This window comes from Calonectris borealis, chromosome 7 (assembly GCF_964195595.1).
Source record: "Calonectris borealis chromosome 7, bCalBor7.hap1.2, whole genome shotgun sequence".
Classification (NCBI taxonomy): Eukaryota; Metazoa; Chordata; class Aves; order Procellariiformes; family Procellariidae; genus Calonectris; species Calonectris borealis.
In genome coordinates this window covers 11,693,757-11,837,935 of record NC_134318.1, presented here as the reverse complement: position 1 = coordinate 11,837,935, position 144,179 = coordinate 11,693,757, and the positions used below count along the sequence as shown (strand labels likewise).

The following is a 144,179-nucleotide window of genomic DNA, read 5'->3' as shown; positions in this document are numbered from 1 at the left end:
ACCACTATCTTTCTTTATATATACACACATATATATATATGCACGCACAGATATCATTCCCTCGGTCTATGGACTATCCCTCTAAAATGTCCACTGAGTTCATTTAGTCCATGACTTTGGGCTCCATCTGTTATAACAGTCTTTCAGGGCCAAAGAGATGGTGTGCGGTGTTGGGCTGTTGCATCCTGAAGCCAGTTCTCATTTCGGTACTGCTGCGCTCGTCCAGTTCTATCATCGTTGCACTTCGCTCGGTTTCATTGGAGTTAGTTCATTCTTCATTAATCTGGATGATTTTTCACTGCTATACCACTGCTATATCATAGAAATAATGACATACAATATCATGTAACAGTTGACATCAAAATTCAGTTCATTGGCTATTTTCACCCAAAATCAAATCCCCTTGAGGTACACACCGGACCTCCCCATCCTTTCGCATCACCCACCAAGTGTACCCAGGTCCTTGAGCAAAAGCAATCCCACGGATGGGTTTTCCCTTGCCAGAGGCAGGAGTAACCCAGACTGTCTTCCCCAGCATATTTCTCATATGCACGACAGGGACTTTATCTCCATCTACAGTACGTAAGAGTCTTGATTGGGCAGGGCCAGCTCGATTGGCAGATCCCCTGGTATTGACTAACCAGGTGGCCTTCGCTAAATGTGTGTCCCAATGTTTGAATGTCCCACCACCCATTGCTCTCAGCGTAGTTTTTAGCAGTCCATTGTATCGTTCGATTTTCCCGGAAGCTGGTGCATGGTAGGGGATGCGATAGATCCACTCAATGCCATGCTCTTTGGCCCAGGTGTCTATGAGGGCGTTTCGGAAGTGAGTCCCGTTGTCTGACTCAATTCTTTCTGGGGTGCCATGTCGCCACAGGACTTGTTTTTCAAGGCCCAGGATGGTGTTCCGGGCAGTGGCATGGGGCACAGGGTATGTTTCTAGCCAGCCGGTGGTTGCTTCCACCATGGTGAGCACATAGCGCTTACCGTGTCGGGTTTGTGGGAGTGTGATATAATCAATCTGCCAGGCCTCCCCATATTTATATTTTAACCATCGTCCCCCATACCAAAGAGGCTTTACTCGCTTGGCTTGTTTGATTGCAGCGCACGTTTCACACTCATGGATAACCTGTGCAATAGCGTCCATGGTTAAGTCCACCCCTCGATCACGAGCCCATCTATATGTTGCATCTCTTCCTTGATGGCCTGAGGCGTCATGGGCCCACCGAGCTATAAATAGTTCACCCTTATGTTGCCAGTCCAAATCCACCTGGGCCACTTCAATCTTAGCAGCCTGGTCCACCTGCTCGTTATTTTGATGTTCCTCAGTAGCCCGACTCTTGGGTACGTGAGCATCTACATGACGTACTTTTACAGTCAGGTTCTCTACCCGGGCAGCAATATCTTGCCACAACGCGGCAGCCCAGATGGGTTTACCTCTGCGCTGCCAGTTGTTCTGCTTCCACTGCTGCAACCACCCCCACAGGGCATTTGCCACCATCCATGAGTCAGTATAGAGATAAAGTACTGGCCATTTTTCTCGTTCGGCAATGTCCAAGGCCAGCTGGATGGCTTTCACCTCTGCAAACTGGCTCGATTCACCTTCTCCTTCAGCAGTTTCTGCAACTTGGCATATAGGACTCCATACAGCAGCTTTCCATCTCCGATGTTTTCCCACAAGGCGACAGGACCCATCAGTGAACAGGGCATATTGCTTCTCGTTTTCTGGTAGTTTATTATACAGTGGGGCTTCTTCAGCACGTATCACCTCCTCCTCTGTGGATATGTCAAAATCTTTGCCTTCTGGCCAGTTCGTGATCACCTCCAAGATTCCTGGGCGACTGGGGTTTCCTATTCGGGCCCGTTGTGTGATCAGTGCGACCCACTTACTCCACGTAGCATCGGTTGCATGATGTGTAGAGGGGACCCTCCCTTTGAACATCCAGCCCAGCACCGGCAGTCGGGGTGCCAGGAGGAGCTGTGCTTAGTACCAACCACTTCCGAAGCAGCTTGAACCCCTTCATATGCTGCCAATATCTCCTTCTCAGTTGGAGTGTAGCGGGCCTCGGATCCTCTGTATCCCCGACTCCAGAACCCTAAGGGTCGACCTCGAGTCTCCCCTGGTGCTTTCTGCCAGAGGCTCCAGGTAGGACCATTCTCCCCGGCTGCGGTGTAGAGCACATTCTTTACATCTTGTCCTGCCCGGACTGGCCCAAGGGCTACTGCATGAACTATCTCCTGTTTAATTTGTTCAAAGGCTTGTCGTTGCTCAGGGCCCCATTTGAAGTCGTTCTTCTTCCTGGTCACGTGATAGAGAGGGCTTACGATCTGACTGTAATTTGGAATATGCATTCTCCAAAAACCCACAACGCCTAAGAAAGCTTGCGTTTCCTTTTTGTTAGTTGGTGGAGACATGGCTGTTATTTTATTGATCACATCTGTTGGGATCTGACGACGTCCATCTTGCCATTTTATTCCTAAAAACTGGATCTCCTGTGCAGGTCCCTTGACCTTACTTTGTTTTATGGCAAAACCGGCCTTCAGAAGGATTTGAATTATTCTCTCCCCTTTCTCAAAAACTTCTTCTGCTGTGTTGCCCCATACGATGATGTCGTCAATGTACTGCAGGTGTTCTGGAGCCTCACCCTGTTCCAGTGCGGTGTGGATCAGTCCATGGCAAATGGTAGGGCTGTGTTTCCACCCCTGGGGCAGTCGGTTCCAGGTGTACTGGACGCCCCTCCAAGTGAAAGCAAACTGTGGCCTGCACTCTGCCGCCAAAGGGATGGAGAAGAAGGCATTAGCAATGTCAATTGTGGCGTACCACTTGGCTGCCTTTGACTCCAGTTCATATTGAAGTTCTAGCATGTCCGGCACGGCAGCACTCAGCGTGACTTCGTTCAGGCCACGGTAGTCTACTGTTAGCCTCCACTCTCCATTAGACTTTCGCACTGGCCATATGGGACTGTTGAAGGGTGAGCGAGTCTTGCTGATCACTCCTTGGCTCTCCAGTCGACGAATCAGCTCATGGATGGGGATCAGAGAGTCTCGGTTGGTGCGGTATTGTCGCCGGTGCACTGTTGTGGTAGCAATTGGTACCTGTTGTTCTTCAACCCTCAGCAACCCCACAACAGAAGGATCCTGTGAGAGGCCGGGCAAGGTGGACAGCTGTTTAATTTCCTCCGTCTCCAGGGCAGCTATACCAAAAGCCCACCGGTACCCTTTTGGGTCCTTAAAATACCCTCTCCTGAGGTAGTCTATGCCAAGGATGCACGGAGCCTCTGGGCCAGTCACAATGGGGTGCTTCTGCCACTCGTTCCCGGTCAGGCTCACTTCGGCCTCCAATACAGTTAACTCTTGGGATCCCCCTGTCACTCCAGAAATACAAATGGGTTCTGCCCCTTTATGGTTTGATGGCATTAGGGTGCACTGTGCACCAGTGTCTACTAGAGCCTTATACTCCTGTGGGTCTGATGTGCCAGGCCATCGAATCCACACAGTCCAGTAAACCCGGTTATCCCTTTCCTCCACCTGGCTGGAGGCAGGGCCCCTCTAGTTCTGGTCATAGTATCCATCTCTCACTTCTTGCAAACGTGAGTCAAGAATTTCTTCATTGCAATTACAATCCAAAGTGAGATCAGCCCTTCTACTCTGCCTGGGGAACTGTTCACTGGAAACTGGACCGTCGTGAGACAGGTTTTTCCTGACAACTGGAGCAGCATTTTTCCTGGGAGAACCCCCTTGTGTGATTGTTTTTCCTTGCAACTCACGTACACGTGCCTCTAGGATGAAGGTAGGTTTTCCATCCCACTGCCTCATGTCCTCTCCGTGGTCATGCAGGTAAAACCACAGGGTGCCCCGTGGTGTGTACTTTCTATATCCTCTCTCTTGAGGAGAAAAACGCTGACTCCTAATGGCTGAGATACTGGTCCGTACAGGTGGAGAATAAGACATATCCTCTTTGAGTTGCTGGACCTCTCGGGATAGTTTCTCTACAGCCGAGACAAGGGAGGAGGAGATAGTTTCTTCAAAATCCCGAAGTCTGCTAACCACCTCATCCACCGTTGGTGCTTCTTCCTCTTTCCAGCACAGTACTGCCAACGAACTGGCATACGATGCTGGTGCGCTCCGTACCAACTTCCGCCACATGGGTCGCGTGCACTGGACGTCATCTGGATCTTTGGGTGTTCGGGGGTCATCCAGGTCACTATAAACCACCTCCAGCACGCCTAGTTCTCTCAGGTACTGGATACCTCTCTCCATAGTGGTCCATTTGCCTAGGCGATATATAACATCTTCCTTGAAGGGATACCTTTCCTTCACGCCTGACAGCAGTCGCCTCCAGAGGCTGAGGACCTGTGTCCCTTTTCCAATTGCTTTGTCAATACCTGCTTCCCTAGCAAGGGATCCCAGCTGTTTGGCCTCCTTCCCCTCTAATTCCAGGCTACTGGCCCCATTATCCCAGCATCGGAGCAGCCAGGTAACAATATGCTCGCCTGGACGACGGCCGAAATCTTTCCGCATATCTCGCAACTCATTCAGGGATAAGGATCGGGTGGTTTCCGTCTCGTTTATGAGTTCTTCCTCTTCCTCCTCCCCTCCTCGTGATGGCCCTGGTTTTCCATCATCCTTTTCTACACGACCTGACTTCCGCTTCAAAGATTTCTTCTTCTGTACAGGGGCGACGGATACCAGCGATGGTTGGTCCTCTGGTTCAGCTGTAGTACCCGTCGCGAGGGTTTGGGTAGCTGCAGTGCCTGTCGCGGGGGTTGGAGTATTTGTAGTGACTGTTGCCGGGGTTTGAGTGGCTGCAGTGCCTGTTGCAGGGGTTGGAGTAACTGTAGTGACTGTTGCCGGAGTCTGAGTAGCCATAGTGGTTGTTGTGGGGGTTGAAGTAGCCACGGTGCCTGTCGCAGGGGTTTGAGTAGCCACAGTGGTTGTCGTGCGGGTTGAAGGAGCTACAGTGCCTGTCGTGGGGGTTTGAGTAGTCACTGTATCTGTTGCTGGGGTTGATCTCTGGACAGTATTCCTGAAGAGTTGTTTAACTCTAAACAAGGCCTGAACCACATTCAGAAGACATAGCAATATGAACATGCTTGTTTGAACATCCCAAGGATATTCAAAATTCTCAGGGAATATTGTAGACGTCTTCATGAAGAGGATAGAAGAAAAAGGAGTTTCTGAAGATATGGAGGGGAAGGTGAACAAGTGGGAGAAAGTGTCCCATCTTGTCTCCCCCCTAAATTCATCCTCTGAGGTGAAGACGTAAGAAGTGTAATTATTAATAGTTTCCAAAAGATAGCTCCCAAAGAACAGGAATGATGGCAGTGCTGAGTACAGGCTCGTGACCAATAATTTTATCATAACATAAAGCCAGGTCACACAGTATAGCAAAGCAATGACCTTAATCCATTTCCCAGAGATGACCAACCCCACATACAAACTGATAATCAGCAGTATAGACAGCCAGTAAGGTGCTACATACCACAACTGCAAGAACAGATCCAAAAACTCTGAGAGCAAATAAATCAACATTGTGAACATCGAGTACTAAACTGATATAATGAATGCTTATAACAAATTTGTTTTAACCCGTTCGGGTCGTTATCTCAACCCTTCGAGCCCCACGTTGGGCGCCAAAAAGGACTGTCGTGGTTTAACCTGGCAGGCAGCCAAATACCACGCAGCCGCTCACTCACTCCCCCCACCCCCAGCGGGATGGGGAGAGAATCGGAAGGGTAAGAGTGAGAAAAACTCGTGGGTTGAGATAAAGACAGTTTAATAGAACAGGGAAAAAGAAGGGAAAATAATAATGATAATGATAATGATAAAATATACAAAATGAGTGATGCACAATGCAATTGCTCACCACCCGCGCTGACCGATAACCAAGTAGCGATCGGTACTTCCTGGATCACGCCTACCCTTCATATACTGAGCATGACGTCACATGGTATGGAGTACCCCATTAGCCAGCTGGGCTGGCTGTCCTGATTATGTTCCCTCCCATCTTGTGTACCTAGCCTAGCTCAGTCAGTAGGCACGGGAGCTGTCCTTGGACTAGGAGGGCACTTAGCAACAACTGAAAACATCAGTGTGTTATCAACATTCTTCTCATACTAAATCCAAAACACAGCACTAGGAAGAAATTTAACCCTATCCCAGCCAAAACCAGGACAGTTAAGTAGGCAAAACAAAGAGAAAAAAAAATAGTTGGTAAGCACACAAACAGCCACTGATACTTTTGTTTCACAGCAAGATTTTTTTTTTCCAGCATTTTCTTGAGCACACAAAGAATCAGTCATGAAAAATATATCCATATTGCAAACATCATATCCAGAATTTTACATTTTAAAGGTAAAATTCCTTGGTATGTCAGAATAAAACTTAAATTCTAGTAACAAAAGCAAATTAAGCACTCAATATCCTGCCACTCATATCATCAGCAAAAAAATTCACACAGAACAATGTTTTATGGAATAAATGTCCATATCAATAAAGTACTTATGTATTTAAATATCATTCAGCAGAGATTACCACCCAAAGTTATTTCTCCTCACATTTCAGTGAGATTGTAAAATTTTACAAGGCACAAAAATGTTCAAGACAAAAAAAAAATTCCGTTCCCTTCTGCAGATAGCTCTGGAGGTACAAAAATGCCACTTAGGCTAGTAGTGATGACACTTTCTAAACACCAGTCCCATCAGGCTGAAGGGCCTGTAGTCACAGAGAGATTGAGGGTTTCTCTGCAGCACCACTCTGTTAGAAATGGTTAGATTTCTCCATTACTTAAAAGGAACTATTTTTCCAGTAATTGTTCATCTAGTGTGTTAAATTATCTGGAAGATGAGCTCTGGCAAATGTTGTTGCAGTGGTTTAAGCCAGTTCCTCTTCTCGCTAACTGTACCTGTCCTCACACCCTGTGCTGGGATTGTAGTGTGACCCCAGAGATGCTCCTGTGTGGAGCATCACCACCAGCCCTGGTTGCTCCACTTGAAATCCAAACCGTTACCTGAAATCACCAAGTAAGGCAGCTTTCCATTCAATGCCCAGACTGTGAAGTGGACTGGAGAAGATACAAGTGCAAGTCCCATCCTAGCCAACCTGGCTATAGGAACTGGGACCTCTGGAAGGAAGTCAGTAGCAAAGTTTCGCGGAGGCTCACAAAAATCAAATTAGGCAAGTAATAGATTCAAAAAAATAAACTTTATTTAAACCAAAATTGTTTAGCAGAAAACTAACTAGAAATGAGGCTCATCAAAATCGTCCCACACTCCAACAACATCAAAACCACAAGTTCAGGATACACAGCTGGCTTTAGAAATGAGGATCCAAAACATGCACAATCACTCACTTGTGAGATGGGGGCTCTCAACCTCGAGGAGTTTCCTTGGGCAGCATCCCGACCCAAAGGGAGAGTCCTCAACTGCAGACCCGCTGCTCCGAGAAGGACCGACACAACTTGCCCTCCGGCGGGGCTCCATTTATATCCTAGTCAAGTCTGACCTGTGGTCAACCCTGATTGGCTGAGGACCTTAATTTTCTTACTCCTCGCCCGAGGTGTATACGTGACCCAAAGAGCGTACATGACAGTCAGCACTCGCCACCGTAAAGGCGCGAAAGGGCGCCAAAAGTAAGGATGCTGCGGTCCTGATGCCCCTGGTCTTTTACCAGGGCGGGTCCACCTGCCACACAAAGTGACAGGAGCGTAGTGACATCTGAAACCCCCACTGTTTGGTGACATCAAGGTAGATCAGCTAGCTAAGATTGAGGCTGAGTGCAACAAGCCCATTAGTTTGAGATACCAAAGAAAGCACACACCATCATATCTCAAGAGAAAAGGCCTCTTGATACAATCCTGACTTCCTCTGGAATAGGACATAGACTCCACCTTACATTAGTACTTTATGTCGTATTTTCTTGGTGTTTCATAATGATCAGGACTTAAACATATGAACTCTTTCTTGTTATAAAACCTCTGCACAGAGATGGTGCCAAAAAAGCCCCCAAGTCCCTGCAAAAAGAATAGGAAACTACATGTATCAAAATACATTTTGTAAGTGCAAAGTTCCAGCTTACACGTCAATATAAATATAGAAAGCAAGAACACCTAGCAAGTAAGGAAAGAACAGTATTATATTCACTGACATTCAGGCTGCTGCAGTAGGTTGTGTCCTGATCTTCCTCTTCCCCACAGTTCCACCATCTTTCAATTAGGAAGTACCAAAGTATAAAAAACCTTCTAGAATCAAGGGAAATAGGACAAATTATGTCTCCTTTGCTACCTACATCTTCCTTTGCTACATCTTCCATTTCCAGAGTCTTTTTCAATTAAGAGGCAATATAGCATGACCATAAAAATTATCACAGGCTCCTAAAAGATCCACTTGGCTTAGGAAAGAGCCTTTAAAATGTTCAATAATTTCTGTCAGTGTTCATAAGTCATTTAAAACCTTTGGAAAAGATTCAAACCCTATGCCTGAGAAAGAGAACTATTTCTGTAATGGAAAGAAGAACAGCAAAACACAAGTTCTGTAATAGCACATGGACTCTTGGGAGATTAAACAATCAGCTACCTTGTCAACTCAGAACATAAATTTGGGCTGCTTTTTGCTGCATTTGTTGGTTCAAGGTAATAACTTATTATTTAACAAAATAGAATTAGAGCACTTTGCATGGGAAGTTCCAGATCCCTAAAAAACTGTGTGTAGAAGCTGGTGAATCTTTACACAGAGATTAATTCATAGAGAGGAGAAATGAAAGTTAGCCTTCCTGCCAGCCTGTACGTAGTTTCATATTATCTACAAACTGAATGCATTTACTTGTGCTACGCTGTGAGTTACTTGCATACCTCAGGCACAGAGCAGTTCATTTAGAGAGACTTACTTCTAGTTACCTATCCTTTCTCCCTCAGATGGTTAAGTGGCTGCTTTGTAGAGTAAAAAGCCATGCATAGAAAGAAAGATATCTAAATGCAATGACCCTCCTAGCAAAAGATGTCGATCACAGTAACAAAATGGGTCTCTGATGAGCAGCAGCATTAAGATGACATTATTGGGGCATCTATCTGGTCTTTCAATACCTTCAGATACTTTACTGAATTTCATTTGTCAGAAAAGCCCTTTGCTTTCCAGCTCTCACACACAAGTACAACAATCTCCCTCTCTCACGTGAGTTAGTCTGTTTCATCGCTTCCATGCCATTCTGGGCAGACAGCTAAAGAAACGATGAGTGAGAAGCTGAACTTCTGCCAAGTTCGGAAGTAATTCAGGGTCAATTTCTATCCATTTTAGGCAGAGGATGTTTGTTTGTTTTCTTGGGGGGGGTTTGTGGTGTTTGTTGTTGGGCTTTTATTTGGGGCTTTTTTTGTGGCTGTTGTTTTGTTTGAGAGGTTGTTGAGGTTTTTTGTTTGTTTGTTTTAAAATCTTGTTTAAGTTGGTTTATTCAACCCTAAACAAATCACAAAGTTTAGTCTGTCTTTCCTGGGTGTCTTCCTAGTGAATGTTCTCACCGAATGCAGCCTTCAGTCTCCAATTAGGCATGCAGTCTGTTTTTTGCATATATAAACAGTTTCCATTGACATTAACTGGAGCCATATTTGCAGAATCAAAGATGATATGCAACCATTAGTGGCTTGTCTGTTTTTGCTGGTTATGCTCATTCACTGTTCCTTGTCTGCAAGGCTGCTCTTGCATGATAGTGCTGATTCAGGGGATCAGCATTGCTTTTTTTTTTTTTTTTTTTTCCTAAATTCAAAGCTTCTCTAGTGCTATTGCTCTACACAGCTTTTTAACCTGCAATATATCCCTGCAAGACAGAGACTCAAATATTAGGAAGGTTTACAGGGCTGTATATGATTGTTCTTGTATAAACAAATTCATTGGGCTGTGAAGTTTGGTGCCTGTTCTTCATTAACCAGCAAAAAATGGGGAGAGATTAGTTAGTACAGAGACAAGCACAGCAGAAGTAATTAAAACAAAAGTGCCTCATGCTGAATCAAAGCTTATAGATGGAAAGAGGGCAACAGTATTATAGCACAGTAAGGATAAACTACCACAAAGCTGTGAAAACCAGATACAGGAAAAAAATCATGGTCCAGAAGACTTGCTTTCACCACAGGGATATGTATTTGAGGTAGCTCCTTAAAAGAGTGCTGCTGTCAACTACAGAGACTATGACTTGGCTACATGTCTTTTGTCATCTCTTTTTGCATAGTGTTCTGATTTTTCTCTCTTTATAACTGGCAAGAAAAACTATTCAAAGCTAACCACTATTTTTTGGGCAGGTGGAGGGGAGTTCCTCCATGGTTATGCTTCTGAGCATGTACAAATAGCATCTTCTCAACAGTTCTGAAGACTGCAGTGACAGGGTATTCTCAGCCCTCACTTACCTCACTTTAAATCACAGAGTCAGAGAGTATTAAAAGGACTACTCCATGGCCACAATGTCACTATGAAAATGCAATTGTATTTCTGTTATAACCAGAAGGCCCTGAAAGTCATTGTTTCTTCTGAACTCTGCACTAATTTGCTACCATTAAAATTCAAACACAGGTAGTTTCAGATGCTTTATTTTTGTAGCCACCAAAGTACTCTCGTCCTGGTTTACTGTCCTCCCACAGGCTTCCCAACATAACTTCACTTGCATGAAAGCTCTGTATCATCAGTATCTGTAACAGCAAGACCTAGCACCTCTCTTCATACTGTGGAAACAAACTGTACTTGTCAGGCTATCTGGATAGATGAGTTTCATATACCCAAATGCCTTGTGGGGGGTAAAAGAAGATTCGCTCTACCTCCGTCGTCTCTACATTGCAATGAACAATGGACTTTGCTAACAAATGCAAAGGTGATGAATAAGAAAGAGAGATAAAAACATGCCAGTGGCATACAGTCTCAAAAAGCAGTCATGGAGATAACTACAGATTTCAAACTACTACTTTTTCAACATTTCTGTAAGTCACCTAATTTTTCCAAATATCAGAAGACATTCCAGTAAATATTTATACACCCATTGCCAGACAGTCTTAAAATATATACATGTATACACTCATATATAGATAGATATATGTGCATATAACTTTCCCCACAAATTTGCCATCGCTTTATCCTTTGCCCACCATAGCTACTTTTACTGAAAATATCATCTAAATTTGTTGTTTAGAGATTACGTAATGTAAAAATAAGAAAAAAAGGCCAAACTGAAACCTAACATCTACTCCATATGCAGGAAACATCACAGTCCTTAGACTACTTAGCATCTCTAACCCTTTGACTACCTCACAAAACTTCGAGGACACTACGCAATGTTGTAGGAGAATTTCAGAAAAGCTGAGAATCCTTATCCTTAATCTACTTACAGAACTCAAGTAAAATACCATCGCAAGGTCTAAACCCATATCCAAGCACTATGCAACATACTCTAAACTCCTACTGAAATAACCAGCTAACACAACCACTACCGCTGTGCCAATTTGGTTAATAAAGGACACTGTCCCCATGCTGTTTCTCCTTTATATCTTTAGATTATCAAAGCTACAACAACTATCAGCTAGTTTCTTCTAAGCCTGATGGCAGAGATTGTTCAGATTCTCACACTGGCAAGTGTCAGTCCCAGACAGAGTGAATGAGTAGATTAATCCTTTACCTTGTCCTGGGGCTTTACAACATATATGACCAACAACATAGTGCTCGCAGAGTTTGTTCAGAACATTCAGGATTCATGAGCTTGTTTTAGTTGTTATGTTACTGCTGTATGACAGTAATTCTCAGGATATTAACTTTTCTGGAAGTGGCAATGTTCACCTGCACTGCTATAGTTGTCTTTCTCCCATCTAACATTGATGGTCAGTAAGATCCAAACCTCTGATAAGAGTTGCGAAGAGGAGAAGAAAAAAAAAAAAAGAAAAAAAAAGGGTGGTGGAAATACCCACCAACATTTACAAGTGCTGCCTAGAGTAGCCTTTTGCCTTCGAGAAGAGCAAGCACACCTTTGAGAGCACTGAGTGAATAGTGCTGTATTTTGAGATGCTGCCTATTACATAGACTTGGTTTTAAGTCTGCTTTCAAAAGAAAGGAAGGGGTCTAAAGTGAAAAGGTAGTATGAGAAGAGTAAAAGTCATAACAGAGAAGAATAAAGAGAACCTAGTAGGAGAACTAGAAATAGAAATTAGAAATCTAACAGCTAAACTAGAAAAAAATCTAAAGAGGAAGGAAAAGAGCAATATAGCAAAGGAAAGTAGGCAAAGAGATGGGCAATAAAATAAAATATTCAGAAAGGGTTCATTTTTATCATCAGTAAATTATGAGAAAATGCAAACAAGCCAAAATGTAGAAATGAAGGTAAATACATACGCAAAGTACTGACTGTCTAGTAAAACACATACTGTGTTATATAGCAAAAGCTAAGAGTGATACAGCTCTTGCTCATCAAGCACATGAACTACTCTACCTGTACATAACACCAATACATTATATTTTGATCTGCTGCACCCCAGGTAGAAACCTGTTACAAACAAAGAAATGATCCTGTTTGAATATTGAGGGGGGCTTTTCATAACATTCATATTCAAATCTTAATTTCAAATTTATTCTGGCTTTGATTCAAGTGCAGTGCCAGAGCACTTGCAAAGCTATCACACATTAGCAACAATAAGGCTTCTGCCTACCTAAATCTCTGAGGGGGAAAGAATGTTTATTTAACGTAATAAACTACAGCCTCCCCACCACCCTCTCTCATACTTCCTTCTTTATGTGCAAGTGAAAAAGGGTGAGGCAGAGGATTATAAGGCCTGTTTTAGCAGGAACATTTCTTCTGATCCCCTTTCTCAAAATTCTTACTGTAATAAGTTATCTCAGTGAGATCCTGGGGTTTTTTTTCTTCTTTGCAGAGGTATATGTGGTACACAGCTACAGAACCTGCATGCGTACTTCAGCATTTGCCAGCTCTCTTTCTGTCTCCATGATGTATGTGCCTCCACTGCTGAGGACACTGATGGTCCCCACAGCGATTGCCAAGTATGCATCTCCAGAGCAAGAACACTTACAGCGATAAGCAGGTCCTGGAGCTTCTTGAGCACTTTTCTCTTTTACATGGATCTGGTCTTCACCTTTCCAGGCACAAACGGCCCAGCTCCATCTTCTTTACAGCCTGCCTTCAGGTATTTGCACACGTTTATGAGATCTCCCGAGCCTTCTCTTCTCCCGGCTGAACAGACCCAGCTCTTTCAGCCTTTCCTCATCTTCGTTGCCCTTTGCTGGCACTCCCTCCAGTAGCTCCATGTCTCTCTTGCATCGGGGAGCTCAGAGCTGGACACAGCACTCCAGGTGCAGCCTCACCAGTGCTGAGCAGAGGGGATCACCTCCCTCCACCTGCTGACAACACTCCTCCTAACGCAGCCCAGGATACCATTAGCCACCTTTGCCACGAGGGCACATTCCTGGTTCACGTTCAACTTGGTCCGCCAGGACCCCCAGGGCCTTTTCTGCCAAGCTGCTTTCCAGCTGCTCAGCCCCCAGCACATTCTGAAACTGAAAGTAACGCTTCCCTGGGATTTGCCTGGAGGTTATTATTACTGTTTAAAATTCAAGTCAATTTTCAGAGTGCTGAGTGTTAGATCTGACAGGAAAGGTTTAATATTTTCAAAGCTTTTCTGTGCAAACTGAATTTTCCATGTGAAACCAAGACCTTTTGTCGAGTTTCATAATTAGAGAAGCACATGCACTCTATAAGAGTTAATAATAGGCAGTATTATTTAGGATCCATGTTCAAGTCTCTCCAGTCCTTACCACAGACTTCCAATCTTCTTGATTTCCTACTGTCCAGGTGAAAGCCCTGACCACAGGAGTCGTGATTTTTCCACCTGATCTTTTCCCCCCAACACAAGCACACACTTTCTCACGAACTACACCAAACACAGGAACCCACTCAAAGGTCCCTAAAACCCGACACGTTCTTACGGAAGCGCTCCAAACCCACGCTAATCAGCATCACCTAAGATCCTGTCTGATAGACAATTAACATTTTATTATTTACTGTAACTACACCGTATAAATGACCCAATGAAGGGAAAAGAATCCCCAATTGCAAATTACATTAAAACACAATAAAAACCCCTATCAAAGTCATTATCTGAACCACTGATGCAGTCAAGTGCAAGATGCATCTGATCTGTAAAAGGAATTTGTTTATCCAGCAGGATTTCAAGTCTTTAAGAAAACAGCATCAATAGGAAAAAATCTCACAATTTAAATCCCAACACAGAAGAATCTCAGATCCCAAGTAAACATTTTGTCAACAATTAGTTAAATTCAAAGAGGTGGGAATACTTAATGCACAGAACTCTAACTGTTTTTCTGCCTCTTAATAGCACAGAAGACTTTTCAAAGAGTTTTTTCATTGCACTAAATTAAATCAAGTAATTTAATAGTTTAATTTTGACAGGCCGCATAAATGTAACCCTCATGAATGTACAGTTCCCATTCTCTCCTTTGCCATTCAAAGCACCACCAGATTTCACTGGAGAGCTTTATGAAGCACTGAGATGCACAGAGGAAAACAAAAAAAAGATGAATGCTTGTCAAAAGCAACTGTATTTCCTGTCCATCGTTTCCCCCTATTTATTAAGCTTATTGCTCTCATTTTATGAAAATAGAAATTCTGTCACTGCAAACATAGTCCTAAAGTCTATAGTTGCCAGACATGAAAATGTGTCTTGTCAATATATTAAACACTTGTGTACACAATGCATTAAGAAACTTCAGCCAAGCCACCAGGTTTTATATTTCTTTACTCATTCTTTCTCTGTAAAAAAAGTGCTATAGAAAATTGAAGTGTAAATAAGGACGTGCAACTACCAACACTAGTAGTGATTTACAATAAACAGCAAAAATGAGAGGTTCTCTCCACATTTGCATCCAGCAGACTTAACTACGTAAGGAGAAATCCATTGTGCTCTTAACAGATCATGTTATAGGTTCTTGCATCATAAAATGATTTAAAAAAACCCACAGAAAAGTACCTGAGTTTGGGAGTTTGATTAAAATGTAATGGAAAGCATCTTTTTAAATACCTTTTTATTTTTAAATTAGGATCCCATACCACTGCACTAAAGATGAGTGAATTTTCCAGAAGTCTGTGTTGCCTTTCAGGTAATTCTTATTTACCAGTACCAGAAGCAGAGAAAATATTGCATATGTCTCCATGAAACCAACCATGGAAGTCTCTCCATTGACTTCAGTTAACTTGGGCTTAAAACTTAAACAATGTTTAAGTTTTTAAGATGCATTTCTCTGTAAAGCCCAGGATTCTCTGCCTGTCTTGAAGCCCTGAAGATGAGCATTTCAGCGTCAGTTTTGCATGTTTTCCAATTCAGGACTGCTGAAGCAAGCGAATACACTCACTTGGAAATTTTCAAAACCATTTTCAGCTTTGGACCGAAATATTTTGGTCTCTTTTTTTTCAGCTAAAAAATAATAATTGAAAGGTATTTGCAAAAGCTGCTACCTTTGCTCAAGGGAACAGAAATGGGAAATTATCTGTGCAGCAAATTAAAAGGGGGCAATGTTAGCACAGTTATGTGGAGACCTGTGATTTGGCCCCTTATAACAGAGTTGCCTCCAACAGCAGATGTGGTATCTCACTCTTCCAAGTTATAACTTCACCCACACATTTTTCAAAGTGAGTAAAACCGAGTATTTTAGTTGACGTAATAAGACATGAGATAATGGTCTGAGAAATCCAATACGCTATTGAAAGATGACTATTATTGAAGATCCCAGCAGTTCAACTAGACACTTTTCAGAAACGAATCTTGAAACTGCTCATCCCCTGCCCCTTTATTCTTTAAGTGCCCATTGATTGAGACTATGATGTGCATCCTCAAGCACAAAGGGTTAATTACTGTGTACCACTATTACTTAAAATAATTCCAGCAGAAAAGGCAGCTGTAATAGCCTATTGTGTACTTACTTTCAAGAAGTCTGAGCACATTTTCTTTAGAAACCATAGCAATTTTAATGTTCCTGGCAAGTAAAGAAATAATTACCCCTGCAGTCACTGGAATCAACGATGTGCACACGATGAAAAAAAACAACTAGAAAGAAAAGTATCCATTTCAGCCTACTTAGACTGCAACAAATTCCCCAAACCTAAGGTATAGTCAACTTTAGCAAGAAAACTTGACAATCCTTTCTCTTGCTCCCTCTCTCTCACTTTATTCATTCTTTGGTAAAATACAGCTAAAATTTCTGTGAAAAAGCAAGGTCTTATACATACAGGCATTTTAAAAGCTACCTCTCCGTATATTCTATGAGTCAGAGACAGGCAAAGGAAAACACAAAAGGAAGCTAGAAAAACAGAGAAAATAGAGGAAAACTTAAAGGGTGAAATCTTCTGAAATAAGCCTTTCCCCAGCACTTTCTATAAACCTGTTCGTTGCGGGGTAGCTTGGAAAGCATTCCTGCTTGTTCACAGAAAAAAGAAACCCCCTTAAACATGGGATTAATTCTAAGGAAATTCACAAATCCCACTGAGCAGTTCAGAGAAGACAGGGACAGGCGGTCTCTGTGGTAGGACAAACGTTTGCACAGTCTGGAAAGCAATGGTAATAACAATAGTAATAAATAATAATCATTCCCAGGTTTTCTTGGTTTTATTCTCTTGCTCTGCAAACTTAGAAATGCTACAGAAAACAAATGTTTAGCTCTTCATTAATTCATTTGCTGTGATTCCTCCAGCCAAATCACAAAATATAAACTAAGGAGAGAGAGAATATAGTTGCCTCCCATAGAAATGCCAACAGCATAGAGCTATGCGCTCAGCAGAGAGAACTTGATATGTGCCACTGAAATTTAATGGAAAATGAGGCTTCTCCTACCACTCAAATCTTCTGTTCAGCCAATGCTTCTCTCTGATGAGTATTTTCCCCAGTTTTACCTCAGATTACCTTCTTTGCTGAGGATGAAGAGCAACCATTCTGCCATGTTAGCAAAAAGTGCCCTGCTTAATAACGATATGCAATAAGAAATTGCCCCTTGGTCCCAAAAGGATCAGATGGAAGTGAGTGTCAAATATGCTTTGCTCATATAAAAGGTCAATGGTCAAGCGGACTATTTCCTCTGAAGTCACTGGTAAGTTCAAATCCAACACATACACAAGGTTTTTTATACAAAAGAGAAACAGGCTTGAAAAAGCGAACATCAGTAAAAATATTTTTTTTTTTTTTTCCTGGGGGAAGCAACTGTGTGCAAATGATCTCCCTTGTACAATTAAACTTTTTTTTTTTCTTAGCATGCTAGTGTAAAGGATGGACAACCTGACAGAATGGTTAGCAGAGGGAATGGAAAATGATAGAGCTTATTGTATTTCAGATTAGCTATGCTTTCACAAAAAGACTGCTCCAGCGTGCTGAACAAAACACCATTCCTTTGTGGGTTAGATAGGAGAAATTACCTTTTCAGGTTTTAATTTTAAACTTAAATTTATGAAACACTAATCCATGCTCCATTAAAGATAGCATTTGCCAGTATAGCCAGCAAAGCAGGAATGCTTACAAGCTTTCAGAAGTGTATTTTCTAAAGGAGAAAAATCATTGGAGTCAGCCTTTTGCATTGTTTACATAGTTCTCCATTTGGCAACACTCCAAAAAGGAATTGGCATAAGAAATTGTACAATCTGTTCTCCTTAAATCAGCCAGAGATTTTGCTTTTTTCTTATTCTTTGGTATATAGGGATTTTTTGCAAGGGGAGAGCACTTTGCTTCTTTTCCTTTTTTTTTTTTTTTTTAATATACATCCAGATATAACCATAGATCACATCAAAGACCTACCATGTCCAGTAGCCCAACCCAGCCTGTCTGATAGTGGAGTACGTCACAGAAGAACAACTACATGAGCAGGACAAATGTTGTGTTATTTCCCCAAAATACCCTTTCAGTCTCCAGCAAATTGCAGTTCAGCGATTTCTGGAGCCAGAAGAGTTGTCTTGATATTTACAAGTCCTCAGTGGATTTGTCCCATTGCTTTTCCGAACTCATGTAAACTTGCAGCATTCAGAATATTCTGCATGTTGTGTGGTCAACTACTGCTTTTTATCAGTGCTGAACTGATCACCTGATGATTTCATTTGATTCCCCTTAATTCTTTTATTGGAGGAGAAAAAAAGTGAACAGTTACCTGTTTCTGCCTCTCCGTTATATTCTCTCTCAGCCACCTCTTTTCTAACCTGAGAATCTTTCTCTGTATTGTGCAGGAGTTTCAGGACCTCCTTACCATCCTCCTCTTTTCCAGTTATACCCAGAAGCCTATTTCAATGTTGAGGAGAGAGAAGCAGGAATAGGCACAGTATTTTGGATGGTTTTGATTTGCTCTATTTCTTCCATAATATACCTAGCATATTATTTGCTTTTTAGGATAGTACTGAGAATTGAGCTAATATTTTCACCACACCATCCATCAGGATGCTAAAATCTGATTCCTAATTGGCAACAGCTCAGAAGCCATCATTTTATATGTACAGATAGGATTATTTTTTCTCTTACGTGCATCACTTTATCTACACAGAGTTTCATCTGCCATTTCTTTCACTCAATGACTTCAGCTTATAAGATTTCTCTGCAATTATTTGCAGTTGGCCTTTGTCATTAATATCTTTACACTCTTAGAACTGTCAATAAACTGTGTCACCTGTCCATTCACTCAATTTTCAAGATTATTTTGGCCATGATCATTTTCAAGATTATATGTTGATCAGCACTGACTTAAATACAAACTTCTCTCTAACACCACCAATACTTCTCCATTTTGAAAACTGATGATCCATTTCTATGTTCTTCCCACTTTTTAACCAATTATTTATCCATGCAAGGACAAGGATATGCAGCTTATGGCAACTCAGTGGGCATCTTCATTCCTTGAAGCCCCTTTAGTGAAGGTTAACTGTCAAGCACCTTTTCAGTATTAAGGTAATCTGCATTGGGATTGCCCTTATCCACTTGCTTTTTGGCTACTCAAAAAAAAAATTGACAAATTTGTGAGGCATAACTCCCCTTCACAAAAATTATGCTAATTCTTCCTCCTTTTGAACCTATCTCTGCAGAGTGATCTCCTTTAGAGCCTTGTCAGTGCTTCTCCTGGTCAATGATTGATGTGCACTGATACAGGTTCAGTTGGCTCATGACCCCCCAACTAAAGAGCCACAAAACTAGGAAAGAGAAAACACTGCAAGCACTTAAAGGGAAAAACAAACAGCAATTACAGTGTCTTCCAAATGAGATACAAGGAAGAAACAAAAAAAAAAGGTAAACAATTATGTTTTCTCTTTCTACTATAGCCTAAACCTAGCTCCACTTTTGTGTAGTACACATTCATTAGTCACAGCAAGTTTTTGATCTAAACTAACAGACAAAGGCATAGAATAGCAGAGGCTTAAAGGATACAGTTGGCTTCCCTGTAGTAGTGGTGATGATATTTGTCCCTCTATTACCATAGAAACTGAGTCAACAGTAATAGTACTTGCAAATAATATCTTACCCAAATACCCTGTATGCTATCAACAATCAATATTTGCAAGATATCTGACAATGACCGTCATGCTGGACAATTTCACAGGAACAAGAGGTTGGAGAAATTTACTCTCCTGAGATTGATACTTTAATGAGCACAGTCAAAATTACGTATTTATCTGCAAATGCATGTTTCTCAAACACATCTAGAAATTATCTCTATATTTTTATGACATGATTAAGTAGCCTCAGTTACCTAGTACTTACTCACAAGTCTTTGATGAACAGCAGTTCAAAGAATGTTTAGAGGTTATTCTTCTCTTAACTATTGTAGTGGCATGGAAGTGGAACTGCGTAAGCAGTTAATTTTATTTATTTTGCCATTCATTTTAAATTATTTAACTGGTTAAGGATAATGCACCTTATTATCTCCCCCAAGCAATACAACCCCAGTTAAAGATTACATAAAAGGGGAAGCATCTACTTCAAGATGCAACAGAGAATGCACAGAACAGATTGTTTGTGTCTCCATTTAATTACTGCTTAGATTTTTAACTCAATATATAACTCAAAATATTCATGCCTGCATATCAAAATTCAGAGAATTAGACAGTCCCAGACAAGATATATGGTTTTTGTTTTTTTTCTGGGTTACAATAGCAGCCAGATAAGGAACACTCTGGAAAATTGATTGTTCTTCTTTCCCCCAAATACCATAGAGAACATCTGAAGTCCCAGTAAAGTTTTCCAATTTCCTTCAAATGTTGTCTCTCACTTTTTTCCCACTTCTGAATAATTCCCTCAATGTTTAAAATGCATCACTCATCTTTTTAATAGCACCAACTGAAAGACTCATATAAACTGTTGCAGAAGAGTCTTTGTAAAATAGATGCTGGAGAGCAAGTGAGCCACTGATAATGGCCTTATCTCAATGGCTTGGAGTTTAGGCTGAGGTTTCAGCATACCTTACCAGGGTAGTCAGATCACCCCATCTTACAGTTTGGGCTGCTGGATGGATACGGCTGCAAGGCACTTATTTCCTCTGTACCAGGATAGGAATGGTAACGTTTGGCAAAGGCACAACACAGGCATTTGCTAAACAAAACATATGTCTGACCTACAGTCATTAGTAAAAGTATGTCCTAGCTTGGCTTAACTGGCTTTGGAAGTGAATCAAGACAAACTGAATTAAAGTTCAGTTAATTATGTGTGAGAGCCTCCACAAAAGGATTAATATGAAGTAACTATTCCACTCGAGAAGGTAATTCAGATTATTCCCTTTTGCTTGTGTACTCCCAACATGAAGAAGCTGTTTATAAATCAACCACCCTATCTCCCACGCAGCTGGACTTTTAAGAATACGTGGTTTAGAAACACAAGTAATTCCATCAACTCCAATAACACCACCTATGTGCTTAAAGGTGTTCACCTCTAAATGAACTAAATTATGCTTATTTTGCATATCTTTCTCCTCCCCTTGGAGGAGAAACATAACAGAAATGGTTTCATGCAGAGATTACTAAGAGACATCCTTTGGTCCATGTTGTGAGGCAGTCTGATCAGACCCTTGCAGCCTTCCCTTCCAGCCTCAAATCTCCAGGAAATTGCTGGAAAGCAGTTATTGTTTTAATCACAAATTTCAATTTAAATAACCAGCCAAACTTATGGCAGTTGCTGTCCAGTAAGGATATAGCCTTCCTTAAACTCTTCCATTAATAAAATCTGTTAGAAACCAGAGAAAGCAAGCATGTGTATTTTGTGCAACATTAAGTTAGAAGTACCAAAATATCTTCAGCTTCTTTTGGTTTTGCTTTTGCTAAGCTGGAGAGCAAAGTTTGTCAAATATTCATACCTTTAAAATGTATCTACTCAACAAGGAGCGTGAACCCAGAAAAAATTCTAAATGCCAAAGATCAGTTATTTAATGAAAGAGAAATCAATCTGTCCAAACCCTACTGAAAGACCCTGTTTTTAACAGTCCTGTGGCACATGGTAGTACTCTAATGGATCTTCCAGTTGCCTATGTGTCCAATCAGCCCGACTTCCTAAGCTTTTAATCATCAGTCCCTCTGGCTGGATTGGTGCTCATCCTACATTGACAGCCCCCGGACTCCCCTGGAGCCTGAGTGTCTGAAGGCACAGGCTGAAGTTGCAGCTGTAACACTAGAATACTGTGAAACCATCTGTGCAGTCTCACAGCAACTGTTCATCTAAATGTCTTCAAAATGCAACACTGATGAGTCTTTTCACTTCTGCTCAGTAGGCGATAAGAGAGCATTTTACCCCAAGCTGTGGCCCAGATGTATTGGACACTAAATGCATTACTTTTATTTTTATTTCATTTTAGAGTGAGAACTAATAAAAACTTTGCAATCCTTTGCAATGCATCAGCTCACTCATCTGTTAGCTGCCATGGCATTTGCTGTGTGGCTCTTTCTAGTCACTTCCTGACACTAAGCTACTACAGGGTCATTCATAAACCTCCAAGGAATCTTCAGGCCACAGGTCACTTTGCTTATTTTAAGAGTGAATTTTCGGTCTGCATTGGAAAATGTGTGTACTGTTCCCTGCTACCTCCTCTTCCCTCTTTCCTTCTGTCCCTCCCAGCTTCCAAAGTTGACGTGGTTAATGCGCTATCTGGAAAAAAGAAAGCTTTCACAGGAAGTCACTGTTTCACTAACTGACATCTCTGTTCTCTCCTGATATTGCCTGAACAATTTTATTCTCATGTACATACTTATCTTCCTATTGCATGTAATTTTGTGTTTATCTAAGTGGTTAATGCAAGTGTAATGATGACAATTTCCAGCCTGTCAAAGTTATTCCAATGATACAGGTCAGTAGCTCTCCTATTCCTCCTCTTCACTGAGCTGATTGTGATAAACTCACCCTAGAGACTGTTAAGCTGGAGGAGAGCAAAGGTAAACCAGGCAGCAACCAAACGAGAAACTACAGAGAGCAAAAAGAGCTGGGAAGGCTGGCAAAGCAGTTCACATCATCACAAGCAGGTGACTGGTCGCACAGTGAGACTCCATTTTATTCATTTATTTTCACTCTACTTACTGTTCCTACTTACCCTAAACCTCTGAGTTTGCTCTGCTTCTTTGGTTTTCCTTTTAATTGTGGAGTAGAAGGTGAGAAAGCAGTACATTGTTTGTGCAACTAGAGATAAATGAGTTATCTACTTGAACACTAGAAATTTGCAGTTTACGCACCAGCAAAAGGATGCTATGTCTAGTTTCAGACTTCCTTCTTTATCTAGAAAGACAGTAGAGGAGCGTTTTGCAGGAGTTGGGCAGTAAAACCAAGAAAATTGGGCTACATGGGCATGAGGAATAGCAAGTTTGTAGAGTTCAGCGGCATGTGGAAAACCTCCAGGGAGCATTTACCTCATTTACATTATGTTTACCAACATCTCATAGAGCTTAGAAACAGTCAGTGTCATGGCTCCAACAACAGAGGTAATTTTCAGTGCGGAGAGGAACGACCATATGCCAGTGCACAGACTGAAAGGTAGATACATAAGGTAAGAGCTCAGACTGAGCACTGGCAGCCATGGAGAATTCCAACTACTGCCTAGTACTTATCTGTCAACAGCTTAATGACATCTACCTGTTCCAGATAAGAACAACCCATCCAGCTAGCTGAAGAAACATCTCTTTTTGCAACCAACCTGATTAGACAGGTCTTCCTGCACTCCCCTGCCAGAGGACAGAGCATTAGAGCTTCCCCCCCCCCCCCCCCCCCTTGACCATCTCAGGAGTCTTTCTTTCAAAGGATTCCCAGGAATTCTTTCTGTAGATGAAAACCAGTGCTTTCTGACAAAAATCAAGCAATTCCTTGACTTGCACTGAAGATAGACTCAGGACTGTCCTACACTCAAAAGCTCAACAAAGAGGACAGGAGGTAAAATAGAACAGCATTATAAAAACAAATTTGTAATTAAAATCTCCAAACACTAGTCTTAAACCTCTCTGCTTTCCAGTGGATACAAGAAGTCACACCATGAGGAGAATTAAATAGCATTCTTCCTCAGCAAGGTAGTTCCAAACACTTTCCCAGACCCTCGCTATTCACTTTTCCATCTGGAGAGTAATAACCTGTAAGAGTGAAAGGCTAAAAATCCATACATGGATACATGTAACCACATCATCAGAGTTGCAAAAGGAGCACCAGAACTTAGAGTATGCCCCACTGATCCTCACTTTCTATTCAGATGACCTGTTTAATTAATACTCAGAGCTTGTTTCTTATCAGGTCTAAAGGTCCCAGCTAAAAGCAGAGTCTATTTGTGTTCAACAATGTGAAAATATCTAGAAAAATGTCAGTCAAGCATGATACCCCTCAGCAGGAATGGTTCACTCAATCAGAGAGGTTAAAGTATGCCAGCTGCTCAAACCAGCTCAAACCAGGTGGTATGCAAGGGAGCAAAATGGCTGTCATTCATATCTGGTCACCTTTAACTGCTCAGGCCATATAGAATCATAGAATAGTTTGGGTTGGAAAGGACATTTAAAAGGTCATCTAGTCCAACCCCCCCTGCCATGGGCAGGGACATCTTCAACTAGATGAGGTTGCTCAGAGCCCCATCCAACCTGGCCTTGAATGTTTCCAGGGATGGGGGCATCTACCACCTCTCTGGGCAACTTGCTCCAGTGTTTCACCACCCTCATTTCTTCCTTATATTTAGTCTAAATCTACCCTCTTTTAGTTTAAAACCATTACCCCTTGTCCTATCGCAACAGGCCTTGCTAAAAAGTCTATCCCCATCTTTCTTATAAGCCCTCTTTAAGTACTAAAAGGCTGCAGTAAGGTCTCCCCGAAGCCTTCTCTTCTCCAAGCTGAACAGCCCCAACTCTCTCAGCCTTTCCTCATAGGAGAGGCGTTCCATCCCTCTGATCATTTTTGTAGCCCTCTTCTGGACCCCCTCCAAGAGGTCCATGTCTTTCTGTGCTGAGGGCTCCAGAGCTGGATGCAGTACTGCAGGTGGGGTCTCACCAGAGTAGAGTAGAGGGACAGAATCACCCCCCTCGACCTGCTGGTCACACTTCTTTTGATGCAGCCCAGGATACGGTTGGCTTTCTGAGCTGTGAGCATACATTGTCGCTCTATATAACTAGTAGCCGTTCACAGGCATGAAATTGCTTAATGTTGGGGCAACTTACTCCAATGCTTCTTTCATGCTCCAATTTTTTTGATAAATTAAGTAGTCAAGACAAAAAAGTTATCCTCACTATAGCAGTGAGGACCAGGTAAAGTGATGTCATATGTCGCCATCACAGCACACAGAGTCCACCAGAGATGTGGAAACTGATTCCAGATTTCTGGGGGCCCCAATCCAGTGCCCCACAACATGGGACCCCTTTTCCCTCACAACAAGCTTTGGCCTGTGAATTACAGCAAGTCACTGCAATTCCACACAAGCGGCAGAGTATGTGTAACTGATGTATCGGGAAGAGTCATTAGGTTTTTGGAAGTCACTTAAAACAGAACTCAAGACTATATAAACAATGCAGACTCAGATAATTTCCCTTAACCTAATAAATCTTTTCCACAAGAGAGAGCACAAATGTGTACAGTGAATTAGAATGTGCTAAGTAAATTGCATTTGTTTTCCTCAGACTAAGATAGCAGAGGAGTATTTAGAGCTGATTGTAGACCCTGGGTTAATCCGATGCCTGGGTGCAGGTTTATTGGCCAACCACTTTGGTTCTCCTGGATACCAGAAGATCTTTGAGTCTACTCCCTTTCCAGTCAAGAATATCTAGAAAGGCATCATGATGTCATTTCACAGTTCATGGAAAGAAATGTATTTTCCTCCTCTTGTAATATTGTAAGGTCCAAACAACCACTTATACCTGATGTCAGAATTTAACCACAGGTGTGACAAAACCAGCTAATCTCAAAGGCAAGAACACCTTAAGATGACAATCTGTTTCCAATTCCTGTTCAGATTTAACACACACATTTTTCATTTCCCCATCTGGAGTAAGATGCCACAGGGAAAAAAAATGTCTCTCTGACACCCTATTTGAATTTAGGAATTGGAAGCTTGCCACATTTTCATTTGCACTAAAAGAAGTAACAGCAAGATAACATCCAGCATGTTTGAGCAATTTTGGAAGATGCAGAAGGTAAGGATATCTTTGGACTTTGGTCAGACGTGAGAGTCTGAAAGCATAAGCAATGATCATGTTTTTGAAGCTGAAGGTTTTGACTTTTATTCCCTACTGTTGGTAAGATACTGCTGTATGACAGACGATGTGTTAGAAAAGGCAACTCTTAGATACCTGTAGGGACTACAGGGACACAGAGAGTAGCATAATCAGGTCAAGTGTGAGAAGTTCTCTCCCTTTCCGGAGTGATGAATGGGATCGCAGCCCATGTTTTGGGATAGGCTCAAGGTTCTAAAGTCCATGTCCCAAAAGTTACCACAATTCAGCCTGAGAAAAAGTTCAGAGACATCACTCAGGTGCTCCTACCCTGGCCCAAAAGACAAAGCAGACCAATGCAGTTCCTTTGTCTGCTGCTACCATTTCTAGCACTTTGCTAGAAAAGAATATGCCCCATCTGAGTTCACTTACAGAAACAACAGAAATCACTACAGATGACAGTGAGAAGATGCCCCAAACTACCAAGGAACATAGATACATAGATAAGGTAAACCTAATGCCCTCTACCTAACACCCACCTTTTGTCAAAACGCACATTGTCGTATTTTTTCTGAGCTTGCAGCCTCAAAGACACCGACTGGGAGAATACAGAAAAACACCTAAACTAATAGTTTCCTTCCAAACCAAAAACCCTATTAACACTCATGTAACATGGCCAATAGACAACCAAAATCAGAGCACAGTAGCTATATCATGTGCTTTCTTGGGTAAGCCTATAAGAATGAGGGCAACATTACAGACAAGATCATTAAAAGCAGAGTGCTAAGCACTCTGGCCCCTGGCCAACAGCACAACTAAGTGATAGGCTACGGTCTACTGTGAAACAATTAGGTTAAGTTTTATGGAGGACTGCCCCAGAGCAAAGCCTTTGCCACCCCAAGAAGAGAGATGGAGAATATACAACAGTTACACTAACTCTGGGGAAAATGACACTGTGCTAATGGGTTTTGCTGAATTCAAATGAAATGGCAGGATAAATCTGCTGAAAGTAAGTTATTCTACTCTGTGCTGATAAGGGCTTAGTGATTTAAATGCTCATCAGAAGGACAACCACTGAGGTCTTGAATTGCCTCTTTGAAAATAAGTTGAAGAAGCTGTGATTTACAGAGATCCCAAAACTTGCCTGTTTGGGGTTTGTTTTTTTGTTTTGGTGGTTTGCTATTTTGGGTTGGGGTTTTTTTTGTTTGGTGATTGGTTTTGGGGGTTTTTTTGGTTGTTTTTTTTGGTTGTTTGGTTTGTTTCTTTAAAGCTAGTAGGAATTTAGTTTTCTTAGTTATGATAAAATAATGTTTTGGGCTTTTTTTTAATCTGATATTATGTGACTGGGTTTTTTTGTTTGTTTATTTCTTTGATTGTGTTTATTTCTTGCCTCCAAAACAATGACAGCCATACCTTATACTTTACACAGCCTAGTCTTTCAACCTAATATTTATAGCATTTATATCCTAACCTTTTCTACCAGCTATCTCTCTACCCTTTACTTGACTGTATTACCGCAATGAGAACAGGGTGGATCCCAGAGGTATTATATGCTCAGTAAAAAGCAAAAATCACAGCCTTTTTATTTGTTATGGGTCTCATTTCATATCTCATGTCACATGCAATGATTTGTGCATTTCTTATTTTTTGATTCAAAACTGCCTAAAGTCAATCCACTGATGTTCTTCCCCACCACCAGATAATTAGTCTAATGGGTCTGATACACAGAGCATATCCGCTGAGCACACTGATGTTTTTCACAAGAAAAAATGATTTCTATGAGGTTAGTTTTCTGCCAGTTTAGCTCTTGGAACCAAGCACCACTGCACGTGTAGGATAGGATATCACCTGGAGGAAGGGGGAAAGAAGCAGGTAGCTATTCATTAGGCCACTGTGTCATCAATCTGCATCTCTCACAACAGCTTTACTAGAGACACAAGGGTCACTGAAACTTTAGTTTTGCATTGTTGCGGCTCAGAATGCCACCTTCCTTCTGTTTGATGTGTCACAATCATCACATAGAAGATAGCAAAGTGGCCAAAGAGACGCTCTAAAAAGTATGAATACTTTGGTGGTATGACCTTGCTTATCAGTAGAACTTAATAGACTGTAACTGCCTGACGCCAAATGCCACTTGTACTAGCAGGAATGGGAAATAAATGGGATCTAACGGTTTTGTAAGACTACATTTGCACATAAGGCTTGGCATGAGAGATAACTCAGTGGGGTTTTCTTTCTAAACTACATGTGAACTTTGATTAAGCAAATGAAAATCTTAAATCTAAGCTTCTCTAAGAGCAAACTGGGAAATGGTTGACATAAGGAGCCACCAATAGGGTCACTATTGCTAATGCATTAGCAGACAAAGCACCAGTGACTGAGGGTGTCATCATAAAACATTTCTTAAAGCTATTTGCACAATGAAAGCACTAGATAGTGTTTTATAGAGTTTGGTTTTCTCCCTGCTCTCATGAATCGCTGAATGGCTGCCACTTCAGGAAACCATTCCAAAATGGTTTACTCTTCCGGTTAAAGCCAGGCTACCACCAGGACAATTTTCTTCCTTCTGTATTTCTCTTTTCTCCTCTTCTTCCTTCTCACTCATTGCTTTACCTCTTGTTATATGAAAATCACATTTTATGTTTTATTATTATAGATGTTACCTTGGAAAACTGCTGGATGGTGCTAGAATATATACATATGCAATACTGTGCTAATACAGTGGTTTAGGCTACAATCCTCGTCCCTAGTTTTAGTCTTCTGATGAAATCGCCTGGGGGTTGCTTGTTGTATACAAGGCAGAAAACTGTGTCCAGGATAGCAGAGTCTTATTTCCTCATTCTCTGGGGTGGGGGTGGGGGGGCAAAGTGCACACAAAGACTCAGCTGTAATCACATCAGGGCCCAGGTCAAGGAGATGACTGACCCATACGCTACTCAGTGAGAGCATGCAGGTCACACATAAAACAAGCATGCAACTGTTTGAATTCTATATTCCCAAGCGCAAGCCATCCTGCCTAAAAAGAGCATCTTCCAGACACTGTTGTGTTCTCTCTCAATGCAAATATTCTTGGAAGAAGGAAAAAAGAGGAGGAAGCAGAGAAGGGAAAAAACCCAAACCACCACCAACAAAAAAAAAAACCAGAAAAAAACCTGCTCCAAAACAGGTCTACAGCAAAAGAGAATTTTGTCAACAGATACCCAACTTGTCTGCGACTCATGTTACCACTCTAATTGATGTTAGTTACTTTGGAGTGGTTTGTGTGGGGAAGTTTAAACACGATATATCATAAATATATGTGATTATAAATGAGAGATGCAGTTAAAAAGAAGTACCATAACATACAGAGGAACACACAAAGTCACTCTGGAGCAATTGGGATTACACAGTACAGACTTTGTCCATAATCTACTGGAGCTTTTATATGATTAAAAAAAAAAAAGGCATTTAAAAATGGTATTAATATACTAGATTCTTAACACTAATGTGTAAGCATGTGGACCCTAAGGGAAAAGAAAGCCCCAAGCAGACTAAGCCCAGCTTTAATTACTGTTAATCTGCAGAGATATTCACATCAGAAATATCACCCTGGCATTTTCCTGTTTACCAGCTGCAGATCAAGCTCTGTAACATTTAATCTTTGTAAGTACTTGCCCTTTGAAAACCTTGCTTTCCCTCATCTTTCTCTCAACAAATTACCTCCTCTGCTCATATTGCACAGCAGTTTCTGCCAGCCTCTCCCTGATTAGTCCCCCACAAAGAGAGCAGGGGAGCTCTCCCTCCTAACCTTTCTCCCCTCTTTGCAGTTTTTCCTTCCTGGGGTCCCACACCAGTGTCGGGAATATCGGCTTTACCCTGACAAACGAGTACCCTGGGAGGCCAGGGCAGTCATGGACATACACCTAGTGGTGGGCACTGCGTCTGGAAAAAAAGAGAAGTTGCTCAGCAGAATTGTATAACTGTCATTAAAGACAAAGCGAAGTGCCCAAAGAGCTGCTGTGATCAAAGCAACATGTGGACCAGTCTAGAAGCACACAAGCCACTTCAGGAGATCTAGAGCTACTTTGTTCCTAGATAAACTCACTTTAACAAACCTACACTTAATCAGATAGCAAGCACTAATCCCCACACTGGAACAATGTTTATCCTTTAGGCTAGCAACATCTGAGAAGGCTAATACCTTTTCGCATTCAATTCTGCCAAGCTACTGTATCCATAAGTGTTAGTATAAATTGATTTGTTTTCACCTTCTTATGTATGGGAGAATCACACAAATATAAAAGAGTTGTTTAACAGAAAATTTCAGAGCATCAGGTTCCCCTGAAATCTTTCAGAATAAAAAGTAAAACAAGAACAGAAATGGTGAAGCTAATTCACTTCTCAGAAATAACAGTCTTGGTTAATTGTGCAAGATTAATCCTTTTTCTCGAGGAAAGTAAGCCTGTCATCACATACATCTTTTCTCTTATGCTTTTTCATAACTGGTAACTGGACCTACCTCCAGAAGAGTGCTAGAAGTTTCAGTTATGCTTCATGCTTTCCAACACCAAAATTACATGGAACCATTTTCCCTTGACCTCTCCTTTTCCAACATGCTTTTTCTACATTTTTGAAGAAACCATGTATAATTATGATAAAAACATCTATTAATGCCTATTTCTATAGGTATTTCAACTCGAGATTTTTAGTAAGACTGTGTGACATTTCCAAGGAAGAAAATCACTGGCATTGGATTTATCAACTTCTTTTTGTACTTTCAACATAAAGTGTAAGAGAAGATTTTAATTTCCTGAGAAAAAGAAATAAAAATCATCGTTGCCCTGTTGCTACTTAGACTGAGGTGAGCATTTGTTCTTTACACTAAACACAAAAAGCCTGAATGCGGAGAAAAAGCCCATAAGATTAGCACATTTTATCAAAAAACACAATTGCCAACAGAACTTCTGATCAAAAAGCATCTCTGGAGTATAACACCCTTATTAGCTTTATTGATACTGTGACATTATTATTATCTGCAAAACACCAATTAAAAAAGATTTTAATTATTTTTCCTCTGTAAAAAAAAAAATATCCATTTTTTCAAAACAAGTCAAACTCAGGATTCAGGTCTTTATTTAGCAAAGCATTCAAGCACATTTCCAGCTACTGCTCTTTACCTATAATTGTTCTTGCAGTAATGCTGTATCAGCCCATATCAGGCAATGTCTATTTCCCATAGCTCCCTTTTAGACAAATAGCTGTACCCTGAGAGAGAAGCTCCTTTTAAATACAGCAGAGAGCACTTAAACAGCCTCTGGATGGTCAACAGAACTTTCCAGAGACTATGAATCCCCAGGTCACACAGCTAATGAAATCAGCTACCCATTATCTGCTTTTCCAAATCAACAACCAAATCAGCAGAGGAAATTCAGGTGGCAGCTAGTAGAAGAAAGCTCATCTGGCACTCATCAAATGAAGACTCCATTATTCCCACAACAGTCTTCATACAAGGTTAATTCAGCATTAATGTCAACACATTCATATTTCCCTCATTTCGGTCAATTCTGCCTGATATATATCATTATCTCAACATCATCTAAGCACAACTTCTCTTGCTCCCACATATCTGCACGCCCTGTGGCTATGTTTTTTTCCAAGTGATTAAAAATAAAGTAAAAAATTCATTTTGCCACAGCTGAGTCTTTTTGTCCTGCTCCACTTTATTCCTTCTTGCAGTTTCTCTTAGTAAAAGTGTAACATGGATTAAACAGCAGACTGGGCTGTAAACATTATGCTCTGCTAGGCCCTACCTTTATGCTTCGGCTCTGCTGGCTCAGAAGCTTACTGCCTCATAGAAGACAGGGTACTTGCTTCATTGTACGAAGCAGCTCTCTCCACAAAGCTCTCTAGAAGCCCATTGTGAGCTGAGAGATGCTGACTTGCAGAGAGCAGAGAACTGGCTATATCATGTGGTGCCAGAGGTCGGTGCTTAAATGGAGCTGCTCTATCAAGAATGCTTCTCCCAAGAGCTCTGGAGCTCATCGGAGGCTGGCATGGTCCTGTGCAAAGCAGTAGTTTCCTAGTCTGAACAAACACATCAGGAGTCCTGCTGAGTTTGGAACCCTCCTCTTCCCCATCCCATTTTTAACACCAACTTCCCACTCTCTTTTCCAGATGATGCAAAGAAACTTGTTTTCTCAGTTCATCACCCTCTAAATCCTACCTCTCCACCCCCCGGCAGACCCACTGGTAAGAATTACTTATCACGGCAATATGTAACCACGGGTCCTTCAAGTATCTGACAAAAGCTGAAACATCCAAACATGAAGTTCGGCTTTCTTTTGTTTTCCTATGTGGAAACAGCAAGTACTTTTCCCCACTGACAGTAGAAAAAGACTAGGCAAGAAAGAACGTCACATATTTTAACTAAAATTGTCTTACTCCAGCGCTCTAGCCACAAACGTGCTTACTGCCTTATTGCTAAACCTTATCTTGCTGACAGAAATTTCCATAACAGCCATAGGATACACAATGGGAAGTATATGGTCTGAATGGCAGCAGTTCCTAAAGGGTTACTGAAAGGCCAAATCACCTCCTTCAAGTACCGACTTGGAAATAAAAGCCTGAACTGCAGGAGGAACGCTGAAAAGGTGGAGAAGTTCTGGGAGTATCCAAGGCTGGGAGGACATGCGGAGAGGTAACAGGGATATAGATACAGAGAGGAAGGGAAGGCTGAAAGCTGCCCACAGGGACAAAGAATAGTCTCCCTTGCACAGGAGAGAGATCCCACAGGGGCTCTGGGCTACCCCAAGGGAACAGGCTGGAATGACTCTGGATCTCCTTACCCTCAAAAGGGGGAAAAGTGTCTGGAGGCACATGGGCAGGAACCAGGATAGCTGCAGGGTGGAGAGGGGCCCCAATCCAGACATATGCAGCCTCTGGGCCTGTGCAGCTTGAGCCCTTTAGTTCTCTGGCAGGGAGGTATCACACAGGACTGGCATTGGCTTAGTTCCGATGTGTCACATCAGGGTTACCAAAGAAAAGCACTAACTTACCATGATGACCCCCTGCCACACACACACCTATTCCCTCTCACTTGGAAAAGGTAAGAGAACTCATCAACACAGAAATTAATTTGACAGTAGCCTTGAGAGAGTTAGGGAAATTCTTTTCTTGGCTAATGACTACAGAGGGACCTCTTGCACTGGGATTACACGTAATCTAACTGTTTGCTATTTAAACAAAAAAATAATCTTATAGAGCCTGCAACTACCTCAGACTGGGTCCCCTTGCAATTACAAAAGTGATTGTGTTTGAATAGCCGGCTTTCTCCTTCACTGCTCTGCTTCTCTCCACTCTGGTGACTTCTACAGGGAAATCATCTTTTGGACATCACATTTAGCTGCTCCAGGAGTTATTGGATTGTCAAAAACTCTGTATGTCAGCCTTACTGCTAGTACTAGTAAAGGCAGAAGATAAATGGACTGTTGCAAAGAAGAGCAGTTGTTTAGATACCTTTGAGAGCCCTTATGCATGCTGGAAAAGTCTCCTTCTATCAGCACTCATAACTAGGAGTCACTTAACCTTTGACTGTTTCACACAATCAAATTCTGTAATTTATTGGGTTGCCACTGTAGAAATAATTAAGGAAGACAGTGTAGGAAATAATAGTTTACACTGGCATGTCTGCAATCCCAAGTTCTCAACGTGTTCTACAACTGTTAATGAAAAATACGCATAAAACAATGGGTTATGTGTTTAAATATGATTAATGTTACAGTCCTTCCCAGTACAGAAATATCATGGAGGGAGCATGACACCATCAAAACCGAACAGAGAAGGGAGAATGCCTGGGGTAACAGAATACATTTCCCTTGTTTTACAGATGTTACTTGCTTAGTTTCACTTTAAACAAGAGCAAAAGGTATGAGGCTGTTATAATTTCATGCAAGCTTGCAAAGATGAGTGTCCTTATAAAAAGAACAATTATACATACACTTTAAGCACGAAGCAGCACAATAATTAAATGAGTAATTACTTTCCCATTTTAAAGCTGTCATGCAATTAAACTTAATTAAACATTCTCTATACTTCACTAATCTTATACAAACAGGAGAAGGTAAGAAGGGCGTGGTAAAGAAAGGGCATTTGGCAGAAGGTTGAGCCTATTATTCTGCCTATAATAAAAAATAACACTGTATAGTCAGCACTAGATTCTCATGTAATTGCCTTATTCCCACCAGAACATAACCTGGTCTGAGCTGCAAGACAAACAATAGACTGAGACAATACAATACCATTTAATTTTATGTAGCATTCTTACATGTAACATTGCAAAATGCTCTTCAGAAGACACAATTTCAAAGAAAGGAAAATTATGGCATTTTAGAGAGGAGGGAGTAAGGAATTCCATACAGAAAGGTAAAAGGTAAAACAAAACCTTTAATGTAAACACAAGTCCAAGATTTCTCTTTTCTCCAGCAGAGGAACATTTGCAGAGACACAATAGAGGAAGGGCCAAAATAAGACACAGGAGTTTTGTTGACAGGGAGACAAGACAGGCATGGTGCAAGAACAATTGTGATCTTGTTCCTATCGTGGTCTGAAATTCAAATGAGCTATGTAAGGGCACAGCCCATGTACTTCTGCTAATTATTTAGTCATTCACAGATAGGCTGTATCACATATACTGTCTCTAGCTGGATGTTATTCTTATGTTAAGTGACAGAATTATGACAAAAATAAATCCTCTCAAGTAACAAGAATTCTGTCTTCCATCACTCCCTGAAACGAAGGCCAAAAAAGGTATAAAAATAGGTACATCTAGAAATAAAGCCTGACCACACTTACTCTGCAAATATAACGTTTGTTAACTCCAGGTGTCCTCACATTCTGGCCCACCCTTATTCCTACATGTGTACATACATACGCCTTTCCTCTTTTTCTTTTTTACTGAGTCCTGGTTCTGAGTGCTACAGAAGCAATTTGAGCACATCATAGCAAAACATACCTGGGAACATCAATTTTACCATTTTCCACCCTCATTTCTTCCAGCATCCAGAGCAGTCCCACAGAACTGAAACCTGTCATTAATATTAGCAGAGGGGACTTAAACATGGGTTGAGCCTATCAGCACAATGATGGGACAAAAGCAGGATGTTTGAAAATAAATGCTGTTGTCAAACAATGTTAGGTGTCATTATGAAAACAATGGGGGGGAAAAAAAAAAACCAAACAAAACTGAGAAGCATTCCAAAACACTGGGTGTGACTGAGTGCCGAGAAGCCTGAAAAACAGATGGAAAAATACTGCGCTACACACCCACCCTGCTGCCCCACACAAAGACAACTTTTTATTTATTTGCCATTGCCTGATGATAAACTGCAAGTGTAGTTAAAATGTGTCAAGAAAAGTTTAAAATTATGTTTGATTCCCATTCTAGCTCTTGCAGTAAACAAAAAATTTTAGTTTGATAAAGTCTAAAATACAAATTGCCATCCTCATATTTGGACAAGAAAAGCTTAGGGAGAACATGAAGCAAATGTTATTACGGTGTGTTCCCCCGCCATGAAAATCTAAATAAATATGCAAAAGCGAAAGATTTTCATTCATTCCTCTTAGTATTAACTTTAGTTCAAATCACAAGTGAGGGTATTTTCAAGATATCTAACAGCCAGAGTCTGTTCACAGCAACCCAACACAACACCAATACACAATACCACTACTATTGCCTATGCGTTTCAAAGATATGTCACATGGAAAAAAAGTACTACTAAACAAGGAAAGTTACATTAGAGGAGCAGAGCCCAGAAAGTCTTTAAAACAACTCCTAACCACACAGGAGTTACCTTATTCCACCTTCAAAGCCCCAAATTATTTCCAAATTACACTTCCTAACACTGCCAGTAAAAAAAATCACAAATTTAAAGCAACTGGTAGAGAAAGGTTTCTGATCTACCAACAAATAGAGCCTCCTGTGATGCATTTCTCTCTGGAAGACAATACTGTTTCTTATGCATTGTAGGCTGAAATAAGTAAATAAACATCCTGAAAAACATTGGAGGGGCAGCATTTAGGAAAAGACTGTTATGGCTAGTCTGTGTTTGCTTGCAAACAAGAATGACAGCCCAGGGAACTTTGCTTTTGGCTAGGCTTTGGCCCTGCTGTCAGTCCGCGGTGCAATCAGAGGTAGGCGTGCCATGCAGCCCCTGCCAGGCACACAGCTGACAGGGCCATTCCTCCAGCTCCCCGGCTGCGTGGCTGATTTAGAAGCTGAGGACATTGGGTCCAGTCCCAGCTGCTGCAGGGAGCCTTCAGGAGCCTCCAGCCTCAGCTGTTTAACCCAACCTGTCAAGTTCCAACGGATATTTTATTTCCAGTCTGGGACATTGTGTCATTTTGTTAATGGACTGGAAGTCAACAGTCCTCTATAGCTGACAACGGTTAAGTGCTGTGTGATTTAAATTCAGAATCAGCAATATAGAAATGGTATCAAAATTATGGCTTCCATTGCCCCACCCATACCAGCATGTCCAAAAAGAAATCCCAGAAGACCAGAACTCAGCCACAACTAATATGCCCTTTATTTTCTATGATTTAGGCTCTGGTTTGGAATTACTGGTTTTCACTTTTTTCCCCCTGCTTGTTTTGTTCCACATTTTTTGTTAGATTTGGTAATATTACCTTAACTCCTCCTGCTGCTTTCTGACACAGATCCAGCACAGCTCCTTCCAGCCCCATGAGCTTAACTATCATCTGCTACTGAAGAACTTTGTTCAGATGGACAGCTTCCATGTTACCTTATCTGCAGGAGCAAAGAAAATAGTCATATGAAACTAACTTGCAAATAGGAACCCTAAAGGCAGTGCTATGGAAAAGCATGGTGAACTAACCCACGCCATTCTGCACGGCTCATCATACCCAGCCCAACTCATATAAAGTTAGTCTTAGCCCATCCAGAAAGGATGTGAGACAAATTGTTTCCACGTCATTATTTCCTTTTTGCATCGTTTCCATGATGGACCTGACATATTTTACCGCATATCTGCAAATATCAGAAAAACCACCCTCCTTCTGGACTTACAGTGTGAAATGAGATTGAGGCACAGGCAGCACAGGGTTCCGTTTAATGCTGCAGGGGCGGACACAGGGATGTGTTTAACTCTGTTGGGGATGGTTGCCTCTTGCTGGTAGGGGCTAAAAGTATGGTGGGACTTGTTATTTGCTGGGTTTCAAGAAGCACTTTGATTTATATCAGCAAACTTTGCACCACCACTAAAATACTTACAAAATGAACAGTCGGAGCCTGCTCACGCTAGACTCAGCAGCATGCCTCCCTCTCTGCAATAGCTGTTTCCTCAGGATTGCTCAGAAGGCATAAGCAGGCTTCATTAAAGATATCAGTGTCTTTCATCAACTGGGCTTTTCATACTGGTTCTCCAAAAGGCACAGGAACTATCAATGTGTGCAATATAGCATAAACGTGGGAAAGCTAGAAGCAAAAAATATAGGAAAAGTTAGTTCAGGAGGAATCTAGAACTCCTCTACTGCAACCTCCCACTCAAGGTCCTCTAAGGTCAGGTTAGTTAGCTGAGCTTGCTCTCAGGGTAACCTGTTCCAATATTTCACCACCCTTATGACCAATTTTTCTTTCCTAATATCTAATGAGAATTTATCTTGTTGCAATTTGTCTCTGATGCCTTTCATCCTGTCATTAAACGCCTTCAGGAAGATGTTGGCTTTGTCCTTTGTACACTCTCGCTGCCATTAGATCGCAATACGATCTTCTCATAGCCTTCTCTTCTCCAGGCTGGAAAAACCCAGCTCTCTCAGCCTCTCCTGCTCCAGCCACCAACCAGCTTGATAGAAACTGTGGGCAGATGCTACAGTTTACCTCAGAGGAATACTGAATCCATGAACAGAGCAGGATCTCTGTGAGGTTTTGCTCACTCTTTGCTGAGTATTTCTCATAACCTTTTCATCTGAAAACTTTTTTTAAGACTCTCCAGCTTTCGGATAACAGAGTCTTAGTTTCTTATGGGAAAACACTGTGCTTCTGGGTTGAGTTCATAGGAAGACAGACCGTAAGTGAAACAACCCACATTGCCACTTCCATCTTGAGGGTGTAATTGCCATTCCACCACAGTCTTGCCTCTAATGTATCTCTTTTCCATTGCACATGTAGGCAAGCCCTTGGACTGTGCTGTTCTCATGACAGCTCAACAGACAATCTCAGCTCTAATCACTAGCTAAAGAGCTACAATAATACATTACCTACCTCACACTGGAAAACCATTGCGACTTCACAATTAATAACTGCACTAAACATTAAGTGAGAAAATACACAGACATGGATATGCCCTGCTTGAAACAGTCTCCCTGCCACATTAATGCATAGAAAAACAGAATAATAAAGACCCCTTCAGGCTTCACTCTGATGGAGTGACACGTGTATAAGCTGTTCTCACAATCTTTGTTACTGCAATAATAAATATGAACCTGAAAATGAGAAAGGGAAAAAAAAAAAATCCACTCAGCTCAGAGACTACTTGGCAACCAATACACCCTGAGTGACCTACAAAACTGTGGTATATAAGAGGTAGTCAGTCAAGTCCCACTGTCCATCTTCCTTTAAAGACTGATCTTCATAACTGCTCTTCATTTAGACGTACTCACTTCCATTGCTGCTGCTCAGCTCCATTCTCTTTCCCCAAAAGGGAAGGAAGGGTGAGGCAGCCTTTGACTACACACTTTCACTTACAAGGCAGTTCTTAACATGGCCTCTCTGAAGCCTCCTCTGATTTTAGAGATCCTGGGGCACAGAAGATGAGGCAAAAACTGCAGAATTCCTCAGATAACTGCTAAGACAGCTCAGTAAAGAGAGCAAAATTTTCACAACTCTATTTTTTTTTTTAAATCTGGTAAATTGGTCCAGGGAAGAGTTCTTTCTTTGCAAGTCAGTGGGATAGGATTATGAACGTTTATTCTTCAAGCCCAGCGCAGGACATTAGGACAGAAAAGCACACAAACTGAAATACCTCAAAACAAAACCCACAGAGATTTACCTTTTCTAAAGAGGCATTCAGAACTCTAAAGTATTGTTTAAGTGTTGTTGGAAAAAGTGTTGTTTCTGTAGAGGGAAATGACCCCTTACTCCAGGAAGTGGTCACTGCTAAAACAAGGAGAGGCAAGTGTTTAAAACACTGATAGCACTACTAGTTCTAGCACCACAGACTGACATATGTGTACTACACCTTCATGCAAAGCATGAGACAAGGATTGTGAATGATGTTTCATACCCAAAATAGAGTGCTGTTTTTATATACTGTACTTTTAATTTCTCCAAAGTGCCTTCCTATATAATCTATTAGGCTTTAAAAGGTTGTTTCAAACATGCTAAGGATCTCTCCCTGCCACACTGTCTCATATTGCACCTAAACCTTCAGTCCCACAAGCCCATGTCTTGCTGGGGCACCTCACTCCGATCCTTTAGACGTAGCTCTAGGTGCAGATTTCTCATCTTTCTTGGCAGTACATCCCACACAGTCCCATTTCCAAAGCTATGAAAGTAGCGTTAAGCTCTCACACACTCTCCAGCAAACCCAGAATTCCCTTGCAGCAGTTCCCCACCATGATCATCAGACCACAGTAAGAGACGGAAAGCCAACCTCAGGCACAGAGCAGTTTCACAGCCAAAAGAAACCCACAAAGCAAACAGGGGCCATTGCTGAATGCGTGTTAGATTCCCACGTGCTTAACAGCGCATGCGAGCTGAAAGCTGTTTTGAGAAAGACACAACAAAGAAATGCTGAAGAGTCAACTCAAGGCAAGGAAAGAGAATATTTTGGGAAGCTTCCAACAAAAAGCTGTGACAAGCAAAACTCCCTTGTGCCTCCTGTGGCCACTGGGATGCTAAGTGACTGTTTTCTCCACCTGCCGTAGGAGTGTGGGCGTCTTGTGGACAATGAGTACTCATTAACATCGATTCATTAACTTGGAATTAAGGACATTTTTCATCAAAGCAGCATAAATGCTGCAGAATGAGAGAAATCGTGCATTAGGCAGCATTTGCACTGACCAGAAAGACAGGTTTAAGCTGCAAACAACTGTCCATGAAAGGATTGGCAGAGATCATAGGTCAAAGCAGCAGATGGACCCAGGACTCATACAGCAAAGCAGATTCATTACTGACCCAGGCTCAGTTCTTAATCGCTTAAGACAGTAATCTAAAGGTGGCAAGTTTAGTGTATCACAGACCTAATCCTCTAAGGCAGCCACTCCACAGTTAAGATTTAAATTCAAGGGAATGGTCCAAAATGCTGTTAAGGCTTTTATTCAGTTGGCAGCTTTTCACAATCTAAAACTAATCAGCAAGCCTGGATCCCTGAGCATAATTTGGTCAGTTTAGTTTACAGAAACAAAACTCAGGGAAGACAGAGAGCACAGGTTGAGGACTAGTAAAATAACCTCTGGAAAAGGGAAAGTAGACCCGAGCATCTGAAGCCATTTCAGAGATGTGTCTGACAATGCCCGTACGTGCTGTCAGCCCTGACACACCGTTCAGCCATGACAATGGTGGCAGCAGCTAAAAGCGTGGTAACAGGTACTTCCTGGACTGGAAAACAGCCAATTTATGCTGTAGTCAGCATCTTGCACCACATCCAGGACTAAATAGCAGAGGCAAATGAGAAGCATATGTATGCAGCTCACACGGAAAGTAAGTTTTACCTAGTGGTTCCACAGGGTGATGCAGTGATAATGGCCAAGTTGTAAAGTCCTGCCCTCTTGTTTGGTTGCATGCTCAGCTCTAAGTCCCTCAACTCCCTCCCATGGAGACTGAATAACAATTTCTTCTTGTGAATGGAAGAACATATCATCAGTAGTTTACTGTAAAGGGGTGATTAGTTGAATACTAAAAATGAACATTTCCTCTTCCAACACTTTAACTTTGTTTAGGCATATTACTTTGACACATTATTAAATCTCTACCTAGTTTGTACCCACAACCAAGCTATGTGAAACCTAAGACCAGCAACAACACATTTTTTCTTTTAAGAAATGTGCATGATTGATAGACTAAAATAAGCTACTATCTCCTGTCTTATCATTCTTTAAAAAAGCCCTCCTCATGATTTCAGAATGGCAACAAATATACAATGTACTCCACTGGTAATATATCTGAAAAGGTCTGAGTTGTGCTCCAGAAATACTGTTAACTTTATACCTGGTAGTAACTAAAGTGCTTCAGCATCCTCCTCCTCTAATTGTCCCCATCTTTGAGAGAATATAACATCTTACTTCCATTAAGTTCTGTGAAGTCCATGAACAGAACGAACTGCATACACATAAAAATATACCATCAAGTAAGATGGAATAAGCTTCTAGCATTTGTTTTCACTCCAGGACTGAGTGATAACAAAATCAAACACAGGCATCACTGGAAGTACCTGAGTATTCGAAATCCAAAAGGAAATCAGCGAGTTGCTTTCGGAGATGAAAAGGTCATACAGTGCCAATTGCAAGACTTGAACTGTCAAAACAGAACTGACCACTGATGAATCACACACAAACATGAAAGATTAATAATATCAAACACAGGGAGAATCCTATGAATGTTTACTAGCACTTTGCAGACTGCTTTCATTACCTTAAGTTGATAAGTACACCTCACACAGGTTTATTAGTCATATTGCAATTAAGATGTCAAAAGCAGCCTCTGAAATGGACATCTGTTAACTCATTCAATAGGATTGCAAAACAAGGCATACATCACAATGTAATGTAAGTCTCAGTCAGCTAAAAGCAGTAGCTGGCTGAAACTGAGAGGGCATTACTTTTTTTAAAAAACTTGAGGAGAAATTCCATAGAAAGCATTTCAACTTGGAATTTTAAGGTAATTCTTTTAAAAACATTTAGCAAATTAAAATATTTAGAGATACAAATTCTTCAGTGAAGTCATCTTACTTGCCCCTTTCACGTAAAATCCTAGTGGCTCTATTCAAGTGCTGCTGCAATCAAGTTACTCCATTCTAACGAGGTACGGATTTAGCCTGTAAATGTTCTTCCCCTAGAAAACTTCTCTTCCAGCTTATACCAAGAAACAGTCTCGCTGCCATTCATCTAGTAGCTGAAGTCTCTCCAGTTCACTTCTCATTTGGCTAAGACACTTCTCAGTTAGAAAATCAAGCTGAAAGCAAATCCATATTCTGTTGTTTTCAAAAGCGGAGATCAAAAATTGCCCAACAAGTAGTTGCTAGGACTACATCTATCTGGATAAACTTGTGTCATGCAATCTCTTCCCACAGCGATTGCACCAATGCTGGCCCTGCAGATTTGCTATTTTTAGTAGCACAATGAAGGATGGCCATGCTAATACATTAGTACCACAGAAGCGCTTAAGGAAAGGCTCAGTAGACAGGCAGGTTTTGTACTAAACACACTGTCACAGTTGCTCCTACTGTGCACAGGGACAATCCTGGAACACCACATACCTGGAATTTAACTTCCCTTGACCTTTGTAGGTTTTCAAGTTCAGGATTTAGCTGCTTGGCTTCATTAGGAACAGCAAGAAGTGAGCAGTTAAAATCCCTAAAAAGGCTTTGAAAGCTACTTGTGAAATATTCCAGTGCCTCTCTGCAGTTCAGCAACTGGCAGGAGGGAGGGGAGGCTGAGGAATGGGGGAGCAATTAGAGCAGGAAAGGGGACAGGAGGAATACAAGAGCAAAGTTTGGCTGTTACAAAACCAGCAGCTCAAAAAAGACCTTGAGGAAAAGTCTGGCAGCTCCCTTTCATGCTTCATTACACAGGGCCCTACTCTTCTGTCAAGCTTCCCAAATGTGGGAAAGGTACTGAAACTACCAAAGCAGCAGTTTATTTTGTTCTTCAGAGACAGATTGATTTGGGTTTTTTGCCAGTTTTTTGCCCACTGCATCATGCATTTTTATACTTGGCCTGTGAAACTGCCTAAGCAGTTGCCAAAGCAAGGTGGATCCTCCAAACATCTCTGGCAGCAAATCAGCAGCTGGAAGTCCTGCAACGCATGTCTTGGCTAAGACCATTCTGGGATCTTGCTTCACAGGGTCAGTTAAGATCAGGGAGGAATGTCTTCCAATACAACACTTTTTAAATCCCAGAGAGATGACATGCCATTTTAACAAGGTCGTTAGATATAGACATGTCTATACACTCCTGGGCAATGCCTACATTCTTCCTCTCACTGCCTTGGAGCCTCATTTGTCTCTGGTCAGTACAGCTCAATTATTTTCTTAACCTATTTGTAGATCAATTCTCCTGACTGATGTAGAGTTCTGGATGCTGGGAAGAAACTTTCCAGTTTGTTTTGCATTGAAGGACAAATTCTGGTTCATTGTTATAGAAGCAGGTTCCTGGAAAGATCATAACAGAGACCCCACCATGGCCACTCCTGCAAAAAGGGTCAGTTATTCTCTCAGTTGTTCAAGGACCTGCTGAGAAGGCCAGTAATGATTCCCAACAGCGCAGTAGCAATTTGAACCAGCAAGTTACAGGTCCTACAGACATGGGGAATTTGTTTGCCTCTGTTGCAAGAAGGGAAGGAAACCACCAAACTATACAAAATGAGACACAAGTTTCACAGTCATTTTATAGCAAAAAAATTCTTAGAGTTTTTTACAGTGGTTTCTAAAGTCTAGTTCAACCATGAGGGGAAGGAGACAGACATCCCTGATGAAAGAGGAGTTCTGGGATAAGGACTCCACACAGGTTTTCTGCCAACCTTGTCAGCAGGATTATAACAGGTGTTTGAAAGAAAATAATCAGTCTGAGGTATGATAGACACTGTGGACCTGCAGAGGCAATTTAATCAGGGCAGCAACAGTTTAAAATACATCTTCATTTCTGAATCAAATGGCGAGTTTTCTGTCTAAATGAAGGTCAGTGGGACAGTAATCAACACAAACTGCTAACGGCACCAAGTCTGGTCTCCTCTGAAAAACTAGTTCAAACTACTCCGCTCTGGTTGAAGGGGACTGGATAGGAAGAGACCATCCAAACCACAAACAGAGAGGGGCCTGGTGGAACACATCCTCCTAGCCATGCAACAGAGAATGCGTGTCTGTAAAAGACATACATAGATCATGATTAGTAACCTCAAAAAGCATTTTCACTTCAATGTTTTTATCACAAAAAAGAAAACATTTGTGTGCTTTATAAAAAGAAGGAGGGTGTCTGATTAATGCAATTACTGAACCTGTGAAAGAACAGATTTACCTGAAGTACAGGAAGCAAACTCATACCTGTTGACATAACGGCTATGCAAGCCAAAGGAAGTACAGTACTAGAGCTTTGCTTAGAGTGCGGATAAAGGAAATTCAATCAGAAAGGGGAGACTTAGGGATCTAAGACCTAAGGACCTATTTTGCCTCAATAAATATACAAAGCACTATTTTGCCCTAATACTGCTGGTGCAGATGTCACTGATCAGAACCCATTTATACATGTTTTTGTTAAACACAAACTGTGCAACTAAAAGCAAATCACTGTTTGAAGAGCAATAAACAGAAATCGCATCCCGCTCCCAGACAATTACCAGCCAGCACAATACACACAGTGAGTAGACCAAGCCAGTTTATGAGGCAGTCTGAGGATTTGCTGATGTATCTCATTAAGTGAGCCTTGCTCAGCACGGGCTGATGGGCTGTAGGTAAGGGATGATTCCCCCCATCACTTCCCCAGGTATCAGAGGACAGTAATTTTCCTTCACAGTGCACTGGGCTACTCACAAAGAAATGGAAAGTGCAGGGCACTTGTAGGCTACATTTGATCTCTTTCCAGATTTACTATTGCACAGCCTTTTCTGCAAAAGTCAGCAAGGAGCAGGATCTGGAATTTCTGTTCCCAGTGATGACTAACCATAGTAGCTGCTCCTCCCAGTTCACAGTTCCTGCAGATATTGCAAGACAAGGGACAACACAATGTTTTGCACAATCTCCAGCTTTTGCCAAATGCACACGCACCAGTGCTGACCAGGGGACTTGGCCAGGGAACTAAAAGACAGTAGGCACACATGCTTGTTAGCATATTACCAGTTTTCAGCGTAAAACTTCTAATGACAACTAGTAGAGGTCAACCAAAAACTACCTGATCACCTGGCAGTTAAGCTGAAGACAGAGGTAGAAACAGGTATTCTTAAGAGAGTTTCACTTTGCATATTATTCCAATTCACAGTCAAATCAATATCTTGCTTGATGTTCCTGCTAGTTTTTCTTAATTTCAACATCCTTACATCACTTCAGAAAATCTTTTCTCTTTGTCTGATGATAACACCCTTCACATATTTGTACAAGTTTACCCTTGGCTCCTTTCCATGTCATGTACGTATATATCCCTTTGAGAATGTGAACATGCATACATTTGCACACACTTCAGACTCCTGTCCCCTTAAATCTATTTAATCTGTATGTTCTCACGCAGATATAAAGTAGCTTCCCAGAAGTGCTTCCGGATCCCGGCCTCATAGTCTCTGCTATGGCTCTGTTCTTCAAGGCCTGCTCAACTCCGTTTCCATTTTCTGAACTCCTTCCAATTTACGCACTCGCTACAATCTAACAGCGAAAAAAGGGGACTTTGGCTTTGCTTCAGATGTAGTTCGCTCGGAGCAGGTACCCGTAATGCAATTGGTAGAAGAGGAAGGATAACATAACACTGCTATTGGCATTGGCCAGACTGTGCAGAAAAGTAACTGTAGCACTGATTCTGCAACCCTCCTTATACTTGATCCTGAACCTCCCCAAATACGTTCCAAGATGAGACCCTGGCAACAAGCTCCATATAAAGCCCAGGAGGCAGCCAGTAATTTCGTATTCTGCACAGGGGTTGAAATGTGTGAGGCAAAGGAGACCTGAACTCTCAATATTAAAGAAGTGCTGAATTTTGTTCAGTGAGACTAGCCTTGCAGTGTCTCCACACCAGAGGAAAAAATGTGTGTGATCACTTAACAGACTACACAGGCAACAAACTGCAGCAGCTTCCTAATTCTGAGTGCTCTGCATGGCAGTTTTAACAATGAGGGAAGGAAGTTACTGGGTTTATTTTAATTATTATTTTAGTAGGCTTTTCTCATTGCCAAGGAAATATATATATGTATTTAAATGAAGGATTCCCTCTCCTCCACAGATGCATAGGTTCTTATATCACTAAAGTGGCAATCTCAGGTACTTACAGGTAAAATAAAATATCTAGGATCGTTCAACATACTTAATGAGTTCAGGTTTTTTCCCCCTGGTTAGACAGGGACAGTATGTCTAACACAGCTGCAAAGCCTCACTGGCTATTCACAGGGTCATGTAAAGCTCTGACCTACAGAAGCTTAAAAGGAAATTAGCTGCTTCACTGTTTAAGTCTTCACCATCAAAACAGAGCTCAAATTGACAGGTTCCAGTTGATTTCCCTCCCCAGTCTCCATTAATTACAAGGTCTTTTAATTACTACATGCACGCAAGGGGTGGAAACAACTTAGCTGCTCCTCCAAGATTTAATTACCAAGCTCACGCCAACAGCGACCCAGCTTGGCCCAGTGCAGCAGGAGCTGCTCACTCTCACAACATTCTGTTCACGAACACAGCTGGTCTCCAACACAGCAGCATCTTCCTCCTGCACTCAGCCCAGGAAAGCAATTACTGGTGGAAGTGGGGAGAAGATCTCCCATCTGCCTTTTCCTCTTCCCATTCAAGCAAGAGGTAGGCACAGCTGGTCACCCACACAATTAGAGCACTGTGGATGGCAAGGAAAGTCTTTGCAACCTTCTGGATGGGCAATGTCCATATTGATTCTCTACCCTACTTCTCAGATTCTTGCCTTGTAACTCCCCCAAAAGGTAGGGTACAATGTTCAAAAGACTCTCAAACGACTCATGTACAAGCCTGACTTCCAACAGCACGCTTTTTCCCTCCTGAAATACACCCACGGTTGGTGTCTAAGGTGGACTTGGGCAAGAACAGAGACACTGATGGCAACTCAGCACCCTGAAACCTGTTATACTTGGGAGGGTGGCACAAAGCAACCCATGCCATCTCCAGGTCAGCAGCCATTTTGCTATAGGTGATCAGGCCCAGAGCCCTGAGGTAGAATTAGTAGTCCTGGTGGGTCCAGCTGCCCTGACTTAACACACAGCCTATAAAACTGCTAAATAGTGGAGGAGGGGGACCAACTCAGTCCACATCAAACATAGCAATGCATCCAGAAACCAGAAACAATGCAAATAATTTCATTTTCATCTTTACAGCATGCTCTTGCACACCCCACCCTCTGCAAGACCAGCCAGCAATAACAACCCCCAAACAAAAGGCAGGGAATAATATGGATTGAAAAAGCAAGCCAACACTGCTCAGACCCTCTGAACAGTCCATCCAGTTCAACTGCATTTCTGTTGAGAATATACTGCTCTGCAAACATTCAAAATGAACTTCAGGTAGCAGCTTTATGGGTCTCAAATGGCAACACGATAAACAGCCTGTACAGAAGCCACTACAGTCTATCAGGAAGGATATTAAGACCTTCTGGTAGAGGAACTTCAGCAAACGCTTAGTCAGCCTGAATTTATGATGTGATCTTTCAGTTCTCTGCTCCAGAAGTGACTAGCCCTTGGCTTCTTCATACAAGCTGTGCTCATTCCCGAGTATGGCTTTTGGAAAAGACAGAAGGGAACTCAGCTGAGCGCCAGCTCAAAGCTCTTGGTTGCTCTTTAACTTACTGTTTTCTATTAATTCTTTCAAAAAAAAAAAAATTGATGTTAGCCTCCAGCATAAGAGAGGAGAAGAACCAGCAATAAAGGCTGCTAAAAGAATAATTTGGAGCTGTGAACAGAGATCAATAAATAAATTGGATATCTGTTCAGTCACTACCTCCAAGAGCTGAGGAGAATTAAAAACCAATTAAAAACCATGCATTTGTCTCCCAATCATTCAAATGGGAAGTGAAGGACAATCATAGAGCAAAAGTCATCAAGAGAAAGCGGATCTTTCTGGACCACCTTTTATGGCTGATCATATAGCAATTAACTTACAAATAAAATAACCCAAAAGTCACTAAATTATAAACCATTGGTTCTGGTATTACAAAGCAACAGACCCCTCTCCTCACTGATCGTCTCAGCACAGTTAGCATTTGATTCATGAAGCTGTGTCTCAGATTGCCAAGAACAGAGCTGCTCCTTAATTAATAATAATGAGCACTGGCTCAGGAGCCTCACATTTATCAGACCCCAAAGGAGCACCAGCTGAAGCAGGAATCTCAGTGGGCCACTTTTATTCAGCCAGAAGCAGCAGCACAAAGATATTAGTAAGATAGTGTTTACAAAAGGTGCATTAATCATCTCTGATGTTCAGCTATAATATCACCAGCATTGTCAAAAATAACACCTTTTTGGGTTTTAGCAAAGCATTTGGTACCATAGCCCATGAAACTACCTGAAAGTGGTTGCATCCGTAAGTTTAACAACTACAACTTGGTAATAAGCTATCAGACAGTAGTGAGCAAGTTCACTGTAGCTGAGAAATAAAATGTATTTTTTTTTGTGCGTCTGCATTTGTGGCAGAATCTTGTGGAAAGGAGGAAAAAATGAGGCCATTGCATGAGCAAATAATATGACGCAAAAACATTTACACACAAATACAGAGTGAAAGTCCATTGAACATTCACATTAGGCAGGAATCATTCTGCCTTCTGGTTTAGGACACCCAACATCAGCTGTATTGCACCAAATCACTTGTTTGCAGAATTAAATCCACTAAAGCACAGGTAGCTGATGCCAGATCAGAATTTTGTCTCCAGCTCCATCCCCAGAGATACACCCGCAAAAACTCCAAGTCTGCCACCGAGTCTGACGTTCTGCAGTTTGCTTGGCTCAAACAAAGTGCTGGCACCCAAACAGCTAAAAGTAGCAAGAGGGCACTCCTGTTGCTAAGCTCTTCAGGGGCCCGTATGGTCCTATTTACCTGGTGGTGAAATAAAATACAAATGTCACCTGAATGATTGATGCTGTTAAAAGTAAAAGGAAACTCAACTGGCTTCCATGAAGCATCTGAAGCACCAGGACAAGAAAATAGAAACCATTTTCTTTTTCAGAACTGAGCAACTTTTTTTTCATTCCCATTATTTAGAGGGGGAAAGTAACAGCCATTTAAAAGTGCCAAGAAATCTTTTGTACCTTTCAAACCCCGCATGAATCACACCCACGCACAGTAACACACACGGCTAACCTTTCCAAGAATCTGGTTGTCCTAGCCTGGTTCAACACCACGTGCTTCAGCTGCACGTTTTAGCTTAAAAACTGCTGCACAAAGCACCGCGCACCTCGAGACCATGGGCCCGCAGCAGCTCTTCCAGGCATCCCCAGGACCACCAGCAGCTGTTCATTTACAGCCCTTTCCACAGCGCAGATGGGGTTTTCCCCCCTTTTCTTGAGAGCCCCGAGGCTGCTGACTCTCGCCCCCAGAAGCGCCCCAGCGTACCGCCCACTGTCCCGAAGCGGGCGTCTCAAATGGCCGATGGCGCACACGTAAAATGGCCACCGGCGTGGCGGCCATTCCTGACCATTACGCCGCCACACCGCGAGGGGCCCGGCCAGCTCCCCCGGTCCCGCCCTGCCCTGTGGCAGGGCCCAGCTCTTCCTGCTCCCGGCCGGGCCCGGCGGGAGAAGCACAAGCTCCGCTTACCCGTGAGCGGCCATCCCCCCAGCCCCCCAGGGGCAGCCCGCAAGGTAAAACCCCCGCCGGAGCGCGGCTGGCCCCGCGCTGAGGGGGAGGGTTGGGGCCCATCACCCACCAGCGTAATGCCTACCGATGACAATTCCCCTTCCAGAAGTCTCCAGAGGTGTGGAAATTTCCACCAGAACGGTGCTGCCTCGACCTCGCTCTGAAGCGCAGTTCCCTCCTGGTCTAACAAGGCCTAACACGCTCCCAGGGATCACAGAAGCCTCAGCATTGCCTTAGGCAAAGCCACAGCCTCTGCAAAGCGTCAGCCCACAGACCACAAAAAAAATGTCATAGAAGCGTAAAATTAAGAGAGTCCCCTGGGCTATGGGAGTGTTTCCTGCAATCCCTGGCACTGGTACTGGCTGGTCACGTTCAGCATCATGAGACTCGTTGGGTCAGTCGTGACAGGCGGTCGGTGCGACCACAGAAAGCCAAAGCACTAACATGAACCTAACAACTGCTGACAGGCGAATAAGAAAGTCTGCAGGACATTCAACACCTGGGCAAACGGCCGGAGATTTCCCTCTACCTTCCATCGCAGTAGGAAGGCACCTTAGCTTTGTGCAGAAAAAAAGCCCCAAAACAACAAAATCATAGAATCATAGAATCATTAAGGTTGGAAAAGACCTCTAAGATCATCGTGTCCAACCGTCAACCCAACACACCATGTCCCTTAGGGCCTCATCTACACGTCTTTTAAATACTTCCAGGGATGGTGACTCAACCACTTCCCTGGGCAGCCTGTTCCAAGGCCTGACCACTCTTACAGTAAAGAAATTTCTCCTAATGTCCAATCTAAACCTCCCTTGGCACAACTTGACGCCATTTCCTCTCATCCTATCGCTTGTTACTTGGCAGAAGAGACCAACACCCACCTCGCTACAACCTCCTTTCAGGCAGTTGTAGAGCGCGATGAGGTCTCCCCTCAGCCTCCTCTTCTCCAGGCTAAACAACCCCAGTTCCCTCAGCCGCCCCTCATAAGACTTGTGCTCCAGACCCTTCACCAGCTTCGTTGCCCTTCTCTGGACACGCTCCAGCACCTCCATGTCTGTCTTGTAGTGAGGGGCCCAAAACTGAACACAGGATTCGAGGTGCGGCCTCACCAGTGCCGAGTACAGGGGCACGATCACCTCCCTACTCCTGCTGGCCACACTATTTCTGATACAGGCCAGGATGCCGTTGGCCTTCTTGGCCACCTGGGCACACTGCCGGCTCATGTTCAGCCGGCTGTCGACCAGCACCCCCAGGTCCTTTTCCTCGGGGCAGCTTTCCAGCCACTCTTCCCCAAGCCTGTAGCGTTGCCTGGGGTTGTTGTGGCCCAAGTGCAGGACCCGGCACTTGGCCTTGTTGAACCTCATACATTGGCCTCAGCCCATCGATCCAGCCTGTCCAGGTCCCTCTGCAGAGCCTTGTCCCTCTGCAGAGCCTTAAAAAGAACCCAAGGAGCCCAACAAACCAACCAAACAAAACGTGTCTGAATAAACGGTCCATGCTGGGAAGTGGTCTGTTCGACCCATGGCCATCGCCTTCCAAAAAAAGAAAAGAAGCCGCAGCTCTGACACCGCTACCAGCAGCTGGGGCAGCTGCTGCTGGACTCAGGGCTGTTCCCCGCCATGGCAGCAGGCCCCAGGGCAGCCAGTCGGAACGCAGGCAAGTGCCAAGGTGTGAGGAGAGATCATGCATGTTTTAATGGAGCAAATTAATGGAAGAAAACAGAAGTGGAATCCTTATGAAAACTGCAGCTTTAAAGAGACTTATAAATAGCAGACTTAAAATGAATTCAAGACAGTGTTTGTTTCATTTCTCCACAAAACAACCCAAACCCCAAAGCTGAGGAGAATTAATTATTCCTACACTTTTGATGCACAGAGGCTGACGATATGGCTTTAGACAGCAAGGAAACACCTCTGAGGAGCAGACTCAGGACTGAAAAGTGATTTCCTTGGTTCCACCAGTAAGAGGTTAATCCATTGTCAGTCGGCACTCTGCTGGTGAAAGGCTTGTGTCCTCTGGAGTTACGTGATGAAAAGACAAACTCAGTAATGCCCATGGGTCCCTATGGAAGAGAGGAACAAGGAAGTAGTTACCAATAATCAAATAAATAAGTGCCAAGACCAAATGTAATCTAGGACTGACAGGAAAAGCAGGTAAAATGATGTGGAGATCAAAAGTTGGGCTAAGTAAATTATCTGCAGATAGCTTTAAATAAAAGTGGAAGGGAAAAGATTCAGAATGCTTTAAGTTACTGGGCTGATACACTTATAATTACAAATAAAAGGAATCCACATATGCAAACATCTAGGGGGACTGTGGAGATGCATGGCAGGCGAGAGTCTGTGTACATGTATGAAAACATCCTAGGGGAAAAAAAGACAAAGGATAAAACTGGTATGGTCACGTCTGCAGAGCTGCAGAATCACGGCTGTTTCACTGCTCTATTCTCCCAACTTGGACAGGGAGGATCAGGTCCGTAGTGGAACTGGAGATGTCAAAGGAGAAGCGACAAACTTCTGGAAATGGGATCAAAATACTTCAGTAGATAGAACTGAATCTTTTCTTCCAGACCCTGCACCAGTATCACTTTGAGTATGATAAAGCTGGCAAGACAGAAAATTAATCTTCCACTGCCCCATTTTCTTTTTTGTTAGAAAATACACACACACATACAGCGATGTTCCAGCTTGGCTAGGTACAGTCGGCATCCGTGTGCTTTCTTTAGAAGTTCAGAAAGAATTTCTTTTGCAAGCTCTGCCTTGTTGTCTGTGATTCGTTTTGCAAGGGCAGAAAAGGAAAATAGAGAGAAATGTTTATTTTTAAGAGGCACATATATGCCGAAACATGATGTGGTTAACAGGTGCCTAAATTAGCACCAACCTGAGCTGATTTATTTTTTTAGGCAACCATGCGTTGTCAATTAGATGGGACAAGCATAGTTATTAACACAGTTGTTCTGCTTCTGGTCTTGAAGTAACTGCAATCTCAGGCAAGTCTGCACTGTGTTCTGCTGCACAGAAAACATGCTGATTGCATGGCCAGTCCTCCCCCCCAAGAGATTTTACACGATTTGATGTTACAGCTTTCTCATACAGCTTCAGTAATGCAGCTTCCTTCCAGTGTGCAACAGCTACTTGCAAACCTTTTATCATGGCATAAGTCGGCACTACCTTCCTGTTCTTCATGCTTAAGTGGTACATACCAACTCATATTACAGCATCCATGGAACATAAGAGAAAAAGCCATCATTACTTTCAAAAAAAGACCAAAAAACTCCCTCTGCTGGATTCAGTCTGAAAAAATGAATTATTCTTCAGTAATGGTGCAAAGCACTACTATTGTGAGAAGGTATCACAGATTTAGCAATAGAAACCATGTTTGCCGAGTACCATGTTGTATTTCTACAGACCTTACACCCAAGGCATAACAGTTAAAATTAATGCACATTGTCATTTAAGAGTGATTTGTTTGCTACCAGGCAAAATAAGAATACTAGTTTTTCAAAGAGGCCAGGAAAAAAATTCTGAATAAGCACTAAAAAGCAAAAGTTGTATGAGAATGTGGTGACAGGCTAGCATGAACTCAATTTACTTGAGAGTTCAAAGGGAAATTTTCAAAAATCAAATTTGTTTGATTTTTTGCTACAAATCAAACAAACAAGCGAGTCACAATGTAAAGCCCCAGGTCTAATACATCACTAATTTAGTTCCCTGAAAAATTGCTTGCTTGTATCAATTCTAATTCAGGGCAGTAACATGTAATTCATAAATTCTTCTAACCTTAATTCATACTCACACTACTTGTAGAAATGTTATCTTTAAATTAATACGAACACAACAGGCCTCACGTTTCATAAAAAAATCCACATAATTAAGTTTTGTCCGAAGATGTGTTCCACATTAAACATTCTCACAGGATTTCAGTGCATTCTTAGCAGTAAGGAAATTAAACCAAGTTCTCAAACATGCTCGTATGTAAAAAACCTCCTCCTCTGCAGCATGGAAGGCTTACTGCAGCAGGGCCGCTCACTGCTATAACCTCCGCGTATCAAAGTGCAAACAAATCAACAGACAACTGAGACTGCTGGGAAATGAAATATGGTAGTATAAGCATGCAAGACAAGTGATAGCTTCCATTGCTGAAGGCCTGCTGAGGAAGCATTACCTACCAGATACTAAATTTAAGGAACCTTAGCAGTCAGTAATTTTTGTTTGGTTGGTTTTTTTTGTTTGTTTTTGTTTCGTTTTGTTTTTAAGATGTAAGAATGGTATGCTCAAGAAATCAGGCCTGTTTAAAGAGCACTGAAAACTGAGGACGCAATAGCAATAGTGATTTCTGATTATTTAATCTACACGATATGCACAATTAGGGAAGAAAACAGATACAAGTTCTCCACGAGTAATTTTCCAAAAGTGACCACCAGCACAACAAATCGAAGAGCACACCTCTTCCCAGGCAGGCAGGATTTTCTCTGCAGGTCTGCTTGTACACTGAAAGAGCAGCTAAAGATTCCTACAAGGGCTTGGAGTTGCAAACACATTTGCACATTTAGTCTTTTATCTCCCATACACCTTGTGGATTTCCAACCTGAGCAGTCAGTGAGCTGGATGATAAATACAGCTGGCTGAAACAAGACAAGCCTGTCACAGAGACAGAGCTGGGAAAACAACTAAGTTATTCCAGTTCAACTTATGCAGATACTTCAGCTGAGGTTATCAGTGTCTGTTGTACTTCCTCCACCTCTAAACAGATGGTTGCTTCTTTCAACTCAGCAACGTTGCTCCTGCTCACTGAAAATAATAAATCAGTATTGCTTAGTTTGGGGCTGGCCCATCAAAGCAAACGGGACAGCGTGAGGAGATGAATGGTCTGTATGCTGGTCAAAAAGACATAGCCCCACCTATGCCTAGGAAGATGTTTTGACATATAGAGAAATTACATATACAGGAATTACATGGTTATAAAGGTGCAGTCTTTCGGCTGCTTGCATTGCACTGCCCTCTGCTGTTCACAGGAGCCGAAGTCCAGCCTTCTGTCTGCATTACAATGGGGTGGAGGAAGGGCAAGAACAGAAGTTCTCACTATCGAAACAGGTGAAAACACGAATTCTCTTTCAAGCAGATCTGAAGAGGGAAAGGGGGTAGATGGAAGTATTTTTCCATGGGATTTTTCCCAGACAAAGCATGTCATCTTGCTTGCTCTTATCCACCTGCTTTCTATGCATTTGCAGTTAAAATAATAACACTTAATTCTTGTCCTTTTCTGTCAGTAGAGCTCCAAGTGCTTTACCAAGAAAGCGCATACTGTTAGACCTTGTTATTTACCCTGCAGACACTGACTAAAACATATTTGCTAAGGCCTGTGCAATTGTTACTCAGTTTAGAGCAGTTAGTACAATGTAGAGCAGCTGAAAAGCCCTTCTATAACATTTGTCCTGTGACCATTAGTATATTTCTAACACACCTCCTCAAATTTCTTAGTTTTAGTTTGTACCTACACTAGTCACATTCCAGAATAAGACTCTAGAAAGCATACAAAACACAGGTGATGCAGTGTTCTGTGTCAGCAGTCTAAGAGATGTAATACTGCAGTGTGAAAACAACATCCATGACACTTTTTCTCCTTCGCAAGAAATACATTTGTATGAAATCGGACAATATTACATAACAGCAAAATAACTGTCAAAGATAATCCCTTGAGAAAATTAACACCCTTAAAGCAGCTCAAAACCATCATTAGAAGCATATTTTAAAGGGAATACATATTTTGCTTGTATAAATACAAAATACAAATACATGGTATTTTTTCAGTACCCTGCATGTCCCAGAAATGCCACACACACAGCTCTCAGCAGCCTTTAACGTAATGCACACACATAGACCTTAACTAACTTGTTTGAAGTAGGAAATTGAATGCCAGCATAAAACGCACAGGAGTATTATTAGCAGAGAGCTTGTGTATCATCAAGCTTCCCTGCATGGTAATATCAATCTGCAACAGCTTATAAGCATATGGCTTGAACATCATAGACGTTCCAGAAACAGAAGTTCAGATCCTGGCAGGATCAACTCAGCTTGACAACCTTCTGCTGTGTATCTTGCAGCAGTAACTGCTTCGCTACTACTGTTTGGAACAACATCTCACACAAAGGGCTCTCACCTGTCATTGGGGGCTTCAAGGTTGCTACCGTAGTACAAAAAAATAACACAGCAACAACCCACAGAAATTACAGAGCAGAACCTGAGAGGGTTTATAAACCAGGACTGAACTCGGAGTTCCCTGTAGTAGTCTGAGTAACCTAGAAGCTGGTTGCTCAAATCACTTTGCCAAAGGTAAGTGGAATTAAAAACAAGTATCCCACAAACTCACAACTTTTTGTATAAACATAATGTACACCTTTGGGATCCTCCAGGGAGATGGGGACACAGGTTCCTACTGCCCCATGTTACTGGCAGTGTATTGTTTGGGATACATATTCCCATGAGAAATTCCTTACAGGGCTTCAGAGAACTTGTCCACTGTGCTGCATGTGCTGCTCACATAGAGAAACTATTCCCTCTCACTTACGCTTAAGGGATGCCTGCAAATAACTGCTGTGGAAACCTAGTAAGATGGAAATTCACTGGATCTGGTAGTGATAAAATAGTTCCAGTAAGGTCTACAAAACTTGCCTTGCACTTTAAGAATTTTTTTTTTTTTTTAAATTTTAAAACTGAGGTTTGTATATAGGCTGTTGAAGACTCCTAACCAAGCAAATGCAGGGAGATTAATACAATGTTCAAGAAAGGAAGAATTTGTTTCCTCAGGGAATTTTTATCATGCTGTCAGTACAGAGTCTTGCAAGTCTTGACTTTGCTAACACTGGTATTATTCTCATTTTATATATGAGGAAACTAAGACACAGAGACTAAAGGTAGCATGGGATAATTAGTTTGGTTTGCCAAACAGAGTAGCAATTAAAATGGAGTAAAGAATTGTAGGAATCACTGGACTTATATTACTAAGCACTGAAATCTATCAGACTAAGTGATCCAAGTCTTTAAATGCTCATAGGTTTTATATGCTTACACTTCTGATATAGCTAAAGTAGTGGTATTGACCATCCCTCGACTTACCACTGTGTGTGCACAAAAGCTATTCTATACTGATGATCATAAGGAAATTAGGGAAATTTACACAGGCTGATTTTTAAGGGTGCCTCTCTAACTGTGGCACCCGAAATAATGACGTATCAGGTCTCTTCAGAATAACATCTAAAAATTGTTTTGGTTGGAGAGATATTAAGACAACTACATTCTGTCAGAATGTGAAGATCCATTGAAATCTACATGTTTCTCCCAAATTGCTGCATTTCTATGGAATTTTCTGAAAAAAAGAAAAAAGCAAGTAAAGTAACTGTTGAGTTTCCCATCTCCACAACTGTTTTTAAATGCCTGCCAGTTTGGGCTATTTCAGAGGTCTGCACTGTAATAGGCTTTAAAAGCCAACCTCTGTCATGAAATGCTTTCAACAACCGAAGTGATTTTCAGAGGCTGTGGTGGAGGGAAGCATTTTATTTAAACAGCTTTGAAGTTTTCAGATTTTTCTCTGCTTTGGAATAACCAAATTCAAAATCATTCTTGAAGCAGAGTTTCTGCCTTCACCTTCGTACTAAAGACTCCCGCTATATTCAGTGAGGACTTTGAGCAAGCACGCAGAACTACCCCATGTATTGTACTAGACCTGAGGACTCTTACTGCCTGTGGTTTCACAGAAAACAGCTAGAACTCCTAACAGAAAATCCCGCTCTTACCTTTCAGACCTACTGATTAGCATTAAATACTTGAATAACTCATTTTTAGAGCTGTGGCATTTATGTTCAATGTCCTCTGCTAAAAGCCAATTCCCATTTGAAACAGCAGCTAATATTTATAACCAAGGGAAAGCAGCAACCACATGAATCTGGTTGATGTTATGCATGCTTCAGTATTAACTGGTCTAAATACTTCAGCTTCATCCAGTCGTGCTCATAAAAATAAACCATTCCTGTACAAGGAAAGGAGCCAAGGGTGTTGATTCTGGGTTGCAAAAGAAGGGAAATGTCAGAAATTTCTCATTATCTAACACCTTCTCTTCACATGTGATACTCTGCCCAATGACAGTAAAGCAGATCTCTTCCAGTGTAAGGAGACCATTGCTGTCAGTCCAGTCAGCAGAACATTGGTCATCACTGCCACACGGCTTTTGCCTCTGGATAGGAGAGGGCAGAGAAGACAGGGAAGCTGTGAATTACAGCTTTTAGGAACACTATTTACATAGTCATTGCATTAGCTGTTAACATCTGATGATCACACCAATAGGATTAGACATGACTGTAACACAGTCTTGTCCGTTCTTGTCCAGTCTTGTCCTCCAACAAGGAGGACACTTACCCAGCAGAACTTCAAGGCAGGAAGATCCACAATATGTAACTACCTTTTTGGGCCTCAGTTGAGGAAGGTACCTAAAACATGGGTTTGAACTTGGAAACCCTACACAGGAGTTCCCCCCACCCCCAAAACCTGTGAAAGTCTTCAAAGATCATCTTGAAGCTCAAAAATAAACCCTTAGGTTAAGGATTAAAATTGTCTGTCTGCAGCTTTTTTAAAATGTTTTTCAAACTAAAGGATTCTCCCTTTACCAATCCCCAAATTTTGATGGAAATTTCAAACCTGAACTTCCATCTACTGGAACAGGTCAGGTGAAATTAGTAGAGCAGATTTCCTTTTCTCTCAAGAATAATAAACCACTTAAACCATGGGCAAAATACTGATATACAATTAGGAGCTTTTAATGAATGTTTACATGTATGCATACATTGCACTGATTTGGACTCCTGTGGGGAAATAACTTTCTCAAAGTAATCTCTTATGATAATAAATGTAACTAGTTAATTACATAAGAAAACTCTATGAAATACTCTTCTCTCCTCAATCTTGCATTAGAGGTGACGTAACATACCTTTAAAAACTAGCTGCATCAATCCTTGTTCACCTGGAAACAATACATTAAAATGTTTAGCTTTTCTGTGTGTCTTTTTTTTCTTTTTTTCTTTACTAAAAAAGCCTCATGCTAAAAGCCTGCAAGTCTGATAGAGAAAGACAATTCCATGAGAAAACATCATAAGCATAAGCATAAATGCCCCCTCCCCCAAAATTTCCTGTCTACAGTCCTATAATTCTGCACAGTCAATGACTTAAAAAAAACATACATGAAGTGAACAGTCGGGAGAAATAGATACTTACTAGAATTATGACTTTTATTTTTATTCACTAGAGCAACATTGAGGAAAATTTTTACATACAGGTTTTTAAATCAACTTTACAAGCAAATTCCAATATACAGTATTTACTCTGACCTGGGTTAAAAAACAAAAACAACAAAGCAGATAGTAAGGGTACCTCCTGTTTTAGCTAGTATTGAATTTAGGATTTCACTGACGCTGGAATTATATTGGTTTTATTGTGGTGCTTTTACAATTAAGTAGGCAGTGAGCAGCTTTACCACAACAGTGACTGAATTTCCTTGATAGCATAGTTGTAAGGTTACTACACTGAGACCTACCACCAGGATCATCTATTAAATCCACTCTGCTCAGAAAAAGCCACTATAACGAGATAAGGAATAGCTACGGAAGCCCAATTCAAGAACGGATTTCCATCTGTATGGCAAGAAAAATGTTCATATTAAGAGGATTATGTGCTGTGCAAAAACAGAAATACTTCCCCCCCAACATGCAACCTACCCAAGTATGACACTTTAGAATGTGCATATGGTTGTGACATGCAAACAAAGTAAATCACGCAAATGGTATTCAGTTTTCTAGCATCGTTACAACAAATCAGCATTTAGATCAAGGATGAAATGAATTTTACTGACCTATGATGCAGTCTAGTTGCTATGTCTAGTCTCACTGCTATGAGATTTAAGTTGAGGAACCCACTTTTTTTTGGAACTATATGAAAAATTCAGGGCCATTTTGGATTTTCAGGGCCTTTGCGATTATTTCAAGGAAGTCTAAGAGATAATATTGCACTTCTTTTCTCAAACAAAAACATATGCTGGGAACATTATTCTTTAAGGGCTATGCTAGTCCTAGGGAAGTTTTGCCATCAGCCTTGATTGGCAGTAGGAAGTGCTAGCTTCAGGGAAGAGGAAAGTAATAACCTGGCTGCATCATCAGTGTTAAAATTCCACAGTTAAATTAAAGTCATTGCACAACAAAAACTCAGTACACTATATGAATATTTTTAAACATGCTAGAGTGCATATCAATTCTGTGAAAGTGATGTGAAGATACCTTGGAAACAGCAACACTAGCAGGAAAATTAGTTTCAAACAAAAGCCACACACAGCAGGAGGCATCTAGATTATTTTAGGCACAACTCCAAGCAATAAAGCTCATTTAAAGTGCAAGTCTGTTTTTTTCTTTTGTGTTTATTCACTTGTTAAAATGCGTAATTGCCTCTGTACACACATACTGAACAGTAGTTTAATACTTTTGTGAATATTGCACAAAAGAATGAGAAATCAAAAACAAAAAAATGGCAATAAACCAGTTTTAGAAACCTAAAAAACCCCTGAAGATATCAAATCCTTTAATTTACGCATTTAGGATAATCTGCACCAGTACTGATGATATATCTGCACCTTCCATAGATACATTACCTGAAAATACTTAATCCCACCTGACAAGCTCTACACAGCACCCTCTTATCCGTCTCCCCCCAACTCCCGTCCTTCACTGAAATGAAGCTTCAAACTTCACTTCACTACTTCTCTTCCAGTTGCCCATCTACTGACAGGCTTTACTCGTACTCTGGACTTACTATACATGCAACAGAGCCTTCCCTGGTAAAGTCTGAGGAGCCAAAATACGTAGTTGTCTTTAAAGGGATGTGAGGTTAGCAGCTGAATACAAATACAATTCAGGCTAGCATCTGTCTCATCCGTGATCAAATCCTGCTGTCTCCAGCTCAATGTCTTACTGATCTGTCAGAACAAAATGGGGACATGCTATAAGAAAAAATATAATCTACTTATGCACCTTTAACAGAGAAAAAAAATCAAACCCACAGAATAAACATATTTTTGTTCTTTCAGGAAAAAAAAATTAAGAACTATCTTCTTTTTTATGAAAACCCTGATCATCTCTTTGCTTTGTTCCTTAATTTTCAGTAAAGGTGCAGATAGATAGATATCTATACTTTTAAATGTAAACATAAGAATTTTAACATCACTGAATCAGGCTGGTGATACCTCCAGAATAAGAAGCAAAAGAACTCGTGGTGAAATATCTCTGTCAATAGCATTAAGTGAAAATCATCCTTACATAAAATCATATACAACTAAAAATAAAACCAGCTTCTCTTCAAGGAAAGTAAACTTAAAAACACACCTTCGATAGAAATCTATATGGACCGGAAAACGAACCAGGAATCTGATCATTCCCTCAGCAGTCTTTAAATTCTTGAGAAACACAGTTAGCTGCCAGGAGCTAGTTTTGGGGAATATAAAAAGTGAGTTTTATTTTCGTATCAAAAGTAAATGCTTACACTGAAGGTCATCTAATTCAATGCTTTTCAAGGAAAGAAAGAATTTTTCCTGGAGAATAATTGTTACAGCAATCTTGAAGTGTAGTTATTTTGATCCTATACCAACTGTAACAATTAGTGTTACCCTTGTTACTTCTTGCTTACATGGTCTTCGCCCGAGTTAACATCAAGTCCTGCAGGTCTCTTATTTCAGATCGATATAAGCCGTTCTGAAATAGAACCTCCCCCCCTACCCATTTTCCCCCAATTTCCACTTCATTGTCAGTTAAAAGAATTTACAGTGTGACAAATCCAAAAAACTTTCGTGGATATTAATTACGTACAGAGAAGTTCAGGTGAGATGATTATATTTTTTCCTTCTCCCATCCAACTAAGGTATCCATCAGGTACTCCTAGTTAAATGGCTTGTATTACAGAAATTGATTCTTGAACTTATTTATGAAATGTCTATACCTATTCACTTTATTCTCTCAAAGAAAATACTGTAATACATCAATGTCCTATAGCCAAAGCCTAGAACAAACTGTTACTATGTTTCATTTTACTGGCATTACATGCTGTTCAGGAACAGATTTTGAGTGAAGTTATTATAACAGCCTTCTGCTGCTGATTTTAAAACCAGTTCAAGAACAGAAAAAAAAAAACCAAATGGTAACATCCAGGACACAGTGATAGGAAAGAAGGGAAGAACTGGAGATGGGACATAACACTAAGTTTCTGGAAAGCTTCACTGGATATGCATATATTTAACTCACAGCACATGTGTCATGGCCCCATAGTTGCACCATGATGGGCACTTAATTCGAGACCACTTTCAGAAAAAATACTTCTCCTAGAGAGCAGAAAAAACTTTTTTTCTTTATTTCCCCAAAAAGCTCCTTCCCAGTTAGCATGCACTTCTTTAGAAATTACAAAAAAAAAAATTTACAAAAACACCAAAAGCAAAATACACATCTCTGAAAAACTCTTAAGAGTACCAGCTCTGGATTAGGACATAATAGGATTGCTCAAAGCAAATAAGTGGGGTTACTTTATTTATTCTTTTTCTTTTTAAATAGTTGCTTTTTTAATATAAGTTTTATTCTGTAAAATAGCTTCAAATCCTTACACATATGGCAAAGTTTGTGCAAAATTTCAAGTCAGGTACTTTAGAGTCTTTCAATATTAAACATAAATCAATAAATACAAGTAGTACAATAAAAGTTAAAAAATATTAATTAAAATGCATGTTGTGCAACCTCAAAATAGGTGTTATGGACCCCTTATTCCCAGAGGTTCCCTACTTACCAATTCATAAGAGCCTGTATTGGAAGGTTTTGCACAAGTATCCTTAGCACTGCGTTTCAAGAATCTACCCGGTAATGTGTCTATTCAACACAATAAAAACATACCACAATCTTTTAACAAATGATGATGTTTAAGATAGAAGATTCGTTTCACCCTGTGAAATCTGCTTATTGTCTGTGAACAGTGAAAATCAGATAAATAAAGAACAGAGCAACTTCAGGTAACAGCAAAACAAAACAACACAACCCACCCAACCCATCAGATTAAATAACATTAAATATGTCAGTCTTGAGATAATGATAAATACAAGGATTTTTGCATAGGCCTCTGGAATACAGAGTCAGAATTATGGCCAATAAAACATCTGCTAGTAAGTCGAATTTTCCACCACTCTAACCTAACGAGTACTCAGAACCAAGAAGTTAAACTGAATAGTAATTTCATTGTCTAATAACTCAAATCAACAGAGGTAAGAAATTATTTCTGCCATCCTGAAATACATAGTGCAGCATTCTGGTATTCGTGGTCACCAGAGACTTCAGTATTTGCTTAATTACTAAGATCACTGGGCAATACAATCTTTAATAGAGACCTGCAATATAATAAAACACTCTCAAGAGAAGCTGCACAGCTCATAACGAGCCTCAAAACATAACAGGATGGAGTACGCAAACACTAAAGAAAGATGCTATTTTTAATATTCACTCAGGATTTGCAGGCTGTAGATAAAACAGCCTCAAAGGCAGTCAATACATAGGAAGTAGTTTAATGTATGGCATCAGTCAATGAGATGTAGGCATGTTCTCAATGTGTCTTTGGTTTAGGGAGGCGGGAATGCCGATTAGAGGGCAAACTATCCCCAGCATGCAAACCGGTATTCTGTGTTTGCACATTTTCCTTTCTCTGTACCGGTGGCTTTGGGATGTTAGTCTTCAAACAGGTGTTTTGAGGCTCTGCAGATACTGGTGTGGATTTCTGAATGCTCATTTGCTTAGATTTAACAAAGGACATAGTTGGTGGGCGAAGTTTAGACACTTTCTGACTCTGTTTACCCTTTAGGTTATCCTGACCAGATGTTGGCTGTAGCTGAGTCAAACTACTTGATGGTAGAAGCTCAGGTTCCTTGGAAGCAGCGGAATGATTTGCAGATCGTGCGAGAACGGCCATTGTAGGAGGCACTAAAGCATTTGGGGGCTTTGCGATTCTTAAAGTCTTTGGCCGAGAAGCCTGGTTTGTGAATGAGGGTTGACCTTTCACAGCTAATTCAGTCTGCACTTCTCTAGCATCAGCTCTTGTAGAGGTCTGAAAACAGGAACGAGATGGTAATGTACCTTTATTACTAGCCACCTCTCCAGGGTCTTCAGTATTTTTATTTTTCAGATTTTCCAAATATGATGCATTCTCATCTTTTACGTTTAACTGTATGCTCATTAAAGTGTTTACATTATTCAGGCTATTTGTGAGAGAGACATTTGCAGCATTTTGATTTTGATGATTGCTATTTTCATGCAGACCATGTTTAGGATATTCACTGTGGGCCTCGATATGTGGCATTTTTATTAGTTTTCCCTGGGCGAGGTCTGTGGAACTGGGAAGGCTGCTGGAAGGCTGTAGTACTTGAGGCTGTTAAAGAGAAAAGAATACAACAATATATTAGGCAAAGAAAACACCAGATAACATTCTGAATCCAACGTGCGCTGACTGGATGCTTGATAAGGGCTGTATATCTGGGTTTTTTTACATCAAAACTTTGACACTGGCAAAACAGGATGGTTCATGGGACATGTACAAACGTGACTTGTAACTTAAGCAGAAAAAAATTATACTAGCACTGAAATACACAACAACATAAAGACAAAAAAGAAACTAATTAGCTTAAAAAAGAAACATGAAAGAGGCATGGTTGATGGTTTCACCTAAATCTGCAGGACAACAAGAATGGCACACGAGTACTGATCAATTCTGATTCAAGTGCTTAATAAAAAAATGCAATGGCTATGACTGTATCCATCTTTTAACTTCTATTCACTGCATACTCAAGTTAACTATACCAAACCTTTTATCAATGTTCTATACTGTACAGGCAGGAAAGGAGTTTAGTTGACCACAAATCTACAATACATTTTCCTTGCCTTACTGAGGTCAGAAAATTTGATACAGGTATGTTGTAACTGGGCTACTGACTAGACTTAGGTAACTTTTATCTTGATTGGATTTCAAATGGGCTGATATAGAAACCAACTTCAACAAAGCAGTACCGAGTACATGCAAAGCTAGAGATCATATACTAGTACACTGATAACCAAGGGATAAAGATAAATTAATGAAGATTTTACATTCTATCAGAAGATACAATCTGATCAGACATGTATTAGACCAGAGAACTGCTGGTACCTCTTCTGGGGCATTTCTATTTTCTCTTTGCTCTTCCCTGTAAAAAGACTTTAAAAGATTAATATGTGCGCTAGCTTCACAAACACATCCTAGACCTGCAACTTGTATACAGATCTTGGAAGAATTATTAAAAATTCTGCAATTCATGCAGAATTCTGCATTCAAAACCCAAAACCTACTAAAACTTAAACTATAGTTTTAGCGAGTTTCACTTTTGGATGATTTTCTCATTTTCTTTATAAAGGAGGGGAACTGGACTACTACAGGCTAGTCTTATCCCTAAACTTCTTGAATTCTTACCAATTGATAGATTGCACGTACATAGTAAACAGGCTTATAATACTTGTTTACTAGTGAAATACAGTCAGTAAAAAAGAAGCAAGGTTTGTCTTTAAGAGATTTGACTAAAAATGCCACTTCAGTCACTCTCCTGAATTATTCACAACTTCTAAATGAGAAAGCCAATTATTTGTCCGGTCCTTTTAGCTCTTCTTAGAGTCAGCAGGAATAATGTAATGATAGCTGTCACATTTCTAGGACTATAGCACATCTTGGGATTCTTTAAGCTTTTCATCTTTTCCCTGGCAGGATTACTACTGAAAACTGAATTCCTCATCAAGAAAAAAATTTAATGGTAATGAGAGAAATACCAAGGTTTCTCAATCTAATTTTGATTTACTAGCAGTTTTTCCCTTTAGAATATACTGGTTCTACCTGTAAGCAAAGGCAACATCTAAGCTGGATCAGTGACATCAGCAAGGGATAAATAAGTGCAAATATGTTGAGCAGTGTGAATACGATTGTTTTGGAAAGAGGGAGGAAAAGGAAAATCAAAAAAAAGGAAAAAAAAGCCTTCAAAATGGTGTCAAACGAGTATCAAAACATTATTCCTTAGGTGACCAAAACTAACTTAACTTTGTGAATCCTTTTTAACCAAGCAATCCTACAGGAAGGAAATACTAAACACAATTAATTCAATACATTAAGAGAGTTACAGCTTAAAAAAGTGAATCCTCCAGATATTTCTCTCATTTTTTAGTGTTTATGTAGTGGGTTACAGAAGTCATTATCCTTCCAGCTTAGGAGCTGACAGACAGATGTTAACCAAAATGATTTATTTATTTGAGACCACACCTGCAAAAACAAAACTGCTAAAAATGAATGCAGAAACCAAAGCACTATATACCTGATTCCCATACAAATACTTCAACAAATAATTCAAATCTTCTAATCCTACTTGAAGTCAAAAATTAGTACGTTTATAGCAAACAGTATTGTGTCAAATTCTAATATGCAAAAATAACTGTCAGAAAGCTTTTTCCCCCTCACCTAAAAAGGGTCTCTGAATGCCAATCTTCAAAAATGCAGATAAATATCTAATCTGAGCATTAAAAATCTTAACTTTATATCAAATAATCCTAGTTACACTAAATCAGCAAAACAAAAGTTTGTAAGTTACAGAAGAAACTAAGTTTGTATGGAACGTTGAGTTAAACACAAAACCATCTGAAATACAGTAAAGAAGAAAACTTTTGATAATGCTATTTCGAGTTCTTTTGACAAAAACTAGATATGATTTGAGCTTTTCCATTTGGCCAATTTTGCATTTTTAAATATAAAAATAGCCAAATACATATTTTCCTCATTATCCTTCATAACCTAAAAAGGTCTAAGCAGCTTAATATCCAGAAAGTGAGCAACTCAAAGGTAGAAAACAGCTACATGCTCAGAATTATAAGGACAATAAAGCTACGGTATCATCTTTGCTAAGTTGTTTTAAATACTGTACTGTTTTCTAATTTGTATTTCTACTTAGTCAAAGTCTGTCCAATTATCATGATTACAGATTTTAATCTCTTCAAATTGGTATATACATTAACATTCAAGATGACACTGAAAGCAGAAAACCACCACTTCCAAAATACGCAAGTAACAGTTCAAAAGGTATTTAACTGCATTATCTTCATCCACAGCTTACATCTTTGCCTTATACACAAGTTTTCCTTTTATTAGGGAAGTCTTAATAAATCATGACCATGTTATTAGTCAAAAAAACAGCCAGCAGAAGGACTAGTACTTGGTGAATTCCATCACAAGGAAGGGGAATAGAAAGATAAAGCAGCATTCCACCTTCTAGGCATAGTACTTTATTTCATGGAAGTCTTAAAAAATGTTTGTCATCTGCATTGCTTTGAGTTCACCTTTGATAATATTTTGGGGTGGGACTTGGGGTAGACTGTCATGCTAACCAGACTTCTATTTTTGTCCCATAAAGAAAATATTCAGTTGGACAAACACCTGCATTCCTTTGGGATGCTCCTAAAGTGTAAAGTTGGACTCTAAAACATTTCAAGTACAACGTAACTGAAGAAAATTACTTCTCCCCAAATTGAAAGTACATTAGACAAAATGCTTTGTGCACATGCTCCTCTTTGCACAACAAAGAAACAGACTTTTCTGTACCGGCAAGAGCTTCAGAGACTTGCATGTATTGATGCACCAATCAAAATTACTAGATTACAGTCCCTACCACATCAATTTAAGAGATTCTTCTCTTATTTCTCTCAAGTAAAACTGGATGTTACATCCTCCAGAGAAAAATGACAACATATCCACGAAGAGGATTACCATTACTACACAGTTATTGAACCACTGAGTTGGTATTAGCTTTGTGTTGGAAAACTGAGAAAAGTATGTTATACTGATAAAGAAGTTAAATCAATGTGGTCATGACAGCGATATTCATTGCAACATCGCTACTTTAAAAGTCCCTTCAGTTTTCCTTTGGTTATTCTGTATCTCTAACCTCAATTCCCATCTCAATTCCCTATGTAATACCTCTGTAGAATGAAATAAAGGCATTTTCTCCCTGCACTATTTTGAGGAACGAGGGAAGTGAAGCAATGAGAAATCTGAGAACTGCATGCACATCTCCGATAGACATGCATCATGCATAGGGCAAAAAAAAACAACAGTGAAAATGCGTGAGGAGGAGATGGGAAGAAATCTGAAGTTGTACTGTACCACGCTTTATCACAGAAGTAATGGACTAACTTCTCAACTCCTTGCCAATGGCATAATGGGAAAGCAGAGACAAGAAAAAGACAAGGACAATGATGTCAGAGGACCAAGACAAAACAATGAGCAATTGCCATGACAGAACTGCAACTTTTCACCATTTAAATTGCAATTACCATGTCCCCCATTGGTTTTTAATCCACCTTCCAGAAACAAAGGTAGCAATAGTGTTTAAGTAATGCAGTACAAATAATATCTATAGTAAGACCTGCACGGAATACCTGTGCTCTTATAACTTGAAATCTTTTAATACAGTTAATCTCTCACACTTCAAATACTGTTTAGAGCTGTAACTAGAATTTGCGTGTATGATTACAACTGTATACATCAAAAACATTTGTATCCATGCACATATGTGTTAGATATCTAACAATGAACAACAGTGTCATAAGTTACACTGTATTACATATTTTGACCATGTTGCCCATACTGTTTAATAACCCATCTTCCTAGCAACTTGCTCACCAGCTTGAAGAGACTCCAAACCACCACAGTTTGTTTTTTTTTTTTTTTTTTTGGAGGGGGTGAGGCGGGGAAGGGACACAAACCCTGTTTTTCATTTTCTGATCTGTTCTGACATCCCTATCTCACTGCCTTGGCACAGGATAAGCTGTCATGTCTCGTCACAGGCCTTCATTTGAAGATGCAGCCCTACTGAAAGGCTACTCTGGAAAGCTCTCATTTTCTACCTCTGGAAAACATCAAGATCTCACACCTTAAGTCTATAGCATTTGCCAATACCTTCATTTTAGTTTTTTTTTTTCTTTCTCCCTTTTAGCTAGCTATATTATACCCATATTTCAACATTGTAAAATAGGATTCACAGTATGCAGTATGACTTCAAATAATGATACAAAACAACCCTTTTTTTTTTTTTTAAAATCACCATTCACCACAGCATGGGGGTAGTAAAATAATTAGTAATATGGCATAGCATTATTTTTTGTCTGCATAGTCTGTATAAACACCCCAACTTAAAGCAAAATACTGTCTTTCTCAAAGAAAAATTACTGAAAGTAATATATAACTACATCAAGGAAGGCATTTCATCCATTTCATCCATAAAACAGATATATGTGCAACAAACAGACAAATATGACCATATGTAAAATTAAGTTTTGTTTGCAAATATATATTTAGTTAGGTACAAGAGACATTTATCTTGTAGTCGAATCTGCAATTGCCCAACTTGGGAGAAGGGAGTTTTTCTTAAACGACATTTCTTCATATAGCTGAACACTCATCTCAGAGCAAAAATACATACATATAAAGGACAGTAAAGTAATGATTCCAGGACATTTTTAATAATTTATTACTCTCTTATCGTGAGTCATAGAACTTCCAAGATAAAATTCTGAAGCAACTTTGTTCTGCTAACACCAACAATTTGTACACCCTACAAAGAACCTGAATCAGTCAATAAAGGTTTGGAAACGTTTCATAGCGTTAAGCAATGCACCCCTGTTTTAAAAAGAAAAAAAACCCATGAAAAACCAAAGCCTGGACCTGACTTATAGTCAATGTGCATACAGCAGCTGTCTTGCTGGTGATAAAAAGCTATGTGTCACCTGCTAGAATTGCCTACATTACCTTTATTTGTAATGCTTACATACAAAAAGTCTAAATACTTTTTCCATGAAGTGCACAGTAAGCAGAGATGTGAACAACTGCAATGCTTGAGTAACAAAACAGTTTTCACCTGCGTTTCTCCGTGGAGAAGCACTTGGGGCTAGAGGCCTAGAGAAAGTGGTACAATATTCTTGTACTACAACAAGAGTTCACAACTGGTTCATTGACAATGTGTATTCTAAATACTGTGTTTCTAGAGCTGCATCATTAAAGCTCCAGAACACAAATGCAGAAGTTTTAAGTTGTATTGAAGAAAGTTTGCTATGTCATCAAATTACATCCTATGACCAAGAGAAAAATGAAGGACCATTACATAAGAGTTGAGTTCAAGACACATACGGGAGTTATAGGAATAAAAACATACAGTTTTGTTCATAAAATGACAAAAATCAATGTACTATTATGAAAGTGTTTATGAAATACAAAATGCTGAATTGTTTCCAAGGCTGTTGAAACAACATGAAGTTAATAAATGTTAAAGTATTAAAAATTAATTCTCATTAGAAGTGCAAAACATACACCCAATTCTAAAGCATGTTAACAAAGTGCAGTGATACAGTAAGTTCATAGGGCAAGTTAAGCAGTAGGTATGCTAACATTGTAACTGGTGCTAATAGAGAGTAACTGTAAGCATATGATAGTACTGTAACTCTACGTAGCAGGGATATATTACCTGTCCTGTACAACAGCAGTAAAATTATATTACAGTACATAAACAACTAAATATGAACAGTTTACAGATTTACACTCTCATAATCTACAGTGCTTGTAAGTGATCTATGTACCCATCAGCTATCGACAACATAGTGAAGAAACCTGCAGCATTCACAAGCGCAGATGGTATTTTAAGTTCGGGATCCAGAAGTTAGAGAAGAAATGCTTGAATTCCAAGATCTCCAGACAGAAAACACAGACAAACAAAAACTGAGACTACTTCATGTTCCTACCACCTTCTCTATATAACTGCAAGAGAACACTAACGTTGACTTTAAGGCTGTTTTCCTATTCTCGGTGGTGATACCCAGCTCACCACTCGCCTCAAAACCCCCCATTCGGCATTCTGTACTAGCTCAAAAACCAGTAGACCTAAAACCACTGAACCAAGGGAAGAGGTAATGTGGGGAAAGAAGGATGCTAATGATAATTCCAATAATGTTCTACTTTATGGGACTCTTCACACAGCAATAAATCATTGATTTTGCAAGAGTGTCAGTAAAAACGTCCAAGAAACCTCCTAGTTTATACTGTATTTTAATTCTCAGTATTTATCTTTTGATCAAACCCAAGACTTAAATAAAAAGGCTAGGAACACTCAGTTATAGGAAACATTTCTTTTCCTAAGCAATAGGTTAATTATAGTTTAGGTTGATTAACCAATGGCCAGTTTTCACCTACTTTATTTCCTTTACTAGTAATTCATAGAATTTAATGTATAAGATGTATACTAAAATATCCAACCTGCCTTAGTAATCAAAGTTCGCTATGGAATCCTTGAGTAAGAAGCTGCGGCCATTACTGCAGGAATGAGGTGGGGGCTCAGAGAACTGGTAAGAGATTAGCAAAGTCGTCTTCTCCAGTTAAGCAGTCAGTGTGAATGAGGTGACACTGGCGGCACACATCTGGCAGCTCAGACACCATCCTCCCATTCTGACTCTCCGATCAGTAAGTCCCAAAACCGTGACATTTATGGCTTCTCAGGTCTAAAACTGATCTTTTTAAACTCAGACTGCTGACAGGACATCAAAATAGCCAGGCTGTGCTACTGCTGGCCCTCCATCCAGCGATATCAGCTTTAGCGGTTCTACATTCGTTATACACACACACCAAACACCACAGGAAAATGAAGCACATCCCTCCACCGCATAGAGAAAAGCCTATGAAACAGGCTGATGAGTTGTTTAAATGAACATTGTCACAGAAACGTCAAGAGAGTATTTGAAACACAATTTACAAAATACTTTACAAGATTTTTTTTTTCTTGTAATTGATGTAAGTTAGGATCATTGCAATCTGAAATATATGTAAGCGTAGTTTTTGAAAGTGCAGCTTATGCTTCAGATCTCCCTTGGCCCTGGAAATCTTAATTTGTTTCCGTAATTTTACTTTTTCTTTTATTTCTTGTCCAAATACACTCTTGGGCTTTGCTGGGCAGTCAAACACACTGTAATTTTCAAATTACAGTACATTTTAAAAATATAACTTTAGCTTTATGAACTAGTTATATTTCTTTGAACAATTATCTGTTTATAATGCAATACCAAAGCACAAAATAAGACTTACCATTTCTCTATGTCTACGTAAGCATACAGTTTTAAAATCAGCAATTGTCTTTTGTTTTGCAGATCCAAGCCAAGAGAACAAATGCATCTTATATCAGCCCACATTGTAGCTAGCACATAAGGAATGTTAATAAATCATGCAAGTTTTGCAACAGCCACTTCAATGTATTAGAAGCCTTTTTACAACAAATACCAAGAGGGGGGAAAAAAAAAATTAATTTCAGGGAAGCCATTCTGAAAAGTTAAGAAAACTTCTCGTGAGAGGCAATGAAAACAACACTTTCTCACCAATGTTTTTATGTACATCCACAACGTATTTACGTAAATAATCCACATATGCATGCGTGCAGACTTATGAGCAAACAGAACACATACACAAACAGGATAGTATATTACAGCCATGAAAAAGAAAGAGAAAATGCAGCAAGCAAGATTTATGTTAAGACAAGACTGGAAACAAGGGCCTACTCAGGTTTGCCTGAAGAACTGCTGAAGTAAATCAGCGTTTAATAGCTGTTATAAAGCCATAAGTTGTAGCTGCTTATACACTGGCTGAAGGAAGCATTTTAGTTAGCCACAGACTACTGTGTACGCCTGTAAATCTGCCTGAGGAAGGAGGATACTATGAGATGAACAGTGCGTGCAAAGGGGAAGCTTCTACTGGAACACGGTGAGGGAGATGAGTGAGAGGTACAGACTCACTCTGTCTGCGGTGCGGTGGAACAGTCCGAGGGATGCCCTGGAATGAGCCCTGCCAGGGAGAGAAGGAGGGAGCAGAATACCCACCCTGTGCAGAAAGAGAGAGGGGGAGAAGTATAATAAAAAAGAGAACAGGGAAAAACAAGACACCAAAAAGCCACACCATTCTTTTTCTTTTTCCCCCAGAAAGGTATCATATTTCCCAGTTGTTCTACTTTGTAAAAGCAAGCACTACATACTACTAGAGCCCAGAGGAAAAACAACATTACGATGCCCTAAACTAGTCAGAAATCTTACAAAATACCTCCATTTTTATTCAATATATATGCACACGGTTCTGTTAAAGATGTTTTTAAGGGAAAAGTATACGAGCTGAGCTTTTCATGTTAAAAATACATGCTAAAAATTGTATCTTTACAGCTTTCAAAAATGTTATAAAAATGCCTCACCAAGCAGTAAGTTGCTTAATACTAATCTACTGGAAAACCAGTCAGCTTTAGTTTACAACAAAAAATTTCTAATGCATAGAAACAGATTTTCTAGCAAATCCTGGTGCTTTAGAGTCCACTTCACTCATATTTTAATAGTATTACTAAACGTGAAAGAGGAGAGGTGACATGGAACTGTTTTCCTTGCACTTTGCTCTTGGAGCTTGAGCCTTCCATTACAGGATCAGAGAACTGTGCACATCAATGCCACGCAGGGTTTGCCTGTCAGACGTTTCAGATCACCGCAGAAGTGACACATTGTGGTTGCTGCATTCTCAAAACAAGAAAGTAACTTTATGCAGTCTATCATTTTCTCCATACCCTTACCTTCAAAAGAAATCTATCCAAGCCGGAACTGCCCTCTTAAATCACATAATCTTGACTTCCTATTTCAGCAAGACAAGTTTAAGTCTTTACAACCCCTTCACCGTTGAGCAGCTGAAAACTTCTGCTTTTATGTGTTCTGCAATTAGTGCTAACGGTAATGACTGCCTTTGCCTCCTGGCTACCCGTAACCAGCAGATAGCAACAGCAACCAGTTGTAGCTACTCTTTCAGACAGCAGGCATAAGATATCTGAACGTACATCTATATCAAAGAATATAGGAACACAGTTGCCCCTCCTCTCTAGCTTCTCTGCTGGCATATCTGCTGCAGATCATACTGCCAGGGCTGGACAAACAATGAAGTAGTATTTTATTTCCATGCTTCTTTTAAAATAATGTTAAGCATCACATTATTTCTATAAAGAAATATTTTGCTTTTATTTATCCTAGCAGAATCTTAAACCCTTCCCTGACCTTCTAGTTATCCTAATCTAGTTAGATTTTATCCACCACTATTCCAAGTTTCAGTACTGCTAAGATGTAACTTAATAACACATGCATTTAGTCAAGCCTTAGAATTTGCTAGTCAGAACATTTTTAAACTAGAACAGGAAATAAAGAAAAAAATCTGACAAGATTTCTTTATTCTTCTTCAGAAGCTGAGATAAAAAATTATTGGAGCAAAATCCAAGGAAAAATGAAAGTTCTTTAATCTGATTATGTCTAGATGGAGACACTGATTACCTAACATGTTCTTACAGTCTTCCATCAGTAGCCATTAATGTCAACACAATTTGTAGACTGCTGCATGAAAGAACAACAGTACTAGCTTCAGTCAAGCAATATGACAAAATAATATAATACGTTGCATCATCTGAATAGGTATTAATACAGAAATATTCCTGGGAACAAGATTAATCAATCAATGATTGATAACACATTAACAAAAACTTTGTATATTCACAGCGCTGTACAAAAGAACACTTCATTTTTCAGGCTTGTTCACATTTCATCCTAAATTGTGTCAGGGTGGTGGAATAACAACAACAAAAAATTCTTTCAATTTTCTAAACGTAACTGAATCTCCAGATAGTAAAAAAAGCACAGTATCATCAGGCATAGGTCTCATTTTGTAGAGACTTTTTTGAGTTGGCAATGAGCTTTTTCCAGACTTCTCTGAAATTTTTAATGCATCACGTTAAGAAGAGAGGTGCAAGTTTTATACCCTCTCCCTTCCTCTCTCTAAAAAGAGAGATTAAGACAAGTACAAGCCAGCCGAGCTACTGTTATGACACTACTGTAAAGGCAAAGAAATATTTAGATGTCTTGATACATCTCAGTAATTTTTAAGCACCTATATTAGCACTTCAAAGCACACTACTAAGTACAGTCTTCTCAATAATTCTTCATGGTATTTAATCATTACTCTGACTGGGCAAGTAAATGAAGAAAGTGCAAGTAAGTGCAAGTGTTTTGCCTGCTAAATGAACTGTTCTCCAGGCACGGTTCAGCCCCCTTCTGCCAAATGCTGGAGAACATTCTATAATCGGAGAAGCAGAAGAACTAGGTCTTCCTCTGGCCGCAGTCTTGAGAGTTTACACTGCTCCACACAGGCAAATAAGTGTCAGATTTCTTATTTATAAAAAAAATCATAACAAGCATTATTTAATTGTACATCAAATAATGTAATTAAAATTAACATCAATTGAATCAAGTAAGGACCAGGAAATACAGCACTGGGAATTTATTAAGATGGGTATTATGAATTACACTGATTTTACAAATGAGAGAGGTTGTACCGACTCCGTAGATACAGCACATTAAGAGATAAGTATCTGCAAATAAGCCTGGCTTATGAAAAGACGACTTTTAATAGTGTTTTACAAAACTCCAGCAAATTTCAAAGCTTTCTCGTTTAAACAACAGCTCACATCCATCCCCTTCTATTAGTCAAATGTGCGCTGAGGTTCCCAAGAAATCCAAAGAACAGGAAAAAAGAAACACACGCTAATAAGCATGTCTCCTCAGATTATGGTACATATTCAAAATACACAGAAAACGTGGCAGTTTCCCACTAAATATAGGGAAGAAGAAAAACCCGAATCACAATTTATTTTATGCTTGATTATCAAAAAGTCTATAAAACCTCATAAGCAAGCAATGCTAGAATTTAAAGATGAGAACATGACTTACCTCAGCTTCTATTAAAAAAATCTTCTCAGTTCTGAAGCCTAGTCTGATGCAAGTCTTTCCACTTGTACTTCAATGTTAGACAACAGTCAGAACACTTCCTCCCCCCAGCTGTTACGTGCATCCAGCCACTAAACTTAAATCCCATTCCTCTCATTTCCCAGATACTGGTATTGTGAAATAGCAAAAGCATCCCAAAAGAGAAGTGATTCAGAATTTTAAACACCAGGCAAAACAGGAGACTCGGGAGTGGAAAAATAAGAGCAGCTGAAACAAAGCAGCCTACAAACCAGAACAAAGTGATGAATGTTCTTCAGAGATCCTGATGAATTGTACAATTGCTGCTAAACACTTTCTGAAGTTCTGACCCTTACTGCACTGGAAAACCTGTTGTGTTTTTTTAAAAAGGCTACTATGAGGATATTAAGGCCAGAGTTTTCCGTTGCTATGAAAAGACCTCAACTTTAGAATAAGCAATCACAGGAACAAAAGCAATTGCTTCTGCCAGAAAAGGACAGGAGAAATATTTTTAAGCTATTGCTGCATAGTAATTTTAGGCCAATAGCCAAATATTCCAGCTCTTTTCCCAAGGATACACCAATATCCAAAACTGCTACTGCTTTAAAGTCTTTTCTGCTGCAGAAACACGAATACAGGAAAGATCCATTTTTAGCCATACAGCTGGAGCCTTTGAGCACTTCCAAGAAAAGATTATTTTTGCTGCATTTCACCTAGCATTGCCTGTTGTCTCATACAAACTTAGAGCTCCACATCATGAACAAGCCTAGAATGACATACTTCAGGTATCAATGCCAACAAAATGTTTTCGCAGCAGTCTCCTCTTGCTAGTCTACCACCCAGAAGGAGATTATGAATGAGCAGTTCCGACATGCAATAGTCTTTTTGAAAGTATTTAGGTAAAAAAAAAAAATCAAACAAAAAACCCAACTACTAAACAGTCTTAGGTGCTGATTTACACTAAACCAAGAATTGCCTGTGAAAGGTTTAAAGGACCTCTCTTCTGTGCATGTGCCTACATGTTATGCACTGTTACTCTAACAGAGCAAGAAACATGCACAACATGACTATCTAGTCCGGCCATGGTACTTTCTCACCAAGAAGTACATTATAATGGATCAGCAAGTGAAGAGCAGAGTACTGGACAAGAGAAACCTGGGCTGAATGTGAAGATAAACACTAATATAGCAACTAGGCTTCAAAACCTGGAAGTTCAAATTCATAGTTGCAGAGTCAAAGCATATAGAAACTTTAAGGCTAAGGTGGAAGGAGATACTCAAAGACAACAGTACACAAAGACAGCCGAAGTATTATGAAGGTTCACCAAAACAATTGATGTGAAAGGCTTTGGAATGACAAACTGGAACAATACACAAATGGAAGGCAAAGAATATATCTCAGCGCAGAAGTAGAGAAGAGATGTAGCAAAGAACAAGAATATGCATGCTCCCAGCCAAACTGGATTCTTTGTTGTCAGTTTACCAGAGACAAGAATGTATTTGTACACACATTTAGGAAGCAAAAGTTATTCTCATCACTGTGTACTATTCCGAGACCAAGGAGAAAAATCAGATTTTACTGTACGCTATCTACAGTTGCAGGGCACGGAAGAGCACCCATGAACTAGGAGGAGTTGTGTTACGCTGAGGAACTGGACCTCAGGGGCCAGAGTCCTTCACAGACATCTTCATCCATATTCAGGCTTTGTAGTTTGCTTGCTTGTCTTTTACTTCTCAGCATCTGCAAACAACCTTTCCAGTCTGAGAAGTCCAATAATTTGTCAACATAAACTTGATATCTAACCCCTTTACCCTCAAAAGCTTTTAAAAAAAAGTCAGTGTTTAGTGTTACAGAAACAATGCTGCAAAGCCTGCGAGACAATTGTGGCAATGGATGCTTGCATTTTTCTTCTTTGTAAGCTTTGTCCATCAACATTAATTGCTTCACGTAATTTTACGTTCAATACCTTCTTCCAGGTTTTAGGTTTTTTTCCCATGATAGTTAAAGATAGGCATAAATTAACTGGAAGTGAATTCAGTGTAAGAGATCTATGAGAAATCCTTCTAGAAATGTCATTGTCTACCCTGTCAGTGAATACTTGTACAAGCCTTTAACCCAAGGATGGCTAACCAAAAATAATGTTTCCCTCTAAGTTACCACTGTCTATACAAATAATCAGAAATTACATAATGTAGTTTTGAGCATACTGTAAGCAGTATCCTGACAAGAAACACCATGTAGCAGACCTAATGGCTAGGCAATAGGTTAATTCTTAACATGCCCAATTTTCAAAACATTTATTTTCAGCCACTAGGTTTTATTGCATGGAGTATTAAGTTCCAAGGATTAACCTAAAGTTACATAGCTTCCATTTATGCATTTACCTTTAAATAGGAAAAAAACCCTAAAAGTACTTTCAAAAAACTATGTGGTCCCTAAAGAGAATAACCCCAGACAAGTTTATAATCACAACAGGATCGGCCATTTTCTGGAAATATCTGGTAATAAAGAAAGAACAGATAAGAACATGACTTTCTAAAAAGAATATGTTTAATGATATTTTCTTGCCTATTTACTAGGAGAACGATGAAGTGATGAGAAATACTAGCTATTTCAAACAGCAGAACTGCAATAGATTACTGCAATTCATATGGTCTTACATTCCTAACTGAAATCTTTCAATAGCCAATTTCCACTCTCACTATTTCCTAGTTTTTTCTAGCGTCCATTCTTTATGAAACACTATAATAACAATATTTGTTAAGCACATTTCTGGAAGCATTTAGAGTATTTCTTGAAACAGTAAATTACTGTGTGTTCCTAGACTGTTATTTACGCTTCAGGAGTCAACACATAGTATCAGTTATGCTAGAATTTGTAAACTGTCAGAACAATCTTGAAAGTTATGATAATCTAACTGAAGTAACTTCCTGATATCATTTAAAGTGACTGACAGGTCAACACTTAGACGAAAAAATGAAATAGTTAAATATTCATCAACTTTGTTAACTATTAACAAGCTTAAGCAAAAAAACTTATATGCCTCAAAGGAGCTGTACTCTCATTGGCAAGATTTCAATTATAATTTAGTTTTAAAAAAATGTAGTCTATATAAAAACTTCATCATTTCATAAACATTAACTACATTTCATGATTCATACCATGTTTAGGACCAACAAATTTGATTTGTCCCAGCCTGCGCTCTCAGTTCATGACCATTATATTAAACTGAACAGGAATGTTAATAAAGCAAAACAATTATTTTCTTTAAGACCTTTTTTTTTTTGAGTAAGAATATGTTTTACTCAGATGTCTCCTGCTATTTCCATTTATCATACTCCTGCCTCAAGAAAATAGAGCCAATTGTCTCTCCTTTCTATTGCAAGTGACATTTTATGTCATTGGGGTCCCGATCAACAATGATTTCATGCCAAGGCTTTTTCTACGTTTATACTTCTCTTAAGCCATGCAAGGAAGCACATAAACGCATGTTAGCAGAGGAACTATTAAACCAGAAAGTTGAGGTCTAATCATTAGAACTGGAACTTGGCTACAACAGCAAAGACTATTGTCCCCCTTTAAGAAACCCCACATTAAGGAGCTCATATCAATTTCTGTTTGCTTACAGAAAGCCTCCATATAACTTACAAATACGCAAAGGAGAAGACATTCAAAAAACCATTCTGCGCAAAAATTTTCAGCTATCATTTACAAATAAAAGTTCCTGAAAAGCAGTGTATTTTGAAAATTTGTTAATACTTCATGGATTTTCCTAATTCCTTTATCATTTTCACAAGAAACTTTACATGTAAAGACAAAAATACTGAGACGTTTATAATGCACATCTAATAAGCATATGCCTACACACACATGTATGTATGTCATCTACATATGTATAGGCATACATATATCCACACACATACACACACCCAACCATGAATACAGCAGAGGTCCCTTTTTTTTTTTAAAAAAAAAGATATTCTCCCTTAACTTGAATATCCTCATGACAAAAAAAAAAGTGTCTTTTTGAACAAAACTACCGAATAACTTAGAAGAAATATACTACAACCTGACCAAAACAGACAATTGGGCTAAATACCACAGGTTGCTCAAACTAAAGCTTCTGTAGTTAGCAACTAACTTTCAATAGTCACTAATCTGTTTCCGAATTTATGTGGAAAATGATAGGAAAAAAAGGAACACGGAAACAACAATAGCCATTAACCAAGTAATAGTGTCAACATAGAAAAACATCAAATGAACATCACAGATAGGAAATTAAAACTCGGGAAACAGAAACAATACAAAAGCTCAAAAGCTACAAAGTAACAGGAAAAGAGAAACAAATGGGATAAACATGAAAGACTTTCTGGAACAGAGGCGTTGGAGCAAAATAAAAGCTACTTAAGGTTATGATCTCTTTACATTGGGTTCTTATCAGACAGAAGATGGTTGGAAAGCATGGTCTCAACAGGATAAAGCTGTTTGCTAGCAACTGGTGAACATACAATGTGGTGGTATTTCTATCCTAGCACTATATATTTGAAAGAGTAATTTTAGAAGGATAGCAGGGGTGATTTATCTTTACTACAATCTTACATCAACTAACTCAAGGCTGGGTAAAAAAACAAAGAAACAAAAAAATCTTACCCATTTTTAATCTTTTAAAGAAATCTCTTAGGATTCTCTAGCTAGACCAGTAGCTTCAAGATCCAAAGACTATTTGCTGATGACTGACAAAAGCCTTGTGCACCATTCAAAGGTAATTCTTTATTATTATATAGTATCAAATGTGTTGTCCCTCCCTCATCTTAAGTATTGTACTAGTGTTCCATGAAGAATGTAAGTTTCATATAATGGAAGCAAATATGATCCATGCAACAACATATGGGAATGAAGATGTCCTTTGTCAAAGTGATTTTCACCCAATAATTTTTTGAATGAGTCAAGTTCTTCAAATAAATGATTCATAAAAAAAGATTAACTTTTGTTTTTACACTTATGGACTGAAACTTGGAATACACTGTTGCTTTTCCTCAATAAATGTGAGCACAGCAACAATGAAACTTTAAGCAGGAAAAAAAACAAATACAGATACCTATGACTTTAAAGTCAGGATATAGGAAAATGTCTTGCATATGGTTAGATATATAGCTTGGGCTGACTGTAACTTAAATAGTGCAGAAGGTGACTATTGTAAGAACAGACTTCTAAAGTTTAATTACTTATTTTAAAAGAAGTGTTTGTAATAAATGTTTAAATAAAAGGGTTGCAAAGAATGCAAGGGATGCACAGCGGGAAGGATACCACTCTCACATACAGCACATACCAACGTGTATGGCAGCAAATGCCATAGAATTGGGGAACGAAATGCGAAAGTCATACCCGAGAAGGAATGGCACGTTCTACTCACAGAACTCCTCCTCCAGGAGGTTTGCGTAAATTTATCAGCATAAGCGCACATTGCCCCTGTAGGTTTTTGACCGTCTTTCTGGCAGTTACATCTAGTGGCCTTAATCACCCCAAAAAGAGAAAGAGAAAGGAGAATTTGTTAGAAAATAACTAAGATGCTTGAAAAGCACAGTCAAGGCCCAGTGTTCAAACATCCTGCATTACTTGGCAGTATAGCACAATACGATTAAACTGTAGAAACTAGTATTTACAGTATAACTGTTTCTTTTCCCAAAGCATATTTAGAAATAATTTAGAATAAATGTTGACTTTTGGAAAGGGTTTTCGATTCACTTAAATCTCTGAAGCACCACATTCTTTAAGTCACCTTTCAATAATTACGAATATAAGTTTTAACCATCTTTACAGCAGTTCCTTAGCTGCAACAAAGGTTTCACTTACTACAGTAATTAGTTATATAGTCTACCAAGAAGGAGAGATTTCCTTGAAGAAATCTTTGAAGGCTGATGGCAAAAGTGAGACTAAGCGTACTTAAAAAAAATCAACACTTAATGCAAAATACTAATAGACAAGACAATTTGTTTTGGTATCCTGTGATCTAGAATTCTGTTGTTTAAGCAGAGAAGAAAGCCAAATCTTAACCCTCTTTTTGTTTTAATGGGAATGATCACATACTGGACAGGGAGAAGATGAAGACTACAGGTCAGTGCACATATGTATAAAAACACATGCTAAACATTTCATTAGAGATTATAGTCACACAAGACTGTCTCCAGCCATGATAAAAAAATATGATGTGTACCTCCTGGCATTTCATCTACCCTACGTTTAAGATCTTGCTGTGGTTTGAAATGGCTTGAAAATGTGGGGCTATTTTACAAGAATTGTCACAGCAGGTGAATTTACCAGAAACAAATGCAGAGATACACATGGCAAAATCCAAAGTTAACTTAGAACAAAAGCAAAAAGCGAAAAGGCGTCACTTTTGCCTGAGTACTTATGTGTCTGTCTGAACCTGATTTATGATAAAAGTGCCCCCATAACTTTTATTTATTTGGTCAATTTAGTTTTACTATTTATCATGCTTTGTTTTGTTTAAAAAAGAATGAACTTCGAATACTACCTTGCTCAGCTTCAAATTCTATGGTGGAATTCTTTATTAAACTAATGGACAGTAGGGGAAAGGAGAGGGAGAAAAAAACAACACAAAACTTCAAGCAGAATGATAAGGCCTGACACTTGTTAATTTTTAAAATACTTCAAGCATAAAGTGCCTTATCTTTGCTCATTGTTATTTCTGAACAGCTTCTAGAATTTTATGTTCAAAGTATTTGTTTTGGAAATAAAATATATTTAACAATCGTATAAACATCCCTGCTTAGTGCAACTCATGACTCGCCTACAGAATTAAAGATCCCAGGCGTACAGTTGCAAACACACTAAAACATGTAGAATCGGCCTGCTAACTGAAGCATTACAGACCCGTGAGTCAGGTGGGTCTAAACAGAACCCAAATCCACCTTTGTTATAATGAAAGCGCAGGAAGAAAATTAGCCGCCTAGCCCTCTTAAAACCTTCATAAGAATTACCTACTGAAGTTACACTCTGCAGTGCATACTTCAGATATTGTTAAACATTTAGCATTATACTTACAAGTTGATGCTCTAATTGGTTGATCATTTCATCCTTTTTCTTCAGTTCATCTTTAAGCTGCCTGATCTCATTCAGCAGGTCATCCATCTGCAATAGAACAGTGGGCAATACCAGGTTTTCTCTAAGGGCTACACAATCTAAATCAACACCTCTACAGGACATATTGTATCAGATGTTCATGGAGAACTGCCAGTAACATTAGCACATGCTTTCCTCCTCTTATTCGCGTGGTGATGTGGGCTGTAGGTATACAACCTAAAGAGTGAAGAAACTTGACTAGAAGTCTCTTTAAAAGACAGAGTTGAGCCAACCCACTAAATTCGCAGGCTATATAAGTAAATCAGCTGCATTTTTGACGCAGTAATTCATCTGTTGTACAAGCAACTGGCATCATGGAAATGAACATCCCTAGCCATCAAATACCACCCATACTCCTCTTTATACAACAACAAAAAATACTGAAGCTTAAAGGTTAAGTGAACTTATTATTAACATAAAATGATAGAAACAAGAAAAAAAAAACATTTAGAAAGATAAGCATAACTGTTTACTGAATGCAAACAGCACAACTGATTTGAATACATCCTACTAAAAACTAAAGACTTAATTATGCAAAGTTTAGACACTAAAAAAATTGGCAAATATCCAAGAATGAATTTTTTAAAAATAATTTTTCATCACAAGGTAATTTTAATGTATTTCATAACTGTGCCATAATAGCTAGGCCATAAATTAAGGGGCAGACTGCCATTTAGTAGCATACATCTACTATTTCAGTTTCACTGAAGATGTTATTAGTTACTGCTTTAGGACAACACCCAGACTGATTTGTTGTGCAATTTTTCAAACCACACGACAGTATCAGGTAAAGAAGTGACAATTCAAAATGCCAGTTAAACCTACCATTTTTTTTGTTATGAAGTTAAAAAGCAATACTTTTTCCTCTAGGAATTAAGACTAAGATTTTGAGGGAGGTGATTGTAGAAGAATAAGCACAACAAATAGATCAGACGGCAATTAAAGAAAAAAGAAAGCCTAAATGTTATCAATGTAGAAACCAGAGTTGCTAAAGAATGATGCATATGGCTTTACAGCTTTGGCAAATCTCTCAAACCCTGAAACCAGGATTTGGACAGTTGACCTTCAAACACAAATAAGATTGTAAGCGTTCTTCCCTTTAAAGAAGTATTTCTAATTTTATTGTATCTTCAGCAAGTATTGTTTCCCTACTCTAAGTGCAAGATTAGTGACCTTTCTGTATTGATTTTACAATAAGAGCCTCAAGCAATGCTGTAAAACCTTAGCACTATAGAAAGGCACAACATTACAAGTCTGTGACCATAAAAGATAACCCTTTTTGGAATATCCATTGTGATTGCTTCTTCCTTTAATACCCATTCTAAAACAATAAATAAATACATCTTTGACTTTGTGGGGTTCACGTTGTTTTTAAGTTATGTCTGCAATACCTGCATTATCTCACGGAAAACTTACTTTAGATGAAAGAATTTTAAGCTGAAGTCATCAGTAAATGTAATCAAAGAGCAAGTAATTGAATAAGTATGGTATGATTACACTTCAAAGCAAAAATTGTTTTTTCAAATTCTAACACTTATCAAGCAGGCAACAATTTTTTGAAAGGAGTTACTCTACAACTGTTAATTCCCACGACTGCTACAAATATCAAAAGGCAAAGTTATTTTAATTATTTAAACTGTGCTAGCATTTCTAAGTATGCATTTTAAAAGGTCAAATAAGCCCTTCCATTTTAACACAACTGAAAAGATGAAGTTTGCTTCATCTAAACATTTCCTAGGTTTGTGTATCAGTAGATGAAAGAAGCAAGAAGTACTACTTCACAGTGACATAGAAGACTTTGTGTTTTTTAAACACAAACAGGCTTGTATCTCTTATTCTGTAGAGTAAATCAGTGTCATTTACCTTAAAAGTTGACTCAGGTTCTTGTGGTTCTGGACTTGATGGAACTGAGAGTGGGATGTCCTGGAGTGACACATTTTCATCATTCTATCAGAGAACAAAAACAAGAACAAAGGCTCAAACTACTTGCTGAAACAACTCCCTTGCAAACTTGCTTTCAAGGATGGAGACACATCACCTCTCTGCAGAACCTGTTACAATGTCTGACCTCTCTCACTCTGAATTTTCCTTTTTTTCCCCTGATAGGAAAGCCTTCCTTGCTGCAGTATGTGTACAGTCCCAAATAAGGACCACGAACAGCCTCCCCCTCTCCTCACAAAGCTGAAGGAACATCTGCAGCTATGTCAAAGTGTGTTGATTTTGCACAAAAATCTGGTAAAAACTGGCCATTGTGTTCAAATGTGTTATATCAGGAAGGAATAGTGATGCTATGAGATTTTAAAAGCTTCATTTCCTTCAGTATCCATTCAAATAACGTCTGAGCATTATCAAAATATACAGCCAGAATATTTCAGCTAGGAATTTTTTACTAAAAAAAGCAACATTTGCTATTAGGCAGACTAATACAACATTAATTCACAGCCATCAGAACTAAATACCAATTATAAAAACTGGAACCACACAAAAGTATTCTTTCCCGTGCCATGACGGCCATGAATTCTGAAATTAAGCACAGCAAGTAGAAACAGAAATAACTGAAGATGCCAAAAGATTGCCTTCAGGACATGTCCTGAAGCACTTACACTCTCGTGACAAAAACACAGCAGCCATGACGTGCAGTACTCTAAACCTGCGGCGCTCAACCCTGGAATGGTTCAGTTAGGTTACAGAGTCAAGTCACAGACTGAACAACCGTGTATTCTCGTGATACGGTCTCAGGTTTGTACCGTGATGTTGTGTCCAGTCTTAGTGTGACACAAAACTACAGTACAGTTATTTTATGGTCATGGAAGATCATAATCCCCATTTCCTTGGTGTAAAAAGATTTATTTCCCTTCCCTTTCTGTCCATTTCCTCCATCTGCTGCCTTCTCAAAGAAAAAAATAAATGAATTTTCTACCTTACAGTATTTCTCCTTTGTTTTTTAAGGTTCTGAGAGGGGAGTTTCTTTACACAACCACCTCACTGCCTAAGATTGCATTGTAGAACCTAAGAGCAGCAAGTCTAAAAACCACTCTGAGGCTGGGCCAGCAACTCCCCAAAACCACAAGGGTAAAACTGCAGCTCAAATGCTAAAGATCAATTAAGGGAAAAACCCACAATAGACCTACTTATGTTCTTTATGTGTGTGAGGTATCTTTTTTGCTTTTTAATCCGTAAGAAATATTTCTTACAAATTTTTAACTAAACTGCAGAGAAACATCAACAAGATTTTCTAGATGCAAAAAAGCAAAAAATTAAAATTAATGAGCTTTTAACAATTAAATTTTTACTTTTTCCTATAGTCACCAATTATTTGCAGCCAAAATATGCACAACCATCACCAGACATAAAAGATAAAAATACTAAGAACTATCATACAATTCCAAATGGCTTTTACCATACTACAGACAGTTTAAATTTAATTTCCATCACTTAGATGTAATTTTGTAGCTTGCAGGTTTTGGTGGTGTTTTGTTGAGTTTTGAGTTTGTTTTTTTAAAAAAATACTATTAATTGAGAGAGCAGTCAAATTTCAAGGTTTCTGACTCCTTAACATAGCGAATATTTCATCATACACTGTCCAACACACAGTTGTATTCAATTCACAAGTAGCTGCTTGTCCCTTCTGGGCAGATCGCCAGCAAGTGACAGGCTGATGAAGCAGCAGTTTACAGTCTATGTTATGAACAAGTTCTAACAGAGTGTTTTGAAATAATTTGCACAATAATATCATAAAGAAACAAACATTACTTAATCCAAAACATTTCTAAACTGCTAGAGGAAATGAGCAGCAATTAGAATCATAGAATCATTTACAGAATAATTACATTTTATATTATATTTTATATTTATCTTATATTCTACAATTAACAGATTTCATCAACATTTGTTATTTAAACAACTATTCAAACAAATACACGCACTCAGAAGAAAAGCTACATCACACAGTCACAGTTATAGTTGTGAAGGAATCATCATGGGAATGGAAAAAACACAAAAGACGACAAATTATTTCAAACAAAAGTATCTTGCAAGGCTAGCTCTATCACTGATACCTCTGGTATACCTTTTATTCCCATTAAAATGCATATAAGTGGAGCAATAAAACATTCTACAACAGCAGATTAAGACCTAATTGCAAAGGAAGTTAGTATGTCACATATTCTCTGGTGATTTAAATCAAGTACTCCAGCCCTATGCTATACCTGACTAATATTCACTAGCAAAGCAAGAACTAAGTTCATTTGCATCAATTCCCTTACCACCATCTTAATTATCTTAATACATATAATGAACACAGGGCAACTGAAAAAGAATTCAGTTCTAACACTATCAGCAGGTCCTTAACAATCCTATTGTGAACATGTGCTAGGATTCATCTATGAAACTTTTCTTGGGTTGCTTTTTCTTTCTTGCTCATCATATTGCTAAAATGAGATTGGTGAAGGGGAAATCAGCAGAATAAGGCTATCCATGTACAACAAAGAGATGAGAATTAGCAAAAAGACAGTAGAATTAGCAAAACAAATGCAACTGGTTATATGCACATGCTATTTTTGGTAGCCTAGACATTATACGCTAAAATATCATCAAATTTTGGAAACTTGGAGAGAAGATATACTTTTAACCTTTAGGTAAAATTACAATAAACTTCGTAAAGGTATCATCACACTGCAATAGGCAACATAAAAAGGTTCTACCTCTTGATTTTTACCTGACTAACATTTTTACAATAGTAGAACACATTATTTATTATAGTATAATCACATCTTCAGAGCAGTTGCACTAGCCTCATTTGTGCCAAATGTAAAAAAAAGCTCGCAAAAACAAGAACTCAAGATAGTTTGTTAGCCATATCAAAAACAAATGCTTATCAAATGCATTGAAAAATAAGTTCTACTTATAAACATAAGCAGCAACAAAACATTTTGATTTCCTTAGTAGAATATTGCTTTTGAAAAACAGCAGCATTAGAAGGCAAAAATAGTTGTCAATATTTATAACTATTTCCTAAATTTAAAACATTGCAACAAATAACTCAAACCTCATACATTCGGGCAATCCTGGTATAGTTATGTTTAAACATTACTGGCAGTTTAAGCGTGAAAATAACCTGCAGTATGTAAACTGACAGAGGACTAATGTTGCAGACATTCACATTTAATTAGTTATGGAGGGATAGTCTTCAGTTATAGATCGATTATTTTAACCTGATACAATTTCATATATATACATATACATATATTTTTGCATGCAATGTTTAATCAATAATATGCTCATTTAATAAACAGTCAAGTAATATGGCAGTGGCTGATCATTTCACAGTCCTTTTCTTGTTGCTATGAGTATCAGCAATCCATTTGAATCGCTACCTGTCTACAGTGAGTTTCAACTCAATCACATTTACTGGAAAGTTTTTGCTGGACTTAAGTCAACAGCATACGCTTCAGCTTTTGGCCCATTTTGGGTGGTCCCTATGTAATAAACTGAGGTAATCACATGCCTCAAGGCATGTTTTGAAGTGGCTTATGAAATGACAGCAAACCTTGAGTCAGAACCCATTACAAAATACCGCAGTAAGACTTAGAAAATCATCTTAAATTTACTAATAGCTACCTAAAGGGAACAGGTGGTTCTGGTGGGAAAAAATCCACACGCAAATTCCCTTCGCACGCTTTTAGAATATTCAAAGACTAAAAGGTTGCTCTGAAAAAGCTTTACGCTAACTTTTTGAAGACAAGTGTGAAGAGGTATTTCACCACCTCTCTAACAACATTTTAGTATTTATCAGTGTAGTGCCTATACAACAAACCCAGAGGAATGTCTAAAGCTTTACAACCATGACTATCAAAGTAGCCTGATTTCATGCTGAATATTATTTCAGCTTCATATTCCTTTGCAAAGGGTATCCGCTGAGAAAATTAATACTATCTTAGTTTTCTACAAACCAGTTGATTTTATTGTTTTAGGACAAACTCAGTGAGAGTTACAGATACAATTTTTAAGTGTACATGTAGGTAAAATACATAACAATCCTTTCTTCCCTGAGTGCTAACACTATCACGCATCTTATTTCTCTGGTCCATTAATTTTCTACATGTCAAACATTTTTACATACCCACTCCCAAATGTTACAGTCTAACTGAAGCACTTGATTATATTCTCAAGCCTGCATCTGTCATTTTTAATCTATCTCAAGAACATGAGGTAAAGGTTATGGGAAAACCCTCCATCATGGCTGTCACAGGTACACCACAACTCACCCAAATACAGAGAGCCACAAACTGAAACCTGTGTTTTTGAGTGGCTGTACTTAACATGCTCTCATGCCAACATTTTACAAGTGTGAAATCTTTAGTACGAATGACACACAAATCCCTGGGCTTGCTTCACCTTACAAATTCCCAGAGAACTGACTTATTGCTTTTGGTAACCAGAATACTAAACATGAATTTTTATTTAGTGACAGATTATTATTTATGAAGTGTATCAGATACAACTATTTAGTCAAGAACAGCCTAATAAAAAACCTCACTACCTTTCTAACCTACTGTGTTGATTATACACAGCAGCAGTTTACCTACTCTAGATCAGTGGGCTTTGAGCACTGCAGTATTTCTACTGATAAACAGTTCAGCAGCTCAAAAATGCCACGTTTGCTTACGTTTTCTCCTATCCTCTCAGCAGTTACATGTTCTCATTTTATGTGCCTCTATTTTAAAAAGAAAAAAAATACAACCGGAAGAAAAGTCAAGCTCCCTGACTAGATACAGCATAGTAGTCCCCAGAACATATTTCAACATTATAAACATGCGCGTTCTATACAGCATACAGACGGTGCACTGCCTATCCTTTCCATCTTCCCTTTTCCCCTTGCTTTCTGTGGGTGATATTATTTGCAGGCTTTAGTTAAAAGCATATGTAAAATAAAGAAAAATTGTAGAACAACTAGAAGAATAGAAGAGACATGATAAAGGGTATTCTCTCTCAGAAGAAATCTCTCATATTGCCTCAGAGGAAGATACAAAGGTCAAAGCTTAAAGACAATAGTTGTTTTCATTATACTAACGTATTTTAAATTCTTCTATTACAAAAATCAACCCATTAGAAGCAAATGCATTTTCGGCAATTATCTTGTGGTTCCCTAACAGCACAAGCTGCCTTTTAACATGCAGGATTTTAAAAGAATATACTACTAATAGAATCATAGAATCATAGAATCATACTGGTTGGAAAAGACCTCTAAGATCATCGTGTCCAACCGTCAACCCAACACCACCATGCCCACTACACCATGTCCCTAAGGGCCTCATCTACACGTCTTTTAAATACCTCCAGGGATGGTGACTCCACCACTTCCCTGGGCAGCCTGTTCCAAGGCCTGACCACTCTTTCAGTAAAGAAATTTTTCCTAATGTTCAATCTAAACCTCCCTTGGCACAACTTGAGGCCATTTCCTCTTGTCCTATCGCTAGTTACTTGGGAGAAGAGACCAACACCCACCTCGCTACAACCTCCCTTCAGGTAGTTGTAGAGTGCGATGAGGTCTCCCCTCAGCCTCCTCTTCTCCAGGCTAAACAACCCCAGTTCCCTCAGCCGCTCCTCATAAGACTTGTGCTCCAGGCCCTTCACCAGCTTCGTTGCCCTCCTCTGGACGCGCTCCAGCACCTCCATGTCCTTCTTGTAGTGAGGGGCCCAAAACTGGACACAGTATTCGAGGTGCGGCCTCACCAGTGCCGAGTACAGGGGCACGATCACCTCCCTATTCCTGCTGGCCACACTATTTCTGATACAGGCCAGGATGCCGTTGGCCTTCTTGGCCACCTGAGCACACTGCCGGCTCATGTTCAGCCGGCTGTCAATCAGTACCCCCAGGTCCTTTTCCTCTGGGCAGCTTTCCAACCACTCTTCCCCAAGCCTGTAGCGTTGCCTGGGGTTGTTGTGGCCGAAGTGCAGGACCCGGCACTTGGCCTTGTTGAATCTCATACAGTTGGCCTCGGCCCATCGATCCAGCCTGTCCAGGTCCCTCTGCAGAGCCTTCCTACCCTCCAGCAGATCAACACTCCCACCCAACTTGGTGTCGTCTGCAAACTTACTGAGGGAGCACTCGATCCCCTCGTCCAGATCATTGATGAAGATATTGAACAGGACCGGCCCCAAAACTGAGCCCTGGGGAACACCGCTCGTGACCGGCCGCCAACTGGATTTAACTCCGTTCACCACAACTCTCTGGGCTCGGCCGTCCAGCCAGTTTTTTACCCAGCGAAGAGTGTACCTGTCTAGGCCGTGAGCCGCCAGCTTCTCTAGGAGAATGCTGTGGGAGACAGTGTCAAAGGCCTTACTGAAGTCCAAGTAGACCACATCCACTGCCTTTCCCTCATCCACTAGGCGGGTCACCTGGTCATAGAAGGAGATCAGGTTGGTCAAGCAGGACCTGCCTTCCATGAACCCGTGCTGGCTGGGCCTGATCCCCTGGTTGTCCCGGACATGGCTCGTGAGCACCCTCAAAACCAACCGCTCCATGATCTTCCCCGGTACCGAGGTCAGGCTGACCGGCCTGTAGTTCCCCGGATCCTCCTTCCGGCCCTTCTTGTAGATGGGAGTCACATTGGCGAGCCTCCAGTCGTCCGGGACTTCCCCAGTTAACCAGGACTGCTGGTAAATGATGGAGAGCGGCTCGGCAAGCTCCTCCGCCAGCTCCCTCAGAACCCTCGGGTGGATCCCATCCGGCCCCATAGACTTGTGAACATCCAGGTGGCATAGCAGGTCATGAACTTCATCCTCCTGAATTATGGGGGGTTTATCCTGCTTGTCGTCCCTGTCTTCCAGCTCAGGGGGCTGAGTACCCTGAGGATAACCATTCTGACTACTAAAGACTGAGGCAAAGAAGGCGTTGAGTACCTCAGCCTTATCCTCATCCTTGGTGGCAACGTTCCCCCCCGCATCCAATAGAGGATGGAGATTCTCCTTGGCTCTCCTTTTGTCATTAACATACTTATAAAAGCATTTTTTGTTGTCTCTCACGACAGTGGCCAGGTGGAGTTCTAGCTGGGCTTTTGCCTTTCTAATTTCCTCTCTGCACGACCTAACGCGATCCCTGTACTCTTCCTGAGTTGCCTGACCCTTCCTCCACAAGTGATAAACTCTCCTTTTTTCCCTGAGTCCCAGCCAGAGCTCCCCGTTCAGCCAGGCCGGTCGCCTTCCCCGCCCGTACTTCTTGCGGCACATGGGGACAGCCCGCTCCTGCGCCTTTAAGACTTCCTTCTTGAAGAACGTCCAGCCTTCCTGGACCCCTTTGCCCTTCAGGACCGTCTCCCAAGGGATCCTCTCGACCAGTGTCCTGAGCAGGCCAAAGTCCGCCCGCCGGAAGTCCATGGTAGCGGTTTTGCTGGCCCCCCTCTTTACTTCACCAAGTATCGAGAATTCTACCATTTCATGGTCGCTAAGCCCAAGCCGACCTCCGACCACCACATCTCCCACCAGCCCTTCTCTGTTCGTGAACAGCAGGTCAAGCGAGGCATCTCCCCTGGTGGGCTCGCTTACCAGCTGCGTCAGGAAGTTATCCTCCACACACTCCAGGAACCTCCTCGACTGTTTCCTCTCTGCCGTGTGGTATTTCCAGCAGACATCCGGAAAGTTGAAGTCCCCCACAAGAACAAGGGCTAGCGACTGGGAGACTTCTGCCAGCCTCTGGTAGAATATTTCGTCTGCCTCCTCTTCCTGGCCAGGTGGTCTATAACAGACTCCCAGCAGGATATCTGCCTTGTTGGCCTTCCCCCTCATCCTTACCCACAAGCACTCGACCTCGTCATCACTATCATTGAGCTCTAGACAGTCGAAGCATTCCCTAACATACAGGGCTACTCCACCGCCTCTCCTTCCTCGCCTGTTCCTTCTGAAAAGCTTATAGCCGTCCATTGCAGCACTCCAATCGTGCGACTCATCCCACCACGTTTCCGTGATGGCGACTAGGTCATAGCTACCCCGCTGCACAATGGCTTCCAGCTCCTCCTGTTTGCCGCCCATGCTGCGTGCATTGGTATAGATGCACTTGAGCTGGGCTGCCGATTTCTCCCCCGACAATGGCGTGCGGACCCTAGGCTCTTCTCTAGAGAGCCTGGTTTTATCCCCGTCCCCCTTCAAATCTAGTTTAAAGCCCTCTCGATGAGCCCGGCCAACTCACACGCGAGAATCCTTTTCCCCCTGCGAGACAGCTGAACTCCGTCCGTCGCCAGCAGGCCCGGTGCCATGTAAACCTCCCCGTGGTCAAAGAAGCCAAAATTCTGTTGATGGCACCAGCCCCTGAGCCACGTGTTGATCCGATGAGTTTTCCTGTTCCTTTCGGTGTTCCGCCCCGCCACTAAAGGGATCGAGGAAAAAACTACCTGTGCTCCCGATCCTCCTACCAGTCGTCCCAGCGCCCTGAAGTCCCTTTTGATCCCTTCGGGACTTCTCCCTGCAACCTCCTCACTGCCAGCCTGTATAACCAGTAGCGGGTAGTAATCGGAGGCCTGCACGAGACTAGGGAGTTTCCTAGTAATGTCCTTCACCCGGGCCCCAGGGAGGCAGCAGACTTCCCTGTGGGATGGGTCCGGCCGACAAATTGGGCCCTCGGTCCCCCTCAGAAGGGAATCACCAATGACAATTACCCTCCTTTTTTTCTTAGCGGAGGCAGTCGTAATTTGTGGGGCTGGCTGCCTCTCCTCGGGCAACCCCCTGGATGGGCCTTCATCTTCGTCCTCGTTCGTCTGGCCCTCAAGTTCCAGAGCCCCGTATCTGTTGTGTAGGGGCAGCTGGGAAGGTTGAGGCGAGGAAGGCCGGCCGGGGGTTCGCCTGGCGCCCCGAGCAGGGACCTGTGTCCATTCCCCTCCGTCGCCTGGGTCTCCTCCTTCTGCCTGGTGGCAAGAGGGCAGGGGTTCCTCCGCTTCTTGCGGAGCCTCCGTGTGCTGCCCTCGCCTCAGGGATGGCAGGGTGCGGCTCCACCAATCTATCTCCCTCTCGCACTCCCTGATGCTCCTTAGCCTCTCCACTTCCTCCTTCAGCTCTGCCACCAGGCTGAGCAGATCATCCACCTGGTCGCAACGCACGCAGGCGTCGTCTCTGCTGCCCTCCTGTACCAGGGACAGCCTCAGGCACTCCCTGCAGCCGGAGGCCTGGACAGACGTATGTTTGCGTGGGGGCTCCGTCTGGGTCGCCACGTTTCTCCTGGCGGTGGCTTTCGGCCGAGTGGATACCATGGCCAGGTCCTCTTCTGGGAGGGCAACGACCACGAGCTGAGCTGGCCTCTGGAGCCTGGAGGGGGGCTGCGCCCTGCTCGCACGCCCTGCCCTGTGCCAAGTGCCGCGCAAACTGCCGCGCCACGCCCTTCTGACGCGCCACGCCCTGTTTGCCCGCCCTGTTCGCCGCGCTCCGGGTCGCTCGCGCTCCCTGGGGGCTGCTCTTGTACCTGAGGGGGTTCGGCTGCCGTCCCTCCTGGCCCCGCCCACGCTGAGTCAGAGCTGCCGCTCGTCAGGAGCTCGCTCCGCCGGCTCGGGAGAGGGGGGCTGGGGCACCCTCTCGCTCCCCTGCGCTGTTGCCTTCGCGGTTTTCGCCGCGGTTTCGCCGCTTCAGGAAGGGTCCCCCGGCGCGATCCTCCGCTCCGGAGCCCTTCGCCTCGGTGGCTTCGAATATTAGTATACTAATAATTATATAACTAATATATAACTAATATAACTAATATATAACTAATAACTAATATATAACTAATAACTAATATATAACTAATAATTATATAACTAATATATAACTAATATATAACTAATATAACTAACTAATAATTATATAACTAATAAATATTAGTATACTAATAATTTCATTTTGAGAATTCTTTCAACATTCCAGCATCCACAGTTCATGAAGAAGTTACAAAATGCTAAACAGATATTTCTAAAGTTTATCAAGATTTATTAAAGTTTTATCAAGATCTAGCTTTGATTCGCAATTCAAAGTTTTCTTCAGTACAAATTACTAATTAGCATAGTCTCCTTTGCATTTTTATAAAGGTGCAAACAGAAAATTCATTAAGTGTCCATCAAGTAGAGGCTGCTATTCACCTGCTGACTACTTGGCATTTTGAGTGTAGTTTTATTCAAGTATCACTACAAACAAGTGTCATGCAGTTTCCATTGCCCACTGTCAAACGCTGTTATAATGATAGTCCAATAGGCCAACCAACTGTTCAAACTTAAAATTTGGCCGTTTTATTTGCTATTGTTTGTTGATTTCTTTGGTTGTTTCTTTCAAGCACAGTTAAGTCACTGAGGTGAACTATTTTGTGGCTAAAAAAAAAGTGACAATTGTAGGTGCAATTTATACAACTTAATACTTGACACAAAGAAACTTTTGTATCTCATTAATTAAATTTGTTTGTTCCTTGTCTTCAGGCTTCTTATAACAAAGATTAATATCTCTGACAGATCTCACCAGATGCAAAAGCAAAAGAACACAATGAATATGTACTTCAAAGATAAAGTGACTTACTAACCTAAAGTCTCAGCAAAAATATATTGGTGCATTTAACAATTTTGCACTACAGAACTTCTTTTTTCATTCATACCTCTTCATACAAATGGGCTAGTCATATCTGATAAATTACAATGAAGATTTGTGCTTGAAAAATAGAATTTCTTTTCCATTCATGAAAGGTAAGTCGAAACATTTTTTTATAAAACTTGCCTCCCCCAGAAAAAAGAGCTTCACAGATCTACAGTTCTGTGAACCACTTCATGTTTCAGTCCTCCTTAAAATATCAGTAAGTGCTTATCTGAGATAAGACAGGGTGGTTGCGAATCATTGCTGCCAGTCTTGAGAGGAAGTTACTACAGAGGATGGTCAATGCCTTGTCAAAGGCTCCAGGGCATCAGAAATAGTATAATTTTTATTTAAATAAGGATGTTCTAATACATTAGCTCTGTAGCCTCAACCTAGAGCAGCAAGTTTAATAAATTAATTGCGGAAGAGAAGGAAGGAAGAAATTTTTAAGACCAGAAGAAAACTTATTTACTATTAAGCATGCAAATGAAGTACCTTAGTCAATGTTTAAAAGGCATTAACATTTAGATGTCAACTATTATTAGAGTTAGACTTCCAAAGCATTTTCTTCCTACTATACAAAGTTAGCGCTCCAGTTAAGCATTAAGTGAGAACATTCACCAGTAGTTCAACATCTCCCTTTAAATAATTACAACTGCGTTTAGTGCAAGAAGAATGTATGTTTTTCACTCTATATGAGCTAGTATAACATTACTGCAAAATCAGAGAAGGTTATACTTACTGAAGTGAAAATTCTAAAAAACTCTGTGTGAGATAGACTCCTACTCCTGATTTTACTGTTTGAAGACACAGAAAGATGGCAGTATGTGAGGAGTAAGCAGACAGCATGTGTACTGCTGGCATTGTTATCCTGGTCACACCGAGTTCAGAAAAGGCTAGACTACTCAAATAACTACTTATTCTTCCAAGAAGAACTGGGAACACAACACCAAACCCACGCTGTTGCAGCTATGTTGCTAGTAATATTCAAGATAATTTATATACAATTATGTCAGCTACAGTCCCAGCAATGAATCCAGTATAGCACATTAAGTTTCCCCAGGAATCTGCTAGGTATACTGTAGAGCATAGCACGTAATGAATGTAAGTCACACTACAGTTGATTAGATAACTGTATAAAATTGAATTTAATTACTATGTCTCACAGGAACAGTTGTAGTAAGATCTCATGCCTCAGTCCTGACTACAGCTCTATTTCTACCTATCCAAATTAAATAATATTGCTAAAAGTAATAACAACTTGAAAAAGGTAACACTTATACATTCAAATGTATAATATAGGTGAAGCAAAGATAAGAACTTCTGCTTTCTTCACTAAACCTAGTGCTTGAAAGGAGCTGACTTTGTATCTTACTTTTTTACATTTTGTAAGAAGAGGCCTGCCATATGACCCAGACTGAGATCAAGTCCTAGTTCAGTGTTCAGACTGCTAAAGTTCATGTAATTATTTTCAAAATTATATTTCTGTTCTTTACAATAAGAAAAAAAGAATTGCAGTATTTTTACTCATTTCTGTTAGTATAAAGCTCAATATTTTCAGGAAAGGTTTAACACTTAATAATGAAAAAATATTCCACACAAGTTTTACTCTAATTGTTTAGTAAATAAAGGTAGTAAAGGTCTACCTTTTTCCCTTCTGTAGCAGGTTCATTTACTTTACATTACTATTCATATTGTTTGATTAAAAGGCCGGATAATACACAGGAGAGTAGAATAAACATTCAGAAGTCCAGTGAAGAGTTTTGGAAGCAGCGAGTTAAAACAGGGGGCGGTTAGGTCAGGAAAATACAGAGAAGTAGGCTTGACAAAATTTGAAGGGAATAATAATACTTGTTATTACAAAACTCGCTATTACAGGGAGGGAGGGGGAGAAGATGAAGTTTTTGACAAGAGAAACAGCGAATTTTGAAGAACGTACATTTTAGAAGTAACTGTTTCTTCTGTGAGTTTAAGCTTTTTTAAAAAAACTTTATCTGAGCTACTTGAGGCAAGGTTTGTATTCTATAACCTTTTAGAAAAGTCTGGCTATTATAAACTAGATCAAGATTTAAAATACAATATTCTGCAGGGCCACACACTATTTGGCTATAATATGCACATCTTTACACAATGAACTACACATACACGGATCATCTGTCTAGTTGTTTAATTGTCCTTGTGTTAAAGGCATTAAAAGCTCTGGATAAAAAGCTCCCTGCTATCTCATGTACTAATTGCATGCTGGAAGCTGTTGGGAGGCACAGTTTATGCAGTCCACTACTCAGACACTAGGCTCTAAGAACACATCTTCCCTCTCTGACACTACATTATTTTTGTTGCAATTGTATTTCTGATTTTGTCAGTGGAAAAACATCTCCAGTATTCTCAATTACCATTGGAAGCAAATGGTCACATTTCTAAAAGGCACAGTCATACCCTTGAATTAGCCTCAAGGTTGATTTGCTTCTTGTTTTGCTGTGTTTTGTTTTAGTGTCTTACTTTTAGGGCACAAACTTATTTCCATTACATTACCCTGTTAGAAAAGAGCAGCAGTAAATCCAGTATTAAACAGAACATTATACAGATACTTTTTAATGCTAATCTGTACATGCCTCCAAAGAAAGTCTCATGGACTTTTTGTTTTTAAGGTAGCAAAGGAATTTTTGTAGCTGAAATGCCATACTTCTGCTGAGTCATCCAGCAGTTTACCAACTCTCACAATTTGCCAAGTTTTGAGGTGAAATGAAAAAGCTCCTTAAAAGCTTATGACAATTCACTGATGTCATATACTAGAAAGGTTAAATTTGAGTACTTACAATAGAGATGACCCAGGAGGATTTGCTAAGCTTCTTGTCAAAACACACAGAAAAGATGAAAAGAATCAGGAAAAAAAAGTCTTAAGAAAAAGCTATTACCATTGACTTGCTGAAGGCAAGTTTGATCAATGGGATCGATTTTCATATTTTTTAATTTTTTTTTTTTTGTTTTACTCCCAGCTCTTTAGGATCTTATTAAATAAAAGCTTGTCTTCACATCCACTGTTTTTTTTTTTAATTTAGCATTATTTCCTCAGAGAAGCAGAATAACAATATTTAATATTTTCTGCAGTCAGTAAAGTGCTGAAAAAGCAGAAAAAGTACTATTTTAAATAGCAATAAAAAGTGCACACTTCCTTGAACACTGTAATTCAATGTTTAAAGGAAATGACAATAGCTTAATAAGGCCAAGGAGAACATTAGCCCACCTAGGCTCACTCTCCAACATACTTTACTGCTGTTGTTCCATTTAAACAGCTCACCTGGTGCAGTAATCTCTTGAGTTTCAATAACTGAGTTTTTACAGCTGTGCAGTCTTGGACCATGTGCCGAAGTGTCATTTCATCAAGCATCACAGTATTCTCCGGTAAGCCCACCAGCTGTCTAGGAGCCTGGTAAAAATTTGGTGCTCCATAGCTTTCAAAGTGACCAATAGGAGATTCTAGGTAGTTGGATCCCCTAAAAACAAACAAACAAAAACCACACACACCACAGTGATGACAAACTAGAGCTAGAGAGCATTTAGTAAAAAAGAAAGTGTTATGTAACATGGGCTATATTCACATACTGTGGTGTACAGCAGAAAATAGATAAATCAGAAAATGTCAATCATATTTCACTTAAATGCTGGGCTTTCCTTCCCATGTGCATAAATCTCTCTCAGACTAACAAGTAACTACAGTACCCTAAAACCAGTTTGCTAATCCAGATCTCTATAAACGCTGTCATTCAATCTAGCCTGTAAGAACTATAGGATTACATTTAATTTCAAATCAAATTAATAAGTAAAAAGCTGTCCAAGCTTATAAAATGCAAGTAATAGGACAGTGTAATGTTTTTCCATGGAACACATACAGTAATTTAATCAAGCATTTATAGTATCATATAAACACAAGTAACAAATTTTTGGATTAAAAACTGACAGAAACAAAAGTTTTGAAAAGAAATAGTTATAAATCTCAGTGATGCTCCCACTCAGACATGCTATTTATAGACATACAACTATTCTGAAAATGTCTTGTACTCCGTATCACTTGAGACCCTTTAGCACCAAAAGAGATTTCTCATCCCAGTATTTTAACTGTTTGGGAGAAAAGAGAAGTCCTTACCTGTTCAAATCATTTTTACCATGGATATAGTGATCAGTATGGCCAAGATGATAGTGATCCTGCGTATTCCATCGCTGCTGTGGTGCTCTTTTCCAGAATCCTTCCTGATGTGGCCTAGCATTTCTGTCTTGTCTATCATAACGGCTCATATTCTCACATTCCTCTACAGAGGGCATAAAGTAAAAAAAAAAAAAAAATTATAAAATTTGTTCCTAAGATCTTGTAAATATAATATTTACTATGTGCTGGTAGCAGATGCAGTGTAAAATCTGTGGGTTTTTATTTTTTTAAACCAATCCAAAAAAAGTATGCGTTTTAGGACTGTCAAGCAGACTTCTGTAATGATGCCACATTTTTACTAGCATATAAAACTTGTTATAAGAATAAGAGTAACCTGTAGCAGAAACTAGAGAATTCAGTCTTAACAGTATTTCAGGTTTGAGGAGAAAATCATTTGGAGGAGGTAGGGTTATGGGTAAGAAAAACCAATATCCAAAAGTAACGTTTTCCTGTCTTTCTTACTGACAGGACCTTCAGGCCTTTAAAAAGTTCAAACACCACACAAACACAGAAAGACGACATTTTAGAAAAAGGCCAGTACTTCACTCCAAAAGAGAACAGTTTCATTACTTAAAATACATACGTATCTCATCCTATCCATCTTGTTTGTTTTTTTTCCACTTGAGAGACATTTAATCTTTATTTACCTGGACAACAGGCATGATTTAAAACAAGCAAACAAAATAATCTCTTTAAAACACTAACTTCTGCAAAGCAAAGCAGATTCCACAAACTTCTTAAGGGAACAAAAGCTATATTTGGCAACAGCTTGTAAAACACTAGAAACAAAGCCAAAACAACTGCTATCCGTGCAGTCAGACACCGCAAAAAAAGTCATAAACTGCTATTCTGCCATCGCACTTTCTCCTTCACTTACCCAAGGAGTTTTTCCTCACATTGTCAGTCCTTCGCTAGGAGAATAACTCTACACAAGAGAGCACTCTTTTATTCGGCTGCCTACTCAGACAGTTGCGCATAAGACGCTCATAAACAGGCCTTCCTTCCTGCTTAGTTCCCAGCCTGCGTGTTGTTGGGAACTGAGCCCAGTTTTACCCTGTGATTTAAAACTGCCATCCTCACGCACTGCATACTTGTTGAGCTAGAACTGTTTCTATAAATAGTGTCCAAGCAGTATCCCAGACTCCAAAGTGAAACAAGGAGAGTTTCTGTAGACCTGGAAAGTCTTAAGAGGCTGACGTCAGTGAAGTCACACGCAATTACAAAAAAAGTGGTGGCAAAAAGTGCTGTTAAATATTATTACAATAAATACTCATATCTACAATTCAGTTTTTATCACTAGTTCAATAACCAAAAAATTAGGTAAGAAAATAAACTTGTTCACCTAAAGTAACAGATTTATCTTCCTTTAGAAGCATCCTTCTACAGTTCATAACACATGAAAATTCAAGTAAGTCTGTTCAAAATAAGCCCTCAATAAGCTTATAAGTAATTTTATTATGATGATTTTCAGCTTTGGAAAATGAAATTGAGACACTGAGTAAATACACATGGATATTAACAAAGAACAAATTTCACTTTTTCAGGTGGTCATGTTTACTCAAGGGAAAGCGTGGAGGTTGCTTTTGAATTCTTCTTTTCAGATCCTCTTTGCTAAAAATCCAGTGATTTCAAGATAAGAAGTGAATATAGCAGAGATACCCAGGTTATGCCACATTAATTTTATATGGAAACACAACTTTTAAAAAAATGCCAAAAATAATAGTAATTAGCTAATATTAATTTCAAACAGTAAATTTCCCCACCTGAATCAGCAACTTACACAGCAGACTGTCAAAAGTCACAAAACATATTCCAGCTACACAAACATTATTGATACTTAGCTGTAGAAGTGGGAGTAGATTTAAATTCATTATATTGATGCAATTAAGAAAGCAGTGAATTAAAAATCGTATTTCATTTGTGTCTAGATTAAATGGCAGACGTGGACTTTTTATGTTTTTAAAGGTGAATGTTTGCCACAAAATACATGTATTTCTAGCAGTTTTAAAATTAATAATTTGAAATGGAATTACTGATGTAGATGGAGTGCATGTTTTATAAACAAGGAAACTTATGAGAAATTGATCTACCCTTTAAAATCGTTTCTTAGTTTTTCCCAACAGAATTGGAGTTGCCCTTAATGACAGAATATCCCCTAGGCTTGGACGGTATCCATTCTGGAAAATTAAAAAAGTAAAAAATAAAAATTGTACACGTATCTGGGCTGAAAAGTTGAATACTAGCACTAGTATCAATAAGCGCCTTTCACACAAATACTTTGGAAAACTTATTCTGAGATTTAAATGATCAAGTACTGCATTTCATATGTGTGTACTGTTAAAACATGATGTGCCACCATTGTGGTAGATGGAAGACTATGTATTTATTTACTGTTAATTTGGCTTCACAGCTAACATACACACAGGAGTCTCCACCCAAAGAACTCAAAGGTACTCTCAGAAAAAACCTGAATATCCCCAAACTTCAGCAGGCAGCTGAACAGTACACAAAGTAAGGAAAGCCTTTTTTCTTTCAGTGCCTGTTTGTACAGGATAGGGCATTACAGTGCTCCACATTCAATGTTTCTGTTAATTTGAAGATATATTAGCCTCCACTGAACTTGGAGGTAAAACTAATACCCATATTCACATGACAGTGACAATTCTTATGAGTAGTCAGGAATGACCAAAAGCAAATGCCTCAAACTTTTCCAGGCCAGGATTTGAGAAAGTGTGGCAGTAATTTGCCTTACCTAGTTCATTCTAGTCTGGATTTGTATTATTTCAGTGGCATCTAGGTACCACTATCCTCCCCATGAGAAGTTTGCCAGCATCATCACTGACAACAAGAGTGCCTAAAAGACATCTTGAGAAAACACATCTTAAACCTTAAGGCTCCTGTTATCCTGAATTTTATAAAAGATATTAGGAGATATTGTCATTTTGTAGAAGAAAACAAATAATTATCTCAAAAAGAATTACACTGTCATTCACCAAAGCTGAAAAAATGCTGTTCCAACATTTTCAAATATAGCTGAAGCATGAGACTGAAGGACTAACTTAAAAGTTTGAAATTTATTCTACTAAAACAGTTTAAAGAAACAAACAGTGTGCAACAAAGTAAGTAAGGCAGTAAGTTTCTAACTTTAGAATTCTTCAAATGCAAATTTGGCAGAACAGAAATATCACACTTCCTACATTTCAGAAAAGAGAGAGTTGTTAAAGAAAAAACAATTTGAAGAGTGTGTTGGCTTATTAAAGCACAAGTCAGAACAATGCAACTCAAAAATCTCTTAAGCCCATAACGCAGTTTCACAATAAGATTGCTTGGCTAATTTACTAACCTTTGTCATGAGGTGGGTCCTCAGGCAGGTCCACATCAAGCATGAGATCATCATCTTCAAGATCACATGAATCAAGATTATTCAAGATATCCTACAAGAAAGAAAATGTGAGATACAGTTGCTTTCATGGTATTTCATTTACCCTATTGTCATAAAAAGCTTATTTTAAAGCTTCATTACATTTGTATTGCACACATATACAATGTTATCAGCAGCCTCCTCTCTTTAGAGGCCAAGATCAACCTTACTTGAGACCATCTATACAAACAACAATCACACCTCTAGTAATATCATACAATAACAGTGCTAGATGAAACAAAGATGGATTAAAACATTTTTCTGCCTAATGCCTATGGAATATTCCAAAGATTTTTCTATTCATTAATATCCTGCCTTCTCCCCAGTTGGAAGCATTTTAAAACTAAATTACTTTACTCACTTAGAATTCAAAAACAGCTTTGTGAAGAGAAGATGTTAAACCACCTTATTTTAGCTCTCATATACACTCAAAACATCATTGAAAGGAAGAGGGGGGAACCTATGTTATCTTGACTTTTTGGGCCAACAAAACTTAAAATAGGCTATTATCACTAATAAGCTCTGCTGCCTTTTGTCTTTAAGATTGTGGTTCATATAAAGCTGTTTCTCAAGGAACTAATAAACTGTCATGTGCCTGGGTGTGCTAATAGTACAAGAAAAATGCAATAAAGTGTTAGTACTAAATGGAATTATACATATATTTAGGATGAGAGGAAATGGCCTCAAGTTGTGCCAAGGGAGGTTTAGACTGGACATTAGGAAAAATTTCTTTACTGAAAGAGTGGTCAGGCCTCGGAACAGGCTGCTGAGGGAAGTGGTTGAGTCACCATCCCTGGAAGTATTTAGAAGACGTGTAGATGGGGCGCTTAGGGACATGGTGTAGTGGGCATGGTGTGTTGGGTTGACGGCTGGACTCGATGATCTTAGAGGTCTTTTCCAACCTTAATGATTCTATGATTCTGTATTATATACAGTCAGTCAGGTATATTAAAGGACTGTAGTGTGGGCAAGTCAAGTCAGTGTTAAAAAGACAGAAACTGACCCCTCTTCCTTTAAGAATACCAACAGTAGGAAAAACTCAAGAGGTCAAGGCTGTAGAATATTCCGCTTATTGAGCAGTCAGATGCTGCTAGCACCGTGCTCCTGAAAGCCGCAACAGGCAACAAAGTGCAGTACTCGATGAGAGAACCCAGACTCCGTTTCACTTCATTATTCAAGGAAAGCTAAACTTATTAATACCAAGTGATTATAACACAAAGTAGGTCTAAGGAAACTTAATGGTTATACAGCTCTAACTCTTGAGCTCTGTTTTCCCATATCCCACAGATAAAAGCCACAGCTTTAAGGCCCAGGATCAGACTCAGGCACTTCACACCTGCCTCTTTTCTCAGAGCAGAAATACAGATTTTTTCTTAGGTTTAACAGCTACACCTAAAGATGATTCATGGGACCAATACCGAAAAATTTACCAAATATTAACTAAGTGTTTTACTAAATGTTTCTCACTGGATAATAAAGTGATCCTTAAATACTTAACTGAATACTTGCATACAGACTATCAATACACTGCAAAACAATATTCACTTGGAAAGCTATCCCTTTGCTGGCTACCATTTATTAGATTCGCTATACAGAGATGTATAGGTGAAAAGGAAGAACATTAATAGGCATTTGTCTAAACTGTCGCTTCAACTGTTCTTCAGCAGTCTTCATATAGTTTTCACAAAGGACTACTGTATTTTATTACAAATGGTGGGAAGAGCTAAGTATATTTTAAGGTTTTTTTTGTGACAGGACATTAAACATTCTACATTTCTGCAGGGGAAGTTATTTATTGACTTAGGAGGGAGAGTATGAGATGAAAATAGTTAATATGCACTTTGTAAAACATGAGCAATATAAAGAAAAGAGGGAATATTTAAAACAGAACCATCTGTTTTTGTTATATTTCAAAGTCCTACCTGAATTATTTTGTTTACATATAGTATTCTAAGTATTTACAGGAAAAAAATAGAAAAACCTACATACCAGGGCATTATGAATAATAATAAAACCAACTATGGAAAAGCTTCACAGAGAAATGGAAGCCATTTGAAGGAAATGTGGATTTAACATTTGGGAGAACAAACTGCCTGTATATATTTACTTCTTTTTGTTTCCATTAATTTACATTTTTCCAGGAACTAGAAGATTTTTAACTAACATGTATTTTTTAAACAATTCTGCAAAACGTAGATGTGTTTGAGCGGCAGCTTTGCTTTGTTAATTGATAAATTGTTTCTATGCCATGCTTTGATCTTCCAAATTAGTATGAACAAGCATTATTTTCTTCTACTGCAGGAACCTTAATGAGCATGACAAATAAACTACAAACAGTGGCCACAAACATAGAAGAAAGTTGAAAACATTTGCCATTGCTGTGCAAAAGCATTGAAAAAAGCACAATATAAAACCGCAGTATGTCAGAGGGTTAACTAATAAACCTAGATAAGCCACTTTACTATCTCTGTATCAGAACTTCAGAAGCCTAATGATGTCAGAGAAGGTCAGCATTTGAGATGCCAAACATACTTTTCTGTCAACAGCACATTTCATTATGCTTCCCTAATTATACATTCCTGCATCACACTGAGGCAACTCCACGCTAGAAAACACAACTGTGAATATGAAGTCTTTGTAATAGCTGGGCCATACGTGAATTCACTGTGAGTATTTCCCAATGCTATCTACTTGGGAAACAGAATATAAAAGCACAGGTCAGCAATGTCATCTTGAAATAGCTGTAAGATAAAGTGCAGGTTTCATCAACACATTAGTACACGTGAAACCTGTATTTACAAACTTCCACTGTTATTCTTGCTACCGTATGATGAACTGAGGTTAACTACATGGCAGTAACATTGTTAATGATGTGTGTGCTTAACAGCAATTATCATCATGAAGTGATTCTGAGCAACAAGCTCAAACAGAACAGGAAATATAAAATTCTTCAAAAGTGCATCAGCTCCAACCCTACAGAATATTACATGTTTCAGCAATTATTAAAAGTTACAGTAAGAGAAGAATCTTATTTTATTTGTATAGTTGAAAAGAATAATGCATATTAAAAGGGGCATGTAAAACAGCCTTCACAAGGCTGATTTAGCACTAGATTTTCAAGATGGTACGACCTAGAAAGAGATTAAGTTTCGGACTGTGAAATCCCAAGTCGAACTACAATGCTGTCCCCAAGCTCTCCCTCCAGAAAAGTTTTCAACTGAACACAGGCAGTAGTGCTTTGCTCTCTTACTGCAACGGAACAGGAAAAGCATTAGGTGAGAAACATATGATCTATGACTACTGGTATAGGAACTGAGCAAGTTGAGAACCCCAACAGCAGGGAACACTCACACTGCATAAGGAGATGGGAAAACACTACATAGAGAGGCGAGGGTAAGGCTGGCGAACAATTACACCACATTTAGCAAGTTTACTTCAGTGTTCTGCAAATTCTCTCTGCAGTGACTGCCCTTCGGTGCTATGTCTTACCAAAGGTTAATCAAGCACACACCAACAGCTCACCTACAAGAGCTTGGGGTTTTTGCCTAATTCATTGGATGTGTAGAGTCCAGAATCTCTTTCTTAAGAGACATAACAATATTAAGTTCTTAAGACCAATGCTTTGAAGATTGGAGTACTGTAGAGCAGCTACTTTTGCTGAAGCTGAACAAGTTTAGAGTTCAGTATAAATTCATGTCCATCATAATGAACTGGAGTAGCAAAATATTCTTTTTAAAAAGTTCAGTTTCTAAAAATTCCTCATGCTACATACATCATAAGCTCTCTCTTCCACTGAAGAGCAGTACTTTTTAGTCCACCAACTTAAGTTCAATTTAGCTTAACAAATAGACCTAGGCAAAAGGCCTGATTCTCAGCTTTCCCATTTCTTGAGCTAAGTATATAATGCCGCTAAAAATAAATTACAGTGTGCCCAAATTAGAAGAAGGATAGATGTCTACATTTCCTCCCTACTAAGCGTAGATGTGGAACAGTGAAAGCTTATGACACAACGTATATTACACTGGAATTAAAAAAAAAAAAAAGGAAGAACTCAGGCATTGGGGCTAGTGCAGAAATACAAAGCAATTCCAGATAAGCAACCTTCAAACAATTTCAGAGAGTGTTCACAGAACTGAGAAGAGCCTGAGCTCAAAATACCAATTCAGTACCCTTCTTTTCATGCCAAGGTATGATATCTTGCTTTAAAAGCAATTCCATGAGGTAGTCATGATCTGTGGGTGAATATTAGGAACGATGTTTTACCTTTTTCCACAATTCAAGATCTCAGATCTCATTCATTTGTTCTACCTTTAGAAAGTAGGCTGTTGAAGGAAAATAATTAATTATTTTTGTTACTGATTTAGCCGGTTAGGTCTTGCTTCCAGTAATAATCATGCACTTCTGAAGTCAGTGGAGAATGGAAGTATAAGCTCACATGCAATTTAAGTATTCCATAGTGGTTACTTAAATTGAATACACATACAAATTTCTTTAGTTTGAATTGCTCTACATCCTGATTTTTTTTAAGCCTATATGCACGATTTATTTGATCTTTTACTTTCTTGCTCAAAAAAGAGAGCAATGAATGTAGATCATTTCATACAAAAGATTACAACTCCTTAAAAACTTCAAACAACAAAAATATTAAAGGATAGATATCACCACTTTGGGGAGAAAAATGAAACTACAGAAAGCACATCTAAAAGCTCAAAATCTGGCAGCAAAAGACAATGTGTCATCTAGAGCACCAGTATATAAATACCCTTCTGGCATGCCTAGTTTTGATGTTAGTGTTCACATAATACTTTCCCAAGTTACTGACAATGCATTTATAGAAGCTTTATCTGACATTAAGGTAATCTAATTTAGCAAAAACTTTACTGTTAAATCTGGTTGGATATTATGAAAGGTAAACATGCTAGGCTCTTTCCAGTATATATTTGTTGTTTACTTAAAGAATACAGCAGTAATTACAGGTCACTTTGTTGACTGACAGCATGTTATAGCACGTTCCGTTTATTTAGTTATACTTCAATCTTTTGTACAAACAAATCATCAGTAGGTTAGAATCAGATTTCAGACTTGTAGTTAGTTATTCTTACAGTACCATGCTGTATTCCTTTTGATGAAAATGTATTATAGCACATATCAGCAATGACCATTATGAAATCAAGGTTTATTTGATGACTTCCATTAGTTAAAGGTGCTTTACTTATTCTGAACTTTGTTAGTCTTTATGGCCAAATTTAGGCTCAATTTTTCTATGTCTACTTCAAGCTGATTTCCAGTTTTCAGTAAGAGTGTAAACAATTTCTCAGAAACTGCTGAAAGATGAAGCAAAGTCATTTGTCCACATATAATTTTTTCTTCAGTTTTTATGTTAAGAAGATCTCATGGACACATACTGGAGGAAAGCTTGAGATGTAAATTTCTCTGACAGTTCTCTGAAATTGAGGTCTCAGTTTGGGCCAAATTTGGGCATGGATAACAAACTTAGAAGCTACTGAAAAACTAATTAACATTTCAAAGCAATTTAAGCAATGGCTTAAAGATTGACATTTAAATCATCCTAAAAATAAATATATATATATATATACATGCATAAATAAAAAGCCCTCTGAACAGAATTCCATCAGAATCTCCAAAATACGACAATTACTTTTATAGGTCTTTTGGATCATTACTACACAAAAAACATTTTAAAATTAGAGTTTTAAATGAAAAAACACAAGTCTTCGAAAAACTAGCATTTCTGTATTACAACATACGTCTCTATAAACTTAGAAAAGAAGTTGTCAAAGTCACCAAATCATTTAAGGCAGACGTGTCCTTGTGACATTCCATTAAAAAAAAGAAAAAAAAAGTCGAACACCCTGGTCAGATGTCACCTTCATTCTTTTCCTACTATTAAAGAGAACCTACTTAAATAAAACACTTGGTGTCTATGTTAGCATGACAATGAAGCCACGATACTGTGTTTAATATGAGTCTGATGCTATGACAATGAATGTATTACTACAAATTTAGTAATATTGATTTTGCCTAATACCACACAGGAGAAAAGAGTAATCATAAAGTAAGTGGTCCTGGGGAAAAACAAAACAAAACAAAAGAAAAAAAAAAGCAGCCCCTTGAAACAACAGAGGATGTAGGGGTTGACACTGGGATAGAAAGCTCAATTTCTAGCCCAGTGGTAAGGCTCTAAGAAGTACCTGATAGTTTCAAGCCAGTTATTCAGTTGATTCACCCAGCAGTGGGAGTCTTCACGCTTGCAGCATCAAAAGGACTGAAGAATCCCTGTATGGAGGGACAATTCAACACTCTCTTCTAATGCACAAAAGGACCCTTTAGAACAGGACTATGGTAGTGCATTGTACCACTAGATGTATTTTTTATTGCAACAAACTCAGCTTCAGAAATTCCCCATCCTACCCCTTAGCCACAAAAAGGCAAAGCTCTTTGAGATCATGTTATTTACAAAAATGTTAATAAGATAGCTGAACAGACATTGTACCTTTTGCCAAAAATTTCCTCAAGTCCAACAGTCTTAAGAATTACAGAGTAAGCAAAGCTGCTTCTACTTTATTATTTCTGAAGAAAAACATCACAATACAGCCTTGATACACATCTCAGCCCAACAGCATAGTAAAGTCCTATCGCTATATGAAGCAGCAAAGATGGAGCTGAATAGGAGGCCAGCTACAAGATACCTAGCTTCCAGGATTTACTGGGGAAAAGTATTAAAAAGAGCATGAAGATTACAAAAATAAATAGAAATGGATTCATAGGATGCTAGTTCTGGACAACAGAAATACAATTCTGGACAACAAAATAACAGCCAGCTTTCAAACTAGTTTTCTGAAGAAAAACCTGGGTATGTCTCCCTAGAACATGGAAAAATACCTACTCTCAAACTGAATCTGCCTTATATGCTTTTATTTGTCTACACTGGATGTTTTAGCTGTGATGCATCAGAAGGGCAAGTACTCCAAAAACCTGAGAAGGAGAACGAAAGCCTTTGCAATCATTCCTCCACAATTTGAATTCTTGTTGACATGAAGCATCACTGGAAAATGTGAAAAATTCTCTTTTCCTTATACATAAGAACATATGCTAGATTTATAGTTATAATACAACAACTTTTCTTAGATTACATTTTCATTACATACAACAGTATATCTAAACATTTTTATTTTAAAAAATTCATCAATAATCCTGCCAGTATGGCAGAAGTACCCACAAAGAAATCTTACATTAACATAAAGAACACTATTTTAAACCTTTACATTAGTTACTCATATTGAGTCTCTCTGTATGATCTGCAGCTAACATGAAAAAAGTATCAAGGCATCAGAGTATCCCAGATGAAACGTACTACTACGTTTTCATTAGCAGTCATGTCTCTGCAGTTGCTAAGATCTCCCAGCTGGATGCTGCTGGTGTGACATTTGAACACTGCACTCAACATGTGGTTGTACTTTCAAAACAGAATGCCTTTTATTGCCTACAAGAGTTCGTTCACCTGACTGAAAGTAGGGATCATTGCAGTGAGTTGGCATGATTTTGGAAGAACAACAAAAAGACACTGTGTTCATATGATTCTCTGTGCTTTAATATTTGAAATGAGAAGAAATTGTACTGTTTTGCATCTGAAAGTGATTCATGTCTCTATAGTGTCAAAGTGTATTACAAGTCTTATGCTATACTAAAAGGAGGGCACTGTTTCTTATTTCAAACATTCTTTTGCAAATAAGATGCGCTTTATGCTCAGAAAAACTAGCAGCTTTAGATGCATGAAATTCCACAGATATTTTCACACTCCTTTTCTATGCAGTTGCATATGCTGCAGCTCTTCTAGTGAGATGCTAAAAATTAAAGATTTTGGATTTTCCATTAAAAAAGATAGTGAGGAAGAAAATAAGACCACAGAAAAAAGTTAAACAAGCAGAAGATAAGCATGAGTAAAGAGAGAACTACAGAAGAATCTGTCCAAAAAAACTCAAGGGAAGTGAAGAGTGTGAGAGTAGTACAGAAAGTAACAAAGTATCATTTCAGGTACTTGAAGAATGAAAAAGGGAAGTAGCTTTTAAAAACAAACACTAAACAGACTGCGTAAATCAGTCATCGGGAGGGCAGCTAAAGGATAACTGCAAAAGTCAAATACGACTCAAGGCTGACAGTAGAGAAGAGGGAGACTTCTAGGGTCTTTTTCAATGCTATTTTCAGCATTTGACAACACCCCAGACAGAGAGAGAGAAGAGATAAATAAAGAAATAGGAATTCAATACAGGTCTCCAAAAAGGCAATGTTAAAGGAGAACTGAACAGAACTGTTAAGTGAAGGCAGAAAACAGAGACAGAAGATAAAGACACAGGAAGGCACATACCATACTGTAGGGCTGAAGAGAAAAACCCACTGTAAACAGTCATAAGAACAGAGGAAACCACACAGGGAAGAGAAAGGGTAGAACTCTGCAGAATACCAAAAATAGGATAGGAAGGGAGTTATTTTAAATGCCGTGCATTGCAAGTCACATTAAAGATAATTAAGCTCAACATCCAAACAAGCATTTCATCATTTTGTTCATGCTCTGTAATGGAAGGTTGCCATGACAACAAATGCAACAAGAACTTTGTTCTGAAAATCCAAGACATTTTATGTTTAACTATTAGATATAAGCCTTAAATAAAGATGTACTATTCTTGAAAACATTTTTATAGAGGCATTGTATGCTCTACTTTGGTTTACTGAAAGTAGATAGGAAATAATTACTAGGTTAAGTTATTACCCACTATATCTCAAGAAGCAGCTATGCTTGTTGCTTTATTTTTAATTTTTTTCATTATAAAATCAGATGTCAGACTGTGTAAGAAGTCTGAAATTCAACAGCATAATGAAGGGAGATATTAACTAGAAATATTTAACAATTCTGTTAAGACTTCACCAATTTACAAGCAACAGCACTTTCCAAACACGCAGCGCAAGTTAAATCCCACAGCCACAAAAAGCATTCCTTGCCTGCCATCTAGCTTCTGGTAGTGACCCTACAAAAAAGAAACTGAACGGGGGGGGAAGCGTTTTGACCATCTTTCTGCAGAATTCCAGGAAAATTTAAGAACGTTTTCTGATTTATTTTGTTTTTAAATAGGCAGATGCTTTTGAGAAGAAAGTTTCTGGTTTACTATCGAGCACAATAATAGAAAGCCACCAGCAGTAAGCATAAATACTAATATAGAAGTAGCAGAGGCTGAGGAAAAGCAGTCCGTTCTACTCATTGCTTCCAGGCTATTTTTCTGAAAAAGTCTACCGATATCAGAAGTTCAGCATTACTTTTACAGTTTACCTGCAAATAATGGAACATTTTGCACTATAAAGCAATATGCAATTGGTACAGATACTCTTAACTGGCAAAAATAATTGTGAATTATTCTCACTCCACTGACTTGCATTTGTATCAATAGTGTGAGGTTCAGCTTAAAGGAAAATAGAGAGGCTTCAAATAACTCCCAGCTGAGAAAGGAACCAAACCATAACCTCAAAATTCAGAGGAACTACCAGAAGATCAATTAAGTTTCCTCTGTGTAGTAAGTTTTAATTATACCCTAGCTATCTGAATACGACTTGTTACACAGCATTAATGTGTTCTATTCTTATACAGTCAGCTTAACATACTAATTTTAATCAAAAACAAAACAATCCTCAAATACCTCCTAACTATTTTCAAGTAATTCTATTTTGACCAACCTCTAAATGAACTGCTAAGAACACGGGAAGCATCCTGTCACTTACTTGCGCTGTTGCAAAGGTATATTTTCACTACATTATCCTGACACATTTCAACAGTGTGAACCAAGAACACAAAAACATGGAAATGCTGTTTACTCAGAACCACCTCATATGTGGAAAAACAGTGCTTTGTTAAATTTCCAGTCTCAAGGAGGATGACAATTCGCATTATAAGGTAATATCAGATTGCAGTTGGTATCAATATGGCCTGAATGCAACGTTAAGTGTTCTTGAAAAGAAAATAAAGCACATCCCATGTTTAGAACTGTGGGGACAGCAAGACTGAAATTGGGTGTACACATTTCATCCAGAGGGACTAAAGCTGCGTGTACTACAAAAACAATTGACTCCAATATGCTTCGCAACAGAAAATAATTCGGAAAAAGATTCAACGCCAATGTTCCTATAACTTATTAGGACACAATTTTAGGTAAAAAGGAAAAGTAAAAGGAAACTGTGTGCCAATTTAGCTGGTCTTAGTCATCTGTAAATGTTCAGAAACCCAGCTAGATGTGTTGTATGTCTCAATTGTTTTACACATTTTTTAAAAAATGCTTTTCTTGTTTATACTGATAATGTCGAAAAATACTCCAACTTTAAGACTACTGTTCTCTTTGGGCACATGTTTACCTGCTCACTATGGTTTGAAGATTTCCTAGGAGTAAGGAAAACAACATGTGAGACTTAAAAATTCAGCAATAGTTAGATGAAGCATGCTAGAGTAATTCTGAAGTCCTTCTATTATTGAAAAGTGATGCTACATAGTAGAATAAAGAAAAAAAAATGAAAAGGAATAGCCATAAACTCACATTAAAATGTAACACTGGATATGCAGTTACCAACTCATAAAGGAAACATCACTTACAAGCTTATGAAATAAAAGGAGTGTTAATTTCTACCAGTACTTATTCTCCTATTTCATACAACAACACATCAGCTGCTGCTCTCTCTCCCTCTCTCCACCATACAAATTCAAAGCTGTCATTAACAGCTACCACAAATGAAACACAGGAGTACGAGTGAACTTGCCTTACTTGATTTTACCAGCCAAAACAGCATGAGAAGATTTACTGTGTCAGTTCTGAATCAAGCAGCTCTCAAAGGCGTATATGCTTTCCCATCCCAAAGGAAAAAAGGTTAATTTGCCGTAAAAGCTTGTTCACAAAATGTCATGCCTTTCAAACCAACATCACAAGAGGTTTGTGCACTGTAATATAGTCATATACCCTCTTAATAATATTTGACAGCATGGACACGAACATCACACAAGACGCAGACAGAAACGCCATCTCATTAAGTAATTCCGTTTCTCACTACCTCCCATTGCTGTAATAGTTAAGCTCTGAAGTTGAAGACTAGAGCAGTGGTGGGAGGGTAGACGGTGGCTATTTTCACTCTGAAGGCAGCACCTCTGAAACCACAGTCTCTACTTTCATGACATTTCCTTTCTCTGCCATGAGAAGAAAACCATCTGCCAGCAAACTCTGCCGAAAGAATGGTTGAGGAACCCTGCTAAAAGAACATACTGAAACAAGTTTGTACTCTTAGTTCTGTATTAAGTAATAATACAGACTGAGTTTTACATAGCAGTTGCACAGTCTTCTACTAAAAGCTTAACTGTGGACATGTTAATCAAGGATGCTCTCCCACTAATTTAATATATCCACAAATATTATCTGTTCATAATGGAGACTAAATGTAAAAAGGTGACGTTGACTTTTGAGGCTTTGAAATCAGAAACAAGTAGTGTAATGGTTTTCCAAATATAAATTCTTAGGCATAAATGAAAGTTTTTTTAGAAACTGAGGATATGAAAAAGAAATGCCAGAGATTTCTATACTTGTAATACTGGAAAAATGAAAGCAATTACATCGACCTAATGAAAACTATGGAGTTAGAACAGTACAATTCAAGTGAGGCAGCACCATTTTTGTCAGATTCTGGAACACGGCATGAAGACGTCGGGACAAAAAAAGCATAGAATTTGGACATGACCTTATGAGCTTCAACAGAGATTACCAGCAACACCAGCTTCAGTAAGTGGCACACAGATACATGCCAATGAAAAACACCTTCCAAGGCTGACATCTGTATCAGATTCCAATCCCAGAATCACTGTATTTCTGGGCAGGAAATTTGAACCACTTTATAAATTTTAGAAAACTGAGTAAGACAAACCTCTCTCACAGAGACATCCTAAGCAGAAATGGCAGCTTACCAAGATAGTGTATTTCCAAGAAATCCTTTTATAATCATAAGTAAAATTCAGACATGGTGTTTGCCATTTTCTAGAATGCATCAGTAAAAGCTAAAATCTCACAGAAGACTTCCCGGGCTACTCCGATGTCTCTTCCCAAGAAAAATACTGGCCTACAAACCCAGAAGTCAGGCTTTCAGGTAAAGGAGTGTGAAGGACCAATGAATTATTCAATTTGACCTGCAGGACAGGATTTCTTTGGTAATGAAAGCAACAAACAAAAATTCTTTGAGCAGAAGCAGAAGACAGAACTCCACGCTGCCATTCCACATTAGTGATGCTATGCACTATACGGCTCCGTCCATAAAAATGGTGTCCAGTATGCTGGGCACAGAGGGAAATGTAAAAGGAGGTACAATGCACATTGCAAAGTATCTGACATCCCCAGGTTTGCTCTTAGTCACTTCCCAGGAGGTTCACAGATACTTTGTTTTCTACAGCGTGTCCACACCCAATTAGACAGATAGGCCACTGAGAATTTCAGTTATTGCCCATACAGATCTACACGTCTGCATCAGGTGACTTCTGAAGTGCCTTTATCATTGGTTTGTTTGAATTCTTTCTAGGTAAGAGGTAGATAAAATTACTTCCCCCTACACTGGTACTACATTCTCACAGACAGTCTCATTACTCTGATGTACTAATGAATTCTAATATTGATTGACATACCTATAGGGAGAGATTGCCCAGTTTCCTCCTCTGTGGTCCAATTATGTCACAACAGTGGCCAGATAAACTTGGCAGCAGCAAGAAAGACTAAAATGTCCGGGGTCTCACAGACTTGTTAGGCAGCATCTTCAAGTGCCAAAAAAGGACTAGCTACTTCAAAATACAAATTACTGTAATATAGGTATGACAAGATTCCCCAAGGCTAGCGCCATTATACTTAATTAAATATTGTTATACCACAAGAATAATACCTTCTCTTCCTTTCAGCCTCCCCCCCTCACTAAAGTAATGGGCATCTAGTCACGTAATTAGTTGTCACTATACCAAATTCTCTAGCAAAGAAATAAATTTTCAAAAAAAAAAATCTAACCCCAAACAAAATTAGAACTGTGTATTTATTAATGTCATAATGAATTCAAGCCAGAATGGCACTGACTGAGGTGAAACCATCCTTTGGTTTCAGGCACAGAACAAATTCAGACCCTTCTTAAGAAAGTGTCCCATTGAAGTACACAAACTACTCTAAGGAAGCATCATAGGAACACACAATGCAATTAATTCTCTGTATTAACCTTTTGTTAGCCAAAAAGACATGTATTCTAACAAAGGAGGAAATGCAATTAGTCAACACTGTTCATCTGATTACAGACTGTCAAAAACAAAAATACAAGTATCTTCAATGCTGTCTTCTGCTTTGAGAAAGGTCTTTACTGTTCTTTGCTGAACCACAAATATATCAATAACGTAACACATACTGATAATAACACCAAGTATTACTATTCATTTTTAATTCATCCATCATTCTAAAAATAGACAAATAAGACAGACCCCATGAGACTCACTCAAGGTCACAAAGCATGGCAGATCAGCAATTGGGATATCTTTACTCACAGATCATTGAACTATTTTCTATACTAATAGCAAGTACACTCAATCTATCGGTGAACAAAAATATTTGGTCGATTCTGTCTTTGGGAAAAAAAGAAAGTGCTGAATGGCGTGCAAGCCTTTCGTGACTGGAACACCTTCGCTAATGGAAGATTTTAATATCAACTTGCAGACAGAAAAGCAAATACAAGAATGGGGAGAAAAAAGCTAGGGGTTTCAGTAATGGCTTACGTAAAGATACCATGAAAATCCGAATAAATTTAAGAGTCTTTATTTCAATAACAAAATTATATGTATATATATTCTTTAATATGAAAAAGCAAGTTTTATATCAAAGCAGTTATTTTTTTAACTCATCTTTTACATTTACCTTCAGCATCTCAAAATCTTAAGACACTTCACTTGCAACATGAAAAGCAGAAAAAAGAATCAAATTTCAACTAGCTCATTAGATGGAAACTGCTTTTTTATGTGTGCTTCTTGTAACTAGCTTGCCCCTGAAAGGCTCATTTCAAAGCTGCTCTTTTTAAAATATTATAGCAAAAAAAAGAAACGTCTGTGTCAGGAAGAGATACATACTTAGTTTCACTACACCCTGTTAAATGGATGAAAATGAAGCACAAGACCTTCCAAATACTCTGTACTGAATGCCTCAATAAATCAACCACTGCTTCTTGTGAAAAACTTCGTAAGAATGCAACTCATTTTCAGGATACTACTTAAATTTTGTTCAAGTCTGTAAACATTGCTTTTAATTCAGAAAGATTTTGTGCTGAAAATGCTTTCAATGGCTGTTATATAGCTAGTTATAGAGCTAGCACAGTATGGATACTCAATATTTATCTGTTTGAAATTAGCATTGTACTGTTTCCAATATAATTTCAGCACTTCTATCATAGCAAAAAACCACACTGGGCAAGAGATATCTTATCTCAAATGGTAACCTCTAAGGGATTCACATTTCATAAAAGTCTCCCAAATACTACTTTAAAAACAATCCTTATATATCTGAATAGCTGTTTTATTTCATACTTTTACATTATCTTAAGCTTACTTGCACTTCTATTTTTATTATAGCTGTAACAAACCAGTCCAAAGTTTAAAAAGCTCAGCTTCTCATAGAACAAGAACTATGGCTTTGGCATTAACCTCCTGAAGAGAATGTACAATTAAAGAAAGGAAGATGGGTAGAAGACAATGCCTAGAACGCTTCACTCTACAGAAGTAAATGTATTAGAAATACAAACATTACAAGTCTGAATTCACATAATAAATTACTCATTTGAGAAATCAAACTGGCAATTTAAAGCTTGCTATAAAGTCATTTTGAGAAGTGAATTATTTAAAAAATAAAGGTAATTAACACTAAATTACTTGTAAATAACTAAATTACTGTAAGAAATTACAGAACTAAACAATGCTATTTCAGCAAGCTTATTTTCTTTCTCTAAGAAGTAGAGCATATTTCAGCATATTTCACTGTGAGTACCTATGCCTCTCGAACTAGAAAGCATTCTGCCCAGTCTCAAAAACTAATTCAGAATTGTCCTTTCCCAAGTCTCAGCCACAAAGGGGGAAAAAAAAATAACAAAATAAAAAAGAAATTTTATAAGATTTCAAAAATTACCTAGGAAGAAGAGGAAACAACCCAACTATTTCACACTCCGGCTAAAATTCTGGCCACATGTCAATAAATGACAAAACAGACTCATTCCAATGAGATCCAGATTTCATCCCAAGAGCAACTAAATTCTCAGCAAAGCAGCTAAAACTCATCTGTCTCTTCAAGTCAGATTTCAATTATTATTCCATAATCCTATATCCTTATAATTACATTGATGCTCACTCTGTATATACCCAAAATATTAGCTTTATTTATTTCAGTAAAAATTAACATAGCACAAACCTTCATATTGTTACTAGAGCCTACAGTAAAAAGGCGTCAGAGGACTCAATCTCTTTTGTCTTTTTCCAAGACAGGGTCTTGATATGACCTGATAGTACAGAGAACACTCATAAAAGTTTCCTGTCTAAAACTGTTTGCCCAAATGAAATTGCTTTAAGAGAAGAAAAAAAGAACCACACCACAACAACTTGTTCTTTAGAGAGTATTAAAGAAAGAAGCCAAAGCTAGTGGAATTTTTTCAGTTTGAATTTTTACTTCTTGCAGACTACTATGCACTAGAATATCATAGTGTCTTTAAAAAAAGCACATCTCTCAGAACAATACACACAACAACAACTGTATTATCTATCTTATTCTTAATGTAAATAAGAACTTTGACTTTCGAAAAATATTCAAAGCTTCACTCTGAACACACACACATATTAAAACTTATGTTTCTCATGTATCTACTTAATACAATGGACAGGAGAAAACAAAACAGCTCAAACCTTGCTACAGCAAAAGAGTACTTCATCAGCGGTTAAGCAAAGGAGCAATGACTCCAGTTAGGATGCATGTTTTAGGCTACATTGCTTATATGTATGTTGAACAGTATTTCCAGACAAAAATTATTGAAAGCAAAAGTGTAGCAAGGTTGATATACCACAGTTCAAGTCCTCATTCCAAGAAATAGGGGAAAAAACACATTTATGTTTCCTGCACCCTGAAGTAAAATGACTTCAGTCCTAAGCAGTTGTTTCAAAAATCATTGTAGAAATCAGACATTCAGTCCTTTGGATGTGTAACTACCAGACTTCTACTGAGGGAATGCTAACCCTCTCAGCTGCTAACTGAATAGGCACTAGCAAGCAAAATACTAAGACAATCTCCTCCTCCAATGAAACAGAATTCATCTATAGGAACTAAGAACTCTTAAAAATCTTGGTTTCAGCTTGGCTCTATAAATCGTTTTTTTTGTTTAATGAAGACAGTTACTTTACAATCATGAGCACAATTCAAACCTAGAGACACAACAAATACGTAGATCCACATTAAGGTTTGTTGTTTTTTTTGGTGGTTTGGGTTTTTTCCCCTTTCTTTTTGTAAGCTAACTCTTAATTTTGTTTGCAAGGCTTTTTTGTTTTTAAATAATTGTAATCCAAGATTCATTTATAGCTACTCACTCAGTAGCAGTGAAATGAAGAGACATTTTAATTATAACCCTTAGCTTGGTCCCTGATCTAAAGCTAGCTAGCAACAGAGTTGATGAAAGCCTGTATTAAAACCAAACAAAAACAAAACCCAAAACAACAAAAAAACACAAACAAAACACCGCGCAAGTTGTACCTCACATTGTTGAGCAGCCTTCTGCCATGAAACAGTAAAGCAGCTAGGGGTTAAAGTAAGTAGTTGAAACACACGACATGAGCAAACAGTACAGCTAAACATTAAATTAGAATACATATAGACAAATATTGCCTATGTTGCTAATTTACAGAGCCATCACAATTGCTCTGCTAAGCATCAGTCTTCTCACACAGAAGTGAACAGAAATAGCATCAGTGATTTGGTGCTAAGTAGCAAAGACCAATTGTTGAAAGAAGTATAAGGAATACCAATGAAATGAATGCTTAAAAACTTGAAGGGAATTCAATTCTTAGACTGTTTACCAATTGATTTGTTGCCTTCAAAACTGGAAATGAAACAAAAGTAGGGATAGTGGAATAAATTATTTTCTGTTACACAATTAGAGGATAAAAACATTTTCATCCTGACAAGGTCTCAAAAAAATCCATGTCCTACTTAGCTGTAAGTCCCCATGGCATTGTCTTATGAGAGGTTATTTAGATTTGTGTAACTTTTAAGCCTCCAACACTGGATTGCACATTTTCTCCATAGCTGTTGGCTCAATTAGTGAAGAACAGAAGGGCCAAATTTCCACCTCCCCCCCCTCCCCCCGCCATGTCCTTAAAACCGAGCTCTGCTGAGACTAGCAAAGATATCTGCTTTTCTTCTCCCAAAAGAGGAACAAAGATTGAGTAGTCAGCAAGCTCCTTCCATTATCTTCCTATTCTGGTTGCTATTCCAGAAGCCTCATTAAAATCCCCTCTGCAAAAGTTGCCTTTTCAAAGATGGTCAAAACACTTCTAATGCAAGATTACCCAATACGAGCTGCACTGCCATCTATAGAAAAGTTTAGGAAAAGCATTTAGTATTTGTTGATACTAAGGATGATACAGCTTAAAAGACTAACAATAAAACAGCAGGATGGAAATTAAAAAGAAAAGGTGAATTTTGCACTAAACACTACCATTTACTCACCATCTAATTACCTAAAGTGTTATTCAGCTACATTGCTTCTACTCACCCCAGCCTGATGCCACGGAAACTCCAGAACCAACTATCTGCTTTGGAGATTCCCCCGGAAATATTAATTGCAAGGGCCAGTCGGGCTGGCATTAGCTCAAGCACTCAAAATTCTTAAATCCGACTCTTATCAATTGGACTTTGACACGCAGATATTAACTGCTTTTACCCTCACCACACTAGATGATAGAAACCGCATAATTTGATCACGTATCTCCCAGTAATCAAAACATCTGATATGCTGACTAATCACAATAATTATTCTCAACGCCTTCAGTTCTATTTTTTTTTTAACCTGTCTTTATACTCATTGCCTGCAGAGAAAAGGAAAAACATGGAACAAAAGCTTACTTTAACCTACCCAAGAACATAGTTCTTCAGAAATAATGAAAAACTGTATCAGAAATTCTGCTGCATCTTCAGATTAAAAACGATCAGTGTTTAATCTTTAGGCTAAAGAAATCAAATATACCGTGCTTTCTACCAAAAACAACAAGCACATGGGAAAAAAAAAAGCAAAACACAAAAACCACCACTAAAAGGCAATCCAATAAACATTTCAGAGGTACAATTTCCCCTCAAAAACCAAGCTGACTGAAAATACATTTCTGCTTTGTAAAAATAAAAGATGTATTATTGATGTTTCTCTCATTTAAGATAAAAATTCACAGTACAGTAAGCACTGTAACTCTGGAACAGCACTAACAGGATAAAAATCAAAACGGGTAGAAAACACACATGACTTTCTAGATTCAACAGTAAGTCTCACTTATAACCTCCTCCTTTCTCCACCTCCTCAAAACCTAGTAAGTTCATTCTTCCGTTTTTAAGTGCTCTCTAAAAGCTATTTACTTTCAATAAAGGAAGAAATAAACCAAAGTACTGAACAAAGGTATTAAAAGCTTCTAACGTACCTCTGCTCCACAAGGCTTACAGCAGCTTCTGTCAATCAGAACATTGATCGACTATCAATTCATACACATGCACAAATCGATGCACAGAGGTCACATGTATCAAAAACATAGTCCAAAAGCATGGGAAAGTAGTGTCTTTCATTTGTTTGATAAATTACACTGTATGTATCAAAAATATCTATATTTAAAATTTATGAAGGAGGAAGTTCAAAAACTTCCTTTCTTTCCTGGCATGTGCATGTGTCTGGGGAAATCGGTGTTTGTTTTTGCAGTGGCCTACAGTAAACTTTTTTGTCCCCTATAAACATCAATAATGCTACAAAGCTCATACTGGAACAGTCTCAAACTGCTTTTCCAAGCTGGCCACAATTACCACAAAAAGTTAATAACCATTTCCAAGCTCTTTTAAGCACTACAACCCAACATTGTAATTTAAGACAGAAAGCAAACAATACCACAAAGCAGCTGAAAATATATCAAGAATTTGTATGTAGTTACACATAAAAAAGTAATTACATAGCTATGCCCAATTTTCAGGAGAAATCTCTGCTGTTCTGCTCTTGGGCTAGAGCAGACAACCCTAATAAAATTAAAAATTGAAGTCTGAGTAGATGCCACAAACCCTGTCCAAGTCTGAAACTGGTATCTACATTACTAAATTGGCAGTGGTGACACAGTATCTAACACGCCTGAAACACATGAAGCATGACACATTGATTATACCAAATTCTTTTTGTTGTAAGTTCTGACTGTTAGTATCATGTTCATAAAATCTGAGTTGCTTAATTCAAAAGATTGTTCAACAAATGAATATGAAATCAGAAGGGATGAAGGACAGACAGATAATATATTCCTCAAGCCCACCGAAATCCCAAGGTTGGCTCCCTGACCTCAGCGGGAGGGTCACAGCACTGCAACAACCCTCCATACATTCTTTAGACTGAATGATGTTTCTAGCAGTTCCAAGTTAAGCAATAAGAAAAAGGTTGTATGCATCTTGTGTATCGCATTTGAGACGCACAAAGAGTCCTGCTACAGTAAGCTATGGTCAGGCATCTCCCTTAAAGATTCTATGCTTGAACAAACTCAGAAATAAAAATAAACTTTGGTTTAAAAGGGTCCTATATGTATACGGTATAGAAACAAGACGATGGAAGAAGTCAGAGAGGCGATAGCTATTTTCTTGCTTTTTTACTCCTAGGTTTAGAGATTGGTAGGAGATATTTAACCTATCATTCGCAGAAATGAATTCCTTTATTCTTTGTGAGCACTACCATGAGATTGCATAAAGAAGGACCTGTTCTGTCCTAATTTGAGAATAAGGAAAACAAAAATTGTATGTAAACAGCCTAATTAAGGTCACCTGTCCAGAAAGAGGAGTTCCTAAACAAGAAGTTTCAAAAAGCTATCAACTACAGAGGAAAGAGGAAATAATTATCAAGTAAAAAATACATTACTTTTGTTTTTAAAATATACTTAATAAGCAATAAACTCAAAACACTGTAATTATGCAACTTATGCATATAAATACATACTATGCTGTTCATTTCTGAAGATTCATAACTTCCACATGGATGGACACTTCCAATAGGTTCCAACCCTTCTTCATCCCACATGTATGTGCCATCAGAGCTGTCAGATGGAGAAAGCTCAAAAGAGGACCCAGCTCTGTAATTCATCTCTGGAGAAATCACATTGTCGGCAGTATGCTTTGTGCTTTCACTGTTGTCATCCACTGCTTAAAGAAAAGAGCAATAGTCAAGATTCCAAAAACAATTCCATATGCCAAAAATAAAAATTAAGATGTGTGATGTGTATTATTGGTGCATTAACTTTTCTGAAACTGTACTGTAACAGAAATATCTGAAAGCATTCCACAGTATTGTTCACTGATCCTAGAGGAGAGGAAAGCTCAAGCTGGTTTGGTAGCTACAACTAAGTATCCTTCCAACCTACATCTTTGCTAGCCTTTTACACTGCACTAATTCACTCATCATGAAAGCTACTTTCAGAATTTTATATCTTTTTAACATATTAGAAGGTGGGTCCAAAATTAGATCCTTTGGATCCAATCTTTCAACTGTAACTTCTCTCAAAGCAAGTGTGTACTATGAGAAGCCCATCAGAGACTTGAAAACATGGCTTTTAAAAACATCTTCCGTTTCTTCCACTAATTTTTAAAGAAATAATACAGCATGCCTCTGGAAAAACAAAAAAAAAAAACCAAAAAACAGTGACATTCATATTTATAATTTAACTGATTTAATTAGACACCCTACGCTTATTCCCACTACTTAGGAGTGGTTTACAGCTGTTCTCTATGTACAGAGGTGGCAGGGGCAGGGAGCAGGGGAAAGAAATTTTCTTAAAAGATTACCAGTCCAGAGAAATGAATGGCAAAGCAAGGATATGAGGAATCCCACAACCCTACCACAAGCGTGGTTAAAGGAGGTATCATTCATTCTTATCCCGAAGAAAAAGAGCTCTTCAAAGTCATGCCTGGGAAAGATAACTATCATGCAGAAAAAGCACTGTAAGAAAATAAATGGGCCAGCATAGAGCCAAGTTCCATTCTGAAACAATTCACAAGCAATGGATAATTATATAAGACAACTTAATTACAGTTACAGAATCTTGATTTAGTACCTAAAATTTCAAACAGAACATAACAAAGTATTTACCAGACACATTTATATCAAGCCAGTCATCAGCATTACAGCAAGATCCTCCACTTTCCTTGAGAGAAGTGAACGGCTCGACAGATGTTATGCTCCCGTCTAACTCTTGAAGGCAGCTCTCCTTTTGCTGTATATGTATAGTTCTGTTTTGGTCTTCTATATCTATGAAATCATCACTGAAGTCTTCACTCAAATCATTTTTTTCAGAGGATGACAAAGAAGATATTGATATTTCATCTCCATCATCGCTCATACACATGACTTTTGACCCATGTTTTCCCATACTTTCATGCAGGCCCTCATCAGATTCTGTTCTTTGAGCATTGCTCTCTATAATACTGTTTTTCTCAATTGCTCTATTAATGTTTGTTGAAATTTCAGAGTTCTCCACGATGCATGTGTCAGGAGTTGTACTTTTGCTGCCATCCACAACGATATTTCCAGCAAATCGCTGCCTGGTAGGCTTCAGCAGAGAAGGCCGACTTAATCTGTATCCAAAAGAAGGTGCTGACCCAGATCCATTTGACAGTGGGGGCTTCTTTGAACAAGGAGCCGACATACCGGAGTAGGGCCTGGTAAATCCATACTTCATAGGTTCATTTCCATTGGGTACATCCAACTGACGTGCATTTCTTGACAACAAAGTCGACCTCTGAGATGTCCTGGCAGCTAGATTTTGACTATGATAAGGCCTTGTAAGATCCACAGCTTTATTAAAGGAATGTGACCTGGTTAAAGATGCAGTGGGAAGGAAAGAATTCTGAATGGAATGTGAAAAACTTTGTGACCTTACCATTTTTTCACACGAAAAAGCCTTGCTACTGTCTGTAGATTGTGCCAGGCTTTCTCCCAAACTTGTCCCTGTGGCACTGGAATTAGCTCTAGGTCTCTGCAAACCTACCACCGGCCTATTTCCATAAAATCCATTTAAATGTGATTTTGGAGCACTGAGTCCAGAATATGAGGTCCTTCCTGACAGGGTACCTTTGGCGAATTTTGCTGAACTAGAGAGTCCAGGCAAAGACTTTGGGTTTAATTCCTCAGTAGAAGATACAAACATATTGGTTTGCTTTGCTGCTTTTGATGCAACCGAAGCAGTACTGTTCAAACCCACCCTGAGCACATCATTACCCAATGCTCCTTGAGATTGAGAACACTTCTCAGAATCGATTAATTTTTCATTACAGTTATGTTTAGAGTTGGTCTCTCTCCCATTTTGATCATGAAGTTGATATTTATTTGACTTTTTCCAGTTGAAGGAAAAGGAAGACATACGAACAGTGCCATTGTGCTTGCTGAAATTTTTGCCACCATTATTCCCTGCTAAACTAACAGCCGTCCCATTTGGCATAGGTTGCAAGACACTTCCTAAAGTTTTCGTTCCGTATTTTGGTAGCCTGGAAACCAAGGATGTCCTGACTTGATTTTTTTCTTCCATGAGCTATTGGGTACATTGGTCCTTATAGGGTGCTTGAATCTAAGGAAAAGAAAGAATATATTAGATCTGAATCAACCACACATTAATCAACACAATTTTATATACATTTGCATCTATGCTTACTACATTCCTGTGCCTAACTATACGATGATGATACAAAGTAACTCACACAAATTTTGTGAACTCCAGAGAAATAGCTGTCACCAGCAGTTATTTGGCAGTAATATGTTATTCAGGTCACACCTCCCTCCCCCAACTTTCGTTCTCTAGATAAACTGCTTTTTTTTTTTTTATTCCTTTTGAAATCTATAAAATAAGGTTAAAGAAGGGTTGGGTGGTTTTTTTCTCCATTTACCTATTTTGAGCAGCAAACTGAATTTTTCAACTGTATTACAATTATTAAATTACATACTTAAGACTTTATATTTTAAAAAATCCCACAAACTGAACATAGCACAAACCTGTGATCAGCAACGTAAAACTGCAAAAATGATAATGTAAAATCTGACTAAAAGCACCACTACAGCTAATTTTTTGAAAATTATTTTTTTCAGTTTCCCCAATGTCTATGTTATGAGATACAAAATAATCACTCATCATCCACCTTCACCACAGCATTTTTTTTCCCATTGATATCCCCAATTCAAGATGAAAATTCCTAGCTATTTTTTTCTCTTTGTATGGAAACTGTAGTCTATTTTGGTCATCATCTTATTAATGTACAAGACTTGAGGTACAGGGCAACAGTTGCATAAGGTCAGTGATAGTAAGTGAATTCAAAAGTTTTACTTCTGTGCAGTGATACATGAACACATAACCCTAGCTTCAAAAGCATGAGATAAAAAGGTAATGATAGCATTCATGCATTCCCTTGTATCTTGAATTTTGGTCCCATCTGAAACACCCACTACAGTCTTTAATAAAGATTTGTTGTATCTCAACTTATAGTCATGTCATTTTAGTCTATTTAATATCACACTTATTTTATAAAGCCATATCTGCTTTACAGACATATCTTTGCCACAAAAACTTTTGCCTTGAGAATTCCGATCTCCTTGCTTTGATTTACTGCTTTTTGTTTCTTCCACACTCATCCACATATCCATCCTACTACTTGGACAACTACATCTGTATCACCCTTTTGTACAGGATTTAGTCTGTTGTTTTTCCTGGCTATACAATATGAACAACTTGTCTAAATGCTATTATTAAAGACTTGCAGTTCAGACAATACGGCCTTAAGAAGTCTTCAAGTTTCAGTGTTGCATCTTAAGACAAGGTTTACTCTAGTGTGAAATTCTGTATTTGCAAGACCAGGTTTCTGTTTTTTCAAGACAGTTGTAAAAGGATATCTTGCTTTTGCTAGCCTGGATATTATGTTTTCATCAGTTCCACCCGCTGGTCTTACAATGGTGTCAAGACACAGAATTTCAGTGGTTCATGTTACTCCCTGAAACGATTATCCGTGTTTCTCTTTTCACAGACCTACACACAGCTGGCAGGACTGAAAAAAACCATGAAAATTTTTAAACCATGGCAATCATGATGAGAATCAACACACAGCAAGTAACACTGTACTTATTCAAGGTACAGGAAATATCTTGTGTAACCACAGCACTACCTTAAAGTGAGTCACTCCCCAGGTTGCAAGACCTCACTAAGAAACACTTAAGATAAACTAAAGTGGCATTAAATTCATGCAAACTGAAGTACCCTTAGGATTTTGTAAATGAATAGGATGCCCCAGAGCTGTAGTTCTGGAAGTAGATCTACATTAACAAGATACAAAGGGAAACATACTCAGAGACATGGCTTTTTAGGGGCTCCTAACCTAGTGAAAATATCAGAATCCACATCCTACAACTGGTAGAGCGCATTTCTATTTAGAAAGGCACAAATCCAGAGTTTTCAAATACTAAGGGAATTCTTGCACACCCTAGGCTTACAAAGAAACATACAGGTATTTCCCTCCAGCAACAGCAAAACATTTAACTCATTATGCATAATACATGCCTGTATGTGGATTTAGGGGTCTAATGTTAGACTTATCTCAAAAACCCTATGACCAACATCACCTACTAAGAAGAGCATTCACAGTATCTCATTCATGTATCTGTACCCATAAAAAAGAAACTTGCCTACAGTGTACCTGTATACCTTGCAAATGAAAAAATCATTATGCTTTAATATCAAATGTCAACCTCAAAGATACTTACTTTATGTCAAATATATACAGTAAAGGCAATAAAGTATACCTTTTTTATTAAATAACTCCACGCATAAAAATGGCCTTTAACATCACGATGCATTCATTGACAGCAAGCATCATACTGCAGATCCGTCAAAAGATATCCCAACTCTAACAAAAAGGCTCAAGTCTCAAAGAAATCTTCCAAATTAAAAAAGTTAAATTAGAAAGCTGCTAATTTAACTTTCATGCTTTATGGATAATTCCCTTTTCACATCTGTCTACCATCTCTTAGGTGACTGCAAAGTTTAAATGGAGCCATTTAATGAGATTACTTTAATCCTCCACCAAGTGCTGCAAATTAAACTTGAAAAGACGACCTTTCAGTTCTCCAGGAAGGGTGCTTGCTCATTTCACCTTAATTAGGGAAAGACAAAATATTATCTTTAAGAAAACTGTAGTGATTGCTTAAAACACTTCAGATAATTAAATTAAAAGACCGCCTACAAGCAATACTTGCCTGTGTTTTGTTAGCTACATAGCTGTAACTACTGTGTTACCTTTCAATTTTAGGTTGCATTTGTTCGGTTGAAATACAATGCCATCAAAAAAAAACCCACCACTTAACAGTATCATGTTTGGCAGATGCTACTTTTCCCAGAAAATGGAAAACTCTCTCATGAAGTTCTCTTAAACATCCTCAATCTTGACATATATTTACTACTAGAAGTTACATCACTCTAAAAATGAAATTCCTTTATCATGAAGCATAGGACCTGCAAGTTATAGTATGATTTTTGCATCCCATGAAACTCAGATTCAATACAATGTAAGTCGTATTCTGCTGTATTATAAAGAAATTCAAAGTATTTTTAGACTTCTGCAATCTATGGATTTTTTAAAACAGACATTTGGGCAAATGAACCTTATATGCTTTGCCTTGGGAAATACATTATCTAGTGCACACAAGCCTAATAGGGAATTAAACTAATTATAAAAAGCCTAGTCTTACATAATGATCCAGGGAAAAGGAATTAAAACTTACAAACCCTCTCTGAAGTATAATCTGAATTAACTGAAAAGCTGCTACATCCTTACCTTCAAGGATATTCAAGATCCTGGTCATAAGCAAAAGGATATTCATTCTCACTCTCCTTTGTGCTTTCTATATAGGATTATTTACACCTCGTCAAGATCCTCCAATGTTACTTTCAACTAGCAAAAATAACATTCACTTTTACTTCATTCACAGTCTGTTTCAATAACACAGTTGCCTATATATTAGTTTCTCAGCAAAGTTTGGGTTTGCATCTGAGACTCTGCCCTACATGTTGTGGAATGATTATTACAGCAGAAGACAGCTTAAGGTTCATATATTTCAATGTTTGGGCACCTTTAAAATATTGCAATCTCTATGATCCATGCCATTAGAGAGCTAATAGCATTTTCAAATTCCAAACACAGATTACCATGAGTGGGACCCAACTCCCCTCCTATTGTCACAGCAGTGTGGAATAAACAGCTGCCAAATGAAACATATCTGACAGACCGGTGACAGACGAGAGCAATTCTGCAGAACTATTGCTATGCCAACAGTTTCAGATGTACATTTCATTCTTCTCAATTTTAAGACCACGTAAATAAGAAACAGAAATACTAAGCAGCTAACTTAAGATACTTTTCTTGGAGGAACTTCCTTGCCAGGGTGAAGAATCTTTTTCTTGAGGCAGAGAGAAACATAAGTTTGTGTAACAGGATTGTGCTGGAAAACCAAGATAGTCAACAGCTCCTCACTGCTTCTGGATAACAAAAATGGTACTTTCCTGTCTGTAAGAAGCCGGCAGCTACAGTGGTACACAAGTTTCCTTACCTACCCAGAAACATTATGTCCATCAGTGTTCGTAAATCAGCAAACATCAATTATTAATCAGTCAATTTTTTTGGTATTTGGTGTGGGCAGACTGACAGAACAACTGCTATGAAGCTCTGTGAATAACTGAATTATTCATATTTCTGCCATCATGTGCTGGATGTTACTAACGCCAATGAAGTTTAATGACCACGTTTGCCTTATACTCCTAGTATTTGCCTTCCGCAGAAGGCCTAAGAATTAAGATACTATCTAATTCTACTTGTTTGGCTCAGTGACAGGTGATCTGAAGCAGCAGTTTACCAATATACATGCATATTTATCTTGCCAACTCTACGGTGCTAAAATTTCCAGGGACCTTCATTCTTTCTCCTAGAAAACAAAAGCACATTTCTAGTATACAAACAGCACAGACAGGAAGGTGAGAACATTCCTCCTACGGTAACATAAATTACCTCCTCTAGTGAAAAGCTTACTTGGCCACAGCATTACATTAGGGCAGAGAAAAGAACTGTTAACTACTGCCCAAGCAGTGCAGAAAATGAGTGAAGCGTACCCTTGGGAACCGAAGAGCAAATGGCAGGCCATGAACGGACGGTTTGAGGCAGGCACAATCTACTGCCTCAAGTAACAATTATCCTGTCTTCTGCACCACACTTCTAACAGGAGAGCCCTCCTGAAATCTGAGGCACAAGACCAGCTCTTCAGGGTGCTATGGACATGCTTCAAGATAGCAGCTCCTAACTTCCCACTGATTTTCACAATAACTTAGATGCCCTCCACACAAACAAAAGACACAAACTTGCCAATTTGAAAAAGATTGTCGTTTACTTCTAATTATTATCTGCTGAATCTAGATGTACCACATGGCCTTTGTGAATATAAGTGCACGTGTATTTCAACTCTGTCCACTGTGCATGGACAGCCTCTGTACACCTCTGGGTTTTAACACCACAGCTTCTATTTATTTATTTATTTTTCTATTCAGGACACAGAATGCAGATCTTCTCACCACTGATATGGTGAGAAGTGGTGAAACTTAAGCATAACTTCATTTTTCTTAAAAATGTAATTAAAAATGCATTAGGGCAGTTATGTGAAAATATCTTATTTCCACCAGTGTAAGGAGGTACTGAATGCCATAAACTAAAAATCAGGGAGGCCCCTGCAACAGATGTAGCAAAACGCTTCTTTAGCAAGTACTTAGGAACACTGCAAGATGGGTAGCATGGTTGCAAGTCACTTTTCGGCTTTAAGAGGACCATGGGAGCTTAACAGAATAAAAGAAACTGGCAGGAGATCTAGTTAGCAAACACCTGCTCTGAGCAGGACAAGCCCTGAGGAATTAAAGATGATGAATGCTGAGGAAGTTGTGCATGTTGTATGCATTAAACTGAATCGGAATACAACTAGAAATTCTGATGGCTCCAAAACTGAATTTGAGTATTTACAACTGTCCCATATTCTTTTGTGTTATTTACCCTGCATAGACTGGCTCCAGCTCAACCACAAAAGCCTTTTCTCAACTCCAAGATCTAATAAGATTTATCAGCTCTGCAGTAAAATCCTCCAAGCCTTCCTTCTTTCTCCTGTCTTTAGCGTCTCCAAAACATCTGTGTTCTTGAATCAATTCCTAATGCTTCATGAAGGCACCCATGAGTTTTAGTGTCTCTCCCTTTACTGTGTCCAAACTGCACGGTGATTAATACTAGCATCCCTGACAGTCTGCCTTTTGAAGGTACCATAGTCATAAAGTATGGTAAGAAATTCCAAAACAATTAATGCTTATTGTTCTGTTTCTCTGAAATTATTTTGTTATTCTGTGTTCAAAGTTGTGAGATTCTGTTCCCAGACCTCAGAGAGCTTAGAGGCAAGTCCTTTTCTATTCTTCCTCCCTCACACTTAGGTATGCTGATGTTCTATCCATTTGTAAAGTTTGATCTATCAAACACCAAGCAAACCAGTTATCCAAGCTGCTGTTGTGCTGAATTTTATTTCCTGTCCGTCCGAATGCACTAGGTCAAGGAATATAAGCAGAGCATGATAATGAATAGAGATAAAATGAGGAGAGAACAAGAAAGATATCCTGAAGAGATTGGGCTTCTGTATTTCTAACATTACACAGTATCTTTAGTCAATACAGCAAAAAGATATGACATTCCTTGCAATCTTTAAAAGCATTGTAGTTATTCATCAGAATATGGTTTCTTAAAGCTTTGTAAAGCTAGAGGACATAAGCATTTACCGGAGAAAAAAAAATAGGGAAATGCAGCTCTATTTTGTAGAAGAAAGCTACCAGAATACTTGCAGAACCAAAAACTCCATTCACATCCCTTAGGGCCACACTCTCAATTCACTCTGCCATTAATGCTATTTACACTGAATAGCAGGCACCTCAAGGAAGAAAAAAAGGGCTAAGTGCTATCTGCCCAGAAATGTATGCTTTGTAATAGTTTGCCCACTTGTCCTTTGTATATTAGTAAAATAGAGACTATGCATTTTAAACCCCAAATTTTTACATCAAACCTTACCAAAAGGTTGCAACAAAACAGGATTTGAGTTATCACAAAACCCTTAAGATTTTATTGGAAAAAATGTCATGCAAATTTTAACTAAAAGGAAGATCTTTGCTAAGGTTTCTCAAATAGGTAAATTTGCCCTGATTTTTGGCATTCTTACAACATGACTAATAAGGCAGAGGGCAGTCAAAGTCCAGATGCTTAGCCAACTGCAGCAAGGGAGCAGTTTCAGGACAAAGAAAAGAAGACGGAAGAAGATACTTGGGGGTACGGACATATTACTCCCAATACAAGAGGATATCGGGGCCTGCAAAAAGGAAGAAATAGGCTTGAAATAGTCCACTTTCACATTCCTCTTAAGTATTAACACAGGCTATCATAGTTCATTCATAAATGAGATGTGAAATGCAATGACACTCTTTTCTGCATTAGGGCTGACGGCCTAACTGTTCTCAGGGACAGAGGTCAGCTAGGAAGTGGAATAAAGCATTGCAGAGGCACAACTCCTCTCTGAAACTGCCAATCATCTGTGCATCCTCTTGGAGGAAGTCATCAATTCCCTTCTTCAAAAGATCTACTCTTCCTGCCACAGCAGATATAAAATTTCGACTTTGTCAAAATCCTCGAAAATGCCTTCAGTAAAAACTAAAGGTGGCTCAGACACTGACACACACTGGGTTTTCCTTAAGTTTGCTTTTGTGCACTCGTCCAGTCACTCATCCAAATGCAGCAGTCGTGCCTTGTTAAATCTGAACTAGCGATGTCAACTCTGTACTTGCAGATATAAACACCATGCACTTCCTGCATAACCAACTCTTCAAAATACAAGATCCAGAACGTCGTAAGGCTTCCACCGAAAATCCAGAGAACACAAGGCACAGCTGAGAAAAACACTACGTTAAGTGTGCTGACCCCAAGAACAGCTTTCAAAGCATTGTAAGAGGCAGATGGGATACATCATAATAAATCAGAAGCAGAAACAGCTGACATAATCACGACCGATATACCTAGCTCCAATGCAGAAACACTCCTCCTAGAAGGAATTAAATTATGTGGATTACTTCATTTGTTATGTTACACCAGGAACAGCCTTCTGTGAACAGAACAAATTCAACAGATTAACCTCAGTGAGCAAGTCATGTAGACCAATCTTCTTCAGCAGGGTAGCTTAACAGCTCTTACACTGCAGAAGATGTACTGTTCTCAAAAACTTTGTTGGTGAAGAGATACAAAGGGTCTTTATTAGCTTCAATTCTTTGATGTCATTATTCAGTTTAAATTGTTACCAAATTTGCAACGATAATAAACAGAAAGGGGAAAGCCAAACTAGAAAGAGACATACATTATCTGTCTGCCTTACAGATCTAATGCTCTGCAACCTAAAGACAAAGTCCTACGGCTACAGAGGAGAAAAGATCTAAACTATCCTATTACTCAAGCATTATTCACACACACACACACACACACACAAGTACTGTGACTATACAGTACATATATATCTAGGTTACTCTCTTGTGCTGTTGTAATAATTGCTTGTATTTGGCAAGATTTCTATCCTGGAAGATAACCCATAATTGTGTATATGTATATGTGTGTGTACGTACATATTAAAAAAACTCTGATCTTTCCCATTTGGTGTAGATAGCTGCCTTTCAGAAAAGTTTTAAAGCTGACATCGCTGCTTATATCATAAAGGCAAGTTAGATTTTATGCTGTAGTTAAGATGGACTGAATAATCGAAACATCAATCACAGTCTAGAATTGAAGCTTTCTAGAAGTGAAATGGTGGATCTCGACCTCTCCTTTCAAAAATTTTGTGATTATGTCAGCACCAAAGCAACTGACAGCAGAAACAGGCCACTGCTTTTACTGATGGTATTCCTTCAGCAACAGTATTTTATGTTGGTAATTTCAATTTTTCTGAATTTATTCTTACAAGACAGATTAATCTGTCTCTGAGTTCAGACATGAAAGCAATGTCATTCTGCAAACAAGTAGGAATTACCTACTATTGTCTGGCAAATATTTCATTTAAAAATAGAGGAGCCTCCCTTTTCCACAGAACTATCCACTGTCACCAGATGATTCAAACACACCACTCCTGTCTCTAACTCTACTAGGCGAGACTTAGTTCACCATTGCTTCAGTAACAAACTAAAGACGCAGCTTCCAGTTACTATTTTCCACTACTTTAGTAATGCATGCTACCTGGAGCAGGATTTTCTCGCTGATAAGAACAGGCAGGCTGGAAGCCAAGTGAAACTTTGAATACAACTGATTATAAATGGAAATATCCCTTTTTAGACTGCCACCTTGTCCATCCTACTCTTCTAGTTTGTTTATTCATCCGATGCATCTTCTCCTATAAGAACACTGAGCTGTCTTGAGCTAAAACCCTCTATGGTGGTACAAACAGATATTGTTCAATATATTTTTTGTATTGATTACATAATGACTAATGACAGAAACACTACTACATGTCTGGACCACTGCTGAACAGTTTATCTATGTAGGTATCTTAAGATTAACAATTCCCATTACTTTAAATATGCAACGAGGCTGTGCTTACCACCAATACATATTATTTTTTTCCCCCCTCCAGTCACACATGCTCATTCTTTCTACTGCTGCCTGAATAAGAATTCTAGTTATAGGTTAAGCTGAATGACAAGCAAAGATAATTGAAGGAGACTGCATGTAATTCACAGACTCACTGGTACTGAGATATCCTCAGTAAGCCTGAAGAGATTCACAGGTGATAATTGAGCAAGACTAGACAAGATGAAGCAGTAGGAAGACGGAAGAAAATAGTTCTGGGAATTTCTTTTCTACACATTGCCAATGCTATTTTAACACAGTTTAGTTTTTGTCAGAAGATCACAAACTTGAGACAAGAACATGTCAAACCATTGCTACAGATTTTTTTAAAAAATCATATTAAGTCAGCCACTGCTGGATTAAAAAAAAAAGACTAGAAAAAGGTCTGACAAGGAAAATCTTTAAAACTTCTCTCATGAAAGAGAGCAAGTGAACCCTTGCTTGAAATAAGCTTGAAATATTATATAAATCATAATATTTCTCTGCGTTTGGATCATGGTGATTCAACTGTCCAGATTCAGTTCTCCAGCTCAGCCATACAGTTCCAGCAGTCAATCTTATTTTAAGGGCGATGAATAAAAAGTCACATTGTCTCCTGTGGTAGCCTTAAAAAAAGGTGACGGGAAGAGGATGAACAGGGCTGTGACTTCCCCAGCCTTCAACTACTTTAAATTAATAGGACTTTTTAAATTTGATGTAGTTTGTTTAGGAACCCTCCACAATCTTGTTCAACCTGTCTTCGAGCCCCCAAACGTTTTCCATCCACAACTGCCTTAAGCAAGGAGTTCCAGAGTCCTCCTAATAATTCTTTCAAAGATTATTTCACTGCTTTGCACAGATTCCTGAGGAAAACTACTTGTAAACTCCCTACATTGCAAGAACTGGCCACTGATTTCTGCTCTCCTTGCTACCAAGCAAACCAGTTATATTGATCAGTTTGTCTCATATCTATGTGCTTTCAAGAAGATACTGGATTATTTGCATTCTTTGAAGTGAAGTTTGACTTCTCTTCAACATTCACCCTTAACCAAAAACACTGCAGCCATGTATTGGCATATTATAGCTTTCAGTTGAAACTTGCTTATTTTTGAACCACATCTTCAAAGTGCCACTTTCTTGCCATTGAATTTTATTTCACTAGTGCTGGACAGTTACAGCTTCTGTCTATGACTCGATGGCTATAAATCAGTTCCCAGTCTCAAAACCAAATTCTCTAAATATATTCCAGTACCAAACAACTTTGCAAGTTTGCCACAGCATAACAAATATCAACATGTTTTTAACCACAGACTGGCAGCCTTCTCTAAGTATTTTAAAGTGTGTTTTGTATTTTCTTACTGATTTTCTGATACCTGAACATAAACAGTTATCTCTGAATGTACCTATCAAGGTCAGTATTCTACAATGTAGAAGACACAGACAGTTGTTATATCCTCATGCATTAGCAATTAAAAAAAAAAAAAGGATTCTCAAAGAAACTGGCATGTGTAACTTCAGTTACTAGTGACAGTTTGTCCACAGGATCAGTTTCTCCCACATTAGCTTACAGAATTACACAGAGACAGTCATCTATGCTCACATTTTACTTGAATGTAATGGAAGCTGATACATATCATTTGTTTTGTTTAATCAAGATCTCAAATTTAGTCATGGTGAAGTGTTATTTTTATAAACCACCATTTCAAAGAGCTTTCATCACTGAAAGATTTACACAGAGAGGGATTAGGTTGTTGGGTTTTTTTTTTTTAACTCCATTTACTGATGGACAAGGCATGCAAGATGAAAGATTCCGCTCCTTTGCTCAAGACTCCTGCTACTAACAGCAGCAGCTTTGGCCTTGCCAAGTTTCCACCTATGCAAGTTTGCCTTACTGAGATGAAGGTTAGTTGAAAGCCATAGCTCCCCCCAAATCACCAAAAATACTGACCAACAAGCCTATGTAATAATTCCATGGTATGAGACCAGAAAAAATGCATTTAAGTAAAATCTATCTTTAATATGATTCACAAAAAGAATATGAGTTGAAGTACCATACAAATTCACGTTGTAGTAAGAATCTCTATATCTATCTAGAAGAGACTCTTGAATCTCCAGCTCAAAGTACAAATGAGATTATTGAGTCAAGAGAACCCAGGATATTCAGTTCTCCCATGACGCGCCGCTTAACTTGTGCTGTGTGTGTCACAAGCCATCTGGCCTAATTAGGCTAAAAGCATAGCAGTTCTTTTGCTTCAGGGAATAAATTCAGAAATTGTTTGCAATTTAAGGGTTATTCCAGATCTATAACTTGTTCAACCACCACATAAAAGTAAAACCTTATCAGCTATTTTCCTCTGGCTAAGAAGCCAAGACTCCTTGCAGTGAGAACCTTGCCAACATTAACCATACTCCTGCTTCAATCAAAGCCATTAAAATGCACTCTGCAGAAGACTACCTCAACTCATCACGGACCTAAGTGCTCATGAAAATCCCAACAATCTGTAGTGAAAAAGGCATTTTACTGAGAACTTGTGACACCTGTTCCCCATGTGACCAGGGACAAGCATCCCTCACCCTGAAAAGACTTTCTTGTTTCACTTGCTATAGGATATTATCAGCAGAACTGCTCCAGCTGAATCCTCAGCTGCACAGGTAGAGAATAGCTATCAAGCAAAGTCCAGATCTCTGCAAATCAAGCTACTTTTGATCAAGGAGGAAACACTATTCTCAGAATGTCTTCCAAAATGCACCTATTCTATAAAAGTTTAAGAGTGAGCTGGAGTGTGTGTCCCAGAGGTACAAAGAAATGCAAAGACCTACACTGACTAGCTAAACTTCATCTTTGGAATAATTATTTTAATGCTGTTGGGATTTTATTGTAACATACATATGTTCAGGTATCCAGAGATTTACATAAGCTTTTTTTATTGCTCCAATTCGAACACAATACAGGATTTTAAACCTAATTATCAAAAGCACCATTAGTATTTTGATCTTCTTAGTATCCCTGTTGGCAAGGAATTTAACCCTGCCTGAAAGCTTCTAATTAAGAAGATGGTGCTGCTGTTTACACTTCCAAATAGTGGCTAAAAAAGAACACCACAACCACTGCTCCAACTGGCTACCTTTTATTCCTTCATCTCTCTTCCATTCCTTCATCTCCCATTTTTTCTAACAATTCTAGGCAAGCAACATTCATCTGAAGGCTGATGGCATGATGGCTTTTTATCTAGAGAGCCGGTGCCAACACTTCCTTGTAACCGGTTTATTCCAAATAACCAATCCCTCTTAAAGGATGATCAGGTCCAAAAGTAATAGGTTTTACTCCAGTGAGCTTTTACATGGACAGTTCCATTAAACAGGATTACTCATTAGTGTAACAATACATTAAATGAGATCATTATGTTAATTGAGATCACTACTATTCATTTTTTCTATATTCATATATATTATTACTTCAGTTCAAAAACACAAGGTGTTATAGTGGTCAAAAATATCAAATATAGAAATTTTCTAAGTCCGAAACATTTCTACTGTTTGAACAGCTTTACAATTAGAAGACAATACTCAGCAGTTTTTGGAACCCAAACACTGAGATTTCTACAATGAGAAGTACTAACGGTGAGCAAAGATTAAACTTCGACTTCAAAAACATTTTTTGTACTGCAAGTTGTATATTCATGTAGATCCTTGGTTAACATTTAGGTAGCTGGTTATTACTAATGTTCCATTTGTTAGGCATTCACCTCTTCAGCTTGGAGGCATTAAATTCAAAATGGGCCCACAGAATTGAGAGTTATGTGATCATTATATACATGAGGAAATATCTGCCAAATTTAATTCAGTATCACCAAAAAACATAAATATTTACTGCCTTATAGTAATATGATGAAGAGTTTTGTATTTTCAACTACCCCAGAAGAGATATTTTTAAAGTTTCAGAGAACACTTAAAGTGGTTCTCAGTTGTAAGAACATAATAAAACGAGACCTTAGATCTAGCTTCATTTTGCTTTCAACACCTTCGTAATGAAAAATTCTATTCTGCATCAAATCAAGGCTCAAAGCCCACAAACACCAGGAACAAACATGCTACAAATATGAAGCACCAATCCTACAACTTGAACCAATTCCCCTGAAAACTGGTCAACATCTTTATATGACGTACCAGATGGAGTACCAGATCTACAATCCTTACCTTAATTGTCATCTGGCCTGGACACTAATGCTCTGCTACAGGATAAAGTTCCCATTCACTTTTGCTTTCTTTAACTGAAGATAAACAGCTCGACTTCCTTCCAAAGTTAAAGGCTGAAGTTGCCTATGTTTCATTGTGTGTCAAAGTACATTTGACAGAACGCGATGTTACGAGCAGGCTCTGGATGATGAAAGCAAAGTCTTAGTGTCATTAAAGCGAAGTCATCATAACATACATAACATTCCCTTGTTATGACTGAAATCTGAACAGATTATAGCTAAAGCAGATTTTTTTTTTTTTAAAACTGTTGTCTTTGAACAACCACGTACTGGATGGTTTTGCTTCTTCCCCTTTTCAGAGCTACAAAGAGATCTTTGCGACCAGGGCCTTCAGCAGCTGTTTCCTAACATACCTGCAGGTACCTCTCAACAAACAGAAGTAGAAGACGCATAAGCCACTGCAAAGCAGGAACCGACGGAGGAACACGGCGACAGGCCTGCCACGCCAGATCGCCTTTAACCTCCGGGAGCAGCGCAGCTGACGAAGCCGAGCGCAAGCCCTGGACACGGCCAGCCAAGCTGGCACCGCCGCAAGCACCCTGCCAGCCGGGGGAGGCCGCACCTGTGGCACGGCTCGCAGCCAGCGGCACCGCGGGAGCCTCCGCTGACATTCAGGCCGCCCCAAAGGTGAAGGCTGCGCCCGGCAGGGACACGCAGGAGGCTGCCCCACCCGCCCGGCCCCCCGCCGCCCTTCCCCAGCCTCCCGCGGCCTGCGTGGCCGGTGATGCCGCAGCATCCCCCAGCGGAGGCGGCGACCCCAGTCCCGGTGGGGCGGCTGCGGCGCAGGGAGAGGGCAACGGCCGCTCCCCCTCGCCGCCGGCAAGGAGACCCCCCAGGAGCGCGGCCCACCGCGGGGAAGGGGGGAGAGCGAGGGGCTGGCGGCGCGCCCCCCGCCGCCGCACTTACCGCCGGGCCGGGCGCAGGCCGGCGCTGTCCCCTCCTCGGGCAGGGCCGCGGCGGTCTGCGCCCTCAGGTACCGGCCGCCAGCCGCGCCGCCCCGCCCCGCCCCGCCCCGCCCGGCCCGGCCCGGCCCGCGGTGGGAGGGCCGGCGCGCGCAGCCCCGCCGCGCATGCCCCGGGAGCGGCGCCGGCCGCCTGCCCACGCCCCTCCGCGCCCCTCGGCTCACCCTGACGTCAGCGCGGCCGGCGCGCGCCCGACCGTTGGCCCCCGCCCCGCCCCGCCCGCCGCCCGTTAGGCGCGGTGCGCGCGCCTTCTCTCTCCAACGGATGTTCTCGCGCGGCGGCGGGTTCTGAGGGGCGAGCGGGAGCGGGGGCGCTCATGGCGGCTGCCCGGCCAATTTACCCCCTCCGCAAGCTCGCAGCGTCCTGCTGGCCGGGCCCCGGGCTGCCCGCCGGGACCGCCACGGCCCCCGTCTCCTCTTGGCCCGCTCCTCGCGGCGCAGGCCGGCGCCGTGCTCCGCCAACGACATGGCGCCTCACCCGTGCCCGCCGGCCTGGCTGGCTGCAGGGCTGCCCTGGCGCTGTGTCATGCCGGGCTCTCAAGGCCGTGAGGCCCGCTGGCCACATCTTCCAGTCTGCCCTAAAAATTGGTGAGCCCGTTGACCGATGCAAATAAAAATGCAGTTGTTAACAGTGTTACGGAAATAGGCCTGTGAGTGTCCCGGCTCAGGGACAGAGGGAGTTCTCGGAGGGAAAGGGGCCTCAGCAATGTCCCAGCTACGTGAAAAGCCTGGAAGGACTCTCGCAGTCCACAGTGAGATGCAAATCCACAGGAGACCAGGCTTTCTCCATGCTGGTGCTCACGGAAGGACTTGCGAGTTTCCTCAAATTTTCTGGTTGTGGCAGGAATCAGAAGGCACTGACAGAATACCAAAAACTTCTGCGAGGTTGCAGGAAGTTATTTGCCTGTGGTTACGTGAGATGATTCAGGATCATTTCACTGACTCAGTATTTATACCCCAACGCTCTTCCTAGCCGCCTGCCTGCTGCTTTGGGGCCTGTGTTTCTGCATCTCACGTGTTTTGGGATCTTCATGTATGTTTTGTCTTACCATCTCAGCATCCATATTGCTGTGCTTCAATTTCAGATTTTCAAATTTTAATTTTTCTCAAAAGTTTTGACCAATATTTCTAAATTTTTGCCTGGCTGCTGCACCAGGCCTCCCAGAGGAAGAAAGCCTTGCAGTAGCTTCAAGCTATGTTCATGTCGAAAAAAAAACGCCCTGTAATTGATAAGCATCATTTGCCACAGCCTCTTGACTGGAAGTTGGGCTGTTAGGGGTAAGACCTGCTTACAAATGTCAGCCCAAGCGCTGCAAGTGCCTCCTCACGTTTCTGGACGCAGGGCGTGAAGACTCCAGCACATTTGCTCCATAGATAGCAGAAAGGCCTTTTTTAAAAAAATAAGGAACAACAACTGAAGCTTTTGTATGTCTTTTTGCTTGAACTTAAATGTACTGGCTACATTAATGCATTTATTCTTAGAACAATCTGAAGCATAATTACTCCCCTGTGGTACAGGAAAGGAAAAAAAAAAGCAAGAAGAGAGAGATTAAATCTCTTCTGCAAAGCTAAAGAGATAGGAAAGCCAGGAAATGAACTCAGATTTCCTGAGTCAGGCGTCATTGCTTTAACCACACAGTCATCCTTTCTTTAAGTTATTCTCAGCTTCTGAGCATTAATGTAAACATCAACTGCATTAGCATAGATTTGATTTTCTGTACTTTGTTCATCAGAACGACTTCACTGTTCCCACTGAAATTTCCTCCAACTAACTTCCTTCTCCATTTCCTTCCCAAAAGTAAAAGAAATTACATTGCAGACTCACCGAGAGGGTGAAATGGCATTACAGACTCACTGGCAGAGTCTTAAATTTCCCCCTGCCTTTCTGCAGGCACTGGCAGGTATTTCTTCAGTCCCAACACAAATCAGCTGTGGAGCTTCCAGGATGGATCTCTTAGGCCAGTACCCAAATGCTGGGTGAACGAGATCAAGGAACAAATGGTTCCCTGTCATCGTACTTTTCAGCTAGATCGGAGGACTAGGAATGCTTGTAACCAACACAAAGGAGGCACATAAGCTATGTATACTGACCTGGAAGTGGTGGTATAACCATCTTTTTTAACTCCAGCTCATACTTGTATTATCTGAAATAATAAGAAAACTACATATATAAAAGAAGAAAACAACCTAGAGATATTTTAAGACAGATTTGAGAGCCTCCACTATCTGTTTAGACATTTAACAGATTTCCACCATGCTTATATAGCCTCAAGATTAATATCCAGTCTTTAAGCAGAATTCATAGTTTTTGGAAAATAACTTCAAAAAAGGGAAGCATTACATACACCAGCTTCTGACAACTTAAAAGAGAGTCTTAACAGTCCTACTCACAGACTACAGACTAAGATCTAGCTATGATGAGGTTTAACAAGGCCAAGTGCCGGGTCCTGCACTTCGGCCACAACAACCCCATGCAACGCTACAGGCTTGGGGAAGCGTGGCTGGAAAGCTGCCCCGAGGAAAAGGACCCAGGGATGCTGGTTGACAGCCGGCTGAACATGAGCCGGCAGTGTGCCCAGGTGGCCAAGGCGGCCAATGGCATCCTGGCCTGTATCAGAAGTCTTAAGAGGAGCGGCTGAGGGAACTGGGGTTGTTTAGCCTGGAGAAGAGGAGGCTGAGGGGAGACCTCATCGCACTCTACAACTACCTGAAAGGAGGTTGTAGCGAGGTGGGTGTTGGTCTCTTCTGCCAAGTAACAAGCGATAGGACGAGAGGAAATGGCCTCAAGTTGCGCCAAGGGAGGTTTAGACTGGACATTAGGAGAAATTTCTTTACTGAAAGAGTGGTCAGGCCTTGGAACAGGCTGCCCTGGGAAGTGGTGGAGTCACCATCCCTGGAAGTATTTAAAAGACGTGTAGATGAGGCCCTTAGGGACATGGTGTAGTGGGCATGGTGTGTTCGGTTGACAGCTGGACTCGATGCTCTTAGAGGTCTTTTCCAACCTTAATGATTCTATGGTTCTATGATCAAGTGCACTATCTTTTCTTATCAGTTTAATATTTGATATGTCTTCAGCTTGAGGACTTTACATTCCATTGATTTTATACTAAATTGATTTAAATGGACTTTATGTTACACTAGGAGATGGACTAGAAGCTTGTTTTATCCACTTCACTCACTGACCTGGCATTGTCCTGCCTTTAAAAACCAGAGACACAGCAATGGATAACACAGACCACCCAGAGAAGAGTGTAAGAGCTGGCTGAGCAGATAGTAATATTCACACAAATATTCTCCCAGCCTCCAGCAGTTTGCAGGGACTTTATGAGCCAAGGACACACTTTCCCACAAATCTGCTGAAGCATGAGCAGCTTCAGTGCCAGGAGTACTAGGGAGGCCTAGTTTTCCTAGTAATAGTTGGAACAGGTATTTTGAGAGTATCCAGCCGTAACCTTGCTGGCTTCCTTAGTGCCATGCTGATAGTTAATGACAATGAGATAAACAACCGGCCATACAGTATGAACCTTGTTGATTATTGTAAATAAGAATATTTTCCAGTCAGTACCTGTGTCATAGACAGGCTTGAAGGGAAACCCTGTTCATTCTTTTAACTTTGGTTTGGTTTCCATTTAATGTATTTCTAAAAACTGGAAGTGCATGTGTTTCCCTAACTTTAGGGGAAAATGAAAGAAGTATTGTTCAAATTTGTCCATGTAACAGAGTTCTACATTCTTTACAAACTCTGAACTTGATATTTCCCATCCCCTGCATTACAATGAAACTGAGGTAGTCTGCTTGTGTTAAAGCCACCCTCCTTCCTCACATCACATCATAAAAATCATCTTTGCCATGATGTCCACAAAAAAAATCCTTGCTAGGTAGCTCATACGCTGTGACTGCTGCTAACTAATCTGTTCACAATAATTTCATTTTTACCTTGTGCATCCACGTTCTGTTACTGTATTAAAATACTTCCTACTTATACTCTGATTTTATATTATCTGATACGTGAACCGTATTTTATCTGTTTGCATTGTTTCTAGTTCAAAAGGGCTAAACAGCTAAGTGCCACCATTTTTGCCACATATAAGTAATAATTTATTCATTGCGGACATTTTACTTTTGCAAAAAACTGCAGCATGGACTCTCACTATCTCGCAAACATTCAAAAAAAGGAAAACAGCTTAGAATTAGAGAGTGTATGCTTCTTGGGGCTGGACTTTTGATGAAATATATGACAGTGCATGCAGTTGGATGGTTAGGGGTTGAAATT

General features: G+C 39.5%; 1 protein-coding gene and 1 pseudogene across 8 annotated transcripts; one reads left to right on the top strand and one right to left on the bottom strand.

The window, feature by feature from the left end:
* Window positions 1-61,977: 61,977 nt before the first annotated feature.
* On the bottom strand, window positions 61,978-139,949 carry CCSER2 (coiled-coil serine rich protein 2). 8 transcript variants are annotated; one of them, XM_075154297.1, is made up of 13 exons: window positions 138,887-138,966; window positions 124,101-125,574; window positions 122,955-123,154; window positions 102,576-102,666; window positions 99,173-99,335; window positions 98,327-98,522; window positions 84,319-84,402; window positions 82,378-82,464; window positions 80,726-80,824; window positions 72,254-72,379; window positions 70,099-70,105; window positions 67,631-67,670; window positions 63,676-63,835 (listed from the first exon to the last, which is right to left on the bottom strand). In XM_075154297.1, the coding sequence occupies exons 2-13, from the start codon at window positions 125,533-125,535 to the stop codon at window positions 63,772-63,774; spliced, it is 2,592 nt and encodes an 863-aa protein (XP_075010398.1). In that variant the 5' UTR covers window positions 125,536-125,574; window positions 138,887-138,966; the 3' UTR covers window positions 63,676-63,771. The 8 variants fall into 8 exon arrangements, with proteins under 8 accessions (XP_075010393.1, XP_075010396.1, XP_075010397.1 ...); XM_075154292.1 differs by lacking the exons at window positions 67,631-67,670; window positions 70,099-70,105 and adding an exon at window positions 139,852-139,944 and having other exon boundaries at window positions 61,978-63,835; window positions 72,295-72,379; window positions 122,955-123,157; window positions 138,887-139,066; XM_075154295.1 differs by lacking the exons at window positions 67,631-67,670; window positions 70,099-70,105 and adding an exon at window positions 139,852-139,944 and having other exon boundaries at window positions 61,978-63,835; window positions 72,295-72,379; window positions 138,887-139,066.
* A 2,962-nt stretch (window positions 139,950-142,911) lies between these two features.
* On the top strand, window positions 142,912-143,127 carry LOC142084651 (U2 spliceosomal RNA; annotated as a pseudogene).
* The last annotated feature ends 1,052 nt before the right edge of the window (window positions 143,128-144,179 follow it).

Excerpts from the sequence above, each read along its gene's own strand:
- CCSER2 (XM_075154290.1), bottom strand. The coding sequence starts at position 125,535 with ATGGAAGAAAAAAATCAAGTCAGGACATCCTTGGTTTCCAGGCTACCA. Across the intron at positions 123,158-124,100 it reads GCTTGATATAAATGTGTCTG|CAGTGGATGACAACAGTGAA; the intron begins GTAAATACTTTG and ends CTTTTCTTTAAG. Across the intron at positions 102,667-122,954 it reads CTTCAGAAATGAACAGCATA|GATATCTTGAATAATCTTGA; the intron begins GTATGTATTTAT and ends TCTTTCTTGTAG.